This window comes from Emys orbicularis, chromosome 9, assembly GCF_028017835.1.
Source record: "Emys orbicularis isolate rEmyOrb1 chromosome 9, rEmyOrb1.hap1, whole genome shotgun sequence".
In the NCBI taxonomy this organism is placed as follows: Eukaryota; Metazoa; Chordata; order Testudines; family Emydidae; genus Emys; species Emys orbicularis.
In genome coordinates, this window is record NC_088691.1 from 73,601,986 (window position 1) to 73,746,164 (window position 144,179).

Genomic DNA, 144,179 nt, shown 5'->3' on the forward strand with positions numbered 1-144,179 from the left:
TATATACATAACTCTTTACACAACATCCATACATGTGTTTTGAATGATATTGATGACCACCAGTTTGATACAGGCTTTTGTCTGAGACATCACAGGTCCCCATTTGGTGAACGAAAATGTTCAGGATTCCTGTACCCTTATGCATCCCTGTATGCCCCGCTGCCAGTTGGCATCAGGAGGTCCATGCTCACATAACCCGCAAATCTTTTTCAGACTCACTGCTTCCCAGGATAAAGTCCCCCATCCTACATTCTTTGTTCCTAGATGTACGCATTTACATTTTTCTGTATTAAAACACGTATTGTTTGCTTGTACCCAGCTTACCATGTGATCCAGAAAAAATCCTCCAATTTTTGTGACATCTGCAAACTTATCAGTGATGATTTTACATTTTCTTCCAGGTCATTAATAAAAATGTTAAATCGTGTAGGGCCAAGACCCGCTTCAAGCAGGACACCATTAGAAACAGACCCTGTTCAAAGATGGCTCTCCATTTACAATTACAGTTTTTAATCCATTTAATGTGTGCCATATTAATTTTATATTCTAGTTTTTAATCAGTACCAAGTCAAACACCTCACCGAAGGCTAAGTATATTGCATCAACACTATTACCTTCATCAACAATATTACCGTAATCTCACAAAAATATCCAATTTATTTGAATCTATTTTCCATTAACCCATGTTGATTGGTATTAGTTACATTACCCTCCTTTAATTTTTTATTAATAGAGTCCTGTATCAGCCATTCCTTTATCTTGCCCACAATCAATGTCAGACTGACACACCTATAATTATCCGGGTCATCCTGTTTACCCTTTTTAAATATTGGCACAACATTAGCTTTCTTTCAGTCTTCTGGAACTTGGCCAGTGTTCCAAGACTTATTGACAATGAACATTAACGGTCCAGTGAGCTCCTCAGCCAGATCTTTTAAAATTTATGGATGTAAGTTATCCAGAACTGCTGATTTTAAAATGTCTAACATTAGTAGCTGCTGTTCATACAATTAGACTGTACCTTTCTCCCTGGAGTAGCAAAGCTCACAATTCCATTTTTTGTCCAAGAGAAGAAGGTCTACAAACACTTCATCCTTAAGGTCCATCCCTATGAGATAGCAAGTGCTTCCTTTGAGGGGCTGAGACAATGAGGTGAGAGCACGCAGCACCTCAGAGGAAGTGCTCAACATTTCATGGGATCAGACATTTGAGGATGAAATGTGTTTATATAAATGCTCAGATGAATAAAAATTGACTGCTTAGTACCTGATAGGACTGGTTTTCATATGCTTTTAATTTTTCATATGCTTTAAAAAGGCACATTTCTCTGTTTTAATAAGTTGTGCTAAAATATCAAATTAAAAATGTAATTAATCTAAATTCTAATCATGCATATGTAGTATGAATGTGAGTTTTCCACACTGTACTTTTCAATTCTTTTGGGACTATGGCAGGGACACACAGTCCAGAATGCAAAATGTCTAATTTGTATACAGAAATGTGCAAATATATACAGCATAAGGAAAAATGCAAATTAAAATATTTTTCCCTCCAGCTGTGTGCCACTAGTCTGCAACATGCATAAAAAATAAATTAACCTACAGTAATAGAAATGCAGTGATTCAGGTCATTTGTGGGACAGCACTGAAAACAGATGTCTAACCAAAACAAGGAAGTTTAGAAATATACGGAGCATACAATAAAATATTCTTCCTTCCCCATTTCATATTGCTAATACCAAGAAGTTTATGGTCATTCTACTAGTTTATTTATTCAGACTTAAAATATGCTAGTCAATCCTCAGTTAGCAGATGTGCAAAAATTAAAACAAATTATCACCCCTGGAACGAATTGCTGCCATCTGTGAAAAATATGATAAAGATCTAGCAGACATCCATTTCACTGAAACATATAGAAAGGGCATATACAAACTTAGTCACAAAAGTGTCACAGTCTTCTTCCAGCTACTTCAATATTTCTTCCATTACATATTCTCCTGTGACTCTGCTCAATCATTTGTTCCATTTGCAGTCACACAAGGTCAGATTGCTGCATATCAGCCTCAGAAGTGTTTGAAACAGCACTATGTTAAAGCACATTTGGGAACATTTAGTGTGCATCAGCAGGGTCTACCAGGACTAATTAATACACAACATATTAGTGTGCTTTAGAAGTCACACCGCTGTAGTGCACATTACCTCACTGCATAGACAAGCCCTTAGTCAAAGGACTTGACTATGCTTGGGATTAGCCCCAATTCACCCACTGGAGGCCAGCAACCAGTGTAATTGCACTAGTGTAAGCCTTAAGTGTAGACATATACTGGTTGATCTTACTCTGGTTTAAAGCAGGAAGAAGCTCAGCTGGTGCAAATTGAAGATTTTCTTGTCTACACTTAGAGTTTGCATTGGTGCAGGATATGCCAGTTACTGGATGACTTCTGAATCAGGGTTAATCCCAAGTATAAAGCAAGGCCGAAAATAACTTCATACTGGGGTCCACCTCTTGGTGCAGTGGCAAGAGAATGTGGTGGGGTTAAGCTGCACCACTTTGTTGATTGCTGAATTAGGCCTTGAGTTAATGAAGAACTATATACAGCAGCGATTCTCAAACTGTGGGTTGGGACCCCAAAATGGGTCGTGATCCCATTTTAATGGTGTTGCCAAGGGCTGGTATTAGCCTTGCTGGGGCCCAGGGACGAAGCCTGAGCCCCACTGCCCAGGACCAAAGAGCTTCAGCCCTGAGTGTGTGTGTTGGGGGGAGGGCTCAGGTTACAGGCCCCCCCCATCTAGGACTGAAGCTCTGGCTTTGGCCCTAGCCCCCCTGCCTTGGGTGGCAGGGCTCAGGCTTCGGTTCCCCCCTCTGGGGTTGTGTAGCAATTTTTGTTGTCAGAAGGGGGTCGTGGTGCAAAGAAGTTTGAGAACCCCTGGTTTACAGTAATTCACCTCAGATTCACTTCATATGCAATTGGCTGAATCATTACTCTGAGAGCTAATGTTCAGCCATTTTCTGCCTGTTTTATATTGTTTTCAATCTCATAAGAAATAACAGCAAAAATCCTAGAAAACTCCAGATCCTTGTTGTATCTCTGTCATAGTCCAGGGGGTTCTGTACAACTGTGTGCAAGAAATTGGAGCAATTTACTCCACAACCTGCCTCAAAAACTGAAGAAGTAGCTAAAACCTCCTACTCTGGTATAATACACAGAAGATCTACAGGATGTAGTGTTTGGAACTGGTGAAAAGCCTGAGGCTGTGTCTATGCTACAGAGCCTATGGCAGCATTACTCCTGGGGGAATTCTGCACCACTGCGCAAGTGCAGAATTAATATCCCTGCACATTTATTTCCCCCCCGTAGAATAACTGATTCTGATGGGAGGTGAAAGGAAGCTGCAATCACACCTTTTGCCCAGCAGGAGCTGATGTGGTGCCAGAAGAGAAGGTGGCTGGCTCATGGGCCGGAGCAGCCAGCCATGGCGAGGGAGGGGGCAGAGGCTGCCTTCCTCACAGCGCCCTATCTGCGCAGCCAGGTGAGGAGGCACGGGATATGGAGGACTGGACAGAGTGGGGCACACAAGACTGCTGGGGGTGGTCACACAGACTGGAGTTCAGAAGGGCAAATGAGGGGGGACAGACTGGAGTGGAGGCACAGAAGCTACTAGGGTGATAACATTGAGCCAGGGGCTGAATGGGAGTGGGGGTGCAGGGCCACATAGGGATGTGGGGAGTGGTGGTAGCTGAATGGGGGTGCAGGGACACATGGAGATGGGCAGCTATGCCTGGCTGAGTGCGGGTGCAGGGTCACATGGGACAGAGGGGAGTGGGAGACAAGGCCACATGGGAGGCAGGGCTACATGGGGACATGTGCAGATATGCTTGTCTGAATGGAGAGTGGGGATGCAAGGACACACAGAGACAGGGGCAGATGTGTCTGAATGGGAGAGGCAAGGGGTAAGTCAGGGTCTGCATGGGGGAGGCTCCCCAACTTCCTAACAATTCCCCCCCAAAAAAGTGTTACATACTTCCCACACCCAGCAACCCTCCAGGTTCACTCGCAGACTCCTTCCCAGCAGTTATTTTCCTCTCCCTCAGCTCCTCTGTTACCCCTGATACCCCCAAGCCTTTGCACCGCTGCTGAGAGATACGGGGAATACGTTTCTCTATTATAGCATAAATGAATTATTACTCAAAGTTCTGTATTAAAATGCCTAGTAAGGAATCTATTTGTTAAAAAAAAAATTCCTGAATCTTTTTTGTTTGTTACAGACATACTAACAGGTATTTTAAATAAAGTACCAAATAATTGAAACTGGCATGATTATATTGTGTTATTTTGACAAAATATGGAGAATTTTAAAATATTGTGTACAGAATTTTTTTGGTGCAGAATTCCCCCAGGAGTATCAGCATGGTTAAGCCAGCATATCCCCTAGAGTAGATGTAGCCTACACCAACAGAAGGAGTTTTTCTGCCAGTGTAGGAAAACCACCACTTCAAACAGCATTAATTATGCCAACAGAAGCACTCTTCTGTCAGCATAGATGCGTCTACAATGCAAGTTGGCATCGCTGGGGGTGTGGATTTTTCATATTCCTGACTGACATAGCTATGCTGGTATAAGTTCTAAGTGTAGACCAAGCCTCAGTGAGAAGTACAATGCCAGCAAAATAACTGACTTGGGGGGGAGGGGGAAATTAGCACTTGAGCAACAGTAACATACTATCAACAAATATTCCACAGCTCGTTACTTCATAACAAATTGCTAGTGGAGTCCAAGCATCTGCAATTAGATGTAATCCTTATCTCCAACAATGAGCTTGGAAGCGATCACTGCATACCTCTCTGGTATACTTAGCACTGTACCCCTTTGCAATCACACATGAAAGGTCAGATTGCTACAAATCATCCTCAAAACAGAATTGTTGGGTTTTAGCTTTCTACAAGAGGACTTCAAGTCAAGCCACTTGTGGTTTGCTAGACAGTTTTCCTCCAGATCCAATGGTATTCATATTACTGTGACTACTTCTTGCATATTTTTGGACATTTCCATGCCTTATTCTTCAAAAAAGGGACTATATGGCTCTAAGGAAACAGATATGAATAGCACATTTCTAAATATTCCTTTCCACCTTCTTGACGTGTATTTGTTCCATAACAGATCTGATGCAACTGAGACGTGTAGTGTCAACACACACAAACTACAATGTGTCTCTACTGCAAGGAACTGAAGCTAATATAAATGAGAAGTACTCCAAAGTTCCTTTTTCTCTGTCATCAGATTGTTTTCATTCTAACTACTGGGGTATCTTAATAAATTCTCAGTCTAGTATGGGCCCACCAGTGCTACAAAGTAAACCTACATAGAATCTGCATGTCATTGAGGTGACAGATTCAATTTATTCCCAGCTTGAAGAAGTTAATAAACAGGTTGCCAGTTTGCCAATGGCTGAAATATTATGGAAAATGTTCTGCAAGAAAAACATTTGTGTGGGATTACTGACGTTTTCTTGAAAGCCTGATGTTAAGGAGGAAGTCAGGTAAGCCAGTGTTATATATATGCCACATATGTAGAGAACATGAATTAATCATAAAAACTCTGCTTCATCATTTCTACATAGATTGAATGAACAAGTTTTTTCCTCTCCATAGCCCACTCCACTTCTGAAGACTGATTCAAAGAATCGGGGTGATCCCAGTCACTCAGCACCTTGCAGGGCTAAGTCCTAAGTGCTTTCAATTTCAGAGAAAACTCAAGTTGAGGGCACTCCACACCTTGCACGATCAGCTCCCAATTGCAGGTATTATTTATGTTTTCCTGGGGAGAGGTGGTAGTCATGCAATGGAGGGTGTTCTCCCTCTTGCACTGCTACCCATGATGTGGATAGCCTGTGCAAGGTGGCTTACAATTCAGCCCTAAATGAAGCAACATATGATTTAGCAGGGATAATTGAAACCTCCTAGTATAAAGCACCACTGCTGTAACTGTAAGTGTTCTGGGACAATGATAGTGTATTCCAAACCAACCTTCCCTGCAAAGGTAGATAAAACAGAAATAAGACCAATGAAGATTCAAACCCCAAAAATGTTATCACTTCTTATTAATGACAAGTAGAAAGTAAACAGAAATGCAAACTACTTTACTAGTTAGCTGGCAAAGCCTTCACTCTTGTCTAAAGGTGACTTCTGAAACTCCATTTTATCCCCTGTTTACCATTAAGACTCATTCTTCAAGGACAATTAGGTTACCTATCCTCTTGATTTAAGGCTGCCCAGAGACTGGGCAACTGCATGTTTACACCTGCCTATTGTGAATAAGTCTGAAACCTGGAAATGCTGTGGGAACCTACTTCCATGTCTCTAGAATCACATGGCACTTCCTATAACATTCTCATTCATATGAAAATAAATATTCTATTTTTCTTTTGAGAAAAAAACTACATTTAAATAATTATTTTTTCTTGGTTCTCCCTTGGGGCTTGTGTGGCCCAATGGAGAATATATTAGATGTCTAACAGCCAAAAATACCCTGCTTGGGTTAGTAAGGATCAGTCATTCAAATATTGTGGGTTAGAATCTCTCCAAAGTCAATTCTTCTGTTCACTGTATGGAACATAAGAACGGCCGTACCGGGTCAGACCAAAGGTCCATCTAGCCCAGTATCCTGTCTACCGACAGTGGCCAATGCCAGATGCCCCAGAGGGAGTGAACCTAACAGGCAATGATCAAGTGATCTCTCTCCTGCCATCCATCTGCATCCTCTGACAAACAGAGGCTAGGGACACCATTCCTTGCCCATCTTGGCTAATAGCCATTAATGGACTTAACCACCATGAATTTATCCAGTTCTCTTTTAAACGCTGTTATAGTCCTAGCCTTCATAACCTCCTCAGGTAAGGAGTTCCACAAGTTGACTGTGCGCTGCGTGAAGAAGAACTTCCTTTTATTTGTTTTAAACCTGCTGCCTATTAATTTCATTTGGTGACCCCTAGTTCTTGTATTATGGGAATAAGTAAATAACTTTTATCCACTTTCTCCACATCACTCATGATTTTATATACCTTTATCATATCCCCCCTTAGTCTCCTCTTTTCCAAGCTGAAGAGTCCTAGCTTCTTTAATCTCTCCTCATATGGGACCCGTTCCAAACCCCTAATCATTTTAGTTGCCCTTTTCTGAACCTTTTCTAGTGCCAGTATATCTTTTTTCAGATGAGACCACATCTGTACGCAGTATTCGAGATGTGGGCGTACCATTGATTTATATAAGGGCAATAATATAGTCTCAGTCTTATTCTCTATCCCCTTTTTAATGATTCCTAACATCCTGTTTGCTTTATTGACCGCCTCTGCACACTGCGTGGACATCTTCAGAGAACTATCCACGATGACTCCAAGATCTTTTTCATGACTCGTTGTAGCTAAATTAGCCCCCATCATATTGTATGTATAGTTGGGGTTATTTTTTCCAATGTGCATTACTTTACATTTATCCACATTAAATTTCATTTGCCATTTTGTTTCCCAATCACTTAGTTTTGTGAGATCTTTTTGAAGTTCTTCACAGTCTGCTTTGGTCTTAACTATCTTGAGCAGGCTTCATATATGGCTTTTTAAACGGGGGGGGGGGGGGGTCAACCATTTTACACTTGATTCTAACGGAGGAATTACTTGTGACTCCAAAGGTGGAAGGCAATTTGGGTGAACATGATCAAGAAATGACAGATTTCATGATTATAAGAAAAGGAAGAAGTGAGAGAAGCAAAAGGACAATGTACTTCAAAAAAGGACACTTCAACAAACTCAGAGAACTGGTAGGTAAGGTCCTCTGGGAAGAAAATCTCAGGGAAAAAGGAGTTCAGGAGAGGTGGCAGTTTCTCAGAGACAATATTAAAGGTAGAACAGCAAACTATCCATATGCAAAGGCAAAATAGGAAGAATAGTGAAAGGCCACTATGGCTTCATCAGGTGCGCTTTAATTACCTGAAAAATCAAAAAGGAATCCTACAAAAAGTAGAAACGGATGAGACAGAAAAATAGCACAAGCATGTAGGGACAAAATTAGAAAGGCCAAGGTACAAAATGAATTACATCTAGCAAGGGACATGATAGAACCTCTTCTTCTTGTCTCTTAATACTTAGGAGCAAAAGAAAGACAAAAGAAAGTGTAGGCCTACTACTTGGCAGGGAGGAGAGATAATGACAGATGACAACAAGAAGGTGTATGTGCTTCATGGTTATTTTGCATCAGTCTTCACTAAAAAGGTTAATGTTAACCAGATGCTTAACTTAGTTAATATTAACAACCAGGGGGAAGGAACACGTTAAAGAATATTTAGATAAGTTAAATGTAGTCGAGGTAGCACAGCCTGATGAAATTCATCCTAGGGTACTTAAGGAACTAACTGAAACAATCTTGGAACCATTAGCAATTATCTTTGAAAACTCATGGATGATGGGTCAGGTCCCAGGGGATTGCAGGAGGGCAAATATAAAGAGGGGAACAAAGAGGACCCAGAGAATTATAGATCAGTCAGTGTAACTTGGATACCTGGAAAAATATTGGAATCAGTTATTAAACAATCAATTAAGCACGTAGACCACAATAAATAGGGTAATAAAGATCAGCCAACATGGATTTGTCAAGAACAAATCATGCCAGACCAACTTATTTTCCTTCTTTGACTGAGATACTGGCTTAGTGGATAAGGAGGACAAGCAGTAGACATGATATATCTTGATTTTAGTAAGGCTTTTGACACTTCAACACAGTCCCGCATCATATTTTCTTAAGCAAACTAGAGAAATTTGGTCTAGATTAAACTACTATGAGGTGGTGCATGGCTGGCTGAAAACCATACTCAATGGTTCACTGTCAAACTGGGAAGACTTATCTAGTGAAATCCTGCAAGGGTCTGTCCTGGGTCCAGGATTATTCAATGTTTTCATTCATGACTTTGAGAATTGAGCAGACACCCTGTTTATAAAATTTATGGATGACACCAAGCATGAAGGAGTTGCAAGAACTTTGGAGGACAGGATTCAAAGTGACTTTGAGGAATTAGAAAATTGATCTGAAATCAACAAGATTAAATTCAATACAGACAAATGCAAAGTGCTATACTGAGAAAGGTAAAAAAATCAAACGCACAACTACAAAATGGGGAATAACTGCTTAGATGGTAGTACTACTGGAAAAGATCTAGGTGTTATAATGGATCACCAATTGAACAGGAGTCAACAATATGATGAGTTAAGAAAAGGGTTAATGTAATTTTGGGGTATATGCCCATGAGTTTTGTATCTAAGGCAAAGGTGGTACTCTCCTCAGCACTGGTGAGACCTCAGCTGGAGTACTGTGTCCAGTTCTGGGTGCCACGTTTTAGGAAAGAGTGGACAAATTGGAAAGAGTCCAGGGGAGAGCAACAAAAATGATAAAAGGGTTAGACAACGTGGTCAATGAGGAAATGTTTAAAAAGCTGGGCATATTTAGTCATCAGCAAAGAAGACTGAGCGGGGAACCTGATAACACTCTTTAAATATTTTAGGGGCTGTTACAAAGAGGACAGTGATCAATTGTTCTCCATGCCCACTGATGGTAGAACAAGAAAAAATGGGCGTAATCTGTTGCAAGGGAGATTTAGGTTAGCTATTAGGATTTTTTTTTAACTATAAGGATAGTTAAGTATTGAAATAGGCTTCTAATGGAGGTTGTCAAATTTCCCTGTTGTGGTACACATTCGCCATTAGAGTGCTCCCTTGCGTCAGGGTGTGATGTTGCATGAATCTCTCTCTCTACCACCTTCAGATCATCTGTTTCTGTGCACTATTCAGTCCTCTGACTGAGAAGCATTGAAGTCAAGCCACTTTCAAGGCAACAAAAACTCAAACTAGTAATCATAGTCTCTCAACATGGCCTCTTAAGCTATCTTCCAGCTTTACATTTCTATGATTCTATCACTGTTAATGTTCTCTTGGAAACGGAAACAAAATAAAACTCCCATCACCGGTTACAAGACACAGTTTTACAAAACACTGGTTACTTATTCTTACTACTTTGTAATCCTAATACCAATATCTTTTCTGTTCTGCCAAAATACAGTGTAGAAATGGTGCCTATGAAAGAAAGACCTGTTCTTACAGGTTGCTGAAGTTGTTTGATAGCAATTGGTGCCCTGAACTGCTGCCAAAAATAATAATGTAGGTCAGAAAAATGTTTTCAGACAGAGTTACAGAAAGTCTGAGATTTGGAGGAAGCAATTTTATATTTTCTTATAGGTGCTGCAAATTGCTATGTCCTATTGAGTCTACCATGTAAACCATTTTCAGCACCAGTCCAAGAAGAACTGATGTTCACAACTTTGGCTATGCAATGCAGCAATTTCTGAATTCAGATGGGGCTTTTGTTTTAAAAACATCTACCAGAAAGAACTAATTCCAACTCTTGTTCATTCATAACTGCCACAGAAACTGATAGAAACTTGCCCTGTCAAACATTCTACATCAGCGGTTCTCAAACTTCATTGCACCCCAACCCTCTTCTGACAAAAATTATTACATGACCCCAAGAGGGGGGACCTTAGCCTGAGCCTGCCTGAGCCCTGCCGCTCTGGGTGGAGGGGGCAAAGCCAAAGCCTGTGCCCCACTATCCTGGGTGGGGAAATCAAAGCTGAAGCCCAAGGGCTTCAGCCCCAGACGGGATGCCTGTAACCCTGCCAACCAAGGCTGAAGTCCTTAGGCTTCAGCCCTGGGTGGTGAGGCTTGAGCTTCAGCTTCAGCCCTCGCCGGTGGGGCTCAGGCTTCGGCTTCCGCCCCAGGCCCCAGCAAGTCTAACGCCAGCTCTGGTGACCCCATTAAAAAGGGTTTGTGACCCACTTTGGGGTCCCGACCCCCAGTTTGAGAACCGCTGTTCTACATTTAAAGAGTCCTGACAACTGTAATTTCCAACTGCCACTGAATTTTTTCAATATTCCATCCTTAAAGAGAGCTTTGCATCCAACTACTATCATGTCCAACTGCCATTGAGTCTTCTGAAACCTTCTGCTTACATCATCCCACCTCTTTTCCTAATGGCATATCATCCAATACAATTCTGCTTCATCTTTAGACCATAGTAGAGAAGAAAATAATATTACTTCACCTATAACCTGAGAGGGGAGGGATAGCTCAGTGGTTCCAGCATTGGATTACTAAACCCAGGGTTATGAGCTTAATCCCTGAGGGGACCACTTAGGGATCTGATGCAAAATCAGTACTTGGTCCTGCTAGTGAAGGCAGGGGGCTGGATTCAATAACCTTTCAGGGTCCCTTCCAGTTCTATGAGATAGGTACATCTCCATATATTTTTTTAAGCCTGGTTCACAGGTGGCAGTTTTTTCAGCTTTCCTGGCACAGACCCATGTCAGCTTTCTTCTGGCCTCACACTTGCAGCAAAAATGTCAGTGGTGAGATTATTATCCCATCATAGTTAGCTGAACTCTTGCATTTAGTTGTGGCATTCTGCAGCACCATCTAGGCTTCATAGTGTACAGCAATTAAACAACACAGCTGGCCTGATTCAGGTTATAAAACTGCTGTCTAGACATTTGGACACAGGCTGATTTGAGCTCTGGGACCCCATGAGAGGGGAGGGTCCCAGCACCTGGGCTCCAGCACAAGTCTGAATGTCTACATAGCAATTTTTAGCTCCACAGCCCAAGCCCAAGCCCCATGAGCCTAAGTCAGCTCACCCTGGCCAGCCACAAGTACACCTCTACCCTGATATAATGCTGTCCTCGGGAGCCAAAAAATCTTACCGTGTTATAGGTGAAACCGCGTTATATCAAACTTGCTTTGATCCGCCGGAGCACGCAGCCCCCCGAGCACTGCTTTGCCACGTTATATCCAAATTCATGTTATATTGGGTCACATTATATCGGGGTAGAGGTGTATTTTATTCCAGTGTAGATATAGCCATAGGCTGCTGCAACAGATAGTAAAAAAGAAGCACTGTCCTTCAAAAAGCAGCCAGGGAGCCCCAAGAAAGTCCTGACTAACGTCATGCAAAACATTGCCTTGAGCATTTGCAGGGGTTAATGCCAGATTTCTTGGGTATTTTTTTCCACTGTTAGATTGGTGATTAAATAAAACTACAAATTCTGTCTTTGCAAAGTGGTTGGCGCTCTATGGCTGAAGAAGCTCTTTGCACCTATTATTCTTTGTATTGCAGTAGTGCCCAGAGGCCCCATCCCCATTGTGCTTAGTTGGCACTGTACCCACATAGCCAGATGGTCCCTGCCCTGAAACGATTACAATCTAAATCTATGAGCAACAACTGCTGGGGGAGGGTGCGACAAGCCAAGGAAATAATGGGATTATTTTATCCAATTTGTTTACAAGGCGCCCATTCAACGTGCAACCTCGGGGCCAACTCAAGGCAAAACCCAGCCCAACCCACTACAGACTTTTATTTCGGAGTGAAAACCATAAACTTCCCCCACGGTTTCCACTAGAAGCCCCCCGTCCTGCCCACAGGCCTCCCACTCGCCTTCTCGGTACAAGCCCGTCCAGCGCCCACCCTCAGCCCCCAGCACTGCGCTCTAACCGGCCGGCTGGCGGCCCCGCTAGCCCGCGCGCGCTGGCTTTGGGCATGGATAGAAGCCCCGCCCAGCTCTCCTCAGGGCGGGGCTGTCACGGGCCGCGGGCGTCATTGCACGGGGAGGCCCAGCGTGGCGAAGAGACAGGAACTGCCCCACCCGGCTCGAACCTCGGCATCAAAAGGGCAGCGGCAGCAGCAGTGCTGAATCGCCCGCGCGACAGAAGGAAATGCGTATGCGTCTGCCGCTCTGCTGGCCAATGGGAGAAGCGGAGTGGGCGGGGCGGCGCGGCGAGGTGCCGCCTGCCGGGGCCTCTGCTCCCTGCCGCACAAGGGACAGGGCTATAGAGGGAAGGGGCAGCCGCCTCCTCTCCTCCTTGTTAGCGCGCAGCGCAGGTGGCGGCGGCGGCACTATGGCGGCCGAGGATGGTGACGGCGAAGGGGTCCGAGTGCTCCAGAACCTGCGGGGGAAGATCTGTGAGTGAGAGAGCGGGGAGGGGAGCGGGGCCTGGGGAGGGGCCGGCCCGGCACGGACACTACGGGGGCCTTTCTGCCCTGGGCTGCCGCACTGAGTCACCGCTGTTGCCCTGGACCTCTCTCCCTCGGTCCTCCCTGTGCGGGAGCTGTCCTTTCTTCCAGGTTTCCCTTCTGTCCGCGCCCTCTTCCTGCCTCTTGGGGCCGGCTCCTGCCCCGGCGTGTGGGGCGGCGGTGGCTGCGAAGGGGGAGAGGAGGCGACTCGGGGTGGGCGGCTTTTGCTCTGCTCCGGAGGGCAAGGGGTGTGAAGGCTACAGGCAACTGGTATCTTAATGGAGGCGCTAACGAGGTACGGTAGGGGATGGGCAGCTCTTTGGGTGTGGGCATGGGGTGGCACGGGTGTGTGTGGGAGGTGTGGAGGCCTCTCTGGGGTGGGCATGGGCACAGGCAGCTCTGTGGGGTTGGGGTGCTATGGGTGTGTGTGGGAGGTGTGGAGGCCTCTGGGGTGTGAAGGGTGGGCATGAGCATGGGCAGTTCTGTGGGGTTGGGGTGGTCTGGGTGTATGTGGGAGCTATGGGTTATGGGCTCTCGGGTTTGTGGGGGGCATGGGTAGGGGTGGCACTGGGGCATAGGTAGAGGACATAGGGTTGTGGTGGGGCAGGGTGGGCATACATGGGGGTTGTAGTGGGGTATGAGTGGAGGGCTTGGGAATATGGGGGTAGGGTTGGTATGGATGGGGGTGGTACTGGGGTTCACTCTGGGTATGGGTGGAGGGCTCTGGGTGTGTTGGAGGGTAGGGCAAGCATGAGTAGGAGATCAGCATTTCTGTCTGGAGGTGGTGGATTAAGTGTTCCGACGGGCTGCTGTCTGGATGCATCTCTGGCAAAGGAGTTACTGAGGCTGTGAGCTGGGTGGATATGTGTAGAGGAAGCTGGCAGTAGGAGAGAGTGAGTGAGTTATTGAGGTAAGGGCCTGTATGCAGTTGAGACAGAGGGACTTGGTGATGAGGAGCATGACTGACACATGCAGAGTCAATTGGCACTGTGGAAGTTGTTCTTGGGAGGAATGGATTTCTGTTTGAGGGCAGAGAATTAGTTATTGGGAGCAGAAATGACACATGCAGAGGAAATTGAGGGTGTAGTTGAGGGTGCTATTGAACAGTTGGAGTTGAGATGCTGCAATGAGTGCACGTTTCAGTGAAGCATTTTTTTTTATGCCAACAAACAAAAACTCAGCTCCACAAAACCCTAGGCATAAGAGTCTATTTGTCAAGCAAATCTTGCGAAATTATTGATGTAGCAGGAAGTTGGTACAAGGCTACTCTGGAAACAGTAACTTGTGTTAATGTCGGGTGGGAGGGGGGAGAGAGAGAGAAAAAGATAGTCAGATTTTTGTTGGTGGATGAGGAAGGGCTGTCATAGCTAAAACGGCGTGAATTCAGTAACCTGGAAAACCAAATGATGAATGTCCTAAGACGTGGGGGGAGGGTGAAGAGGGAGACAGATAATGTGTGATGCGACCGACAAGGACTTCAAAGCAGCTAAGAGAAGAAACAGGATGTGTGGTGGCTTCCTGAGGGGTTATCAAAATGCATTCATACAACTCAAATGTAACCCATTTATTTCCTTTCTCACGCATTTAATCAATCTTTTTCATACAGTAATTAATGAGAATGAAATGCAGTATAATTAAATTTGGCAATGGAGTAGAATTATGGATCTATTATAAATATGTTTGGATTTATCAGTGTTAACTCAAATGGTAAAATACAAACAACAAAAATTTAGAGAAGAATTCTACAATGTAACATCCAATTCTGCAAAATCATTTAATATTTTTTCCCCCAGGGAAAATGTTATACTGTATTAAAATTCACTTCGCTGTACAAAACGTATTTGTATTTACTTAAAAGATGCATGTAGAGGGCTAGAACTGTTATTACACAGAGGGTTCTTGATTTATTTTATCTGTTTAGGAGTTTTATATTCTCACAAGAAGTAATTCTTCTGCTCTACTCCGCGCTGATTAGGCCTCAACTGGAGTATTGGCGCCCAGAACTGGACACACCTTTCAGGAAAGATGTGGGCAAATCGGAGAGTCCAGAGAAGAGCAAAAAAAAAAATGATTAAAGGTCTAGAAAACATGACCTATGAGGGAAGATTGAGAAAATTGGGTTATGACTGAGAGGGGACATTACAGTTTTCAAGTACATAAAAGGTTGTTACAAGGAGGCGGGAGAAAAATTGTTCTTCTTAACCTCTGAGGATAGTACAAGAAGTAATGGGCTTAAATTGCAGCAAGGGAGGTTTAGGTTGGACATTAGGAAAAACTTCCTAACTGTCAGGATGGTTAAGCACTGGAATAAATTGCCTAGGGAGGTTGTGGAATCTCCATCACTGGTGGTTTTAAAAGCAGGTTAGACAAACACCTGTCAGGGATGGTTTAGATAATATTTAGTCCTGCCATGAGTGCAGGGAACTGGACTAGATGACCTCTCGAGGTCCCTTCCGGTCCTATGATTCTATGATATGAAATATGCATCTCCATGGTTTATAAGCACCATATGGGGTAGACCCTTCTCTTAGCTTTTGATTTCTGTATTTCATTCTGCAAATTAGTTGTAATACATAAACATAAATTGTGATATCTTGGCAGTTTAACTGATTTTTTTCAGTAAATATTTGAGAGATCATTTCCTATTAAATTTAAATTTTGAGTAAAGAGCATACTTTGAAAGAACCCAAGTGCATTCCCAAACTTGATATTAATGTCTGAATTTGACCTTTGTCAATGGAAGACCAGGTCATGAGGATAGGACAGTGTCCTGTGTGACTGGAGTGGGGGAGAAAAGGGAGGAGATAGTATTACTGAAAAGCTGTTGCCTAGTTTTGCATGCTCAAGAGGCAAAATCTTAAGGTTTGGTTAGGTTTTAGTATTTTTCTCTCGAGATTTCAGGTGTATGTAAATTGATTCAGAAGTAAGGTAAAAACAGCTTTTCTTGTGATACTTTGGTACCACCAGTCCTGGTAAGGATGCGAAATGGAAAAGCAGTTAAGCATTTAATTCTCTTGAGCCTCACAGGATCACGTTTGAGTCTTTGTGGGATGGAAAACAGAGTGTGGCTTTTATTTTATTGTAACCAATATATTTATTCCTGATGATTACCCCCCAGATTTTACTTGCAACTAATAACACCATAGTTAGAAGGGCTTTACGCCATGGAAGACTTGCGGCTATTTCTTCCTTAACACAATAAATCCAATTACCTCTGACATATATTTGATGATTAGAAAGTAATACGTGAAATTCCTTAAAATTGGTGTTGAAATGAGTTTGTTTCCTCTCAGACCATATGTTCTTAATTCACCCCACAGTGATGATGTAACTGAATTTAATGGCAGTCATTTACATGGCAAATAAACTCAGTATTATGACTTCTGCAGGATTCACACAATACAGGGAATACAGTTTGGGATTATGGGTCAACAGGTGTAGCCCTTTGCGAGAAGAGGTGTTGTTTGCAGGTGAACCTGATGGAAAGAGGTGCGGACATTGCAGCGTGGAAGGAGCATTGTAAGCTAGAAAGAGGTGAAGGCGGGATAACTGGGGTGAAGCTGGACTTTGCAACCAGGGAGAGGAAGAGTTGAGATGATAGTGTGTTGTTGGAAAAACTTCATATTGTGATGGTAACTTACATTTTTTTTCCCTAAGTGAGTACTGGATGTTTATTATATTATTACTCTTTTGTATACATTGTTGTTGTTCCTTCCACATTTCTGGGTTTTTCCTTTATAAAGTTTGAAATTTAAGGTTATTTATTGTGTTGGCTTGCGTCTGCCTCTCTTCACAGTTGGCATATCCTAGCTGAGGCCTGGGTCACTGCAGTTGGCACCATGAACAGGATAGGAAGAGTTCAAAGCAGGAGATAACCATCTTAGAACAACAGGAGTCACGGGAAAGGTCGACAGGAGGGCAGTTGATACCGGCACTCCTAACCATGCCACATTTCTTTGGAGCATCCTTGTTGCCTAGATTTTTCTAGAGAAGACTATTGGGTAATTTAAGGCTGCTTCAGCTGATGTTCAGATTGCATAAGCTGCCAGAAAGACAGAAAATAGAGATTCTGCTGGGGCAATTAGAGGATGTAGCTAAAAGGGAAGTGCGAACATGGCCGGAAAATGTAAAAGGGACTGTAGAACAGGTATTTGGAAGGCTAGGCTGTATGTTTGACATTCATACCTTGTCAGAACTGAAGCAGAGGTTGTTCTGCACAATCCAGAGTCCAGCAGAAAGTGTAAGCGAATACACGTTGGAATTACAAGATGCTTTGCAAGCAATAGAAAAGTTAGAACTACGTGAAGTCCAAGATACTGATTAAATGCTGAAGAGCAAATTTGTTGAGGGACTAATATAATGATACTTGATGGAGGGAACTATAACTAAGACAGAATCCAGAAATTTCTTTCTAGACTTTAAGGATGCTATAAAATTTATAGGATGTAGAGAACCCACACGGGACAGTTGAAGTGTGTCCACAGCATGGATACCAATGTGTCATTGCCTTGTGGCTTGGAGATGGTGGGTGCTGTGTGGTGCAGGCTAGCCAGAAATCAGAGGATGGTAATTCTGGAATGGAAGACACTTTTTCAGAGAGAATTTTTAAAAGGGATATAGAGGATTTGAAGAAAGCACTCCACTTAAGGAGAGAAATTCAGCATATGACACTGGATTTGAAATAGGAGTTCCTAGCACCTAGACAATACAGATGCAGGACATGGGGAGTCAAAATGGATATAGGACAACAGATAAGTTTGATCATGTTGGCAGTCCTATTTGCGGAAGATGCAGTGAGGTGAGACATATAGAAAGGACGGGCATGTCTCAAAATTCTAATGCCATCTCTTGAAACACAATGCCTCGGCAGGGGAGGGGTCAGATCTCAGGGAGACAGAGAATAGACCTGAATGACACACAGGGCAGGCTACTGCTATGGGGAGCTGTCTGACTGTGTTGGTTAAGAATAATGGGATAGAAATATGGGCCTTGCTGGATGCTGGGTCTCAAGTTACCACCTTACACAGCTAATGTTTTAAGAAACATTGGACTCTCAATTGGTTGAGTAGCAGGAACAGGGTGAAATTGGTAGCAGGAAATGGTTTGGCTATCGCACGTGTCAGCTATATAGAAGCTGAAATTCAAATTGGAACTAGTAAATATCAGATCAAGTTTTTGTGTGTGTGTGTTTTTTGTTTTTGTTTTTTGGTAGCAATGTCAACAGTGATTGTTTACTCGCAGTAATCGTTGATATGAATCGACTGCAACATTGTTACGAGGAGTGTTGCAAGTATTAAAGCAGTGGTCCTCAACCTTTTTGTGGCCAGTAGCACATTAATGTTTCCAGAAGAGTGTGGCAGGCGCCAACAATTTTTCAAGTCTTATTTGTATTTGTACATTAAATAATACGAAAAACATCATATTTAATATTGCATAATATATGAATCCAGAGAGAAGCCGCAAGGACAGAGAACACTGGCGCCCACAGCCCCGGAGTTCTCTGTCCCCGTCAGGCGCGGGGCCGCGGCTTCTCTCCCCTGCTGGGCACTAGGCAGGTGCACATAAATGCCCCGGCGGGCGCCATGGCACCCGCGGGCACCGTGTTGGAGACCACTGTATTAAAGGATCAGGGTTAGCAGCTTCCCTCATCAAAACAAAATCTTGAAGCATATTAGACCTATACCAAGTTATCAAAGTTTTGCCAGTCAGTATGGGGAAAGTGAGACTAGAATATCTGCATCCCATCAAGCAGCACCCAAATACAGAAACCATTCTAATTTGTAAAACAAAAGTTGGTCTACAAGGTCAGATTGTATTGCTTTACAGAAGCCTTGTTTGGGTAAAGGAGATGCCATGGTGGAAGTCTTTTCACAGTGAAAAAATAATCAGTACCTGTTAAGATTCTGAATTATGGAGTCAGACCTATGACACTATGCAGAAATCAGGTGGTTGGGCATCTGATGCACATAGATTAGGAAGACATCTTGGAGCAATTGGTTGAAATTGTTCCCTAGTTTGAGGATGTATCCCAGTGGTATGGTGTACTGTATCTGGGTGGCACACCAAAAATCCGGATGATGTTGTGAGAGCGCTTTTTCATGTTTCTTAATCAATTGTACTGATCTTTCTATCTGCTCTGCAGGTGCTGAAGCCATTCCCAAGTCTGTGTCCTTTGTCCAGGTGTACAGATGTATCCCACCATCCTGGATCTCTTGTCTGCAGGTGTCCTACCTCCCCAACCTGTTCCTTGGACCCCAAGATATCTTCCCAACCTTCGCCCATCAGATACCCAATGCTACCAATTCCAATAGACCTGGGGTGGGCAAACTATGGCCCGTGGGCCAGATCCAGCCCCTCAGGGCTTTGGATCTGGCCGCAGGATTGCCCACCGTGGCACTGCGGGCCCCGCGCCACTCTGACACCACTTCCTTGCGGCCCCCAGGCGAGGGGGGCAGAGGGCTCTGTGTGTTGCCCTTACCTCCAGGCACCGCCCCTCGCAGCTCCCATTGGCCGGGAATGGGGAACCGTGGCCAATGGGAGCTTCGGAAGAGGTACCTGGAGGCGCCGCAAGGGCAGTGCACGCGGAGTCCTCCGCCCCCACACCCCTAGGAACCATGGCGCTTCCTGGAGCGGTGCGGGGCCGGGGACAGGGCAGGCATGCAGGGAGCCTGCCCTGGCCCCAGTGCGCGCCACTGCTACCCTGGAGCCCGAACCCCTCCTGCACCCCGCCCCCCAACCCCCTGCCCTGAGCCCCCTGTTGCACCCCTCCTGGACCCCAACCCCTGAACTGAGCCCCCTCCGCAGTCCGCACCCCTCCTGCACCCCAACCCCCTTCCCTGAGCCCCCTCATACACCCTGCACCCCTCCTCTGCCCCAATCCCTTGCCCTGAGCCCCTTCCTGCACACCACACCCCCTCCCACACCCCACACTCCCTCCCTCACCCCAACCCCCTGCCCCAGCCCTGTATACAATTTCCCCATCCAGATGTGGCCTTCGGCCCAAAAAGTTTGCCCACCCCTGCAATAGACCATTAAGAGTTTCTTTTGGATTAGGATGAAGGAAGACATCATCTAGTGGTGTCAGAACTGTGAAACTTGCAACCTGAAAAATAAAGTTGGCAGTTTTGATGGAGCTTGCTTGCATCCTATTGATAGCAATGGTCTATTGGAATTGGTAGCATTAGATTATTTAAAATTGGATGGGATGGAGTTACGTATGTGCTTATCATGACTGAAATTTGTGGTGGAGGTACCTGTGAAGGATTTGTCTGCTCAGAGTATAGCCCAGGCCTTCTGAATCTATTTTGCAAGGCTTTATGGTACACAACAGAAATGTTGAGAGTCAGGGAGCTGGGTTTGAGTCCCAGTTGTTAAAGAACATTGTACACTTTATTAGAGAGGCAAGATGGGTGAGGTGATATCTTCTTTTGGGCCAACTTCTGTTGGTGAGAGAGGATGTGACTACACAGCAGCAAGACACCTGCGGCTGGCCTGCGTCAGCCAACTCCGCTTCATGGGGGTTGGATGCAGGGCTGTTTCGTTGCTGTGTAGACTTCTGGGCTCAGGCTGGAGCAGCAGCTGGCTCCCCCAGGCCTCCTCCCCCCTGGCAGGGGCTGGAGTAGCCCCCAGGCTTGCCCTGCAGCTGTGGTTCTGCCTCCCCTCCTCACCCCACCCACAACGCCTCCCCCCTAAGATTCAATTGGGTATTTATGGCATAAGTAATGGACCGTGATTTTGTTTCTTTCCCGTGACCTGTCAATGACTTTTACTAAAAATACCTGTGATTAAATTGTAGCCTTAGTAATAAGCTATAAATCCAGTGTCCCTGTTCAGTCCAGGGTTTTTGGTGTTTAGCAGGGTAATGAATTTAAGCTCTTGGGTTCAACTTTTGAAAGTGTTGTGCAGGGTTCCTTTGAGGATAACTGGTAGGTCAGATATAGAGTGATTGCTTTGTGAAAAGTGTTCACCCACAGGTGATAAGGTGTTTTTGTCTTTTATCATTTTCCTGCTTGAGCTTATATAAGAGTGTAGTGATTGTTTGGTTTCCGCCACATAATTATTTCTGGATTTAGTGCACTGGATGAGGTATACCACATGTTGTGATAGGCATATGTAGGTCTCATGGATTTTGAAAGATGTGGGTGGGGGGAGGGGTGTTGATCATTGTAGCAGTGGAAATATGTTTGCAGGTTTTATATTTGTTCAGGCAGGGTCTGGTGCCCCTTTGAGTTGGTGTGTCCTGGTCTGTGGGAAGCTTGCTTCTGATGATGAACTTGGAAAGGTTGGGTTCTTTTTTTTTTTTTTTTTTTAAGGCTGGAAGAGGGGCTTCAGGAATAGGTCCCCATCAAGTATGGGTTGTAGTTGTTTGATGCCCAGTATGGGTTCCAGTGTGAGGTGTAGGCGACATCTAGGGGTGTGTGTTCAGGGTTTTATTTCTGTATTGAAGCAAGTTCTTTTGGGGTATTTGCGTGGCCTGTTCTGTGACCTGATCTACTGTTGTAGTGGAGTGTCCTTGTTTGGTCAATGCAGTTTTAAGTGTGTTAAGGTGTATATCTTGGACTTTGTCCTGAGAGCATATTCTGTGGTATCTGAGGCCTTGTCTACACTGATACTTTACAGCACTGCAACTGTCTCACTCAGGGCTGTGAAAAAAACACCGTCCCTGAGTGCTGCAAGTCTCAGCACTGTAAAGTGGCTGTGTAGACAGTGCAGCAGCGCTGGGAGCTATTCCCCTCATGGGGATGAATTTTTTTTTTTTTTTTTTTTACTGTGCTGGGAGAGCTCTCCCAGCGCTGGTGCTGCGACTACACAGCTACGTTAAAGTGCTGCCGCGGCAGCACTTTAATTTTGCTGGTGAAGACATACCCTGAGTATCTGGCTGTAAATTGGGGTGGTTATTGGATCTGTAAAGGTAGGTGCAGTGAGCCATGAGTTTCTTGTATATGGTTGTCTGTGGGGTTCCATTGTTGAAGCTGATTTTGGTGTCCAGGAAGTTGATGCTAGGATGGGAGAATTCCAGAGAGAGTTTAATGGATGGGTGGTGCTTGTTGAAGTTGTGGTGGAAATCTATGATTGAGTTTAGGCAGTCTGTCCAGAGGAGTATTAAAATAACATCTATGTGTCTCAGGTATATAATTGGTTTTGTAACACATTTTGTCCAGAAATTCTTCAAGGTGGCCTATGAAGAGATTGGTGTATTGGGTAGCTGCCCTAGTTCCCATGGCTGTTCCCATGGTTTGGAAAAAGTATGTGTTTGTTGAATGTAAGATTGTTGTGGGTGAGGATGAAATGGATGAGTTTGGCAGTGTGTTTGGGGTGGATATCTGAGGGTTGTACAGTGTCTTGTAAATATCTGAGGCAGGAAGCTATGCCATCATTGTGAGGGATGTTGGTGTATAGGGAAGTAACATCCATGGTGGTGAGGACAGTGTTCTGAGGGAGGCTGTTAATATTGCAGAGTTGGTGGAGGAAGTCAGTTGTGTCCTAGAGGAAGCTGCCCCTTTGTGTGGTGAGTGGTTGGATACTTTATGGCAGTCATAAAATGAAAACCGCATATTCTGCAGACAAATGTGTGAAAAAATTAATCCGATTATAATTGGGGAACAGAGCATCTGACTGGTGAAGTTGACCATTAGGATGCTGACAGAGGGAATACAGTTTGGGCGCCCCGGGTCAGAAACTATCATTCACAGGTGGACCTGCTAGAAAGAAGTGCTGTCATTGCAGCGTCCAAGCAAAGGAGCATTGTAAGCTGGAGAGAGGTGAAGGTGGGACAGCTGGGGTGAAGCTGGATTTTGCAGCCCTGGAGAGGAGGAGTTGATTCTCTCTTGGGGTGTCAGTTTGTTGCTGAAAAACTTCTTTTATTGTGATGATTTACAGTTTGTTTTCCTAAGCGAGTATTATTACTACTATGCTGTTTATATTATTAAAGGGAGAGGGGGACCAGAAATTTAGCAGGAACAATAATATACATTTTAAGGTTATCTCTGTTGTCTTGGCTCATGTCTGCCTCCAGGAGCGCCGGCAGCTTTTCTGCCGTCCTAGGCGGCAGAAGGTCCCACCCCGAAATGCCACCCCCCACAGAGGCAGCGGAAAGTCCTGCCGCTGAAATACCACTGCAGTCGCCGCCCCCCAAATTGTAGTGCCCTAGGCAACTGCCTAGGTCGCCAAATGGGTTGTGCCAGCCCTGTCTGCCTCTCTTCACAGTAGCGATAGCCTGGCTGAGGCCTGGGTCACTGCATTACCTCAGACGAGACTACATTTCAGTAGTGGATGTAGTTTGTTCCTGTATGGCTAGTTCAGTGCTTTTGGATTCTTTGGAATGAAAGGTGTTATGTTTAAATATTAATTCATTTAAATCTCTAATTCAAGCTGCCGTGTTTAGAGGAAGCATTGAGCATTGCATGTATGAACGCTACCCACAATACTTTCTGCTGAGTGAAACTGATTGTAATTTTATAATTCTGGTCTGTCTTACTTATTAGTAGTCATTCCTTATCTTCCTCTGCTTGATCCATTGCAAATGCATGTCACTTGATAAAAGGATTCCATCATTCTGCTTGGCTAAGATGGCTCATTAGGTGCCGAGTACAGACTTGTTGGTTGTTTTGCTGCAATACCTACATTTAACAGGTTAAGGAACTAGTAGATGAAAGCATGTACTGTCTCATGGATGTTGCAGTTTGGCTATGTAATCCACCCTCTGTGTCCTGTGTTTTTGTTTTTGTTTTGTTTGAAAGCAGCCTCTGGGTATGTCTGCACTGCAATTAAACACCTGCAGCTGGCCCATGACTCCGGCTTGAGCGGTAGGACTGTAAAACTGTGGTGTAGATGTTCGTGACCTGCAGGTTTATGGCCCCCCCAGCCCAAGTCAGCTTACATGAGCTAGCTGCAGGTGTTTAATTGCAGTGTAGACATACCCTATGTGGCTGGTGAGGGTAGCTTGCTTTCTTGGTGTTTTCCGTGGTCAAAGCTTAGAGTCGTACTGGTAACAGTGCCACTGTATAGCAGTATGTATGGGAACTTCTTTTCACTTTTGCACATTCTGTGTGGCTTGGAATCAGATAACTCCAGTACTTATTGTACCTTCACACCACTGTGCCTGTGTACTATTGCACCAAACACCATAGCAGGAAACTCATTCACAAAGACGTTCACAAACCACAGTAATGTTAAATATGCTAACACTGTGCAAAGCAGTGCGTATTAGTGAACAGGAAATAATATAGAGAGCTAGTATTTTGGGGCTCTTGTTTCCATGTGCTATGTTGTAGGGAGCAATGTTGCTGTCAGATGGCAACTCTGTGCACAAACTGGAGGCACAGCCACTTGTTTGTTAACCCACATAGCTGTTGTTCTCCTCTTCTCTGACCAGCTGTCACATTTCAATTGCCACAGAACCTTTGGACTCTAACATTCCGCCTGATTCCTGTACGGCCCAGTGATGGCTGAACCTGGTCTTAACCATGATTGTAGCTGTTTCCATCGCTTCATGCTGACTCAGTAGACGTTGCAGGTTTCAGAGTAACACACAGAGAGAATCCCATAAGATTTGTGTTGGTGTGTGGGTGGCAAATGAAGGGTGTGTGATGTTGTGAGGGGCAGTGTGTGTTTGGGGTTATTTTGTGTGCTGGTTGTGGTGGTTTTGAAGAACTATGGCAGTTGGGCCATATAATCCACCATCTGTGGAGTCTCCCTCTGGCAACCAATGAAATTGTTGCATGTAAATTAGCTGGAGAGTAAGGGTGTTGATTGGTTGTGTTACTTCTATGGTCTAGGACTCTTGGCATGGCATAAATGCAGACCTTACTGTAGCTGTATACCTTGAGTGTAATCATAAAGTCAAAATGGCTGAAAAATTAATAATTGGATGGTATCAGACCATGAAACCTAGTGATGATTCAGCCTGGTGATAGTCTGAACCAAAAAAGCTCTCAACCTACAGCTTTGTAGCTGTTTCCATTGCTTCACACTGACTGCACATACAGTGGTGTTGTAGCTGTGTTGTTCTCAGGCTATTGGAGAGACAAGGTGGGCAAAGTTAAATATTTTACTGGAGCAACTTCAGAAGAAGAACTCTGTGTAAGCTCAAAAGTTTCTCTTACCAAAAGAAGTTGGTCCATAAAATATATTACCTCACCCATCTTGTTTCACTAACTGTACAGACATTTTAGACTTTAGAGTGACAGTGCAATAATCCTGGAAATTTATAGATAATGGGGTGCTAGTAACGACTGTTATTTCTGATACTTTGTCACAATGCTAATACTACTAACTCTTGCAACCTGACACTAGTATGGGGATTTTGAATTATATTTAAATGTAAAAATTGTTGCTTGATCAGTGTTCCAAGCTTTCCCTTAATTTTATTTAATCTGTTTTATATAAAAAGTACATTATGAAGTGGGACAGCTTTAGCTACTGTGTAGGAGCAAAACCTAATATTGCTTTTATCCAGAATGCAAGCCCATTATAGCATACATAATTAGTCTTGATTTTTTTTATATTCAGTATTTTCCCTGAACTGAAAACTTGAGTGGTTATCAGGGTGAATAAAAATTTTTTTTTTTATTTTTATATATATATATATATATATATATATATATATATATATTTTAAAAAAAAAAAATAGGAAAATGTTTATTTCAATCAAGTAATTTTTTTCTTTTTAAAAATAAACCAATTAAAGTTAGTCTGTCATAATTTCAAATGTATTTTAAGGTCTAAATGTACTAAATCTATTAAAATACTTTAAATTAAAAAAAATTCAATCTCTACATGTCTGCTTCTGAAGTTTTAAGGAAAACTAGCCACTCAATTGCTGCAAACAGCTGGAGCCAGAGTGTTAAAATGCTAAACGAGATTTTGGCAGCAGTAACCTCTGCAGGTGCAGAATTTTCTTCATTTCAGTTTGTTCAACTAGTTCATTCAAAGTTGAGAAACTTATTGGGAATTGAAAAAGTAGGAAAGCTTGTTTTCCTCTTCCAATCTATGAATAAAAATTAGGTGTTAGAGAATGAGATCTGCTAGTTCTAAAATGTTGAAGGACATGGTGACTAGAAATTATTAATTCAATTCACTAAACGGCAGAGAATATTTTGGTTTAATAAATTCGTTAGTTTATCAGGACATGTTTTATATTTAAAATTTTCTTATGTATCTAGCATATTTTCAGGTAATTTTATTTAATAATTTCAAAATGCTGGTTTTGTGCATTTTAATTGAAGTCCAGGTTCCATCCAAATGTAACTTGACACACCCCTTGAATAAAAAATAAAGATCCACTAGATAAATGTGATTCACCATTTTCCAGCATAATAAAAAAATGTAAAAAACCCCATAGGTATATTTAGTCTTAAATTTGTAATTATTTAAGTGTATGTATGTGTGGCAGGCTGCAAATCGACACATTTTAATGGTTTCCAACCAATAATAATTAATCTTTCTTTAAGAAAATAACTAAAAAGTACAAATCCAAAACAAGATTAAAATTGAGGATTTAAATCGAGGTTGCTACTTGCTGCTTTAAATTTCTATTAAAATTGGTGATTTAAATCACCTTAATTTAAATCAACCCACCTTGGTGGCAATGAAGCAAGTTTCAATTTCCTGAGAATTATAAAATTGCACCTTATTTTGAAAAGCAATGAAAGGCAGGTTTGGACACAATTTTATTTTGATATTCGTGTGAAATATATCACTAAAAACATTAATCTAAATTCACCAGAAAAGCAGTATGTTACACACATTATTTGTCCTCAATAGTTAATTTCAGGCACCAGACCAACCTGACTGATGAATTGATATTAGACAAATCAAAACAACCAAAATAAATAAAATGTTACTATACTATGCATTTTATTTTTCACTATTTGGATCATTGTAGTATTTTTCACAAATTTGAATGATAAATTTAGCATTTTGGATGTAAATTTGGATGTGACATTTTTACAATTACGGTACATTTCAGCATGGAAACACACTTCAGCTCAGCATATCCCAAACTTTTGAAAACTTTGCTTCAGAAAAACAATTGCATCCCCTCCCTGTGGAAACCTCATCAAATGGTCTTAAAGGCCTACTACCGATGTTATTTTGTACATCTCACGTCTTCTGATCCCCTCCATCCCCAAAAGCTAATTCTTTGATCCTTAAGAAATGCTGGTGTAGATCTTCATAATATACTTTCTCTCCTTACATATTTTGGGCAATAAAATAGGTAACCATGTAAACTTTTGAAGTACTATCACAGCCATCCTAAGTTGTATTCATTGAATGAATGAAGATCTCTGCATTGGTTGTACTTGCTTCACATTTTGAAGTTTGGGGTGTCTGTCTTATTTTTAGGGTGTCTTTTGCAAGTATAACAGCTAGAGATTCTTTAAAGGAAGCTGAGACTTTTTTGTTTGTTTTATTCTTTGAGTTTGGTGTCATTTTGTTACTCATGAGTGGAGTTGTGCAAGTCATCCCAATGAGTATAAAACCTGTGTACTACATTGTGTACCCAGATTAGAAATGTTAACTTAAAAAAAACAAAAAACACTCCCTACCGCCCCCCCCCCCCACTGTACCCTGCCCTATTGTAAAACCAGGCTGCTTTCATTACTATGAGTAGCTGTACGAAACTTGCAGAGAGATAAGAAAATCATACATCTTAAAAACCATTAAATTATTTAAAGTAGATTTTCCAACATACCTTGATTTTTATTCCTTCATGGGTATATACATATATGTACACACACCTCACAGGCATAGATAGACGTCACTGCCATAAATGGAGTGGTTGCACTAGCTATGTGATGAATCACATGTATCGTGCCTTTGTTTGCCCTGTGCTCATTTGTCTACCTCTGGCATAGCTACATCTAATGTTCTAAAACTATGCAATTTCAAAATGTCCATGTACTTTAAAAAAAGAAAAAAAACAGAAGTTAAAATAGTGCCAATAATACTATAATATAGATCTATAATTTTTTTAATAATATGTATATTAATTTTTCAATAACATGTGGCATATTGAGACTGGCTTTTATATAAAGCTTTTAGTGGTACTTAGGATGACCTGCATAACTTGCTCTAACTGGTCTACTCATGCATGTATGTTTATTGGAAACTACATAAAATTTATATCACGTCTCAATAAAGGCACTGTAGGGATTGATTACTAGTTTCAATTTCATAGGAGAATCTTTCTTTCCTTCAAACAGTTCTAAAAAGTTAGTTATGATGCTGTATATCAAGTGACATTCTGTCCCTAATGCTGCTTTCTAGGGCTTTCCACATCAGTTGACTGTAACCTTGTGTTCAGTATTACTTTTTGGGGTTTTGTTAAAACTTATAACTCCTTAACAATTCTCTTTATGGTGGTTTAGGTTAAGGGACATATCTGCGTATGTTGTGTTTGTTTATTTATTTATTTATTTATTTTAAATGTCATTGACATTCCTGGGGACAGCTACAGAACAAGTGCATTGCTGGGAAAGCACGTACCATCATTGCTGTATCTGAATCCTGACTTGGATAGATCACTTTGTGTTCCTAGTTAGTGATCACTGCAAGACAGCAAGTTGCAGTCTTTCAGGATGCAGACATTTTGTCAACTTGCAACTGGACTAAGACAAGCAATAACCCTTACAAAATCTTCCAACCCTCCCAGTATGGGTAGGCACTTTTACTTGCATGGACCTCACAGTAGTGACTGTATCTCAAGGATTTTTAAAATAGGTAGAAATTACTAGGGTTACCATACGTCCGGATTTTACTGGACATGTCCGGATTTTTGGGCCTCAAATCCCCGTCTGGGAGGAAATCCCAAAAAGCGGGACATGTCCGGGAAAATAGGGAGGCCGGCAGGGCAGGGCTGGGGGCCGGGGGTGCTCGGGCCGGGCAGGGGCCGGGGGTGCTCGGCCGGGGGCCGAGGCGAGCTGGGCGGGAGACGCCAGAGCCTCTTGGCCTGGGCCGGCCGGCTGCCGGAAGGAGCCACTCGGCTGGGGGGCCGGACTGGGCCGTGCCGCACCCCAGCCCCAGCTTACCTGCTGCCTCCCTGTTTCAGGCTTCCCGCGAACATTTGATTCACGGGGAGGGGGAGGAGCAGGGGGCGGAGCGTTCAGGGGAGGGGGCAGAGTTGGGGCGGGGACTTTGGGGAAGGGGCGGAGTTGGGGCGGGGCCAGGGCCCGTGGAGTGTCCTCCTTTTTTAAAATTAAAATATGGTAACCCTAGAAATTATAGACTTGAAGGAAGATAGATATTGTAGGGAAAATAATCTGATTAGTTTATAGGGTTTGGGGGCATGTGTGGGTTTGAAGAACTTTTGGGCGGGGGGAGGGACAACTATTGGGGAGTTGGGGGGTGAAAATGTCTCAGTTTCAGTGCCAAGAGGGAGACAAGACAACCAGCAACAAATTGACCAGGATGGAACCAAGCCAGTTAGCCGTAAGGAGAATTGACAGAAATCAAAGTCTTTTATGACCTTTCCACTTAACTGAAATCTTGAATGACCTTTTCCCCTGGCCAAATCCCAGAGCCTCTGCTGAGTTCTTCAACCTTTTGACCCCATTGACTAAAAATCCTGTCCTTGATTATCTTTCCAGGCTACTTGCTCTCTTGCTTATTTTTCTGTTGCCCTCTTTCAGAAGGCTATTGGGGGAAGAGAAAAAAACAATACTAGGAAAATAAACTATTGTTTCTTACTGAGAATACATTGATACTGTTAAGTAAAAATGGTTCATGGTTGCATACCAAATGGAGCTTCAGTGATTAAGATCTTCTATAATGAACCAACTTAAACCAGTGTATATTTTAAAAAACAAAAATGCTGTCAAAGTTTCAGCCAAATCGTATATTTGTCTTATGACTTGCAGCCAAATCATAACTAAGATGAGACTTCTCTAGGGAAAGTGCACATGTTGCAGGAAGTGGTGGTATTGAAGCAGTGTGTTAATGAATCAGTGTTATATTTTTTTCCTGAGTCAGTAGTGAACCATTTCTTTAGTATAGTGTGCTTTTCTGGTAGTTTCCTTCTTCTGGATAAAATACAGCACAGAAGTCCTGTCTACTTGTGATTAATTATCTTAACCAATTTTTGCAACAGTAGGGAATGGTTAATTGATTTCTTTATATATTCACCCCCAACTCCTCAGTAGTGTGTGTGTAATATATAATGCTATATTAATTTTTTTTTAACAAAACTGCTGTGTGCTGCTAAACAGTTGCCTTGTGCCATCCATAGGTAACTCCGTTATAGTAGTGGGTGAAGTAATTTGTGTGTGTGTGTATAAGATCTTGTGCTCATTTTGGATGAAAAGTGCTATAAATTTGTAAATGGCTGGATATTAATTGCATAAAAAATTACTTGTCTAATGGTGTGACAGGGTTTCTGGGGTGAAACCTGGACTGTGGGACCACATAGGCCTCTGTCCCACCAACCTGGGATATCCCCCTCTCTCTCTCTCTCTCTCTCTCTCTCTCTGATGCTGTGTCAGGCCTCAAACCTCTTGCAGGTACTGCACTTACACAGACATTCATAGGCAGGAACACACCCAACTGAGTTACTCTCAGCCATTCATGAACCAACAGAGAAGCTGCAGCCAATTCCCCCTAGCTCCCCAACTTTGCATCCCAGAACTATACTGTCTTGCACTGGTCAGAAGCCTGGCCAGTGCAAGTTCATTACCCAGTCTGTCCCTCCCTTGATGTGGAGAGGACACGCCATTCGCTCTTGTAAACTGAGCTGAGATTTTCCAAGCACTTCAACCAAAACACGCTGATTTAGGTTAAATATAAAACAGATTTATTAAGTGATTATAAGGAGCAGGCATAGAAATCAGAGTTGGTTATTTAAGAAACAAGAATAAATTCTCATCCTGACAGATAATACAAATAGGTCACAGATCCTCAATACACAGGCTGGGATTGCCTTCCAGCATGGGACCACCATTCTCCAGTTCAAAGTCTTTTTCCTCCAGATGTGTTTCCAGGTGTTGTGTTGTGGAGGGAGTGAGGTCCGGTGATGATGTCACTTCCCCTCTCTTTTATAGTTGCTTCCAGCTTACTGGAAAGACCTTTTTGCTGTGACATGGGGGCCAGTCAATTCCCCTTTGGTCAAGCAGTCTCCATTGTTTGTGTTCTCTCTGAGAAGTCTCCATTGTACACAGTTCCTGGGATAGTGGATTCTTTCCTTGATGCGTATTGATGAGCTGAGCCATTAACCACTGTCTGGCTACTCCATTGTTGTACCTGAAAGGCTGGTTGTGGGTGTTCCCAACCTCACAACATATTTCAGTAACACACACATAGCAAAACTTCATAACTTCACATACAATGATAGTACATACAATCCACCAGGATATTAATGTTCAACAGATCAAGACTTTAAAAAAAAAAAAAAAAAAAGACTTTGTACAAAATATAATTGACAGTGGTGAATATGGAGGTTCTAGGGTGCTGCTCTGGGGTAGAGTGTTACAAATGGTAAGTCTAAGATTTTAGTGGCTGGTAACCTTATTTTTTTTCTCTGTTTAAAATTACTTCATTGCTTATTAACAGGTGAAGCCAAAAATTTAGTGCCATACTCTGGACCCAACAAAATGAGAGACTGTTTCTGTACCATAAACTTGGACCAAGAAGAAGTTTTTCGTACACAGGTGGTTGAAAAGTCTTTAAGGTACATCTACATTTTTAGACTTAAGTTTCTGTGAAATAATTTCAGCGTTGTACGAGATGGATAGATTGTCTTGTGCGGGGTTTTTTTTTTTTTTTTTTTTAAACTATAGTTCTTATGTGCCCCTCTCTTCTCTACATAATACAAAATATTTGCCTAGCTCTGTTTTTCATTCTTCTTGTTTGCTGAGTAGTATCCCATCTACTGTGTGTGTGGTGTATTGTGTTTTTTAATGAGTTGAGGGCTGTGATCTGGACAAAACTGTCTGACTTGTAAAACTTGAGAGTAACTAAAATGAAAACAACTGGTTCAAAAGCACTACACATGTATTTAAAATAAAGAAATGCCTACTATATTCTAAAAATCCTTGCACAACCAACTTCTTTTGGTTAACTGAACATTCTTCTTCAGGATATTTTCAAGAGAAAGAGGGCCACACTTGTTCTTTGGTCTCTTCTTTTACTATTTCTGCCTTCTGTATTCATTATTCAGCCTTCAAAGTAGAATTCTAACAATAGTATCTGAATCCTGCAGAACCTGTTTCTAGAGTACAGGAGTTCAAATTTTCCCACTCAGTCTTCAGTTTTTTTGTGATATCTCCTGATTTGATATTGAGATCACTCTTGAAAATCTTGTTTCTTGGACGTGTAACTTATGCTAACATAGTATAGTTCTTTAGTGGCTAGACCAGCCACTTTTCCTGACAAAAGTTACATTGGCATAAAGCTGCTGTGGTTAGTATATCACTTGTGTGCATACGTACTTGGCTTCTTTCATCAGCACGCTGCATACTCACCAGTAGTTTGTTTTGATGCACAGTGTAGTGCACTATGAGTTGATATCCTAGTGTACAACTTGCCACCATGCAGCACCCTCTTTTGGCAATGCACGGTGGGGCAGAAACAAGTTGTGTAGAGGTGACTAGGACAATGGGGTAAAGTTCCCAACATGCAGCTTTCTCCACCCCATAATACCATCTCTATCCCATAATTTTCACGTGTATTTCGAAAATCCCACAAACCTGTGAAGGACTTGTCACCCTTTGCCATTTCTCACAGAAGCATGGAGATTGCACAGCTCTGCACTCTTGTCCTGAGTATTGCAAGCATAGGACACATGATCGGCTGGTATTTGGAGAGCTGCAAGAAGAGCCACGGGGAACATGACCATTTCCTGGAGGTCAGATTGCTGTGAGACAAAGCGAGGACCAATTCATGATTGTTGATGGCATTCATGGAGCACCTGTGAACAGTGGAGCACTGCTTCTGGGCCCGAGACACGAACACTGACTGGTGGGTTTGCATCGTAATGCAGGCTTGGGATGACAAGCAGTGTGCATGACTGCTGGGACTGACTGAACTGCAGTGGAGTCTCAAATAGGTCCTGGTTCATGGCATGGCTGGGTTTTCCTCTTCCCCCAGTCGCATGTCCCACTGCCTCTTCTTCTTTGCTGTTCACATCAGGGGCCTGTGACTTAGGCTTCTTGGAGGTACCCACAACCACATGCAGGCTTTCTGCCAATATGGCATGTAGTTCTTTGTAAAAATGGCAGATCTGCAGCTTGGCACTTGATCAACTGTTGGCTTTACTGGCCTTCTGGAATGCTGCCACAGTTCCTTTGCTTTCACATGGTGGTGCCATGATGATCCCTGTCATATCCCTTCTCCTTCATCTCTTGTGCAGTTTGCTCATAGATTTCTGCATTTCTGTGGATATCTGTTTGTTCTGTAGTTGTTGCATAGCCTCTTCAGACAGGCCCAGGAGATCCAATATCTCCTGTCTACCCCAACCTGCCCATCTGGAGTGTGTCAGCTGGGCAGTTGTGCACAACAATGGAGAATTGCTAGGTGTGCTTGCCAAGCTGGATAATCACAAAAAAGGCACTTCAAAAATTCGCAGAGCTTTAAAGGGGGGAGGCACCTTCTGGTCTCTGTGACCCCTGGCAGTCAAGGTCACAATTGTGACCAGAGCAGTCAGTGTGAGGCATTGTGGGAAAACTGCTGGAGGACTATTAGGCACGGTGTTACCTCTATCAACCCTACGTTTGCGCTTCATCGACCTCAATATATCGACCATGGCTCAACGCCACTCAGAGGTGGGGTTACTTTGTCAGCATAATGGAGAGCTTACATTGATGGGAGACGCATTTAAGTGTAGACACATGCACAACTAGGTCGACCTAAAGCAGCTTACGTTGACCTAATTTTATAGAGTAGACCAGGCCTAGGTAAAGTTCTCCTAGTTGCTATATATGCTGGAAATAAGCTTCTGAAATCTTGTCACCAATGTTGAAACATAGTGAATGTGCACATTTCTATTTGTTTATATATACACATATACAATAAAGGTTTATAGCCATTCTTTTTAAGTCCACTGGAACTGTAAGAGTTCAGCTCTATTGGCCATATCAAAACCTTTACAGATTCAGTGCACTTAAAAACAGAGCTTTTCCATGTGAACTTTTAGAAGAACATTTATATGGTGGTATCCGAATCTTGTAAGTATCTCTTTAGTAAAAAGAGGGTTCTCCTTTTTAACCTCTTAATATAACTACATTAATGAGACCATTAGTTCCATAGTACAGTTGTGATGGAGCACTCTACTCACTGCTGGATGACACCTCCTCCTGGTCATTCTGGGGATTAGTGTCGCAAGGTCAACTCCCCTTCCTGCTGTTGTACTCGGTCTCTCTGTCTGCAGCCCCTCTCTTGGTCCATGAGTTACTACTCTTCATGTTTCAGCCCTACAGCCAGGTCACTGTATGCATTTTCCCCTTCTGGGATACCAAAGTCTGTCTTCTCATCCCAGGCAGTCTTTTCCCTTCACTGCTTCAGAGTGCCACTTCCTCGGTAGCTGGCAGGGGAACCTGGCCCCGCTCTCTCTTCTGGCTGAGGGACCTTCTAATCAGCAGCCAACATTTGTTCCCTTCTAGACCTTACTGCCTTTCCCTGAGCCCTTTCCTTACCATCCGGCACCCTTCCCGTCTCTGGGTTTGCCAACCTTACTATTCCCTCCCAGGGAGCAACTGCAGGCTACTTGTCTTGGTAGCCCCAAACACTCCTCCCTTCTCCCAGGGAGTCACTGCAGCCCCTCTCTATCACTCAATGGCTTTATAGAAGCCCTGCCTGTTCCTACACAGGTGAGCTTCCTCTAATTAGGGATTTCCTCTCAGCCTTAATTTTCCCAGCTTGCAGCCCAATAGGTAAATTGGCCCATCTGAACACTCCATCACAACAATATCCATAAAATTCATTTAAGTAAGTGTGTGTGTGTGTATATGTGTGTGTGTGTGTGTGTGTGTATGTGTGTGTGTGTATATATATGTACACACATACACATACACACTTAAATTCATAATGGTACTGAAACCAAATGACTCTTAACTAGATTAATAGCAATTGGCACTTAAATCTTATTGATGTATAACATTGTAATATAATTTTCATTTAATTTTTTTCTTGAGGAAGAACTTAGGATCTTGGATACCCACTGAGTATTTCTCCAACACACAACTTGTATTCATAAAATGGAAAAACTTCACTAAAGAGTTAAGATGGTTACTGTTTCAGTGGAGTCTAACATTGGTTTTTGGTGTCTGTTTGTAGTCTGTACAAATCTATGAAATGCCATAAAACAAGCTATGTTCTAGCAGCAAATGAGCCAAAGTGGGATGTACATTGTTAGACTATGGGTGCATGGTGTGAAGCTTTAGGCAAAAAGTCTACACTCTTGAAGCTTGCCCCAATAATCTACTAATGCACACCCTATTGTGGCTTATTGCTATGCTAATTTAGAATACCAAATTAAATCAGAAAAAGGGAAACTTGCCATTCTGTGTTGTACTAGTATTTATTAATTGACCTAACTCTTCCCAATTCTCAGCATAGTTTGGGGCGGGCAAACTTTTTGGCCTGAGGGCCGCATCAGGTTTCAGAAATTGTATGGAGGGCCGGTTAGGGGAGGCTGTGCCTCCCCAACAGGCAGGCGTGGCCCAGACCCCACCCCCTATCCGCCCGCCCCCGCTTCTCGCCCCTGACGGGCCCCCTACCGGACCCCTGCCCCATCCACCCAGCTGCTCCCTGTCCCCTGACTGCCCCCGGACCCCTGCCCCTAACTGCCCCCTGCCGCCCCATCCAACCCTCTCCCTCCTTCCTGACTGCCCCCCTCCCGGGACCCCTGCCCCATCCAACCACCCCTTCTCCCTGACCGCCCCCGGAATCCCCACCCCTGACTGCCCCCAGCTGCCCCCTCCAACCCTCCCACTACTTCCTGTTCTCCACCCTCTGACCACCTGTCGAACTCCCCTGCCCTCTACCCAACCACCCTCCGCCGCTCCCTGCCCCCTTACCGTGCTGCCTGGAGCACCGGTAGCTGGCGGTGCCGCTGCACCATGACAGGCAGCCGTGCCGCCCGGCTGGAACCAGCCACACACCGTGCAGCACAGAGCACCGGGTCAGGCCAGGCTCTGCAGCTGCTCTGCCCCAGGAGCTCGCCACCCAGAGCATTACGCCAGTGGCACAGTGAGCTGAGGCTGTGGGGGAGGGGGAACAGCAGGGGAGGGGCCGGGGGCTAGCCTCCCGGGCCACGAGCTCAGGGGCCGGGGAGAACGGTCCTGCAGGCCGGATGTGGCCCGCAGCCTCTGGCATAGATGATAATAAATGGTGTATTAAAGTCATATTGTTAATTTTACAAACAGTACTTCAGTATATTTTACTGATTATTTTACAGATGATAATTAAACCTAAATGACAGTTTTCAAAGAAAATATATTAATTACATGATACTACTACTTTATTTGCTTGATACATCATTAAATATGTCTCACAGGCACTTGTCCAAATTGAGGTCCTACTGTAGTAGTAACAACTAATATAAATTTATGTTGTGGAAATGTCCTCTGGTTAAACATCTCTGGAAAGAAGTTGACACTAGAATTAAGGTGATTTTTGGAACCTTCAAAAATCAGTCAAGAACTACATATTAGGATATTTACCTGTGAATTTGGGCTTATCAGTACGTGGGGTTCGTGGTTTCTGAGAGTTGGAAAAGTAAATCGGTGCACAGAACAGAACAATGACATTCTGATCTAGCAGACAAAGAAAGGATCACGTTCTGCCACAGGGATCAGCTACACAAGTTTGAAGAAATCTGGGTTCCATTTTTTTAGAAATAAGTCTTTTAGGGTACAGGCTTTCTTTTCTGGAAAGATGTGAATAAATATGTTGAAAGAACCGAAATAATTCCTCTGAAATTTTAGTGCTTGACTTAATTTCTTTTAATCACTTAAATTTACAAATGGCTTTGTTTTAACACTTGAATCTTTGTCGTCATAGACCTGAACATCTGTCTCAGTAGTTTCTAGTGTAATATATCACTAGAATATTGTGGCCACAGAAACAAATGAGTAAACAAAACATAAAAACTCTGGAGCACCTCAAAGTTATTTGGTGAACTGGGACAGGGAACTGGGAAGGAGTGAGATTTCCCTTCATAACGCGAACATTTTGGAAAATGGGATTCTTGAACTCTGGGGAAGAGAAAAATCTCTCCTGCATGTAACTTATTTTTTTGTGCAACATAACTTTTAACCCAGATGTAAACTCGCTACATTTTAGCAACTGTCATCTTCTATAAATTCTACAACAAAATATGTTGCTATTTACAGTTTCTTTTCCCCCTCTTTCCCCCCCCCCCCCAGTCCTTTCTTTGGCGAAGAGTTTTACTTCGAGATTCCAAGAACATTCCAGTGTTTGTCCTTCTATATTTATGATAAGAGCGTTTTACAAAGAGACCTGCGTATAGGTAAGAACTAGTATATTCTGAAAATAACCTTTACTGTTGAAATTGTGTAAAAGATGTCTCTAGTATAAAGCAGGGGTGGGCAAACTACGGCCTGCAGGCCATTTTAATCTGGCCCTCGAGCGCCCAGTGGGGAGCGGGGTCTGGGGCTTGCCCCTCTCCAGTGGGGAAGCAGGGTCAGGGACTGCTCCATGTGGCTCCTGAAAGCAGCAGCATGGCCACCCTCTGGATCCTACATGTAGAGGCAGCCAGGGGGCTCCGCTCTACATGCTGCTCCCGCCCCAAGCACCGCCCCTGCAGCTCCTATTGGCCGGGAACCACAGCCAATGGGAGCTTCAGGGGCAGTGCCTGTGGACAGGGCAGCGTGTAGAGCTGCCTGGTCGTGCCTCTGCGTAGGAGCCAGAGAAGGGACATGCCAGTGCTTCTGGGAGCCGCTTGAGGTAAGTGCTGCCCTGAGCCTGCACTCCTGGAGCCTCCCCCCGTGCCCCAACCTCCTACCCCAGCCCTGATCCCCCTCCTGCCTTCCAAACCCCTCAGTCCCAGCCCGGAGCACCCTCCTGCACCCCAAACCACTCATAGAATCATAGAATTATGAAATATCAGGGTTGGAAGGGACCTCAGGAGGTCATCTAGTCCAACCCCCTGCTCAAAGCAGGACCAATCCTGGGAGGGAGGGGTAGCTCAGTGGTTTGAGCATTGGCCTGCTAAACCCAGGTGAGTTCAGTCCTTTTAAGGGGGGCCATTTAGGGATCTGGGGCAAAAAAAAATCTCATCCCTAGCCCCACCCCAGAGCCCACACCCCCAGCCAGAGCCTGTACCCCTTTCCGCACCCCAACCACTCGTTCCCAGCCCAGAGCGCCCTCCTACACCCCAAACTCCTCAGCCCCATCCCAGCCCTGATCCTCATCCTGCCCTCCGAACCTCTCGGTCCCAGCCCTGAGCCCCCTCCGACCCCCAGAACTCCTCATTTCTGCCCCCCCCCCGAGAGCCCACACCCCAACCCCAATTTTGTGAGCATTCATGGCCCGCCATACAATTTCTATTCCCAGATGTGGCCCTCGGGCCAAATAGTTTGCCCGCCCATGGTCTAAAGATGCAGTGTGGGGTTTTTGTTTTTGTTTTTTTGGGGGGTTGTACAGACAATTTTTATCTCCGCACACAGTTTAAAATAATTAAAATACAGTACTATTCTATATTGGGTACAGGAGTCTGCTTAATTTTGTCCTATTCTAACTTGGCCCTTTTGGAGGGTGATAGAACAACTTAATATAATTACTCACCATATTCAGTGCATTTCAGAAAAAATATGTAATTTGCCCTTTGGTTTCTACAACTCCATGCCAACAAAATATTTGGATCATTGTTTGTATTTGGAGATATGTAGTGGAAGTACTGACTTTTTTAATTTGCTGAAGACTTCCTAAGACATTTTAGTTTTGTCATGAAATGGCTAAAAGGTACATATGCTGCAAAATGTTTTACATGAGTAGGCTTACCTGATAAAATGAAAGGAAATGAACTGTTTTCACTGTATAATTGCCCTTTTGCCACTGCTTTTGTGAAGACTCTTTGGATAAATAGTTCTTTTAAAAACTCTAGTTAAGTGTTCAGTGGAAATAGTTACTTCACATTACTTGAACTGAGGAAGGAAATACTTTGTGCCAGATAATTTGGTATAATCGCTTTTCAAATAGCAATCCAGTGCAAAAGCGATCTACCTTTAATTTTCTATTTTTTAAACCTTCTTCAGCACCTTTATTGTTCTCTTAAACATTAATTTTGTTTAGCATTTAAAGGGACATATTAACTTGTTTTCAAGCAGAAGTTTAATTTTACCTAGTATTGTTACTTGTCACATCCAAGGTAATGAGTGCAATTAAAGAGATATTTCTTCCTCCAGTTTGTTTACTGTTTTTGTATAGTCCTTTTTCACTGTTTTCCCTACAAGGGTAATTTCCCTTATTTGTTTGGGTCTTTCGTACAGCATCAAAGGAGAGCAAAGAATTTTAAAAATTATAGTACATTTGCCACTTTTTGTGTCTTACAATGTTAACTTGAATTTTTTAAAGATTAGATTTTAAATTGAAGTCATCTCTTATTAAAAGCAATATCTAATGCTTCCATGGGAAAGTCAGTTTCTTACATTATCACACTCTTTTTTTTTTTTTTTTCTCTGTAGGAAAGGTAGCAATCAAAAAAGAGGACTTATGCAAATATACCAGCAAAGAGACATGGTTTTTGCTTCAGCCTGTTGATTCTAATTCAGAGGTCCAGGTAACTATTAATGTCAAAATTAAAGAAAAAATGTTACATACATGGTAAAAGTTCTAGTTGCAGTAAGATAAGTATTTTTAGGAATTACAGATTTGGGGAGCACCTGGGTGATTTCTGTAACTTTAAATACCTGACACTGGGTACATTCCAAAAATATTTTTTTGTGTTTAAGTGCCTGCTTCATTTCTAATAGTAATATCCATGCATTTCTAAAATGGATATGTTGTATTGTTTCTCATGACAGCTTTTCAAGAAGTAACGTGACTGAGAGAGCAATCTTGGTAGGAAAATTATAGTAAGAGTGTGTGTGTGTGTGTGTGTGTGTGTGTGTGTGTGTGCCAGAAAAAGATAGTGTATTTCTTTACATTACAAATATATATTGACTTAAAAACATTGTGCAAAAGGCATGTGCTTGCAGAGAGGAGGGGTGAAGAACTGGGAAATATACAAACTTGTTTTGTTTTTTCCATTTAAGTGTCTTGGTAGTATAGCACAGTGTTTGATATATGTAATTTGAAATGGTGTTTGAAGGACCTCCGGGTTGGAGTATTCTGGGGTGCCCTTCCTGTGGAGTGTTTTTTTTAAATACCTGACACTGGGTACATTCCAAAAATAATTTTTCTCTTCTTGAGCCTATGAGTTAAGTTCCGCTGGCAGCGTTGTCTTAGCAGCACCTAGAGATGAGTTGAATTCTACTGTAAGCAGGGAAATTGCATTAGTCCTCCTTTCAATTTGATGGAGAACATTCAACAGGAGGCTCTTGAGAACCTCCTTTAGAATGTTGCTGCTGTGGTTATTTTTATATATTAAAAAAAACTTAGTAAGATTTTCTCAAACTTACACAAGGACAGGACCCACAACCCTTCAGTTAATCTGGTCAGGAGGATTAAACTTTCTGTAAAAGGGGGATCTATGGGTGAGATTTTCAAATAAGGTAGGCATGTTAATACCCAGAATTATCCACTTGTGCATTGTAATTTTACACATGTAGAATTACATTACCTGGGCATGCAGGTAGGCACAGAGTTGTGTGCCCAAACTTGTTGGAAAAATCTGTCTTTGTTCAAAGAAACATCTGAATTAATATCGTATACTATTAGAACAAATCAAAACATTGCTTAATTTAGTGTTTCATTCTTCCCCCCAGTACCATGTGAGTGCTAATCAACCATACCCTTCTCCCAGAAAGCCATTCAGAATGTGGAAATGTCATTCCTTCTTTGGTTTAAGTGGGTATCGCACTTGATTCTTATTTGCAAAGAAATACGTGGAACAGTAGCTTGCTTTTAGCTGTATACTCTACATGTATTAAGCAAATATGAAGCTGTTCATAAACAACTTTAGTGTATAGTGTTCTAGATACAGAAAAATAGCAAACTTTGCTCTCTCAAATAACAATGCAGGAAATGTTCACTTCTTCCAAAAGCGGCTTGTAAATGCCGCTTTTTCTATACCATCCACTCTTCAGACTATGCACTTAGCCATCTGTTCTCTGCTGTTTTCCACCTGACTCCCATCCCTAATTCTGAGTGCAGCTGGATGACATGGCACTGAAGTAGCATATGTTCCTTTGGTGTATTCAGGATACACTTTTGCTCTTGGGCTTTTTTTTCTCTTCTACCTTTATTAATTTAGTGAAGCTGTGCTTACCATATGCCTGATGAATAACCTAAATTTCATACATAGGCAAAATGTTGGCCATCACTAATATAACATTAACACCTATTTAGGAAATGTCAGCAATAGAGATGCTAATTCTAATTAACTATAGAGATGTTCTGTGTTCTGGCATACAATTTGCAGATGCAGAAAAACTAGATGGAGCCATGAAGTACTTAAGCTTGTTAATAAGAAAAAAAATATCTTGATTTCTTTTGCACTATACTACCAGCAGTGCATTTTACCATTTCTGTGGGGAGTGCATTGTTTGCCACATGGTTTTTAGATAAGTGAAAATAACTATGCAAAACATCACAGTATTTCAGCAAATTTTGACAATTTCTAGAACAGCTCAAAAATATTGAATATAAACTAGAATTGGAAATATCACTGAATCCTGATAAATATTCAGTAGAAAGATAAATCAGAGAAGAGAACCACATGGTAATGCATAGCAAATATCTTTATGAAGTAAAAAGTTCTTAAATTTGCCCTCAGAGGGGTTAATAAGACTTCTCTAAGGCAAGAAGCTAGGTGATGCTGTTAAGATAGAGACGGTAGACCTATCTGCAAACCTGTGGTTCCAATAGCTCTATGCTATTTGGGCCACAGTGGCAATTTGGAGCACAGGAAGGTAAAAGCTCATAAAAATAAAGGCAATATCTATCTTGGGTTTTGAACTATTAACAAGGCTTTGGTTTTAGCCCACACATTAAAAGTTTGGTGGACAGTCCAAGTTAGTCTTGAAACACCTTTGCAAGTTTGCTTTAGTTACCATTTAAATTTTCTTCTAATTTTAGGGCTTGTCTACAGACAAAAGCTGTACTATACCAGTATAATTAAAACATTATAACCTTCTGTAATATGGATCCAGTTATTCTGATATAAAGGTGTTTTGTATACTGGTATAACTACACTGGTGGAAAAAGTACCCCTAACTGACAATTATTTACAGAGTTTCTGAACTGATATCAGGCCTCTGATTCCTTTTCAGTTAACGTTAAGAACATGACTGACTTAGAACTGGAAATTCTAAATTTCTTGTTAAAGTACATTTTCATAAGGGAAAATGTCATTTTTGATGAGCAATTAAAAAATATAAGCAGCATTTTTTCCAGTTTTTGGTCACTAACCTTTTCAGAATTTTTCCTTTTTTTTTTTTTTTTTTTTTTTTTTTTTTTTTTTTTTGCCACTGAATTTAATAGTGAATTGATGTTTGTTTTTTTTCTTCTTTCTACTTTAAAAAGTGAAAAAAACTTTTTAAAAAGGTGGAAACACTTTGAAATGTTACCGTGGAAAAAGGAAAAATGAAAGCAGAAGGGAATAAAAAGTGTGTTGGGGTGGGGGAACCCTGGATACACTGCTCATTTACTGCTGTCAGTGGCCAAAAAGAGAGGGGAAAAAAAAGGGGGGGGGAACCACACTAACCTGCATCTTCAAAAATTTGAAAAAAACCCCCAACAACTTGTTGCCCCATTGTGAGCACTGTGAAATGGAAACAATTTCAAAGTTTTAATTATTTTTCCTTTACTATCTCTATTTAACTAATTTGAATGGCTGTATTTTAGATGAAGTGGAGATGGCCCCTGCTACACAATTCATAGTCTCAACCGTCTTGCATGTACTGAGAGTCAAGTGTCAAAGACATTGGGAAGGGTCCAGATTTTTACCTTGTCAAAGTTCTGCAGATGGGAAGTAGTAGTATAAAAATTTTCTTAGGTTCTTCCCGTACCCTCACTCAGAAACAAATTTGCTAGAATGCAGCGCAACTGAAACATTGTGCTTCTGAGTGAAGTTCACTAGCCTTCACATACAGTGCTTAGATCTCTCCTGGAGAAAGGGAAGTTTGAACATATGCCCCAAGTCGGCTTGCAAGCCTGGCTTGGATGTACAGAAGAACCTCCGTTACGAACACCAGAGTTATGAAATGACCAATCTGCCACACACCTCGTTTAGAACCAGAAGTATGCAATCAGTCAGCAGCAGAGACAAAAAAAGCCAGTACAGTACTGTGTTTAAACCTAAACTACTAAAAATAAATAAATAAAGGGAAAGCAGCATTTTTCTTCTGCATAGTAAAGTTCCAAAGCTGTATTAGGTGAATGTTCAATTGTAAACTTTTGAAAAAAGTATAATGTTTTGTTCAGAGTTAAGAACATTTCAGAGTTATGAACAACCTCCATTCCTCAGGTATTTATAACTCTGAAAATCTACTGTATAGCACTACAGAAAAATGATTGGCTGCACATCTATTCTGAGGATCCTCTTTGTGGGAGCAAACCCATACCTCTAGCCTGCATACCCTGCTGCCAAGAAAAGATGACCTTGAACTCTTAAAATGATACTCATGTCTTCTAATAGTGTCAAGTAGTGGGAATCCCCAAGTTAACCAGATCCTGGTGGTTTGGGTTTGTGCGCTCACAAATATTTCCAGGTTGCAGTGGATGACATTCTGGCTACTGTGGAAGCAAAATGTAGGGGACAGTAAGGAAAAAGGTTAGAATTTGAGCTAGAGAAGACTGAAATGTGCCGAGAAGCTGGAATAAGCCAGTGGTGTGAATTTGCATTGGACTCTAATAGGATTCAAAAAGACCTAGATAAATTCATGAAGGATAGATCCATCAATGGTTATTAGCCAGGATGGGAAGGGATGGTGTCCTTAGCTTCTGTTTGCCAGAAGCTGGGAATGGGCTACAAGAGATGAATCACTTGATGGTTCTGTTCATTCCCTCTGAAGCACCTGTTGTTGGCCACTGTCAGAAGACAGGATACTGGGCTAGATGGACCTTTGATCTGACAGTGTGAACATTCTTATTTTCTTAAGTATAGTTGAAAATTTAGAGGGAAGCTGCCACTGTGAGATGGAATCTCCCCAACTTGATGGGGAGGTGTGTGTACAGTGACTCTGAAATAAACATAGGACTATTTTTAATACATGCCATAATGCCATAAGAATATTACATAACTTGTCTTGGAGCCCCAGAACACTTTCCAAGCATGTTGAAAGGTGTGTGTGTTTTACTTACTGCTTTTTTTGAGCTGATAAGTAGCGTTGTGTGTTTGAGGTTTTTGCTTTAACTCTATGGGGGTTCTCTAGTATTTTTGACAATGTTCAGATTATTTTATACTTGTGTGCTTAGTGTCTCCGATATGCATGTTATGTAAATTAACCTTCACATCCATAAAGACCTAACAGTTGAACTGTCATGAATATTTTTCCTTCAAAGAGTTTGAGGGGAGGGAGAGGACACAGGCTGTTAGCAAGATTACACATTAGAGGAGTTCTTTGATTATACATGTACATTCCACTTCAGTTATGTGTACTCCCAGTGCACCAGAGTTCAGTACTATGCTAAGTGAAAAATCTCCATCAGGGCAGTGCATGTGCCCTTCGCTGCCTTGTCCGAAGCCCCAGCTGTTGTTAGAGGTAGGAGCGTGTTGGCTTGCTTCAGCAAGCTTTCTCTCATTACATGGAACTTTATCCTATCTTTCTATAAATAGTTGGTACTTGTTAGTTTTTAGATTGACATAAATTATTTTATTGGAGTGTCTGTTCCCTTTTGTTACGGGTCGCTGACTCCTGGTACCAGATTATGCCTTGGTCTCCAAGATTTAAGCCTTTTGCCAGCTGCAAAATATCTGTGCTGTTGAGGGAATCTTGTCCCACTTCCTTAAAATTAAGACTACGTTAGGGACTGCTGCCAAACTTGCAGAAACTATAAGCACTGAAAGGCAGAGAAGCGAGGCTGCATCACATCCTGCCCTGTGTTCACCCTTCCTGCTTGGGAAATACATTGACTGCTTCAGCATCAGTGCGGAGTGCCCCTCCAGATATTGCCTTGGGACACTGGCACCAGTCCCCTTCCCTGATGTCAAAGAAGAAGCACAAGAGGTTGGATTTATCCAAGGAGCCGAGATTTAGGTCCACTAGACAATCTAGGTCCCTGGTGTCATCCAACAATAAGTGTTCAGAAGGGCCAGGGAAGGGGTCCTCTGGCATGAGATGATCCCTGCTACCAACCTCTTCATATCAGGGGTCCTTGGCTCCAGCTCCAGAACCGGGGCCATCTGGACTGACCCCCACCATGGTGCCAGCTACTTCTGTGCAACAAGATCAGCAATAAGAGTCTGTTGGTACTAACCATTTCAGAGGCGTGTGCAGCAACGTGAGACCTAATCTGCCTTTGATGTGGGAGTTCCCAGTGGTATAGGAGACAGCTCGCCTGGTACCAATGCATGCACAAACACCAGCTATGGGCTTACTTCAGTCTAGTGGCTTGGTACTGTAGGGTGATAAAGTATCAGACCATCTGGTGTTTTCTCTACTGTTGCAGTCTAGGGTAAACCTACCTTGATATCCCCTGATACAGCACCTCTCTGGACAGTGGACTCAGGCTCTTTCTCCGAGTCTGAGGTAGGCTCTTATGCCCCGCCCTCTTGAGAGAGGTGACAGCATTCCCCTTCTTCACTGAGACAGTTTCGTTACTGTTAGGGACTGCATGTCCGGAGACAACATGAAAGAGAATATCTCGGAGCACTCATGATTGGGGGGGGGGTTCTATGCCATACCCATGGCCCTATTGAAACCCATGGTGAATATCTCCTGTTTCCAGTTCCTCAACTTTTAGATCCCTACCAGATACCAGGAGGATGTCATTGGTACCAAACCTCAGTACGGAGCAAAATCCTCAAGGCCTTCAACCTTTGGAATTTCTACCCAGTACACTGCAGGAGGATCAGACTCAGCCTCTTTTACGTTCATCGTTGTCATCACCTGATGAGAGTGTAGCTCAGAGTTACCTCACTGGTCCAAGATGACTACAGGGCTTACCAAGACCTTTTAAAGAGAGTAGCTGCCTCTCTTGATATCCCTGTTGAGGTAGTCCAGGAGAGTTCACATAGTATCATGGACATGCTGGATTCCAAAGGCCCTTTTAGAATGGCTCTCTCAGTCAGGAGGCCATTCTGGAGCGTACAAGTTCCTTTAGCGACACCATCCTCTCTGCCTCTGACAGCCAAGAGAACCGAGAGAAGGTACCATGTCCTTTCAAGGCTATGAGCATTTTTTATTACCATCCGTTGCCAGGTTCCTTTGTTGTCTCTGCAGTAAATGAAGAAGGTGTGAATCAGGGACTGGCTTCTTCTACCCTGAAGGACAAAGATGCAAAGAGACTTGACCTTTTCAGTAGAAATATTTATTCAAAAGCAGGCCTACAGTGTTGTATCTCTAACAAGCAAGTCTTACTGGCCAGATATGACTTCTCCTTCTGGAACATGTAACGACGTTCTCAGACAAGTTGCCAGAGGATGTTGGGCAGGAATTTCAGACTGTCTTAGAAGAAGGCAAACTGGTGGCTAGAGCCTCTGCCAGCTGCCTTAGATGGGGCAGATTTGGCAGCCAGAGCTATGGCATCTGCAATAATTTATGTGCAGATGTTCCTGGCTTCCATTGTCAGGTCTACCACAGGAGGTCCAGCAGACAATTGAGGATCTCTCCTTTGAGTATCCTATGTTCTTCTGCCAAAAAACAGATGAGAAGCTCCACAGGATCAAAGATTCAAGGGCCACTTTGAAATAATTGGAAATATACATTTCTTCCTAAAAGGAAACAATTCCACCCTCAGTTTCTCCAGAGATATCCACTCTTCTGCCTAGGTAGCTTGACAATCCCAAAACAAGGGGAAGAAACCACAGGAGGAGACCTCCATATCCTCAGTTTTCTTCCACAGCAGATTCTTCGAGGCAATATGGAAATCCCAAGCAGTCTGACTGCCTTGTAAAGGACAGAACACCCCAGATCACATTGTTTCAGTTTCTCACTCCCTTCTTGTCTTCCAAAATGCTTGCAACCCTTCCCAGTTTGTCATCTACAAATTTTAAGCGTACTTTCCACTCCATTATATAACTCATTAGTGAACATATTGAATAGTACCAAACCCAGGACAGACCCGTGCATGACTCCAGTAGATAAGTCTTCCCAGTTTGATAGTGAACCATTGATAACGACTCTTTGAGTAAAGTTTTTTTTAACCAGCTTTGCACCCACTCTATAGTAATTTCACCTAGACCACATTTCCCTAGTTTGCTTATGAGCATGTTGTCTGGGACTGTATATTAGCCTTACAAAAATTGAGATATATCACCTCTACAATTTCCCCCCCTATTCACAAGCCAAGTAATTTTTCAAGAAAAGGAAATTAAGTTGATCTGGCATGATTTTGTTCTTGACAAGACATGAGAGGTAATTTGTTGCACTCTGCTCAGCACAGGAGAGCACTAAAAGTGATAAAAAGGCTTAGAAAACTTAACCTATAAAGAAAGGTTTAAAAACAAACAAACTGGGAATTTGTAGCCTTGAGAAAAGAAGACTGAAGGGGAACCTAATAAGTCTTCAAATATGTTAAGGGCTGTTATAAAGAGGACCGTGATCAATTGTTTTCCATGTCAACTGAAAGTACGACAAGAAGTAAACCTTCCTTCCTTCCTGTAGCAAGGAAGATTTAGGTTAGATATTGGGAAAAACTTTCTAACTGTAAATATTTACGCACTGGAATAGGTTACCAAGGAGACTTTGGAATCCCCATCCTTAGAGGTTTTTAACAAGAAGTTCTAGGTATACTTGGTTCTGGGGGCTGGAATAGATGACCTCTAATGGTCCCTTTCAGCCCTACATTTCTGTGATTCTATAAAATCTTGTTAGCTGCAGGTAGGTGTATGGATACAGCTAGTATGGTTCTGAATCGAAGTTTTCCACTAAGCCAGTTACGGTTTGCTTAACTAGCTTGTTCCGTAAGCCATTCACTATGGTTTTAAAACAAAAAACTTCACATAAGTTGTGTAGTCCCTTGTATCAGTAATCGGGATAATATATAATAAAAATGTTTGCAGATAGCTTTAACCTAACAATGTTACAGTAACGCTATTAATGATGGCTCTTAACTGGGCATTCAAGAGCTCTTTCTAAGATTACTGGCATTGTCTTTCATATCTCATTGTTTCACCCTGTAAATGTTTTTTATGACATAATTTCTGTGCTTACACAAGGCTCAACAAATATTTTCTTACTACATGCACTGAATGACAAATACATTAAGTTTACAAAATATTTGGCAGTGATCCCAAAATAGTTGCCATTGAAACTTCCTTATGAAAGAAACTTCTAAGTCTCCACCTCTCCTCTCCTTCTCCCATGTGTCCAATGATGTACACAGCAGAAAACAGCCTTTGCCCCAAAGGATTTAGAACATAGAAAAATGAAACATTTGACGTATACATGTTTTGATGTAAGTATGGAAAAGCTCAGCTAAGGGTTTTATCGTCATTATAGGGCAGCAACAGTAGCAGTGTTTTATAGGTCAAGTTGTAGCTTGTTTCAGTTAGTAAAAATCAATCTTGTATCTTCCCACCCACTCCTCAAATTCCTCAGAGCAGTCCGTTCTTTATGAATCTTTACTTGTGGTGTCTCACCATAGAATCTGTTAGCAAACTTTTAGGTAATCTAAACTTACACATATTTAATCACCATAAGTCTTTAGATAAACCTGTTAATGGACTATGTTAAAAGAACCAGTTATTGTCTCGTTAATAATTTCAACATAAAAATTTTGAGAACAGTTTATATTCTGCTTTGCCAAGCTTGAGCTCTTTTTTTTTTTTTTTTTATTGTTTTAAATAACTCGTGAGAAGTTTGTGTGCTTTCAAAAGTGGAGAGATCACTAGGCCTGTCAGCATTGTTTAGCTGCGCTGGTGCAAACCCTAGTGTATATGTGGTGTGCTGGTATAAACTGTGACTTGAACCAGTGCAGCGGACAGGTCTTCTCTGTACAAGAGTAAAAAGGAGAGCAGTTGTGCCTTACTCAAAAGTGTGAATTGGAGGAGAATTAACAGTTGGATAAGTGACTAGCATGTAGTGGGTAGCTGGTTCATTTTTATGTAAACTGGAGCATAATATAAAGGGAAGGGAATATAACTTGCACTGTGAATGTTGAAGATGGATGGTGCACAACTAGACCTGGAAAAGTCTAGGAGATGATGAACTTCCTCAATGTTTCAGAAGTATCAAATGTTTCAGAGCTTACAGTAGAATGGACTCATTGATGGGGAGCAGCTGGGTCTTCCTCTGGGTGGCAGGATAGTAACAACCACTCCCACCCCAAACTGGGAAACTGAACTGCTGAGAAAGTTCCCGTAAAAGACCCTGCCGGGGACAAGCTGGTTTGGGTGGGGTGTGTGGGAAAAGTAACAGGGAGCAGATGCTTGCTTCTCACCACTGGGAAAGAAAAGTGGTGCCCCCTCCTTTAAAGAGGGAAATGATGCTACCTTTCTCTGTAGTTGGAGAGGGAGGAGGAGTGATGTGATGTGCAGCTGATTTGACAATTCGTCAGATGCTCAATATGGTGTCACAAAATTTTAATAAAATATCATTTGCTGCCACTGTGTATCATGCTGACCAATATTGTCTCCATTTCCTCTCTGTGTGTGCATGTATTGCATCCACTTACCTGTTATAGGCAGAACTGGTAGTGATGGTTATAATTAAGGTTGCCCAACACTTTCGATTATAAGACTGTTTTCAGTTTCCTTTAGTTGTCAGGGTTGAAACTTTATAGGCTGAATTATTTTTTCAAAGTTTCGGCTAAAATGGTTCAGCTGTTTCCAATCATGAGATTGGAGGGAATTGCTTATTTTGTCCATGGTGGTTTTTGTTAAATGCTTGCAAGAGTTTCCTCAAAGCTCTAGCACCTCCATGCTTTGTATCAGGGATTTGAAATGGCAGGAGTGCAGCCTTAACAACAGGGAAGTGCCTTTTGCCACCCCTGTAAAAATCAGCCCTCATTTGGCCAAGTTTTGAGCCTCTTAAAATAACAGTTCACACTGCCAAGTAGAAACTTGTTAGAGCTAAATTCTTCAAAGATCTCTGGACATGCTCCTTCCCTGGGCTGCAAGGGGTAAAACAGGACTTCCCTTGCAATTGTTTTTTCTGAACTTAAAGCACAGACACTTTCCCCTCACTTCTGGCTCCCAGATAATGTGGAGGAGGAAGAAGCAGCCTGACACAGAGGCAGGGGGGGTCAGAAGCAGCACAAGGAGGACTGTGGAGTAAGGATTGGGAAGGAGTAGGCAGGAGCAGAGGAAGGGACAAAGGCAGAAAAGTTTATAACCACTAAAGAACATTCTCTTCAATAATTGGGAATTGAACCCAGATTTCTTGAGTCTCTGCTGCCAACAAATAGCTGTGAAACACACTGGCAAAGTGGCTTATCTACATTAGAGGATAACAGCCTCTTACAATTACCAATTACTCCACTAGTTCAAGTGGTAGAGGTCCTTGCTGTAGATCTGAAAGTTCTTATCCTTTCAATGACCCACATGAGTAGTCAGTATGATTCCACGTTATGGAATTTGTGTGTTCTAGTTTGCTTTCCTAGACAATGTAGTAAATTACATAAAAATACACTAAAGGAATGTTACCACAAAATTATGCACTCAGGATTAGAAAATGCCAAATTTAAGGTTGCCTGTGAAACATTTGATTTGGCCCCTTTATGTATAGTCACTGATACAGTCTAATTACAGAATCACATTATTTTTTCCACAGGACCTCTGCCTCATTCAGAGCCCATGATGGATGGATGGTTCTTACAGAATTGGTAGAAGTTCAGTGTTTATCCTGATGATTCATTATGTGGCTCCAGGCCTTATTTACTGCACACCATCCAAACAGTACTCTAAAGGCAGACTTACTAATTTCCTCATGAGTATTTCTGTGGTTCTGCCACTATAGAATCTGAGTGCTTCACAAACATTCATTAATTTTCACTCACACCCATGTGAGTTGGAGTATTATCCCCATTTTACAACTGGGGAGCTGAGGCACAGAGAGATTGAAGTCAAAAGTATACACTAATTTTTAGGGTGTCCAATTGGAGATGCCTAGGATCCAATTTTTTTTTAGAGTTCTTACTGTATAGCATTTTATACATCCAGAACACAACTCCTGTTGACTTCAGCGGTAGCTGTGAATGCTCACCACTTCTGCAAATCAGACTCGAGTCTAAAGTGGTTTACCCAGAAAATGAAGGACATGCAGTTAGTCATCACCTGTGAAAAACTTTTTTTTCACATGACTTGCCTAGCATCACAAAGGAATTTTGTAGTACAGGCAGGGACACAATCCAGCTCTCCAGGGCTAAACTCAACTACCTTAACCAGGAAACAATCCTTTCTCTTCTTGCAATTCCCTGCCTCATTCATTATACACCTTCCATCCCTATCTTACACAGGGTCTGTGTCCTTGTAACATCTCTTGAGAGGTCGGTGTGTTCTTGTACCATCCTCTCTAGTAAGGAAGGTGCTTACTTGGTTAGCTAGGGTGACCAGATGACCCAATTTTTATAGGGACAGTCCCGATATTTGAGGCTTTTTTTAATATGGGCTTCTATTACCCCCCACCCCCATCCCGATTTTTCACACTTGCTATCTGGTTACCCTATGGTTAGCTGCTACCTAAGTGTTACTATTCTGACAAGGCCTACTTTGGTTCACAGTGTTAGCTATCCCTAGGGATCCAGCAAGCCCTACAGAAGGCTTTTTCCATGACCTCCTCCCCCCCAAAAAGCACACAAACCCCCAAAACCAAACCAGGTAAAGGGTTGTGGGGTTTTTGGTTGTTTGGCTGATTTTTCCTTCTTCCTGGCTCTGCAGTAATATACATCCCAAAGTGCAGTGCCCTGTATGTTTTCTGCTGTGCTCCCCCCACCCGATGTGTATGACCTGTGGACACTCTGTCCCTTGCTGAGGCACCTTAGAATAGCAGCCCAGATTTTCCCAGGCCTTGTCTCGACAACAGTGAAAAGTCGATCTAAGCTATGCAATTTGCGTTACATGAATAGCGTAAGTCAAATGGATGTAGCTTAGATCTATTTCTCGCAGGGTCTACACTACACGATGTCAACAGGAGACACTCTCCCGTTGACTCCCCTTACTCTTTTCAATCCGGTGGAGTACAGGAGTTGACGGGAGAGTGATTTGCAGTCTATTTAGCAGGTCTTCACTAGACCCACTAAATCAACTGCTGAAGCATTGATCGCTGCGCATCAATTCCCCCAGTAAGTGTAGACAAGCCCCCAGAATCCACAGATAGACATGGCTACATAGAATAGCAGGTATGGCACAAACTCATTTTCCACTTGGTGTTGTGGCTTTTGTTTAAGCTGTTATGCTGACAAAACTGGATAGTCTTTGGCTATGTCATTGTGGATCCCACTCTAGGTGCACATGTGCCTCGTGCATGCAAGACTGGATTTTTTTTTTTTTAATAGCAGTGTCCATCAGGGCTGCACATTGCCCTTTGATTCCTCAGGATCCCATTTGAGGGAGTGAATGGTGGGCTGGCCATGATCATTCCTCAGTTTCCTTATTGCCTGTGGCAGCAAGACGGATCCTGGTGAGTGTTCAACCCTCTAGTTTTCAACTCGGATTGAACTTCAAAATGTTCTACAAATCTTCAGATCTCCTGTTTTGAATGCCATGAACTGATTATTAATGGTCTGGACTGTACTTTTTTGGTCAGGCCTCCTCTCCCCTCCTCCCCCCCCCCCCCCCCCCATACAGGGCTTCTCAAGTAGTGGCTTTGAAACCTGTGGGCTTCAAGCCCTGTCCATCCTGCCAGGGACTAATCCCTCCCTGAAGGACAGGCAATATAGGTGGCTCTTCTGCCTGGGGGAATTGCACATTACAAGTAGATAACCTAGGGTGACCAGATGTCCTGATTTTATAGGGACAGTCCTGATTTTTGGGCCTTTTTCTTATATAGGCTCCTATTACCCCCCACCCCTGTCCTGATTTTTTCACATTTGCTGTCTGGTCACCCTGATTCCCTGTATGCTTATCCCTCTGTGAGGATTCCCATATTGAGATGCAAAGCTGAAACTCCACCTTCTGGAGTAGTCCATGAAGGTCTCATCAGACCTGGAGGAAACAAGCACCAGAATCCTGTTAATGGACAAGCCACCATCTATTAAGCAGACTGGCAATTTCTAAGATTGCTGCAAAGAAGATAGAGCCAGTGGAAGACCCGGCACTGACAACAAAGTCCGCTTAACCCTAGTTTTGATGTTGATCTGTGCCTCTGGATTTGAAGTCAGGCAACGAAAGGGACCTCTATGAATGAGACAGGAATTCAAGAAGGAGCTCAGTGTCCTCCCATAGGTGCAAAGACAGCTTCTGGAGAACAGCCTTATGGACTGTTGGGTGGAGAGAAGAAGCACACTGTGAGGCAGCATACTTCACCAACACTGACTATCCTCATGGCATCGACCCTGGACTCCAGCAGACCAGGTCTGTTGTCTCTGTATTGGTGCATCTCTTGTTACTCCTAGAGTTCTATTCACCAATGCTGTGGTGTATGTTCTAACCATCATCTAGCAAAGAACGTCCATCTCCCTCCCCCCCCCCCCCCCCCAACCAAGGTCTGTGATCAGTATTACTGAGACAGCTGCAGGTTTCTCCTACAGGCCCTAGCAACCACTGTCCCACCAAGACTGGCACTGGTCCAGCCAACAGCCTTTGAGTTATCTGTACCCATACAATATGCCACCATGGCCCTCTTGAGAACACTGGGGCCCACCTTTTTACTGAGGAGCCAGTTTCCACCACAGAGGAAGAGCAAGAGATCTCTCTCCCAAGGGGCATTTCTGGCCAGACAACCAATGGGGGAATATCAAGAGGAGGCAGATCCAGGGGCTGAGCAACATTAGTATCCCTTGCCAACATCAAAGGATCTCTCCTCCTTGACACTGGATGAAGCAGTATCCTTGGCATCAGGTAACTTCACAGCTTTGCAGGAGTGCCTTGTACGGATTCCCTAGACTCTGCTGATGGAGATTTCAGAAGTCTCACAAGCTTGACACCTTGTCAGTTTATGGTCCAGCCAGGATCACCCTCCCCATTAATAGGGGAAAACTAGTCCCACCTGAAGCCCTGGGGCAGACACCAGCCATCAATGGCAAAACATGTAGAGGTGCTTGGTACCCCATTCAGGATTTGAGTACTTGTGCAGTCACATAAACCTAGACTTGTTAGTTGTGTGAAAAAGAAAAGTAGAGAGAACAAAAATATGCTGGAGATGAAGACCCCAAATGCCTCTTCCTGTTTGGGAGGAAGTTGTACTCTTTAGTGTCACTATATCGGTGTATGGCTGCTGCCAGGCCTTCCTGGCCAAGTATAACTTTCTAACGTGAGACAGGATGACAGCCTTCCTTGTAAAGTTCCCTTATGACCGTAGAAAAGAGCTTGACCACCAGCTGACCTTCCTTAATTATGCTGTTAAGATGGCTTTGTAAGCAGTGATGGATGCCTACGACGCCATGATCAGGTCTTTAGCTACCGTAGTAACCATGCACCGAGCATCATGGCTCTAAGCTCCATTGGACCATCCCTAAAGAGATACAGGTTATGACTGAGGACTTGCTTTTCTTTGGCAGTGCACACTGGTCCTTTGATACATCTGTGAATTTGACAAGATTGAGACCCATGTTGGACCCAGTCTAGAGAACACCACCTTCAAAAGCTGCTGTGCCCTATTCCACGAGGTCTGGTCTTCTGTGACATCTGGTATATCAAAAGGCCAGGCTATCTCATTGCAGAGCATTTTAAAGTGGATCACACAGTGAATTTCCATCTGCTGTCAAGTAGGCAAGCCTCTCCCTTCAAATGGCCAGGCACACTCTACCAGGATACAGGTGGCATTGTCTGCCTGCTTCCAAACACACAAATCTCCAAGATCTACCAGGCAACTATGGGAAGCAGCCCTCTAACTTTTTGTTAAAATATTTTATGCACTTGAATGGTAGCCAGGTTGGATGCCAAATTCAGAAGAGCAATATTTCAATCTGTTTAAATGACAGCTGAAACTCCTTGCTATCACTGTCCAGTGACGATACTGCTTGTCAGTTTCCTACCATGGGATCCACACTGACATGTACATGAAGGAGAGAAAATAGTTGCATACCCTACAAAAACTGTGGTTCGTGAAGCTGTTATAGTCCGTGTGAATTCCACAGTCTGTCCTCCATCACCATTATTTGGAGGCTTTAGCAACATGGGGTTTGACTTGCAAGGGAACTGATGGTAGGTCATGGCTGCCCTGCCTTTAAGATCTCATGTCAGAGCACAAAGAGGCATAGGGCATGTGTGCAGCCCTGATACACTGCTAGTGAAAAGGAAAAAAAATCCAAACTTATGTGTATGAGGTGTATACCCCCTACAGTAGAATCCACACTAACTACAACATTTAGAAGAACTACAGTTACTGTAGAATAAGTAACCATTCTGGTTTTGTATCCAGGTCAAATGTGTTCTCATTGAGATGTAGAGAGGAAGAGCCCAAAGATGTATGTATGTTAATTTTGCAGTGTTGTCCCAAAGTTGATTAGATACATAGCCATTTTTCCCCATACCCTCTGTAAATGATGAACTCTTTGTCCTCACAGAGCTGTAACTGAAACAATTGCTGTTTTTGTTTGTATGAATGAGATTCTACATTAAGTACACTTATTTGGGTGACTACTGCACAAAGTCTATTAACAAATAACAGAACTCCCATGCATCATTTTCAAAATCTGTTTGAAATCAAATGGTATCTCTCGTTGTATCAAACAGCATATAAATATTTTGAGTATTGTTTTATAAACCCTAGCTGTCACTGCAGAGAACTGTTACGCTAGACTGAATCATGAGACATGTATCATGGAAATAAGTAAAGTTCACTCTCGCTGCTCTTCACTACTTTCTGTCATTTAGATCAAACACTTAGATAATGAGAAGAGGTCACTTCCTCAGTCTGGAAAGCACTTAGCACATTGCTAGAGCTGTGCATGTATTAAACAGTAATAACTTGTTTCTCAGTTTTCACTCATAAATATTTCTAGCAGCCTCTCATCCTCCTAAGCCTAGTTAGAACAGGCAACAATGAAGGTTCTAGAGTCCCATATTGCTGGGTATAGTAGTGTTTGGTCATATATTGCATATCAAGACTTGCTTGTCTCATTTTTTGCTAGCTCAGGATGGGGCCCTAAATTACTAGTTGGCTCTAGCAAGATTGACAATAGGTTTCATTAAAGTCAGTGGGAGCAGGAGTGAGCTCTTTACCCAGAAATGTTCCCCTTAACATTAGTATGCCATTGATTTACCTCCATTTTCTGCTAGCATGTCTGATTTTTTTTTTTTTTTTAAATGAGTACGTTCTACATCTTATATAGAGGGATAAATTATATTTTAAAAGTATGTGCACGTTACTTTCCTATGTGCTGTTACTACTTTTGAAATAAAGGATTTCAAAAATATTTACATGTGATATTTTTATTTTTTGCAGGGAAAAGTTCACCTTGAATTAAAACTGAATGAACTGATAACAGATAATGGATCTGTGTGCCAGCAACTAGTAGTACAGTAAGAATATTTATGAATCATTAAAAGGAGCTTGATTTTACTGTTAAAAGAACCAGTAAGGTTGTGTTGTAATTTTCTACACAATGCTGCACCAAAACTTTTTTTAAATGCCTGTGTTGGAATTTGCCTAATTGTAGGGGCAATATGTACACTAGGGAGACTTCACAAAAGTTTTTCAGCATTGCAAACAGATTTTTTTTTTTTTTTAAAGCTGCATGAGTGCCATCCATGTCAGGAGCCCTAATGTAAACTGGGTGTTGGTGTCTAAGCACAATGTCTTCTAATCCTGCTCAAAGCAGGTCTGGTTGACAGGGCTGAAAGTTCCAGTGGCAGCCAGTAGCTAGGACTTCAAACATTGCAACCACTGGCAGAGCTGAACTGATGTTGGCATTGGTGGGAACTTCCCAAAATTTCCCTACTGTACATAACCCAATACTTGTGGTCTGTTTTGGGTACACAGCAACTACACAGCAAACAAACTAAAAAACAACAACAAAAACCCTTGCAAAGGCAAGTCTCCACCTGGGTCAATTGACTAGGGCTTGTGGGGCAAAGAATAGCAGTGTAGGTGTTCAGGCTTGGGGTGGAGCCTTGGCTCTGAAACCTGGCAAGGGAGGAGGGTCTCAGTGCCCAAACATCTAACCTGCTATTTTTAACCTCGCAGTTCAAGCCCTAGTCAGTTGCCTCAGGCACTTTTGAGACTGTGTGGACTTACTTTCAGTTATCTGGGAGGCTCAGCTTTGGTTTAATTTCAAAATGACTTTCTCCTGGCCCAGCATGTCCTTTAGCAGGAGACTACTTAGGTGGGAATAGCAATTTGATTTTCATAGTTTTCTGCTTAGCTGTAACTACTGTTACAGTTTACAGTAGTGCTTCTTCCTCTGTCTCTTGGCTCTCCCAACATAATGAAAAGTAAAACTTGGAATATTGAGTACACAATACGTATTTTAAAAGTTAAAATGAAAACTTTAATGGACAGTGCTGAAGTACATAGCCATGCCAGACGGATTGGGGCAGTAGATGAAAATGGGAGCAAGGTTGGCAGCAAATTTTAGACTTAAATAAGGGGTGTGTATGGTGGGGGAGTGTCTTACATTGTACATCTATTAGATACTTTTGGAATGGCTGTGACCTGACCATCAACTAGTTGGATAAGGGTACAGAGACTTCAGTTTAGCTTCAGGTTATGTCATAAAACAGAATACAGCTTGATAACTCTGGTATAAGTGCTTTTCACTTGTAGATCTCAGTGCTTTACCAAGGAGAGTGCAGGTAAGTATAATCTCCAGAAGGGGACACTGTCCTAAAACGGAAAAGTGAGTTGTCCAAGAACACGCAGCAACTCAGTGGTGAAGTTAAATAGAATCCAGGTCTCCTGACATGTGATCCAGTGCCCTAACTGCTAGATGTCTTTCAATATTGTATACAAAAGACTATAAATTAAAGAATGCTAATATTGCAGTGTCAAGTGCTCAAATTGGAAATGCCAGATTTAGGGTTGCCTTAATCTGGCTCCCTTCAGTGTGTATGCATTATGATGCACTTGTTCAGCATCCATAGTAGGTTTCTTTAAAGCCAAGGATAGAACTCAGCTATCTCAGGTCCCAGTCTAGTGCCTTAAACACAAGAGAACCTTCTTTTCCTACTTGCAACCCTCCACCTCATTCACTGAGCATGTTATGCAAAATCAGAAGTGTTATGTGATGATGTAACTAAAGAATGTGGTGCTTGGATAAAAATGATGGGGCTGGATTAAGGTTGCACATATAACCATAATACTGGATTTTCCTAGCTTTTGATTGCAAAGTCAAGCAACTTTACATAATATTTTTCTATGTCCCAAGAACACTAATCTCCTAGATTTTTAAAAGAGCAAACTGAAAAAACAAATTCCATCATGTGGAACCACATTAACCCTTGCATGTGTCACTAGCAAGTTTGGAACCCACCACCTTTAAATACACAGCACACACTTCTAAAGAGCTAATGGAGTAATTGGCAGCAGAGAACTATTAGTCTCTGTTAGAACCAGCCCCTAGTCCCAACAGGCATTACTTTTTGCAAGTAGCTTAAATAGCTAGTTGCTAAGTACCAAGAGAATGTTGAAAGTTGGGAGTGCCTGCTTTGTCTTGCTCTGCAGAGCAATGTGGTCTAGTGTTTAGTTAGGCAGCACAGCAAGGGCATAAATTTGGTACACACATTCTGAAAGGCAGTGTGGCTGGGCTGGGCTATGCTCAAGCTTTGTTAGAAGTAACTTTGTACAATGTCCATTAGCTATTCTTTATTCTACAAGTAAGGTATCTCCTAAGGGCTGGTCTACACTGGGAATTTACATCGGCATAGCTACATCTCTCAGGAGTGTGAAAAATCCAGTGTTTCAGTGTAGACATACCCTAACATAAGGGTTTAAGACCTTGCTTAATTGTAACAGCTGTGAAGTGCACAGAATTAACACTAGTTGGTATAAGAACTGACACTAGGATTTATGATGGTTTCCTGGCTCCCAACTCAATGCACCTTTGACTTAAAGGGAAGAATAACTGTGACTGATGTTGTTTCATCTCCCCACCTAAAGCTCTAACTCTCACTCTTGTAGTGGGACTGGAGCATGCTCAGCGGAATTGGCATGTTCTGAAATTTTAGCAATAGGTCTCTGACAAACAATGAGCATATGCAGATTGCCATTTCCAGAGACATAACTGCCAAATGTGGATGGATTATCATGACAGCAAAAGATACCTTTGTCACCAGGACTGTCTATATGCTAAACTTACATTTCTGCTCCAAAGCACAGAGGCACTGTGTTCTTCACCGAAATTGATGGAAATTTTAATATAGATAAAAATAGCTTTGCAAAACCGAATTCTTCAAAATAGCTGGATGGTTTTCACTGAAATTTTTAGAAAAGAAAGCTTTGCCTGGGGCAGAGAGCAAGCATGAAAAACTTCCACCAAACAGTTTAACAAAGTTATAAGCAATTGAAAAATGGCTTTATAAGGGGAAGTATTAAGCAGTCTTATCTTGAGCTGTCGCTATTAGCTCTGATTAGAATAATGCTAAGTAATTTAGAAAACGTATTTGCAAAGGAGAATACAAGTGCACAGTTTAAAGGTGTTTCTCTTACAAAGGATCAAAATTCAATATGCATCTGGTGGTTGTTTCCCAGTTCATTATTTCCTCCCCAGCACTACTTATTGCTTTTGAAGATACATTTAATATAGTCAGCTATAACTGAGCTTTCTGCAGGTAAAGCTGTGCAAAAAATCATATATTTTGGCTCTTATTAAAATCAAGATTGCATGGAATTGAGGGTTTACCTAAAAACCAAAAGATCCTAGTGAAATGTCTTCATGAAAATAGCAACTTTTTTGTCTTTCACCTTGTTTTCCTTTTGTCTTTTGGAGATATAAAAGGCTATAAATTCTTCTGTTTGCTTCTGGGAGCCAGTTTGACTTTTTTGGGAAGGATGGTGGAGGTACAGGATCAGTCACTTTTAAACACATTTTTGGGAAGTAGATTTGTGTCAAAGTACTCTTGTGACTCATCTCTTGTCCCTCTATCCTTAGTAGGTTTCAAGGGAACCGGAAGCCTACTTCTGCATTTCAATCCTTCAGAACTGCAGGAGGAGGAACAGAATGCTTTCTTTCTGTCCATTGCTAGATCTTTCCACTTAATCCTTTTTAGCGGCTGAGAGTTGGTGGTACTTTGGTTTTGGTATGAACGCTTTACTTGTCTCTGAATTCAGACATCCAGACTTATCAAGTGCTGAATATGTAGTATGTACATTTTTTAGCTCTGTGTGTCCAGATGTGGAACTTCTAAAGGATGGAATCTTAACATTTTGAAATCCCTGTTCTTTCAGATTTCAAATCTTAACATTTTTTTAGATTTCCACTTTATTTAACTATTGGATGTGGAAAGTGCAGGATGCTTTCTGGGATTTGAGGCTCTTTTGGATATTGTCACTTGACTCAATTCATGGTAGATGCTCTTGTTTTGTTTAATCTGCATAAAGGAGCTGTGATATCCTGTGAATGCACAAATAGTAAATTCGTAATGCTAACCAACTACATAAAATTGTGGAAGTAGGCTACTGTGTGTTTGCAGTGACTTTTTGTATATCTTGCTATCCTGTTACGCATACCATTTAGAAATAGGCACTGGGTTTGGGACATGTAAGTGGCCAGGGGTGTGCTCAGGAATTTTAATTTTGACCCCTTTTTTTGGGGGTGGGAGGGAGCACAGAAGCTCACTGCCTCCCCTGGTCCCAGGAGGAGCTCAATCTTCCCTCGCTCCACCCAGCCCCGGGCAGGAGCTTGATCTTCCCTGCCTCCATGGCCCCGGGGCTGGAGAAGTTCTGTGCCCCTGACCACTATTTGGGGGGGGGGGGAAGCTGCCCCTGCTTGCGCCTCCCCACCCCTCCGCGCACACCCCTGAGTAAGCCTTTTAAAACTGGGAGCTGTAGTTGTAAGTCACATTCTTGTTCCTACTTATATGTTCTCTCTGAAATTGCATATAAGGCTGCTTGCCTTTCGTGCAGGAGAGCGGGTCAAGAGACCGAGAATTGTGGAAGGACCTGGGAGGAGCAATCTCCGTTCAGATCAAGTGGAAGGCCTGAGATGGAGAAGTCTGTAGAGAGCAAGATTTGGATGGAGGAAAAGCCTCAGCAGGGAGGGCTGTAAGGACTGTGAAGCCCTGGAGACAAAGGCTAAGACAAAACACTGAGGGGCAATAAGACTAATTGAATTGCTTTTTTAAATTCTTAGTTTCTAATATAATAAAGAACAAAAGAAGTGGAACTATGCCATCTGAATTTGGCTGACCAGTTCAGTTGGTGCAGGAGCTAGAAAAGGAATTTAGCTGACTCTTCCATTGCACTGTTGATAGGAGCAAAATTAGTAACAACTTATTTTTGTCCCAAAAGTAATCGAGTCAGACTGGGAATACATCAATGGTTTCTTTTTAGGTTAAAAGAGTCTAGGTGTAGGGTACTGCAGCTTGCTTTAACTACACATACTCATAAGTTAAACACACTGGCTGACAGTCTGATCAGTGATGTCTTGCTGCCCCTTTTTCAGTGTCCCCTATTGGAATATGTACAAGTGCCATATGAGGGAGAACTAGAACAGCTTCCCTCACGTGGATTCAGCAAAAAAACAAAAGCTGAATGTTTGGAATTTCCTAACATTTTGTAGTTTCTCTCCAACCCTAACTTTGCACAGTCAGTTTTTGCACTTAGCATGCACAGATATACAAATTAACAGTACTTAACTATTTTAAGATGTTTTTACAGTTAAAATTTTGTTTTATTTTGACTTCATGATGGGGGGGGGGAAGTTGCTTTAGAAAGTTACTATTGCAGAGTGCAGTTGTCAATAGGAAGTGGGTTACTGCACTGTACCTTCTTTTCGGATGTCTTTGAGAGGGAAATGATCTAAAGGAAATTAGGGTTCTCTCGTGGTCGCTGTAGTCATCCAGTGACTGATGTGGTAGAAACGTGTGCGTTAATCAGTCCAGTGTTACGTCAGCATTTTTTTGTCTTCATCTGAGATTATGAAATGGGGGAGGGAGAAGTACCTTTAAAACTTGACACATTTGTTAATGCTCTGCAACCTGCTGGTAGTCTCAGAGTAACAAATGCATTTTTATGTTCTATGCATAATATATATTTTTATGTACTAAACATACACCTATATATCTACACATAAAACAATAATTGATTCTCTGAGATTGTAGAATTTATGGAAGAGCCTAGAAGATTACCTTTTTATTTATTTGTGTGGAGGCGCTTTAAGTTTCTTATTTTAAAGGGATACAATCAACTTGAAAATATCATGTAACAAAAGCAGAAAATTCACATGGACAACTATCTTCTCTTATTACTGTAACTGAAAAATTAAAGGGCGATGTTTGAAGTTTGTTTACTTTGTGCATTTTCACAGCATTCTGTATATAGTCAGTAGCACTATTTTTGTTCTTGGCTTATGTCCTTCAATGGGCCCTGTTCTGGCAAAACAACCCTTTACTTTTTAAAAGTTTGACAGTTTCCCTAACTTCCGGAACAGATGAAGTTTTGAGAGCATAGTAAGCAGCTTACAAAAAGACAGCAATGGGAAACACCACTCCTATCCATAGATCTAGTTCTAGCTAAAAATGTAATAGGAAACTTTGACCCTTAATTTTTTTTTTTTGAAGTAACTACAAACTTCTTATATGTGAAGAGGAGTAATGTGGTTTTCCCAGCTCTTCATGCCTGTGAATATGAACTATGTCAATTTATCATTAGATGCCAGTCAGTCCTTTTTTTTTTTTTTTTTTTTTAGGATGATGTATGTAATAACTTGGGGAAGGAGGAGGTAGCTTGGCCAATTGCTGATCAAGATGTAGTATGAAGATGCCCTGGCATAATTAGCAGAGGGCCAGGTAATTCCCCTCTAACCACTAGCTAGTTAGGGGTATCTTAAAATTAACAGGGAAGGGGCAGAATTTGGATCACGGGCTTACTGGCCTTGGTTGGATGCAGGGTTGATAGACGATTCCTAAAAATTACTTTCAGCATAAACCCTCTGACAAACTTTCAATTGTAGCTTTCATTTTTGTTTTGAATGAATGTTGCCTTCACAGTGAAATAGGCTCAAAATAGTCTCAAGTTAAAGGTGGCAAGTGTGTCCGACAGACATCCAAATATCTAATAGCATTCTTAAAGTATGCAGTGAGGGTAAACAGAGAGGAGGAGCCCTGTACAGAGGAGATATTCTAGACCTTCAATTACGAACAAACCATCCTTTTCAAAAGTTCCTCTTGTACAGATTTTGTGCACATGAATGCAATCCTTGTGCACATATGCATCTGAACAGATCGAATTCCTGAGGGGTAAGGCTCTACAAATTCTCAACCCAATGCTATGCCTCCTTTCCAGATCACTAGGTAGGGTTACAGAAGTAGTCAGAAAGGGCTGTACAGTGAAGTTCTGCAGCCACCCCGAGCCTCGGTAGCTGACTTAATCTCCTTTCCTGCATCCAGGACCTGGTAAACAATAGACTAGTTTCCATTTGTTGATTTATAATTATTGAATTAAGGCTATTGAGTGTAGTTCAGTGGATAAGGTATTGGACTGGGAGCAAAACGACCTGAGTTATTTGTTTTGTTCCATTTTTTTCCACTGCTTTGCTGTGTGATCTTGAGTGCGTGGTCTAACTAGATACAACTGAGGAAAAAGGGATACTCTTGAACAGAAACTGATTCCTTCCTAGATTGGGGCAGGAATCAACAAACTTGGAATAGGCTAAAATTTTTGGCTCAAGTTTTATTTATTGTGTGGACTGGGGGTGGGTGGTGGGGAATCCAAGCCAGGTCTCCAAAATTCTTTAAATTCTGGAATTTAGGAACAGGCTAGTCTGACCCCAGATCTGAAGGCATACAACTACAGAAAGCATTAATAAACTACCTCCCCCATAATAGGGGTGAACAAGCTGTGGTAGGTATCTTCTATATCTGATACCATGTAATTAATTCTCCAGAAATACACCAAATGACCCCTTGGAACTCAGGTGCATGTTGGACCACCTCCCTAAACACCATCAGTTTTGCTACACATCCTTCCTTAAAGCTGCATTCCTGATGGCAGCCTCTTTTTGTCAAACAAAATTTTAGATCAGACAGCACTTTCTGTATAGTCAGTATTGTATACTCCTCACTAATAAAGTGGGGTATTCCAACATTGGCTCTCATTCTGGAAGTTTTAATTGTCTTTCTTGCAACTCATTAAGTAGCCCTTCCCTCATTGTGCATTGACTCAAAATACTTGAAAAGAAAGACAGTAGACATGGTAGTCACAGAGTGACTAAAAACATAATAGTCTTATAGAGTGTCTGTAAAACAGCTCTGAGCACTAAAAGGTAACAAAGCATGAGTAGATGAGTGATTGGAAGTTTTATCAAAATATCCTACCAGTTGAAAGGTCTGAAACTTTCAGATAAAACTAAAGTTCACTGGACCAGAAAAGTAGCAGGTTCATGGCCTGATAGAAAATATTTATCATATGATGAAATCTACAAGGTGGAGACTAAACTGTTCATCTGTTAGTCAGACGCTACAAATCATATGGCTAGGCATCTCTGGATGCCTAGCAGGAGAAAACTTCACACTGATACCTGGGTGACCATAGCTGAATACTGCAGTCTGTAAATCCATTTGTTAAAGGTCAACATTTGGGATTTCACAGCTATAAAATTCCCACTATAAGGAATGACGAACCTGGATATGAAAGAGTAAAACTTTGATAGCCATTTCTATTTCCTGAGTATCTAGACTTGACATTCCAGCTATCCCTGTCATAAAGTTCAAAATGTCATTGAACCAGAATTACACGTGTTTGGTTTTTTTCATTTGTTTTGTTTTTATACACACTCCCTGTCAACTGGCAAATGCAGGGGAAATGTATTTGTTACCTTTAAGAATTTTGAAATAAAGGCTGAAGTATTTTCAGCTTTGGAAGCAGTCTTCCTGAGACGTTTTCCAGAACAAAGGAAATGGCACAGGCCACACTCTCCCCTCTAAGGGTAGCTGTGGCATGAGTTCAGCCAGCCTTGTTTCAAGCTTGGTCCTTTCAGAACACATTCTAGAGTTTGTTCCCCAAAAGGATCATGTGACTAAACTGAGAACAAGCCATGCTGGGAAGTGATGATGGTAGGGTGGGATTTGATTGTGTCAGATGAATCGTGACAGGAGTACAGTATATGAGGCAAACCTGCAAGCTCAATTAAGAACAGGCCTTTGTAGAGCTGGAAGTGCAGACATAAACCCATGCTCATTTTATTTCCCTAATTGAAGAAGGGATGTTTTTTTCTGGGTGCAGCAAGGAAATAGTGATTCCTGTGTTAGGCATTTCATTTTTTTTTTTTTTTTTTTTTTTTTGGTGGGGGGAATGGTGGGGGGTAATCCTCGGGTTAAGACCATACATTCACCTAATATTTTATATTATCATAGGCCTCCCACTTGCAGTGGAGGCATGGGACTGACACTTGAAAGGGGTGCACGGTGTGGGGGGCAGGGGGCTAGAAAAGGGTCTCAAATGGGGCAACCTACCTAAACACTCTGTTAGCTCAAGTGGCTGAGGTCTGTGCAATGGATCTAAAGGTTCCCAGAGTTTCTGGAGTAATGTTGAAGTCAGTGGAGCTGCATCTATCTTTGGCATTTGGTCTGTTGATTGTTTGATTGTTCTCTGTGTAAAGGGTGTGTGGCTGGGCTGTGAGCCCCTGGGTAGGCAGATGAGACATCTGTTTGTTCATGTCGTGGAAGGCCCATGTGGCTGTGGTCTGACGACCTTTGATTAGCCCCACTGTTTGAAGTCAGAGTGGTTAATTTCTCCCTGGTAGTGAGGGGGTAGAGCTGAGCAGGGAAGCTTAGAATAAAAGTCATTTGCTTGGTGAACCTGTGAGCAGCAAACAGGTGAATTTTGAAGGGGTTTGGAGAGGGACTAAAAGAGGTTTTCCTTCTTAGTACAGTTCTACATTCGGTATTGTGATAGCTAGTGATGGATCAGTGGTTGTGACCTGCAGTGGATGGGCCATGTTTTCTTTCCTGTCTGATGCCAGAAGGAACTCCCTGAGTATGAAGTGCAATTTGGTGGCTGTGCTGGAAGAAAAGATTCTTGGAATGGAAGGACAAGTATAGACCCTATGCGGCATCAGAGAGGGCTTCTTGGACAACCAGATTCAGGAAGCTTCATTACCCCAGATTCAAGAAAGAAAGGAAGTGGCCACCAAGGAATGGGAGGGGGGAGGAAAATCAGAGGCGTGGCAGCTTGTAACCACCAGAGGCAAGAGGACAAGCCGGTTTTCTATGCTACTGGAGGCAGACCAGGATGGGCAGGCTGTGAGCATCAGAGAGGAGAGAATCATGAGGAATTCCACACAGATAGAAGTTCCCGATTGATACAGGGTCCTTTAGCATGGAAACTGCAAAAGATCTCTCTGAAGATCCATCTGGTTGAATGGACTGGAGAGGTGTATGGGACACACCTGTGGATGGCTGCTCAGCCCAACCCATAAGAAAATCAAGCATACCCACAAAGAGGACTTAAACTATCCAAAGAAGATAAATGATCCTTTTCAGGGATTCTATGCTAAGAAGAAAGGAAAGAACGTTCTTCAAGGGACAAGCAGACAACAGGACAATGTGCTGTCATCCTGGAACCAAGGTGTGAGATGTCACTTTAAGATTGTATGGGCTTCTGAAGTTTATAGGCAAGGATCCACTGGTGATGGTACATACCTGCTCTAATGACATTGCATCGTGTGATGTCTCGCAAATTGGAGATGATTTCAGGAACTTGGTAGGGTGCTGAAGAACAGTGTCTGAGTGATCTCCTTGGAGATCCTTCCTATCCTGTGAAAGAATGAAGGCAGAAGATCTGGAAGTGAATCCCTGGCTTGATATCTGATGTAAAGTAGAGGGTTTTGGTGTGGAACATTGGTCCACCTGCTAGGAGAGTGGAGGGTGTACAGTTAGATGGCTGCCATTTCTGTAGAAAGGGAGCCAAACTTCCCAGAAACAGGCTGGCCAGAGAAGTGAGCAGTGCATTAAGCTAATAACAAAAGGGGAAGGTAAAAATGGGAACAAATGAGCACTCATTTAGCTGAAAATCATGATGTTGGGAACAAAGTTAATCAAGGAACCAAAGTGTGCAAGGAGAATTAATTCTTTAATTGTCTTTACACCAGTGCTAGGAGTCTGGGTAACAAACAGGGGGAATTGGAATTGCTCATTTATAATAATAAATTCAGTCTAGTTGGTATTACTGAAATCTGGTGGAATGAGTCACATGAGTGGGATGTTAAAGTCAATGGGTATATTCTACTTAGGAAAGATCGAGTGGTCAAAAGGGGAGGATGAATAGCACTGTCAAAAATATTACCTGTTTGAGTAACTGACAACTTGGAAGAAAATGGTCTTGCATGCTTATGGATCAGTGTTCTAACATAAGCACAAGATGAGGAACTAGTTAATGTCTGCTACAGATACCAAATCACACTAGGAAGCAGGATGGCAAATAACGGAATGGCTGATAGGGGACTCGATTAGTAAAGAATTAAAGGAGGGTAATTTGGTATCTTGTTTTGATGAGATTGCAAGTTTTGCTGATAAAGGTAATAGTGTTGATTTGATATACTTGGATATCTTGGTATTTTTTGTTTTGTTTTGTGTTTTTTTTTTTTTTTTTTTTTTTTTTTTTAAGAAAAACAAACCAAGACCTACAAATGATAAAAAATTAACATGGCACACATTAAATGGATCAAAAACTGGCAGTCAGATCTCAAAATGTAGCAGTAAAGGAGGTATTCTTGTCAAGCAGGTGTTTTTCTAGTGAGGTTCTACAGAGATGGATTCTTGGCCCAATGCTATGTAGCCTTCCCCACCCCCCAAATGATGTGGAAGAAAACACAAAATCGTCACTGAAGTTTTTGGATGACCCAAAGATAGGGGAAGTGGTAAATAATGAAGTGTACAGAGCGATCTGGATGAGTCGGTAAGCTGCGGGAAAGAAAACAATATACATTTTAATACAGCTGAATAAGAAGCTATATATCAAGGATCAAACTGAAGGCTGTACTTATAGGATGCAGTACTCTATCCTGGGAGCAAGTGACTCTGAAAAAGACTTGAGGATTGTGGTGGATAATTAGCTGAGCAGAAGCTCCTAGTGTGATTCTGTGATCAAAAGGTCTAATGCAGTCCTTAGGTATATAAAAGGGAATATTGATTAGGAATAGGGAGGTTATTTTACCTCTGTACTTGGCACTGGTGTGATCACTAATGGAATACTGTATTCAGTTTTGGTGTCCATGCTTCCAGAAGGATGTTGATAAATTGCAGAGGATTCAGAGAAGAGCCAGGAGAATAATTTAAAGGACTGAAAAGCATGCCTTATAGTGATAGACTTAAGGCGCTTAACCTATTTTTCTTAACAAAGAGAAGATTAAGGGGTGTGTTGATCATGCTCAGAGTACCTACATGGGGAACAAAATATTGATAATGGGATCTTCACTCTAGTAGACAAAAATATAACACGAGTCTGTGGCTGGAAGTTGAAGCTAGACAAATTCAGACTGGTATTTTAAGTGAGGATAATTTACCATTGGCTCAATTTACCAAGGTTTGTGGTGGATTCTCGATCACTGGGAATTTTTAAACCAAGATTATTTTTTTTCTAAAAGATATCCTCTAGTTCAAACATGAATTAAATCAGAAGGTCAAAATGATCACAGTGGTCCCTTTTGTGCTTATAATCTATGGATCATGACAAGTTGAGGATCTGGCCCAATGTCTTTGGGATCGCCTGCTGAAATATACCACCACATATTGCAGGTTTGTGCCTTTGAAGACTTAAGGGTAGATTGTGTTTTACTGTCCTAGAAATAGTTTGACTTCTTCGAGGTAAACAGATTTCTCTCATCTGGCCATTAGAGTAGATGCATATAAACCATGTTACAAATGTATTTAAAATGTTTGGACATGCACTTTAAAACATGAATCCAGCACAATTTGACCCTACTGGATTGATCAACCAACCCAAGTTAGTAACTAGCTTAGGTGGAACAAGGTTTAAACCCCATTCAGATGGCTTCTGAACACTGCTGCTGGCCCAGTGTAGATGAGGTCTACTGGCAAGTCTTCTTGTCCTTCTTAAGTCAAATTAACAAGTAAATCTAGTCTTCTCATTCACAGTAACTTTCTGTGTATCATTTCTAAGTTGTTGGGTTTTATTTACCCTAAACACATGACTGGTATTTGACTACTTCATGGTATCTAATCGCCCCCAAGGGTCCTTAAGACCCACTAACCTGCTTCAGACTAATTGTACACCTGACTGTCATCTAGCATTAAGTTATGCCTAGAAAACTGGATTGGATAGTCTGGTGGTGGAGTCCACTTGTTGTATGTGGTGTGGATATATAGTACAACCATGTGGAATCCAATATGCTTCAGATCTATTAATCGTTGCTGTGCTGAAACAATGTACTGGCTCACGATAACTCTTTATTGGTTTGATTTGAAGTGTCTTCTTTGCTTTAAAAGGACAGAATAATTTTTCAGCTGGTCAAATTGTTAATGATACATTGATTCACTAACTCTTTGTTTCTCTTTTCATTTTAGCATAAAGGAATGCCATGGGTTGCCTCTTGTAAATGGACAGAATTGTGACCCTTATGCAACGGTGTCTCTTATGGGTCCTTCTAGGTAACATTTGTTGAATTATATTGCAAATTCAGTATTTCTAAATGCTGTTCTAAATTAGGAAAGAGATAGCTATGTCCTCTGAACCAAAGAATTCAAATATATAGTTGTTAAATAATTAATTGGATGGATGGATTTTAGTGTTGAAGAGAATAATCTTTATTTTCCCCCAACAGTTTCTTACGATGTAGTGTACGTGTTCTACACAAACTTCTGTTAGTATAGAAACAGCACTGAACGATATATAGGTACATAGTCTCATGTAACAAAACTTTTTCTCTGTTAATTTTGCTTACACTGAAAATCTCTTTACAGGCTAAGGTTGTCCATGGTATAAGAACATATGCTATGTATGTTATAAGTCATGTACCTTTGTGTCTGTTAAGACCATATAAAACCTATTTAAAAGCAAAAAATAGTAGTTTTCATATTTGCTGTGTTTCTCACTGAGCACTGTGTTGAGCAGGAATTGCTAGATGGGATGAGAAATAAATAGAATGCTTATTTACATAAAGTATTTTTAGTGATTTATTTTTAGTGATTTTTTTCTATCAGTCTGCCTTAGTTTAGAATTAGCAAGGGCTTTTTATTTTTTATTTTTTTTAAGGTAATACTTAGTATCTGAGCAGTTCTTGAAAGTGACATGTTCTGTCTCTGGGAAGAAAGGAGGCAATATTATGTGGTTATAATAACCATGTACACCACCACTTAAAATAGAAAACAGGAGTGGAGCAAGAGGAGGGGATGGAGAAGGAACACTGAGCATTTCATTTGTGGAGGCAGATGCACAAATATGCTGTTTTCAGGAGTGAAAATTGTTCCAATCCATTCTATCCATTCCAAATTTTAATCCAGCGTGGATAAAAATCAGTTATTTAAAAAAATAAATAAATAAATCAGATTTTTTTTTTTAATTTAAATCTGATTTTTTTGATAATTTTTTTCCCTCAAAAAGCATTTTATCTAAAGATAGATACATTATAGCTCAAAGATATCTCATCATGGAATAGGAATTATTAATTCTATAGTATGAGACACTATATTCATGTAATGTTTTGTAAATGAGTTCCAATAGTTCATTAGGGACCCAATCTTATGGGGTTCCATAGGCTTCTGTATAGATTATTTAGGTTAATCTTTCTAGTTACCCAATGGGACTCAATGCTCAGTCTAGAGGATACAATCAGAGATGCTTAGTTTCGCAGTTCTCAAACTGCGGATTTGTGTCTCCAGAGGTAACATGCTTGTTAACAGCAAAAATGTTTTAAAATAAATAATACACAGAGGTGAGAAATAACAGACCTCAACTCTATGTGTACACAAATTTGCAGAGGGACAAGAGTCAATCCCTTACCTCTCTCTAAAAGTGCAAAGTTTCAAAAAGTTCAACAAATAGAAGATTGTTGGGGACGGAATAGATCTGGACAGGAGAAGAAGTCTGGAGATAAATGTGAGACTCGAGGGACATATGCTTGTTTTGTTAAAATATTATGTTTGCTGTTGAAGAAAAAAATCCAGAATACTTAACGTTGTTGTTTTAGTTAAATAAAACAATTTAAATGTCTGTCTGGTGATGTTCTCTTCCTAATACAACATGGCAAGAAAATCCTCCCAAATATTAATGATTAACCTGTTGAATTGGAGATAGTTCACCTCCCAATGACTTCATAAATATCTGCTTCAGTTACCTTTGATAAATGAAATAACCAAACAATCATTCATTTTCTGATGTAGCTGTAAAACTAATCTGAAAAGTTTTCAGAATAATTCACTGTTTAAAAAAGTATAGTGTGTACTTCTAAAAATGAAACCTACATCTACCTCTGAGTTGTGAAGAATATGTTTTAAGGTTATAAAAACCAACAAGAATGCACTTTTATGTAGAAAGCCATGATTAAATCGAGTCTTCCTAACTAGTGATTTAAATCAAATCCACCCTGTTTTAATCTGCATCAACCTCTATCCATTTCATGTTGCACTTGTTTGTGAACTAAAATATAAATGGTAAACTAAATATGACCACCTCCCAGGTGCACGTGTATATGTAAATAGGTACAGCTTTTGAAGATCACCATTTAGCTTTTCAAACCATGCTGTGAATGTGTATTAACTTTTTCTCTTCAATATTTTTCCATTATATCAAGTGACATCTTAAATGACCTCAATACTTACATAATCACCCAGTATATCTACAGATCTCAAAGGTATTTAGGGACCTATCTTCCATTGAAATTAATGGGAGTTAGGCACCTAAATATGTTTGAGGTTCTGGGCCTGAGAGTTAAATGGATGGCCCTTTCTTGACAATAGAATGTTTTAATAATTGTGTGTTTAAATTCTATATGGTAAAACTGTACCACATTGAAACAGGAATGACCAAAAGAAGACAAAAGTAAAGAAGAAAACGAGCAATCCACAGTTTAATGAAACATTTTATTTTGAGGTAACTAACTTCTCTTAATTTAAACTGTTGTTTGTTTGTTTGTTTGTTTGTTTGTTTGTTTGTTTGTTTGTTTGTTTGTTTGTTTGTTTGTTTGTTTGTTTGTTTGTTTGTTTGTTTGTTTGTTTGTTTGTTTGTTTGTTTGTTTGTTTGTTTGTTTGTTTGTTTGTTTGTTTGTTTGTTTGTTTGCCACAAGAGGGTCTCTTGAAGTAAATGCAAGTACCCATTCGGGTACTTCCACCTTTTCATGTTCTCTGTATGTATAAATATCTTCTGTCTGTGTGTTCCATTCTATGCATCTGATGAAGTGAGCTGTAGCCCACGAAAGCTTATGCTGAAACAAATTTGTTAGTCTCTATGGTGCCACAAGTACCCCTGTTCTTTATTTGTAACAGGCTGAAAGACCACAGCAATCCCATTCAACTACTACCTAGTGAGAGGTGTTAGTTTCATAGTCACAAATGTAAGGGCTATTTATTGCCCTTGATTGGCTGCCATCAGTTGCAGTTCTGATATGGACTGAAGTATGAATATATATGTGGCTCTTAATTTGAACATCTTTCAGAGCACTTAGTAAAAAATATCAGGTTTTGGCTGTGTATAGTCAGTACAGTAATTTAACAGGGCGATCAGTGATTTTTAAGTCATTCTCTAGGTAGAATAAGTGAATGCTTTAACTTTTTGCTGCTTAAGCCTTGGGATCAAATCCTGTCTCCAAAAACAAATGACGTTAAGTTTTGTACCTAGCCTCATCTCCTTTGTCTTCGTCAGAAGATCAATATACTTCTTGGCATTCTGTTAGAGAGTCCTGGGCTTGGAATATCCGTATTGAGGTGCATCACTGGTGGTGTGTGGGTTATTTTATGCAGTCCTTGGTGAAATAGACTGAAACTGCGTATTGCTTTAATGCATTGCAATGTGCAAAATAGAATTCTGGCTCTAGCGAGTCTTTAGGTAGAATGGTGCTTTTCTGTAAACAAAATGAGTTACTGTAGGACAAATCCTGACACTAGCTACGCACAAGTCTGGAAGCCCCTGAAGGCAACAGAGCTGGTAAATACCATGCTTGGGAGCAGGAATCTGTTATGACTTCCTCTGCGCTCTCACAGTTTTGGGGTGAGCTAAAGCATGGAAACTGGTGGATATTCCTCCTCTGACCACTGCAGAACTCTCATGCCAAGCTTGGCTTACTTTAGCTTTGGTGGAGGGGGCCAAAATTTGGCCCTTTAAGATGGTTCCACTACCTTTGTTTTCCATTTTGTGTTCTGCTTTTCATTTTATATTGTGAAAAATAAAATAGCCAGTAAAATATATATCCCTTATTTTCAAGTTATCAAGCTATATGAAAGTATTGAACTTTTTAAAATCAATACTGTGACAGTAATATGTAATTTAATGCTTTGCATATAGGTTCTGATCCTGTGAGAACTCTGCTTTTGAAACTCCCATTGATTTCAATAAGAAATGGATGATTGGAGTGCTTGCAGAATCAGGCCTATAGTTTTGTTTTGGCTCTCATGTTCTACCTTATGAAATCCCAGATTACATTTTTCTGTGAATTAAGATGTTGGAACAAAGTGGTTACAAAGCAATTACATAATTTTATGGCTTAGACTCATGTAATCTACACAGTATCCTATCTGGGAATGCAATAAATTGAGCACAAAATTAATCTGGAAGTGAAGAGATTCTAAAAGATGCAGTTACAATTGTGTGATGTGGGGGAGGGAACGGTGGGATTTTTGTGGTTGTCTCCTCAGTGTATATCAGTTTATGATGCATAATTAATATCTTAGAACTTTCAGAAATTTGTTTTCAGGACTAATATAATATTAAAGAAGCAAAGATTTTACAGTAGATATGGAAGATTTGTAATTTAAAAACCAGGTTGAAGGAGAAAAATCATTGAGGAATTTTACTTACAGGTAACCAGGTCCAGTAGTTATACCAAAAAGTCCCAGTTTCAGGTAGAAGAGGAGGACATAGAGAAGCTGGAAGTCAGGTATGTTCTTGATTATATATTTAATATCAATTTCTATAAAGTACATTAAAATCTTTATGCCATAACATTTCTTTATTTGGATATAATGTGACTGCAAAAAACTAGTGTTCAAGTTTACAAAGAAGATTCATCCAATTTCATAAATAAAATCCTCAGAGTAAACTTGTTTGATTCTAAAAGTGAAATTGTAAACTATTGTGAGTATCTGAGAAAATTATTAATGTAATTAAAATGTTTATTCAAATTTCAGATAGCTTAGCTTATGGAAAGTTGTATTTTCCTTACTATTTATTCCCTGGCAAGTGTACAATATTTGTTTGTCAATGAAAACAAAATCCTTTTTTTTCCGAACCTAGATTCTTTACTTAGTACAGCAGAACCTCCATTTTTAGGAATGCCAATCTTATGTACAACCAGTTACACAAACCATTTTTCATGATGGGGGTGAGGGAATTACATAACGAAAGTGATGTCAATGGAGAACAAGTGGATATCTTCTCACGTTCTGATGCCTTCAACGCATTGAAAATCGCAGGGGTTTTTTGAAGGACAAAAAGAAAGCAATGCGATGTGCCATACTGCAACTGGTACACTGTACATACTGTAATTTTGAGCTGTCCAATTTTATTAATTTTTTGATCTCTCCTCAGTCCCCGATTACTTCATAGAACAGTGGATTTTCTGTAGTGTATATACATTTGGAGCTAAACTCAGGATGCCCTGCACTGGGTTGTAAGCGGTACAAAGAGCCCCTCACTCTCAACATGCTTTTGCAGAAAGCAATCAGAATGCTGACCCTAGCACCAAGAATTCAAGAAAAGTGAGGCGTCTAGTCCACCCAGTGGCACTACAGGGCTCCAAGGGTATAGTAAGTTGTGTTGGGGGCCTGGACAGGAACTAGCCTCTCCTACGTGTCTGCTAGTATCTGGCAGCATGTTTGGTGGAACACATAATACCTTCCCCTAGCAGATATAAGAAGCACCTTACAGCGTATTTCCCCTTTCTACACCTGCATACTTTAAGATAGTTTGCCTGCCTTTGTACTGCACAAGCAGTGTTTGAGCACCTCACTTAGCCTTATAAGCTTTGCACATGCACACGTACATGCCCGACCTCAGAGAGGAATTGAGGGCACAACTTGAGAGTTAGTGATGATTTCATAGCTGGCACACAAAAAAAAGAATTTAGTGTGAATTTTAATTCTCATTAAAGCACTAACTTCTCACTCATTTCTAAGGCTACATCCTCACTACGGGGGGGGTCGATTTAAGATACGCAAATTCAGCTACGCAAATAGCGTAGCTGAATTTGACGTATCAGATCCGACTTACCCTGTTGTGAGGACGGCGGCAAAATCGACTGCCGCGGCTCCCAGTCGACGGCGCTTACTCCCACCTCCGCTGGTGGAGTAAGCGCGTCGATTCGGGGATCGATTGTCGCGTCCTGACGAGACGCAATAAGTCGATCCCCAAGAGATCGATTTCTACCCGCCGATTCAGGCGGGTAGTGTAGACCTAGCCTAAGTCTGTTCTTGCTTATGTGACCCATCAATTTGTACAGTGTGTAGGATTATAGATGAAAATGTATATAGAAAAGCAATTATGCCCCAACAACTCTAGTATTAATTTTTTTTTTTTTTTGTTCTTAACATATCTGCTGTCTAAAAGAAATGTCAGAGGTAAGAAGTAATAGAATCCAAGCCAGGTGCATGTCTTTGGAGTGATAGCTCTTTAGGTTTTGAACATTCAAGCCATTGTCTGAAAAAACAAGCGCATGTGTCAGTGTGGTATGGCAGTCTGTCCAAGTTTTACTTGCAGCAGTAAAATAGGGATATAAGTACACTGGTAAAAGTTCACTGCAAACACCTGAAAAGGAAATGCAGTAATTTCATTTTATATTTTTGTTCAAAATAGAAAACGCATCAACCAGTATCACTATGTTTTACTGATGTAAAGTCTGTGATTTCTAACTTTCACTGTCTAAATTTGTTTCCATGGCTGCCTTTTGTGGGTTTAATAAGCCATTCGAGTGCCTCTTGATTTTACTAGATTGGTATGACAATTCTAATATTTCCTGTCTGCATGCATGCTGAATTAGTGATGCAAGGTGGTTGTTGATGATCTGAAATTTGCTGGTGGTTTTTATCCTTATAATTTGCAAGAAGATTAAAAAGAAGGTTTTAACTTTCAGGATTGACCTATGGAACAATGGAAACCTGGTGCAAGATGTCTTCCTAGGAGAAATTAAGGTTCCAGTGAAAGTGTTAGGAAATGATTCCTTCCAAGCATGGTGAGAAATAAGGGACCAAAAGAAAACTTGATCCTACATCCGGGGTGGGCAAACATTTTGGCCCGAGGGCCACATCTGGGAATAGAAATTGTATGGCGGGCCATGAATGCTCACAAAATTGGGATTGGGGTGAGGGAGGGGGTGAGAGCTCTGGTTGGGGGTGCAGGCTCCAGGGTGGGGCCAGAAATGAGGAGTTCAGGGTGCGGGAGGGGGCTCTGGGCTGGGGCAGGGGAGTGAGGTGAGGTGGGGGGAATGAGGGCTCCAGCTGGGGGTGCGGGCTCTGGGGCGGGGCTGGGGATGAGAGGTTTGGGGTGCAGGAGGGTGCTCTGGGCTGGGATCGAGGGGTTTGGAGAATGGGAGGGGGATCAGGGCTGGGGCAGGGGGTTGGGGTGTGAGGAGAGGCTCAGGGGTGCAGGCTCTGGGCAGCGCTTACCTCAAGCAGCTCCCAGAAGCAGCAGCAGGTCCCTTCTCCGGCTCCTACGAGGAGGTGCGGCCAGGCAGCTCTGCATGCTGCACCGTTCTCAGGCACTGCCCCTGCAGCTCCCATTGGCTGCAGTTCCTGGCCAATGGGAGCTGCAGGGGTGGCGCTTGGGGCGGGGGCAGCGTGCAGAGCAGAGCACCCTGGTTTCCCCTACAGGAACCAGAAGGGGGCCATGCCGCTGCTTCTGGGATCCACGTGGTGTAGCTCCCGACCCTGCTCCCCGGTTGGAGCGCCAGAGCGGGGCAAGCCCCAGACTCCACTCCCCAGCGGGAGCTCAAGGGCCAGATTAAAACGGCTGGTTGGCCGGATTTGGCCTGCGGGCCATAGTTAGCCCACCCCGTCCTACATTGATTTCCTTAATGCAGAAAGTATGTTGTTCAAGTGCTTGCTCATGTCCATTCCAATGTAGGTGTGTGCACACCCCAAGCACAGTTGCCAGAATTTTTTCCCCTAGTGGTCTCCATCAGGTCGGCTCCAGTGCCCTCTGGTGCTGCATGCTCATACCACCAGTATAAAGGACCCTGCACCCCCTCAGTTCCTTCTTACCGCCCTTTACAACTTCTGGAACTACTCTCATTGCCTTGGGCTAACTTTCCAGGAGTTTTTCTGCTATTTTTCTTCTTTCCAGTGTGTATAGTTTGTTATAGTAGCAATAGGGTTTTTTTATTATTATTATTTTATTATTAAGTTGTTGGACTCCTTTGCGCTTAGTGAGATTCATCCACTCCCCAGTGCTGAGGCATGCCTCAGTCACCCAGCTTCAATCCCTATGGTTCCTGCGGCAAGTTGATGCCACTGAGCAACCTGTACTCAAGCTGTGTCAAGTTCTTGGGTATGTCTCATAGAAAGGACCACTGCCAGATCTGCAAGGACTTCAAACCTCACACCAAAAAGGACCGGGAGGTGAAATTGAAAGTCTTTCTCATGGAGGCAGTCTTGAAAGCCACTTCAGAACCACACTCAAACTCCACACCAAATACTTCAGTTTGCTGTGGAGCGCTCCTCCCACTGGTCATGAGTCCCCACCCCCGATGCCCAAGAAGAAACATAAGAAGCAGCCAGAGAAGTGTCAATCCCCAGTGCCAAAGTCAAGCAGGAATGGGGACTGGAATAGAGTGAGATCCACGTTGGGTCACTCTTCAACCCCGGCACCACAACAGCCAATACCAGCGGTTCCAATACCTACATAGGCTCTACTGACTCCTGCATAGGTAGCATTGCCCTCAGGCAGACAGCATGCCAATCAGTTCAGAGTATTGTCAACTCTGGAGGCATTTGTGGCAGCCAGGAATGTACTTTCATTGCTGGTTCCTGCATCCCCAGCCATACAGGACTCTGTACTACCAGTACCGTTGAGTGCCAGAGAACCAGCCACCATCTGGTACCAGGACTGCCCTCTAGCAGGAAACCCCCACACAGTAGCCTCATCACAGGCTTCACCATGGCACTGGCACCAAGGGGTTCACCCCACCCTGGTCGCCACGCCGGAACTCTTCGTCGGAGTCAAAAGTGGGATCCTACTGTGCCTGCCATTGCAGCTGCCCACATTACTCCCTGGGACATTCCTACTTCACCATGAGCCCCAAGCGCAGTGGTACCACCAAGCGCTTGGCCACTGGGTCCGTGGGGGCCAGCACTCTTGCAGTGGCCCTTTGGGAATCTTTGGGGGTTCCCCAAAGTTCAGGGTGCACTCTTGAGGTGCTCCTACTCAGTGGCCTCAGAGAGCAGAGCACCTGTGGTGCTTTGCCATGTGACGACACCCCTCCCCCCACCCCCACCCCGGATCCAGACTCTGGTACCAAGCCTCAAGAAGAAGCCCTGCAGGTCTTGGTCAATACGGAGGAAGAGGTGGAGGCCCCTCAGCTGTTCCTGTCGTCTTCTTCCCCAGATGAGGCGGGCGTGTCCACTCTGCAACATGATCACAAGGTCTACCAAGATTTATTAAAGCAAGTGTCCTCAAATCTAGGCATACAGACCGGGGTGATCAAGGAGGCAGCTCAGCCTATTGGACATTCTGTCGGCAGTGGGTCCTTTGATGGTGGCTCTACCACTTAACAAGGCTATCATGAACCCAGTTACGGTGGTGTGGCAGACCCCTGCTTCCCTCCCTCCCACGGCAAAGCATATGGAGCAGAAGTACTTCATACCAGCCAGAGGTTACAAGTTTCTGTACTTGCATCCTCTCCCAGGATCCTTGGTGGTAGCAGCTGCCAATGAGAGAGAGCAACAGGGACAATCGGGTACAAAGTCTAAGGCAGTGGTCCCCAACCTTTTTCATCTGGCGGGCGCCAGACGACAAGCCACCGTGGCCAGCAGACAAGCATCCGCCGAAATGCCACCGAGAAGCGGCAACGTCAGTAGGCGTCGGCAGCATTTTGGCGGATGCTTGTCCGCCAGCTAGTACACGGGCGCACATAGATGCCCCGGCGGGCGCCGCGTTGGGGACCACTGGTCTAAGGCAAAGGACCCAAAAAAGTTAGACCTGTTTGGCTGCAAGGACTAGAGCTTCACATAGCAAACCAGCAGGCTCTGCTGGGTCACTAGGACTTCAATATGTGTGAGGCTATGCAAAAATTTAAGGACTTGCTCCCTGAGGATACCAGACAGAAGTTCTCCTTGCTGATCGAGGAAGGGAAAACGATGGCAAAGGCCTTCTTACAAGCAGTCCTGGATCCGGCCAATTCTGCGGCCAGATCTATGGTCACAGCAGTGATCATGTGGCAGAAGCTCATGGTTGCCATCATCTGGCTTTCCCCAGGAGGTACAACAGACCCTTCAAGATCTCCCCTTGGAAGGGTCCTCCCTCTTTTTGGTGCAAACTGATGCTAGGCTCCATGGGCTTAAAGAATCTAAGGCGACCTTGAAATCCCTGAGGCTGTAAACTCAAGCGGCATCTAGGAAGCTTTATAGGCCCGAACAGACTGGCCACTACTTTGTCCAGCCTCCAGACAGGTCTTTTAATAAGACTGGGACTTTTCAGCTTGGAAAAGAGACTAAGTGGAGATGATAGAGGTCTATAATATCATGACTGGTGTGGAGAAAGTAAATAAGGAAGTGTTATTTACTCCTCACAACACAAGAACTAGGGGCCACCAAATGAAATTAATAGGCAGCTGTTTTAAAACAAAACAGTATTTTTTTCCCCACACAATGCAAAGTCAATCTGTGGAACTCCTTGCCAGAGGATGTTGTGAAGGCCAAGACTATAACAGTGTTCAAATAAGAACTAGATCATTCATGGAGGATAGATCCATCAATGGCTATTAGCCAGGATGGGCAGGGATTGTGTCCCTAGCTTCTGTTTGCCAGAAGCTGGGAATGGGCGACAAGATGGATCACTTGATGATTACCTGTTCTCATTCCCTCTGGAGCACCTGGCATTGGCCACTGTCAGAAAACCGGATACTGGGCTAGATGGACCTTTGGTCTGACCCAGTATGGCTCTTCTTATGTTCTCATGTTCTTATGACCAGCAGAGGATGAAGAACGGGGGTTCAGGCATAGAGCTCCTCCACTGGCTTCCACAGTAGGGCCAATGCGGGCTGTCCCCAGACACTCAGGGAGCTTGAAACACTCTTTTTGACAAGATGCTCAAGGTTGACATCTCAGTCCCCACAGTATAGGATCCAATTACCCCTCTGTTTTTGAACTGCCTGTCCCACTTCTTCATTGCTTGGAGACCCACATTACTTCAGACTGTTGTCCCCAGTTTGCCAAGCGTTCCTGCCCCACATTACGAACAAAGTCATTTTGGTTCTTATGGACAACACAGCTGCCATGTTTTACATCAACAGGCAGGGAGGCGCTTGCTCTTCCCCCCCCCCCATGTTCTCCCCCCCCGCCCCCATGCCAGAAAGCAATCCAGCTATGGGAGTTCTGCATAACACATTCCATCCATCTCGAGGCATCGTACCTACAGGGAGCATAGAACCAGCTGGTGGATCACCTCAGCAGATCTTTCTTCTCTCACCGTGAATGGTTCCTTTGGCTGTACGTGACCAGGGGCATTTTCCAACAGTGGGGGACTCCGTTATAGGCCTGTTTGCTACCCATGACAACAGGAAATGCCACCAGTTCTGTTCCCTGCAAGGCCACAGCCCAGGGTCTCTTATGGATGCCTTCCTGCTATCATGGATAGATCACTGGTATTATGCCTTTTCCCCTATCCCAATGATACACAAGATTCTGATGAAGATCAAGCGGGACTGGGCACAGGCCATTCTCATAGCCCTGGCATGGTCCAGACAGCATGGTTCATCACCCTGTTAGGCCTCTTGGTGGAGACCCCGCACCTGCTTCCGCTACACGCAGACCTGATCTCCTGAGACCATGGTTGGCTGCTCCACTCAAACCTCAGTTCTCTTCATGTGACCGCTTGGAAACTCCATGGCTGAATCCTGAGGAGTAAGCTTGCTCGGAGCAAGTCTGAGTTCTGTTAGGCAGTAGAAAACCCTGCAAAAAGGAAGTGATTCTCTATCTGATCCTCCCAATGCAGAGTTCCACCCACACAGCCCTCATTGCAACTCATATTGGAGTACCTTTTGCACCTGAAGCAACAAGCTCTGGTTATTTCTTCAGTCAACATCCTCCTAGCAGTGATGTTGGCCTTCCATCCCCGGTCGACAGCCAGTCTGTCTTTTCACACAAGGTGGATATCTGTTTTCTTAAAGGCCCGGAGAGGTTATACCCCCAGGTAAGAGAGCCTATTCCTCCCTGGAACCTAAACCTTGTCTTATCAAAGCTCTTACAGGCCCCCCCCCCCCCCCCCCCCCGTTTGAGCTGCTGACAATGTGCTTGTTGGTTCACCTCTCCTGTAATGTGGCCTTCTTAGTGTCCATCACCTTGGCCAGAAGGGTTTCGGAAATCCATGTCCTCACATCGGAGCCCCCTTATACAATTGTCTTTAAGAATAAGATGCAGCTGCATCCGCACCTGGCATTCCTCCTGAAAGTGGTTTTGCAATTCTACTGCAGTCAAACAAACTTCCTACCTGTGTTCCTCCCAAAGCTGCATGCGAGTAGGGAGGAGCAACGTCTAAACTCCTTGGATGTTAGACATGCCCTGGCATTCTATATACAAAGAACCAAGATGTTTTGCAGATCAACCCAGCTGTTCATAGCAATAGCAGAAAGGATGAAAGGCCTTCCCATCTCTGACCAGAGAATCTCGTCCTGGATTACATCATGCATTTGTGCATGTTAAGAACTGTCTGGCATTCCACTTCCAGATTGCCTGGCCACTCATTCCACAAGATCACAGGCCTCCTCGGCCACTTTCCTAGCATAAATCCCTATTCAGGGCAGCAACCTGATCTTTGGTGCACACGTTCTCAACGTATTATGCCATCACCTAGCAGACCGGAGATAATGCTAACTTGAACTGCATAGTCTTGCTTGTTCTTGAATTCCGAGCCCACCTCCTATGCTACTGCTTGAGTCTCCTACATTGTAATGGACTTGTACAAGCACTCGAAGAAGAAAAAAGCAGGTACTAACCTTTCTGTAACTGTTTTGTTCTTCAAGACGTGTTGCACACGTCCATTCCAAAACCCGCCCTCCTTCTCTTCTTATCACAGTCTCTCGGTAAGAAGAAACTGAGGAGGCGCAGGGTCCTCTATACCGGTGCTGCATGTGGCACCAGAGGGCACTGGAGCTGACCTGACAGATGCCACTGGGGGGGAAAATTCCGGCAACTGTGCTCGGGGCTCACAAACACCTATATTGGAATGGACACGTGCAACATCTCTAAGAAAACTTACAGAAAGGTTAGTATACGTTAGAATTCTTAGTCATGGTTCAAATAGCAAGAAAAACAATCTTACTGTAGTTCTTCTGAGATAAAGTAATATAGCATATATGCCAGGTGCTAAATTTAAAATATTTTCTTCCAGGTGCTCCACTGATTAATAGCTTACTAATGAGTGTGTATTTGTGTGTGTGTAAAACTTTATTTTTTCCTATAAAACTACACATCTGCAGGGGGAAATGAAGGATGGGAAATTTAAAAGCCATTGCTTTCTAATAATTGCAATTTATAATCTGACATTTCTCTGTGTGCGTGCATACATGCATGCGTGCGTGCATACATACATAATTTTAAATAAAATATGGATGCGGAGGGGAGAAAAGAATTGGGGGAAAAGCAATTAATAGCCATGAAATAGATAATTTGATAATACAGATTCTGTATTATACATTTTTATTTTGAAGATGATAGAATTCGGCTAAAGCAAATTAGAGTACCTTTCCATCTTGGGGGAATTTATAGTCATTACCCATCTATATAGTTAAATACTATACAGACCTGAGATTAGTGATTGTCTAGTCTCTCCAGTCTTAGCTACATGTTAACTAACAACCACTTTTCCTAGTGTAGACATACTCTTGCTTGGTAGCTCCCATGTCACACCATTAGTTCTGTTAACAGGGTAGATGAGTCTTGAATTTTAATGTTAAAGAGAAAAGGGGGGGGGGAAATCCCTCCCTTCTCCCCCTCTTCCCCCCCCCCCCCCCCCCGAAATATCTTTTAGGCCTCCTTTATGCATCAGAGAAACAAAAGCACAAATTCACTAATGTGGACATGAAAACAACGAAACACATACATTGTAGTATGGTTAAATGCAGATGTTTCAATATTATTGAAAACTATTACCCAATTGGGGGTAATACCTGACAGTGGTGTTCCATTGTGGAGCTCATCTGGCACCAATGGCCTAGGGGTCTAGAAACCTGAAGGAACCCTATACACCTTCAGGCCTGACAAGGGACCTTGAGTGGAAGTGGGAGTCCCAATTACTCCCCTCCTTCACATTGGAGGTAGGAGAGATAAGATAGCGGGAGCCACCAGCTGCATGAGACAGAGGGAAACCCCTCAACACATATGGCTGTGCCTGGGATCGATGCCCAGGCAGCCTGCTGAGTTACATCAGACAATTTACCCACCAACCACACTGGAACCTGCCAAAGTTGCAACATGTGTAATTTAAATCTCCAAAACTAGAAAGGTGCTGGATTAGGCCATTAGTAAAGATTTTTGACTAACAGAGTTTAAACCCCATAAGAATAGCTAACTGACCTTTATTAATTTATAGAAATGTTGCGTGTCCTTTTGGAGAACAGCAGAAAACTTTTTTGGGGGCTTTCCAGAAAGCTGCCAGCCTAGAGCAGACAGAACAGATAAGGGAGTGCCTCCAAAACTGAGTACTGGGGAAATGAGTAGTTTTCAGAATCCTGATTTGCAATGGAGGCTGAATCAATCACTCTATACATTGGCATGACACCTTCAAGTGTGGTGTATCTAACATTAAAATAACATTAACATTAAAATACAATTGTGTACTTGTACAAGATGTTTGAAAATCAGTATAATCTTGGTGTGTGGTGTTTGATATTAAAGGTGTACTATTTGACATGATAAAGAAATTACTTTATCAAAATGTCACTTGTACAACTGCACCACCTGTTGGCGTAGAATTAAATTACAGACAAAAGCCAAGAAAGAATCATATAATAATTATACAGTGATAATAGGGAAAAGCAACATTAGAATCATAATCAAAAACTAGGACCCTGGGATTTTGAGACTGGGAATAAAATCCTGTGTTTTCCAGATTTTCAAATTCTCCTTTTGTTTTTGCTTTTCCAGCTTGCAATATTTGAATTTATATACAATATAATTATAACATGATTTTTCCATAGCTGCTATTGTGCACTTTCAAAATAAAATTTATCCTAGTTTTTGCTTGGGTAATGTATTCTCTACTGAATATTTTTCTTCACAGCTTTCACTTTTTGCTCTATTTTTGTTTCGTTCTAGACCATCCGTAATTTCTGCAGATGAATGCTACTCATCTTGTAGCAGTATTAATGGGTAATTAGAATAAATGTAACCTAGATTTAAAATGAGAATTCAGTTTTTTAAAATGCTGAATAAACCAGTATCAGCATTTGTAACAATCCCTGTTCTCTCCACCTAGCCCCACAAATACTATTACTCCACACAACTCTCACCTGCAGAAAAGACCTGAGAAAATGTAAGCCTTGCATTATGTCCTGATGGGCTACTGAATGCTCGTACCTTCAGTTAAAGATTTTTTAAAAATTCCTTTAATCACCCATATCTAGTTCTGAAGTCTTTTTATCTTAACTTTGTTAAAACCATTGACAGCAGGGCCAGATTCAGACTGGTGAGTTAATATACACTGGAAAATTTCTTTGTCATTTTACGATACTGCGATATTAATCTAGTTCCTTAAACAGTAACTTTTAACATAGTATTTTACAATTGTCTTGTTGTTTTCAGGTACTTACTACAACCAAGAGAAAATGGAAACAAACCCTCTAAAACTGATGATCTGGGATCACTTAGACTAAATGTTTGTTATACTGAAGACTATGTACTTCCATCTGAGTACTATGCTTCTTTAAGAAATTTGCTGCTAAAATCACCAGATGTTCAGGTACTTCTTTTTGTTTTAGAAGAAACAGGCAACAGATCTAGGGCCAGGTTATAACCTTCTGCACATGCTGCTTTATGGGAGTAAGGAGACATGACTCTTCTCCTCCGTAGTCTACCTGTACCATGACTGTGTAAGCAGCCAGTGAAGCCACTGTTCCTGCTCCTCCTGGGTGGGCAGCACCTTGACTCCCAACCTGTCCCTACCCTTAGCCCTGGCCAGTACAATGAAGCTGGAAGAGGGCAAAGTAATCTGTAACAGCTACAAGGCTTTCAATAGTTACTTTCTCCCTGGAGCAAGGGGGGAAAACAGAGACCTGATTTGGACTCAGAGTACGCTAGGACAGATGGCCTAATTTATAAGGCACTGGATTGGAATTCGAGGACCTGGGTTCAATTTGTTGCTCAGCCACAGATTTCCTTTGTGATCCTGGGCAAATCACTTAATCTAACTTGTGCCTCAGTTCCCTATCTGTAAAATGGGAATAGCACTTCTCTGCCTTATAGAGGTGTTGTGAGGATAAAATCCATTAATGATGGTGAAATGCTCAGATGCTACTGTGATGAGGGCTAAAAAAAGAAAGTACCTGGATATGACCCTTGAGCAATGCAACCATATGCTGCCATTTATTCAGGGCTTGTAGCAAAGCCGCAATCTAACCCTTTAGAAATATTATTTATAATGAATAAATGTAGAATTTTTAATAGTTAGTGGGTGTCAATGTATTTGAAGGTACTTAAGCCACTCTGAGCAGATAGTATCTATTTTCAATAAGATTCTTTTGTAGACTTGTAATTGGCCTAGTGCTAAGTTTTCTTACAAAACTGGTGGTATCTGCAGTCTTGTTGAGATCTAATCTTTTCCAGGTTGTGTTCAGACTGTATAAGTAGTATGTTAAACTGTTTTCATCTTGGTTTTACCTTTATTTTTGTTACAGCCAGTCTCTGCTTCTGCTGCCTACATTCTGGGTGAAGTGTGTCGAGATAAATATGATGCTGTTTTGCCTCTTGTAAGACTATTGCTGCACCATCAAAAGATAGTACCATTTGTTACTGCAGTGGCCGAACTAGACTTGAAAGACACTCAGTATGTTTCATCTTTCCATAACTTCATGATAACATGGGGTGTTTTATTTTTAGAGTTTTAAATCATTTTATGACCAATTTTTGATAAATGGTCACTACTCATTTCTTCGTCAGTTTAAGTTAACTCTGACTACATGTAATCACTTGCCATTGAATATTTCATTGCAACATCACTTGATAATACTGCTCTAGCTGAGGATCAGAATTCCCATAGAGCCCTGTTTTAGATGGGCTGGTTTGGCTGTAGTTTTTTCTTTTAGCTGTTATATAACTAAACATGACACACTAGAACAGTGTCCAACAGCAAATGGGTTTTGTTTTGTTTTTTGTTTCTAAAAATCAGTTTGGCCATTTTCTGTAAATTTTATAGGTCATTAGTCTGCAATTTGGATTCTGTTTTCAAAGATTTATGCCCAAATCTTACTTCTGTATGAGCTGAAAAGCAACACGGGTACTGTTTTGTTGAATAAGTGTAGCGATCACGTGCATGTGGCGTTCACGCTCTTCTATGCATCTTGAAAACTGCACCATGGAAGTTTAAATCCCCCACTTTTGGTGGCATGGGGTCTGACACAGGGAGCACCAACAATAGGGCCTATTGGTATGCAGTTACATATATCCATTGGTCAATTCGCTGCACCCATATTTTAGGACAGGGGACATAAAGTAACAGACACTGCTATAGCCCCCCAGAGAATACAGGAGTGGCCACCAAGGTGCTGTTATGTGCTGTGGAGCTGGGAAAGGAAGAGAGTCCATTACCACAGAGGTCACCTCTGAAAAGTGTACTTATTCCAGTTTTGCGTAGGGTGAGAAAATCTGGCCTATATTTAGGCTTGACAGAATTCAAATTGTATTATTTTTTCTAATTTCAACGATTTGTAGTGGTTATCTTTTTAACTTCTTTTTATAGTTGCTGGAAATTAAGGGGGTTGGGGTTAGGGTTAGGGCAGCACTGATGGTAGGCCTGTAGGGGGTTCTCCACACTGACAGCAGGGCTACAAGGGGCTCCCTGCATGACCAAAGGACCCAAGACACTGAGGCGCAAGGTGCAGGGGAGGCTGCAGTCCTGGTCCTGCAGAGCAGAGATCTCTGGCCAGGATTATAAGGATGACAACGAGCCGCTGGCCGCGGGGTGTTGCTGAACAGTTCATGTTCAGGGACGACTCCCACATTCCTGCTGTGAGCGAAGGGCAGGATGAGCCTCCGGCTGCAGGGGAGGCCTCCCTGCTGCTGAATGGATCTTGCCCATCCTCCTTCTGGCCCTGGCTGGGATTCTCTACTCTGCCCTGCAGGACTGCAACCTTCCCCCGACCTTGTGCCTGCAGGGTTCAGGTGTTACCAGCCCTGTGGCTGTGCAGGGAGCCCTCTGCAGCTCAACTGTCGAAGACCCACTCCCATGACCGCAGGGCTGCAGAAGGTTTCTCTGACCAATTCCTATGGGCACAAGCTGTGGTGAGGGGCTGCAGGCCAACTGTTACCAATGATATTTTATTTTGTCAATTTGTGTGTCAGCTGAAATTGATGTTTACCAACAAATATCATTTGAAATCAAATCCTAATAAGCCCTATCTATATTTTAAGAATCTGGCTGTATTTTAAAACATTAACACTTTTAAAAGTGTAATTCTCATATAACTTGCGTAACATTTTTAGTGTGCACATATTTTTCTATCATAATTGATCATTGTAATTTAAAACGGATTAAGTTGGATTTATCAAACTAGAAACACCTCCTTTTACAACTCAATATATAGCTAGTTTGCATTTATATTCAACAGCTACATCCAAAGCACATCCCTAAGTGAAATATTTATTGGCTGAAGAGTACTAAATCTATATTTTAGTAGCATATTCTTTAGCTATGTGTTCATTGGTTTGGAATTTTCTCCGAATGCATTTTTCTCACAAGCTGCATAGAGTTCTTTCTTTATTTTAGAGTGTCCTAAATTGTACATTTTAAATTTTGTTATGTTGATAATTTGAATGAGTGCAGTAATGGGACTAGTTTTTATTGTGGAGGGGGGGCGGGGGGGTTATTGCTGCTTTTTCTGTCCCTCAATGTTCTCGGAAACCAGATGTTTAATCTCAGTGGGCAATTTCTGGTTTAAATATATTAAATGTTTTCTAACACCTGTCTAAACATGTATTTATGTAATAGAAGCATTAGAGATGACTGCTATTTAATGCTAATGTTCCTTAGATGTATTGCCTTTTTAGTTTTAAATCATTTAATCTCTTTTGTTACAGAGAAGTAAACACAATCTTCAGAGGAAACACCTTAGCTACTCGATGTCTAGATGAGATGATGAAAATAGTGGGAAAGCACTACTTAAAAGTTACTTTAAAGCCAGTCCTAGATGAGGTATGGGGTCTTATTGCAGATATTTGCAGTAGTATGATGAGACTCTTGTGGTACCATCTCCCATCAATATGTAGTTTCCTACAGCTCTTTTGTATAGAGAATATACTAAGTACTTGGATAGTATAGTAGCATGTGCGCCAGGTTATGGTTCTTTAGCATATTTTAATCTATATACCAAGTATTATGGGCTAAGTTGCTTGTCCAAGCCTATCGTTTCACACCCCACAGACGCTCCTGGAGACATTCTGCCAGGCAGTCAGAATTTCAGCAAGAACAGAATAAGAGCAATGGTTGTTGCACCACCCTCTAACCAGGTTCAGTAATTCTACTGGTGGGCACTGCGGGATAGGGAGGTCCATCATGGCAGAGTAGTCCTTTGCCCTAAAAGCACAGTGACTGGCCCTTGTATATATGCACGAGAATGGGGTAGGCTCTTGCATGCTGCCCCCTCCTTCTGGAACATGGAGACACTATTTACTATTTTGCCCTTCAAGTCTAGGACTTGGTTTTTAGCTGATTTATTTAATATCTGAATATGTTGGGAAAATTGGTATAGTAAACAGGTTAATCTTTGTGCTTTTTGTCACTTAAAAAAATTAACCAAAAGGCTTTAATTTGTATTGTTTCAGATATGCGAGTCCCCTAAACCCTGTGAAATTGATCCCATCAAATTAAAAGAAGGCGATAACGTAGAAGTTCACAAGGTAAGTGTCCTAATTTTTTTGTTTCCACCCTAATGAATTTCCTAATTCGTATCTAAGTTTGATACAGCTGTATAAAAGATGAGTTTCATTTTAGCTCTGTTTCTGGTATTGGTATTATTCCCTTGTGACCTTGTTTCTGCACTGTTACTAGTACTAAAGTGTATTGTCTTGTATTTTTTTGTTTGTGGCATCAGCAGAGGACCCCCTATTGGTTGCTCTTCATTTTCAAATTTCACATCTGAATTCTTTTTAGTACAGCAGGTGATATATTGACTGCTTCTGCTGTTCACTGAATGAAGCTTTAAGCAAAGTTAACGCTTCACTTGCCAGTGTTACGATTAAGCCACACCAGTTGGTGACATCCGCTAAAGGCAATTGCATCAGCAAAGAATTAAATAACTCTATGGTGAGGACTGTTGGGAAGTTATCCATCTTGGCACCAGGCCTCTGTATTGCTGAAAGACAGTTCAATGTGTTCTTGCATTATATATCCTTGTCCTGGATTGCAAGAAACCAGCAGTGCACTTTCCAGTGGCCTTATAATTCTGAAATTCAGTGAGGATTACCAAATTACCTCTTAACAGTAACAACTTGTTGTGTACTAGAATTACGTAGTTGAAGAGGTCACCTGTATTTATGAATGGGCAATGTGTCATATATACCATGCTGTTGTTTGTCTGTAGGAATAAAAAAGTGCTCTGTTGTATTTAACAGTAACATTAACATTCTGAAAGAATATACCTGTTTTTTATCCTTTTAGGAAAATCTACGTTACTATGTCGATAAAGTATTCAGTACAATTGTACAGTCAAGTATAAGTTGCCCTACCTTAATGTGTGATGTGTTTTATTCTTTGAGACACCTGGCTGCCAAAAGATTTCCAAGTAAGTGTGTTTAAAAAACCTCTTCATTAGAAATTGACAAACACTTTTTTCATTTAAGCATCTTTTGTGATCTCCACATGCTGTTTACCAAGAGTGAAATATTTTAAATTGACACTTATTCTCTCTAGTGGTTTTGTAAACGGCTCTTGCTTTTCCTAGACTGTGTAGTGTATTTTGTTAACTGGTTAACCAAACATTCTCTGCCTGGCATATTGTAATAAAACAATATTGGACAGCAGCAAGAGCTTTAACTGGGTAGGCAGCAGTACTGCTGAAAAGGATCTGGGGGTTATAGTGGATCAAACATTGAATACGAGTCAACAATGTGATGTAGTTGCGAAAAAGGCTAATGTCATTCTGGGGTATATTCACAGGAGTGCCATATGTAAGACATGGAAGTTAATTGTGCCACTGTGCATGGCATCGGTGACACCTGAGCTGGAGTATTGTGTCCAGGCTTTAGAAGGATGTGGACAAGTTGGAGAGGGCTCAAAGAAGAGCAGCAAAAATTATAAAAGGTTTAGGAAAAAACTGGGCATGTTAATTTTGGAAAAAAGAAAATTTAAGAGAGGGGGAGGGACCTGATAAGTCTTCAAATGTCTTAAGGGCTATTATAAAGGGATGGTGATCAATTGTTCTCCATGTCCACTGAAGGTGGGAGAAGCAGTAATGGGCTTAATCTGGTTAGATATTAGGAAAGCACTTTCTAACTATAAGGAAAGTTAAGCACTGGAATAGGTTACCAAGGGAGTTTGTGGAATATCACTCATTGGAGGTTTTAAAGAACAGGTTAGACAAACATCTGTCAGGGATGTTCTAGGTAAACTTGGTTCTGCCTCAGCATGGGGGGGATAGACTTGATGCCTGTTGGAGGTCCCTTCCAGCCCTACCTTTCTCTCTGATTCTCTGATTTCTTGATGCACCAAAGCAGCAGAGCTGACTGTTGCAAGACAGTAGTAACATGTGGATAAAAACTTCAAGGGACCTGCAGAAATGCAGAAGCAATACTGAAAGTATTTTAATAGTCAAATAACTGCCATAAAAAAGCACATCATGCTGTAAAGCTGAAGCTAAATTTACTTTTGCTTCTATGTAAAATACAGCTACTCCAACATATATTAGTGCCAGACGCAGTTCCATAGTTAAGGTAGTATTGAGTATTTTGCAGTTAATGTAGGGATTCAAATAGTTTGTTACATATAAAGAATTCAATATATCCTATCCAAAATTAAAGTACTTATTCTTTGAGTACAGAATGAATTTTCTGAGAATTTAAATAGGTTAATTGGTTGTGAATTAACTTTCCTTTTTTAAAAAAAATGGATCCGTTAAGAAATTTAACACCCTGTGTCAGATCACTTTCTGTCCAAATGACCTTAATACTGGAGTAAAACAGGCTATTGGAACTTAAATATCAGTGACATCTCATGCATTGCTACAGGTGAAGACCATTTATCCTAACAAAGAGGTTTGTGTCATTATTCATAACTGAAAGTTGTTTATTCAGCAGAGGCTGACAAATGTTCTACAGAGAATTCCATGAAGAACTGCTCTCTTTCAAAATGGCTGTTCTGTCCTGCTATTGTCAAAGACTCTGAGGACACAGATGCTCTCAGTTTAAGATAGTACCTCGATATAACACGACCCGATATAACATGAATTCGGATATAACGTGGTAAAGCAGTGCTCCGGGGGGGAGGGCTGTGCACTCCGGTGGATCAAAGCAAGTTAGATATAATGCGGTTTCACCTATAACACAGTAAGATTTTTTTTTGGCTCCCAAGGACAGCGTTATATCGAGGTAGAGGTGTACTTTCAAAATGGCCGCTGTCTCACATCATTCCCAGTGTCAGTGAAACCAAGCTGCCCTCAGTGAATACCATGCTCCCACTATACTGTTAGGCATAAAACAGTAAAAACGTCAGAGATTGTAAATATCCCCAAAACTTGTAAATGTAGCGTTAAGGTTAAATCTAAACATATTAAAGTATGGAAATAAATAGCTATGGCACCAAGCATCCTTGATACCACCCACTGGTGACGAGGAAAAAATGGTGCTTAGTGAGAAATGAGTTTCTCTCTTAATCAGTTTTATCTAATCTGAGACTAGAAAACTTTTATGTACTAATCATAATTATATGGCTTCATGGTTTATATGATGATATTACAGGGTGGGATTAAGGTTGTTTGGATGTCTTAACTACATTTGCATATCTTAAAAGAAATCCAAACATGGTAAATTTTAACCTTAACTCTGAATATACTAGTATACTATGCTAGCCCTAGTGTAGATGGGTCATCAGTTGCCACAAGCATTTTTAACTCTGCAAATTAGACATGCTCAGAGCAGGGTCTAATCAATATGGTATGTGACAGCATCTGTGGCAGCCGTGTTGCTAACCCGGGTGGAACTAAGCCGGTGTTGGCAATAATGGAATATTTTCTGCTCATCATTGCCACCTTTTCATTTCATGCGCCTCATTAGTTCTGTTCTATAGAAAAATAGTTCTCTTCCCTATTGATGCTGTCTCCCTACAGTTTTTATTTTGACTGTCTTCACTATTTCCTTGTTAAGCTTAGTTTGTTACATTTCATGGTTTTTCTCTGCAGATGACCCTCATGTACAGTATTCTGCAGTGAGCAGCTTTGTGTTTCTTCGTTTCTTTGCTGTCGCTGTAGTCTCACCTCATACTTTTCATTTACGACCTCATCATCCAGTAAGTTTTTTGTAAAGTTTTTTGTATCACTTTTACTCATAATCTGCAGATCTCTTTAGATAGAAAGATGTATAGAGATAAGCGTCTCTCACTGGCTGTACTCTGCAATTCAAAAAGAAAATCAGGATACTAATTTTCTGTAGGTTGGGTTTTTCCTTTCACACCTGGCTAAAGGAAACCATGGCTGTGTGGCTTTGTGGGAGGCATTGGCTAATAATTTATAGTGGGAGCTCTTAAATGGGATGGAGCTGCTTTTAATGGAGGATATGTTTCGGGGTCTATTAGAGGAAGGTGCTGCTCTTTGTGGAGATGAAATCTTAGGGGGACACTTTTTTTTCAAAGGCAGAAATGGCAGTTATGAACCTCCGTCACACACTCACACTCCCTCCCTCCCTCCCTCCCTGTATGGAGTTAGGCTTCTAAATGTCATTTGTGCCTTTGAAAATCTCCCTCCTCTCCCCAGTCTCTCAAATAGAAGTTGCAGGAAGAAATGCTTTCTGTGATGGTATTGGGTAGCTCTGATTTATGCACTCATGTGGACTTTACTTATTCTCCTGTATTGACAGATGTTCAACATAATAGCAAAAATTGTACATATTCCATCCATATAATCTGGTAACCATATTATAATTGTAATATGGAACATCCCCATCTGAATTTTTGTATGTAAATATTTAGTCTAAATTTTACATTGGAAAATGTCAAAGCATAGGAATAAGCTATTGAATTACTGCTTACATATAAAGGAGAACATAACTCTTTGAAATCTCCCCCTGAGACTAATTGATATTTAATAATTTCATACATATATTATCCATGCACTTGGTGTTTTCAAAAGAAAAATCTACTTAAATAAATTTAGCCATTAGTCCAAAGACATTATGCAGAGAGAGGCAAAGTGACAGTAAATGACTCCCGTATGGTATAAAGACCCATCAATAGAATTAATACTTGGAGTTGTAAAGGGGCAAAGAAAGTAGATTTCCCAAGGCCACAGTTGGACTCGTATGTTAAAATGTGCAAGCTAGAAATCAGTAAATAGTCAAATTGGTTAAATATTTATTTGGAAGACAGAATAATAGCAGTGTGCACGTGACAAGCCATTAAGAAAAATCACATGTAAATATTCAAGAGTGTGTGTGTGTTTTGTGACAACCTACCCAACTTCTTGTTGGCTACTGTGGCACGGTGCAGCATTGATGCCACCTCTGTTTCCCTCTTAGTCCCAGCGATAGGCCTGTGTGGGGAGGCTATGTAAAGTAGAATTCTCTAGTCCAAAGAAAACATGAAACAAAATGGCCTTTTGCCCCTCCTTGGCTACCTGTCTACCTGCTGCCTCGCAGAGTGTTGATCCTCTAGACTTTCTCCCTGGAGGCCCAGCTCCTACATGAGCTGCTGACCCCCAGGGCTTTCTCCATGAAGTCCTTTCCCCAGTCTGGTTCTTCCCTGGGTGGATCCTTGGTCATAGTCTGTCTCCACTCCATCTGCCTGGGGTTGGCCTTTTCCCAGGCCTACCACAATAGAGGTCTGCTCCGACCTAGCTGGACCCAAGCCTGAGAGGGTTGAGTAGTTTTCCAAACTGCCCCAACACCGAACCTGAGTCAGTACCACCACTACCCTCCTGCACCTGGGGTTGGCACGGCAGCAGCTGCATTCGCAGGCAATTGTGTGCCCTTGCCCTGCTCCTGCCATCTGCCACCCCTGGTACGCTGTGTGGAGTGAAGGGCTGTGACTCCTTGGCAGACTTGCTCTGCAGCACACTCAACACAGAGGTGGTGGTGGCTGGCCCGAGCAGGTCAGGCTGCTGCTGCACCAAGCACCTGGGCAGGAGGAGGAGAGCCAACCCAAGCACAAGAGGGTCTGGTTATTTTCCTACCTGACTTTTGTAATCAGATCCCATCTGGTTTGGGTCATGCTGCAGGACTCTTTCACACAGAAGCCTCCTCCCCTGCCACTCTCTCCCTTCAGTCATAGGGGATGTTGCTCATCAGTCACAGGTGAGGCTGAGTCTTGCTCCCCTTAAAGAGACAGCCAGCCGGTGACAGTATACGTGTATTTATATAATATAAATATGCCTCTAAGTTTAAAAAAGAATTGGGATTGAGCCATAAAACTCTCCATTTCTGACATTCATCAGCAACGATAAATTATGAATAGCGTCTCTTACAGATGGGTACAGTTGTAATTGACTGCGTTTTTCAGGTTTTCTCAGAAATACCAAACAGTGTTGTAAAGCTGTGTTCGCTTTTTACTAGAGCTGGTTGAAAACTTTCTATCTAAACCATTTTTCAACAGAAAATTGGGGTTTGAACTAAACTTTTTTTGGCTTTCTGTGGAAACTTCCATTTTTACCACAAACAAAGAAAAATTATTTAAAAAAAACCTGTATGTTTTGAATTTTTCAACAAAAAGTTGAAATTTTCTGGGGGAAATACCCATTTTCCCACCAGTATGTTGGGGGGAGAAAAGAAAAAAAAATCGCAAAAATCCTAAAAACCAACAAGCATTGAAACATACAGAAAAAAATCCTACCAAAACAAAATGTTACTTTGCGCACACAGTTCTCTTTGGGAGAGGATTAGAATGAAGGATAACACCTGGCAAGTTGTTAGTTTAATGCATTACTGGAAGGCACTCAGATACTACAGTGATGGGAGCAATACATGAACCTGTATATAAGATGTTTAAATTTTCTCACGAGAATTTACGTTACTTTCTAGCTGGAAATAGTGTGACAAATCAAGTAAGATGGCCGTCTTGCCAAATCCCTATTTTGAAATCCAGGTTTTGTAATTGAGTTGCCTAAAAATGTAAAGGGACTCTTCAATTTGTTTCCTAAAATTATTTATTTTAGGATGCACAAACTTCTAGAACGTTAACTCTTATATCAAAAACCATCCAAACTTTGGGGAGCTGGGGAAGTTTGTCCAAAAGCAAGCTTGTAAGTATATTAACATTCTTATGTTGATGTATTTGTTTCACGGATCTTCTTGTTAGACATCAATTTATACGCTTATCTTCTCTTTTAGTCAAGTTTCAAGGAGACATTTATGTGTGAGTTTTTCAAAATGTTTCAAGAAGAAAAGTTTACAGAAGCTGTTCAAAAGGTACCTACTATGTAAACAATATTTGGCTCTTTTTAATGCCTTTGAGAGCAGGCCAGACTTAATAAAATGCCTATGATTTAAGATGTTTCCTTGCAATTCTCTTTTTTTAGAAATCCAAATATTCTTATGTGCAATCTGTTTTTAATAAACCATAGATGTGAAAAAATTGCCGAAGCAAATTTTTGGAGCTATAATCCAGCTTGCCATCTTGGCTGGAAATGACTAAGCTGAGGCTTGAACAATATAAAATATGTTTAGATTTTAGATATCTAAAATTTAGATATTTAAAATAAGTAGATTATAGAATGTTTATATATGAAAATTGTATTGAATTTAAGCTTAAAGATCTTAGCTTCTTAAATATCTCTGGATGATCTCTGAATTGATATAGTCTAATAGGGTATATATCTTAAGCTATTATATTGATATTACTTCATCCAGAGGTTTGTTATGAATGGTCTTATTACTGAAAACACTACATATAAAAATACATCTCTACTCAATACATAGATTTTTGCCTCTTTGCTATAGTTAAATGGAGAGCAGCTCTGAACTTTCTGTATGGATGTTAGAGCACTTAGAACAGTCAAGCTTTCATCAGATTGGTTTGAAATTCGGTATGCCTCCATGTGGACACAGGGTATGGTTAGTGATCCAAATACGGGGCTGTTTGACCAAGGGGATACTGAGATACAAGCCGGGGGGAAGGAGGGAGGCAAACAACGCTTTTCCTGAAGCAATGATAATTTCTGGCAGTGGTGGTTTTTGCTCATGGACAGAGATGAAACTAAGGCTCAGATCATCACCTCAGATACTCTAGTGTACCCCGATCAAAGTGCCTGGCACCCAACAGTCCTTTGGGGGAAATCACATGAAAACATTATTTCAAAAAGGGGTTGCTTCTCCAGTTAGGCATGGTAAGGCACACTCACCTATTTGTGCACCTAATAGATTACACTGTGCATGTGCAGAGAGCCTATCTGGGAAACTATATCTTTACCACAGGTTCATGAGTGGCTCTAAGAATATGTTATGGTCATTAAGTCCAAGCACCACCCCAGGAACTGAGAGTTTGAATCCAATTTGGGGTAAAAATCTGAAGTTTAAAAAAAGCAGGCATATTGCTCCAATCTGCCTCTATCAAAGTGTTATTTTATGTTTATTTTGGAAAAATGTATTCCGAATACAGCGGAATAGTCAGAAGAGGCTTAAATTTTTTTGAAAGGAGAATAAACTACACAAGCAAATGCTTGCTGGGAGGGGAGGTGATAAGGCATGGAAGAGTAGGTAGGAATAAGGGGAGAGGCGGTTGAGGGAATCAGGTGATGGGAACTAAGGAGAGTGGAAGGAGAGGGATGAGACACTGGAAAGAGGACTAGGGAGAATAGGGGCCAGAGGCACCTGTCATCCCACATTCCCCTCCCAAGTATGTGTTTCCCCCAGCCCATCTAAAGGGGTGTAACCCTCCCTCTTCCCTGCCGTCTCTTCCCCGCCCCCCCATGTGAGTCACAGACGGGGGTGTCTGAGCCTCTCTCCCTCCCTGCTCCCAGTATGTGTGCCAAGATCTGAAAGCCCCTGCCCATCTATGGACATATGATCTCCCCAGCCTGTGGCCTCCCCCCTCATCTGACCCAGGTTTTGGGGGAGCTTGCTTTTTGGGGGTGTCTGAGCCCCTCTCCCCACCCCCATATGTGAAGCCCAGTCCTTCTAGGTGGGGAGCTTAGAACAGCCATGCTTAAAGCATGTGCCAGGAACACACTACTGACACTGGAGTGAGGAGCTGAGAGCAGGTGTGCTTGACATACATCAGAAACTCTCCAGCATGGGGGACAGGAAGTTCACACACCTCAGAGCTGTTGTTTCAGGCTGTACCTTATCTCCAGTAAGTATTCTCTCTCCAGAGAATCTCATTGAGATGAACTGGCTGTTTAATTGCTGAGCCTGCTATACTGTTGATGGATGTGTAGAACTCCTCCCTTCCATTCTCTCTGTAATGTCATGAAGTATTGTAATGGAGCGCCAGTTCTGGACTAGCAAAGGTTTGGAAGCCATTCCTGTTTAAACGACAGCTCTTCCAATTGCTCTAAAATCTGCCTGCTTAGACAGATTGTCTTGACATTTGCTATGCCTTGTGGGAGTTAGTGATCCAAATGTCGGGTCATTTGAGCAAGGGGTTGTCAAGATACAGCCGGCTGGGGAAAAAACAGCATTTCCTTAAATTCATAGATTCTAGCAACTTTGAAGTTTGAAACTCACGTGGGGTGGAAATCTGAGAATGAACTATAAAGATTTGGGAAAAATGTGGTTCTATCAAGGGTGTGTTTCTGTTTTTGTTTGTTTTTCAAAGCATGACCATTATCCCCATTTCACTATAGCAAAATATACAGAAGTGGGAGGAGAGGAGAATTTAGGAATCACATAGAACTGTGTGGCCTAGTGGAAAGACCATTGGATTGGGACTGTTCCCAGCTCTGCCACTGACCTGCTGAGTGACCTTGGGCAAGTCACTTCATCTCTCTCTGAGCCTTGGTTTCCCATCTGTAAAATGGAGATAATGACATGTAGGGCTTTGAGATCTACTGATAAAAAGCACTATATAACAGCTAGGTCTTCTGATTATTAAGTAGCCACAGTAGCATATCAATTACAAACCCAAATGAGAACTACAACTGTCTAAATGACCACTAACCTCTACCAATAAACATTTTTTCTGTTTAAAAAACTAGGAAATTAAAAGGCAAAAAACTTTAGAACAAAGTTAAGCTTGCTCCAGGGAGAGCTTGTGCCCCTCCAGAACATCGAGTTCAGCAAGACTCATACTCTGGAAAACCAGAAAGTACAAAGTTATGGTAAATGCCTACGCTGCCTTAACTCTGCCCTCTTTGAGCAACGCCCCAATACACCCATTGCACATGCGCGCGCGCTCTCTCTCTCTCTCTCTCTCTCTCTCTCCACTGCCTGTGCTTGCCCTATGATCAAACACTGAGCCTACTACCCTGATAGAATATTACATTTATAAAATTTAACCACTTTACATCCTTTTACAACCCCTTCATACTTCCACACAAGACAACACCTAAGCTATATTTTCCCATTACCTATCATTAAATCCACAGACTGCTGTCATATCCCTCCTCACCCATGGCAAGAAGACCCCAGTGTCCTCCTACTGACGCAACATGCACAATACTGTATTGAAATTATGTAGACTGCAACCTCAAGAAATTGTTTGAATTCTGGTCTCCATGTGTGTGTTCCACCACGGCTGAAACAGGAGAGTTCTAGCAAGTGGTGTCTGCTTGTCCACACCTATGTAGATGCTCTCCTCATGCTCCCTACTGAGGGTATAAGGGGCAGCGTGCACCAATGCCTCTTCAGTTCCTTCTTACTGCGTGGCCTGAGTCAGACTCTTCTAGTGTCTGGAACTGATCATCTTCTACGTTCTTGCCTGTGACATATTTAAAAGTTTTATCCTGTTAGTTTTTTCATAGTTAGATAAATAGTTAAAATTCCCCACCCCGGGGAATCCTCCAATACCTCAATGCAGGACTTAAATCATGTCCAGCCTTCTGGGTTGCATCCCCTGCCCCCACTCCTCTTCATTCAAGGATGATCAGCAGTGCTGCCTCTGCTGCCGTGGAGAAACTCATATCTCTGCTAAGTACAGTATCTGCCTCTCCTTGCTAGTTGAACGTGGCAGGCACGAGAACTCTTAACTTTGGAAACACCTAACAGAACGTGCCATGAGGCTTCAGTTGAATCCAGCCTGCGGTAACTCTCCTGTACGTGGACCTGAGACATCGAGGAGTGTGCCGTCTAGCTCAGTGCCTTACTCAGACATGGGAATGGCTTGAATAAAGGACACTATCACCTAGCCCTTCTCATGAGAGTAAGATGCACTATCATAAACATAAGAGCAGAGCCCCACCTAGACCTTAGAGAAGGGATCCCTCTCTACAGGTTGGGCAAATCTTCATGACCATGATCAAAAGGCTCATTGGAGCAATGCTCTTCAACATGGACCTCGATAGCAATCAAAACAAAACACTGAGTGTCAAAGGACCCTAAACCATCATTACCAATGATAACACAGTCGAAGGGGACATCGCCGGCAGTACCACCACAGCCCCAGAAGGAACCACCAACTACTAAGAGTTCCTTTACACGAACATCAGTGGTACAGGGCGATGAGACTCGGCCTCCAGAATCCTACACCACCCCAGAAAACATTGTCATCCTCCCATACCCACAATCTGCCTTCCCCTACCCCCCAGCCCCCCCGGTTATTCAGACCTACCCTCACCAGGGAGATCATCTCCCATTCCATCTTCTAGCCATGGCTTCCCAATACCTGTACCAGTGAGACCACTGATGGAACCGGACCCAGACTTCTCATCTTCCAGAGTCACACTTTCCAGTGGAACCATCTTCCCCTCCACAAAGGGAGTTCAGTCTGGACAGAGGTTCAGGAGTCCTCTGTTTTCAGCCTTGTTGATCTAATTGTGGACCTCATCCCTCAGGACCACCACACCCTTCTTTCAGTGGATCATTTTGGCCTTACTAGGGACCATGGGACCTGTACACATGGCACGCAGAGTCTGTGTATCCCATAGGGAATCCTAGTACCCCTCTCTGTCCAGGGACCAACTGGAGATTCCTGAACCTACAGTGGAGGAGGAAGACTAACCAGATCCATCAATACCACTGGACCCAAAGGTATTTCATCTTCCTTGCCTGATGTGACTTCTCTGGATAACCACATACCGTTCCAAGAACTACTGCTGAGAGTAGTAGAAGAGCCTCTTAGAGGAGATCCAGGGCTCATAACACAAGCTCTTGAACATTCTACAGCCTTTTTGGTCTAGCCAAATAGCACTCCCAGTCAACAAGGCCATATTAGAACCAGCAAGAACTGTATGATAAACACCAGCCACTTGTGCCCCTACCTCTAAGAGGGCAGAAAAGCAGTACTTTCTCCCAGGTAAGGGAGCAGAGTTCTTCTTCCACCCTGCCCCAAACTCCCTATTTGTCCAAGCAGCCACAGAAAGTTCGGACAGCAACACCCAAAGGCCACCCCTGCTGACAACATAAGAACAGCCATACTGGATTAGACCGATGGTCCATCTAGCCCAGTGTCCTGTCTTCCAACAGTGGCCAATGCCAGGTGCTTCAAAGGGAATGAACAGAACAGGTAATCATCAAGTGATCCATTCCCTGTCACCTGTTCCCAGCATCGGGCAAACAGGGGCTAGGGACACTTCAGAGCATCGTTTTGCATCCCTGCCCATCCTGGCTAATAGCCACTGATGGACCTATCCTCCGTGAGCTTATTGACTTTTTTTTTTTTTTTGGAACCCTGTTTAGTCTTGGCCTTCACAACATCCTCTGGCAAAGAGTTCCACAGGTTGACTGTGCATTGTGTGAAGAAATAGTTCCGTTTGTTTGTTTTAAACCTGCTGCCTATTAATTTCATTGGGTGACCCTTGGTTATTGTGTTATCTGAAGGAGTAGATAATACTTCCTTATTCACTTTCTCCATACCAGTCAAGATTTTATAGACGTCCATCATATTCCCCCTTTGTCATCTCTTTTCAAATCTGAAAAGTCCCAGTCTTTTTAATCTCTCCTCATATGGAAGCTGTTTCATACCCTTAATCATTTTAGTGGCCCTTCTCAGTACCTTTTCCAATTCTAATATCCTTTTTGAGATTGGCTGACCAGACCTGCATACAGTATTCAAGGCTATGACTTTTGCCAGGAAGCTCACTGAACTGCGTGCTCTAACATCTGAACCACCATATACAATCTTCTTTTTAGATAAGGTATACTTATGCCCTCAGCCAAGCTTTCTCTCTAAAATAGTATCACATTTTCACATCAGCCAATCAGTTTACTTACTTGTATTTTCCCAAAACTGCACGCAAATTGGGACAAGCAACTGCTAAACGTATTGGACATTAGACAAGCACTGGCATTTTACATAGCACCAAACAGTTTCAGTGACCCACTCTACTGTTCATGGCTATAGCGGACAGAATGAAAAGGTCTTCCGGTCTCGTCTCAAAGAATTTCATCTTTGATAACTTCCTGTATCGGTGTTTATGATCTGGCAGGCAATTATCCACCAGACAAGCTGACAGCTTGCTCCACAAGATCACAAGCAACCATAACAGTGTCCTTGCGCAGGTCCTATCCAGAACATTTGTAAAGCAGTTGTTCTAATTTATTCCTCCACCATTCAGTACAGCTGCACCTAAAGCAGTGAATGCCACTGGAGTGCATGCAGATAATTCCCAGAGGCTATTGCCAGCTCCAGGGTCCAAGTTAAGATTGCATAGGTGTTTACCTTACTCTGTTTCCTGCTTTTTAGAAATTTTGAGTTTTGCTGAGCTCGACATTCTGAAAGGCACAAGCTAGCACCTGTCAACTTTAACTTTGCGTTAACAAAGTTTTTTGCCATTTAACTTTTTTATATATTTGTATATTACATATAAGCATAGGCCAAGATGTTAAAAATGAGCCTAAAATTAAGGTCCTAACTTAATAAGTGTCCTAACTTTAAAAAGTACTGAGCAACTAGCAGCTCCTATGGGCTTTTGGAAATCTTGTGTGTAGTTGAGAAATTTCTAATGTACTCTTCATAAATTTGTTTTCATGTTACTGACCTTTTAAAACTGAATTCCATACAATTTACCCCTAATTACACTCTATTTACCGAAATATTTGTGTACTGCAAAAAATGGTGTTTTTATGAGAAACACTATGGATTTGGGCAACTTTTTTTTCTTTCCAAACATAACCTATTCTCCTTGTTCTCTTTAGTTTTTAGATGAAGTGTCATCTACTGAAAGTAAAGAGCCCAGTGGCATGAGTGAACCAGTACATCTAAAAGAAGGGTAATTGAAGTGTAAATACTGTCCGTTACACAAATGTTTAGTAAAGAAATGATCTCAAAGCAAGGACATTATGCACATCCATTTTGTATTATTTATACATGGAAAATCTGTATGAATTTTACCCCCATTTAATTACAGCAAATTACTTTATAAAATGAGCAATAATTAGAAAACATTTGTTGACATGTTGCATTGATTATATTATTTATGAAATTTGTGAAAATACTCCATTAGATATACATCAGTGATATGTAGTTTGTAGAATTAGTTAACAGCTCTTGTGGAATTTTTATAACTCACCTTATGTATTTTAGGAAGCTTATCTTATTTCTTAATGTTTTCAGTCTCTCTGTATTTCTGAAGGAATGTAATCCATGCCCTCTCAGTGGCAGATTTAATAAATGTTAAAATGTATTTCAGAATCCCATAACCTGCTATTAGAATGACTTCACATGCTCTGCCTCTTGAGCTCTGAGAGACCAAATGTACCAAAGCAGAAAAATCCTTCCCATAATTAGAGAGCATATGAAAGTTTCATTCTTAATGACTCATAGAATATTTGAAAAACGTGGGGCAGAGGTGGCTAATGGTAAAGTAAAAATAAGTTTTGTTTGCCCATAAACACCCTTGAGTTAATCTATTTACGAGCTGTTCCTGGGCTAAAAAAAAGATTCAGTTTATATCTGGGAAGCAGATTTTCAGCAATGGAATCATCCTCTACAGAACAATAACTTCTGGCACATGCTTCTTCCTCAGTCTGAGAGTTAAATTGCCGAACTTATTTAATGTGGCAAATTGTGTACCTTTTACCCTGCCAAAACATGGGGGAGAACAATGCTTGTTCCCAAAACATACTGAATAGAAATGAGGAAGAGGACCGCTACAACAGACAAGTCACTAAACATGCTGATTCACAAGCCTTTTCAATGCTAGGGAGTTTACCCATTGCTGAAAATAAGTGTCAGCAAAGGGTGCAGCTAAAGCAGTGTTGAATGCAATTTGTTCTGGTCTGCATTTGCCGTTGAACCGTGTTGAACATCAGTTCAGCTGCACCTGTTTCATAAGCTAGACAAAGCTATATTCTCTGAGAAAGATGGAAAGGAGAGAGAATCTTGTAATTGGATACACATCACCATTTTGGTAAAATGCAGGTCTCCAGAGGTAAGCAAGAGGCCCCTGTCCTGGGTTGGTGCTTCAAACAAGTGATGGGATTTCGATTGTCTAGCGCTCAAAGTTCTTATCTGCTAAAGAACCTCTTGACTGAGTCACTATAAGAAAGGAAGAAGTGAGGTTTTTTACCCATGAAAGCTTATGCCCAAATAAATCTGTTAGTCCTTAAGGTGCCACCGGACTCCTTGTTGTTTTTGTGGATACAGACTAACACAGCTACCTCATGATACTATAAGAGAGGGAGTCTCAAGTTCTATTTTGTGAACCAAAGTCATCTTTAAACCTAGATTTTTCGTGTTTTCATTGCATGACAAATAGCTCATTCTCTCCAGTTAGTTTTAAACTAAGTTTTTAAAGCAAAGCTGTTTAGTAGGTGAGGTTTGTGCATTTATAATGTGATTTCTCTGTACAGTGAAATGTATAAAAGAGCTCAGGGAAGAACTCGGATTGGAAAAAAGAATTTCAAGAAACGATGGTTCTGCCTAACAAGCAGAGAGCTCACTTATCACAAACAACGAGGTAAATCTTAATCTGTTTTTCGACAATTAGATTTTTATTGAACACTGCTTATGTAATTGTGCTAAGAAATGGTAAATGTGTGTCACAGCCATTAAGTGAATTTAAACATCATGATCATGTTCTTATTTATTGTAATAATAACAAAACACTAATAATTTTCAATCTTTGGCTATTTCCTTTTCTGAAGTGATTTCAGAAATGTGTCTCGGTTGCATCCAATTTTGAATCCTGTTTTTTTGTTTGTTTGTTATCCACAAATATGCTTGCTTTTTCCCCCCAGAGGTGCATGTTGCGTATAGGGTTGCTCTACTCTGCATTCCAAACATTTCCCATCTGAGCTGCAGTGATCTAGTTCCTAGCCATCCTGCAGAAGGGCTTCTACAGACCCTACTATAATTCCACCCTGTTGGGTTCCCCATAACCAGCAGAGCTATCAGGGAACATTGGGGTGTTTTTACAATTTTAAAAGCATTTCTAGCTAGAGTAAAATGTGTGCTTGTGACTAAAAGTTTCCTGGAAATTGTGACAGACCCAGACCAGTGGGGTACAGGAGTCTGGTAGAGGGCAAATATACTGGTCACTGGATGAGTAGTTTTCTGTTCCCTGAGTGACCAGAGCAGGGGCTGCACTAGAGTAATCAGGAACCTGCTAGAACCAGTTAAGGCAGGCAGGCTAATTAGGACACCTGGAGCCAATTAAGAAGAAGCTGCTAGAATCAATTAAGGCAGGCTAATCAGGGCACCTGGGTTTTAAAAAGGAGCTCACTTCAGTTTGTGGTGCGAGTGTGAGGAGCTGGGAGCAAGAGGCGCAAGGAGCTGAGAGTGAGAGGGTGTGCTGCTGGAGGACTGAGGAGCACAAGCATTATCAGACATCAGGAGGAAGGTCCTGTGGTGAGAATAAGGAAGGTGTTTGGAGGAGGCCATGGGGAAGTAGCCCAGGGAGTTGTAGCTGTCATGCAGCTGTTACAGGAGGCACTATAGACAGCTGCAGTTCACAGGGCCCTGGGCTGGAACCCAGAGTAGAGGGCGGGCCCGGGTTCCCCCCAAACCTCCCAATTGACCTGGATTGTGGGTTCTTCCAGAGGGGAAGGTCTCTGGGCTGTTCCCCAACCCACATGGTGAATCTCTGAGGCAAGAAAATCCGCCAATAAGCGCAGGACCCACCAAGATAGAGGAGGAACTTTGTCACAAAATGTACTGTATAATGTACAAATTAGTTTGACTACTTTATAGACTATTACTTGTTTATAGAATAACAAGTGGAAAAAGGTCTACAGATCAATCAATTTCTTCATCTCACAGAACTGTCCTTAAGGGTTTTCACCATTTAATCAAGAGTCTTTACAATTTAATCAAGGTATCTGTTCAGCAGAAATCCAGAATTCAGGAATCTTCAGTTCATGAGCTGCAGAGCCTAATTTTGATTCAGGAATCAAAACTGTCTGTTTTTGTTATCAACCATGAAACCTTGATTTCTGCCTTTACGCTATCTGCAGATCTATCAAAGAAGATACTGTTACCTGTGTGATACTGTGAAGGAAGTGGTCTACAGGTGACTGAACTGTGACCTATATACATTTTGGAGGAGCACTTAGAGACACATTGACAGACATGACTATAATTGTCAGTTATGAGTAACAAACAGGTTTCTCTTGATGCTAGCCAATGGCCCATGAATAGGCATTTATATGTTCTGAATAGTTGACTGTACTCATTACATCCTTAGTGTTGCCTGACGAAAGCTATATAAGCAACATGAATTAGGAGTTCATACATGATACCACAGCTAAGAGCTAGCTTTCATGTTTTTGTCTCTTCCTATGTTCTTTGCTACTCATTCACAATACACAAGGGTAAGGATCTCATCAGTATTTTCCTGATTATTGACACTTTGCCCATCAAGTGGAGGAACTGCTTTCCTAGTCTTGGAGTGTTTCTAGCTTGCTTATCCTGAATCTTCTTTCACTCGTTGTCTTCACACAGTATGTGTACGCGTGCTAATTTAACTAACACACATTTTGACCCATTAGAAGTGTTGGATTTCAAAAGGACGTGATACAGTAAAGTCTTGATTTCCTACACAGGAAGGCTTTCTCTCTGCCATTCGTCTGTTGCATAATGGCATCTGATGAGATTTGGTCTGTTAATCACAATTCAACTTCTCACTTCAATAAAAGAACAGTGAACATACATAAGAAGCAGGTTGAACAAGTATTGTTTAATTTATGCAACACTACAAACAAATGAATGAGAAACAAATGTCTTTCACCTGTCCATAATGTCTGTTTTTGTGCCTCATTTCTGAGCCCTTTATTCTCATATCACTAGTGTTAAACCTTTTGATTAGTTTGTCCTTTGTCAACAATGTGGATGCATATCTGTGAAATCTCAACTTCTAGTATCAATGCGCTGATCCCAGGAAATGATTTGTAGTCTGATTCATTCTTGTTATCCATTCACAAATTTATGCAGACAAAGAACCAATTTACAACATTCCAATCAAAAACATCCTCACTGTGGAGAAGCTTGAGGAGAGCGCCTTCAATAGGAAAAATGTGAGTCAGACGTAGCTTTTGAAATAATAGATTCATAATTCCTGAGGAGTTCTTGAGGAAATGACTACTGGTGATAACTTCATAAAATAATCCCTCATCACTTTAGAATTAAATTCTCAATTTTTTTTCTGCCCTGGGTCCCCAAACCAACATTTTTTGTCATTACTTCAATCCCACAATCCTCTGGGGTCATGAAACCATAGGTGCTCTTTGAGCAGGGGTGATGGAGAAGGGGGCTCTGGAGGGTTCTGATGCCTTTAATTTGTGGAGAAATTATGTTGCTGCGGTCTGTGAGGTGATGCTGAAGGAAATAGGGGGATTTACATCTTCCCCTTCCCTCCTCATCCACATGTTGCTCTGCTCCAAAGAAGTGCTGCTCAAAGATGGGGAGCAGCTGTCTGAGCACCAGGGGCCACTGGGTCAAGGCAGCTGGTTCTTTACCTTTTTTAGCAGTGCTTCCTGGTATCAGGAAGTGGTGTAGCCAGGGAGCAGAGATGATGAGTGAAAAGTAGTATCAATGTCCCAGGGTGCTTGGTCAGATTAGAAATGGGACAGCAGCAGCAGCAATAGAGAAAGGAGGAAGAAAGACCTCTCCTTCCCTCCACTTAATTCACTTCCTGTGGTTCCTTGTGGCTGTTGGGTTTTGGTGATTTTTACAGTGACCTCTGTTCAGTTACTCAGTATGTCACTGAATAGAATTTTTGCAGAAAAAAACACTTTCATCCACAGATGTTTCAAGTGATTTATGGAGAGAAGCCACTCTATATCCAGGCAAATAACTGTGTGGAAGCTAGTGAGTGGATAGAAGCTCTCTGCAGGGTAAGCAGGTGTAACCAGAAGAGACTGAGTGTTTATCATCCCTCCGCTTTTCTGAATGGGAACTGGCTTTGCTGCAAGGCCACCACTGAGAATACAAAGGGCTGCACTCCATGCACTGCGTAAGTTGCTTCTGAAGTAAAAAGCATTCTACGATAAAATGAGTCATTGATTCCTTTTGCAACTTGCAGATGGTTTAAGCATTAATTTCATATTTTCTTTCACAAGTTAGCTGGATGTGTCTCTCCTAGTTTAAAAAATAACTATGCTTTATCAATATAAAATATTTTATTTTGTTAGGCATGTTATTTCATCTAATACCATTTCAAAATACAAGAAAAGGGCAGTGTAGCATGTAAATTAGAAATGTTGTAAGTTATTGATATCCCTCTACAGAATATATATTGTAGCTCAAGATTCCTCTAGTCTGGACATTGATTGTTGGATTACCTCACCCACCAATATTACAGAAGCAGTCGTTTTTAGAGCCAAGTGGCTTCTTCACATATACTGTAAATATGGGAATGCATCGCAGTCCCTCTCCTGCTGCTGCTACAGAAATGGCTTCTCTCAGCAGCTGTGCCACAGACCCTTTGGATGTTTCATGGCTGCTGTCTCTTCCCTCCCCACCCTGCAGTAATTGACAACCATCAGCCAGATCCTGTCATCTGATGAATCTGCTTTGCACACCTCTAGCAGGATGAACCCTTGAAGCTGGCTTAACCAGCTACACAGAGATATCCCTGTTCACCCTCTGGGCTCTGGTGCACAGAATGAGTGGAAGGCATGTTGAGGAAGGGGTGTAACCAGTGTTGTTTATCTCTGGCTACCTCTGGATGGTGCAACTGCTCCTTTTGGCTTGTTAGCAGCTGTTGAAAATTAGAGCAAATTTGAGGCTTCTCTAGTTTGATCAGATTCAGGTTTCAAGTTAGGGTGCACAGATAGCAGAGAGCCACTATCACACCCTGCTAGCTAAGTTGAGCACTGTTTGCTGACTTGCAGCTGATGATTCAGCCCCAGGTCTGTCACTGTGCTGTTCAAGTTGTCCACTTTACCTTTTTACCTAGTATTCTACCAACCATTACTACAATAATTTTCTTTAAAACATACTGTACCTAAAGAAGAAAACATGCAATGCAATCTTACAATTTGTGTTTGTGACAAAAGTATTAGTTTGCTACTTAATTTTGTTAAGCTGCTGCTTTAAAAAAAAAAAAAAAAGCATACTTTTGCATTTCTAATACATTTATCTTTAATAACTTGATGGATTGTATGCTACCCTCAATGTTTAATTCAATCAACACTATTAAATCATCTAGTCCAGTCCCCCAGACCAAAGGAAGATGTTACTTTTTCAGTTAATATTATTATAGGGTATTATTATTTTAAAATATCTCAATTGATTAACACAGTAGGACTTCCGCCAATTCAAATGAACATTACTTTTTAAGAATGTTTTCATCTCTTTATTCCTAAAAATACTCCATTATACTTCTTTAAATAATGCCTCTCCCTCCTAGTGTCTTCACCTTTCAAATATAGTAGGGACTATTAAAACTGGTCATTTATTCCCAGTGGTAACTAAACTTATTGCAGCATTGGAATTATTTTCAAATATACAGCAAATTCTGCTGTAAAAGGCCATTTTTAGTAACACTATACTGTCTTCTACTTTAATTTGTGTAAACTCATGTTTTTGCATCCATATAAGATTTATTAACTTGTTAAATTTTGAACACTAGTTTGAACATGTGAAGTTCTATGAGTGACCGGCATTATAATTTATAAATGGCTAAATATATTGAAATTCATTCAGCTCTTTTTTGCGTTCAAGCTCTCTAGGAGAGCTTGCAATATTTACTATCTATATCGTCACCTAACTTTTTTATTTTGGTTGTAGAGGTGTTCCTGCTGATATTCAAATTGAGATTGATGGGGATAGAGAAACCGAAAGAATTTACTCACTTTTTGCTATCAACATGCCTAAACTACAAAAGATGGAAGGTATCTGAATACTAATTCAATGGAGTTACAGTAGCATAAAATAATTGTAATGGCATGGAGAATAAGACTGATAGTGTCCTGTTAATGTTTTGTATTTTCATTTTCATTTTATATAAAATTGTACGTACTTTCTACTAAATTTCTGATATTACTGTATGATCCAAATCATTCTCGTTCAGCAGTCTGAGGTACAGTCTCCCCTGAATGTGCACATGTAACTCCCATTAATGTGCTAATTGGATTGGTATGCAAATTAACGAGACTGCTCACTGCATGTAAATTGTTGTATAAAGGGAATGCCACTTGGTCTTGTACTACTGCTCTTTTATTAGTGCTACGAAAAAGAATCCTTGGTGGCATGACTAAGATTCAAGAAAGAGTCAGGTTTATGGCAGCATTACTAGTAGTCATCCTATTGTGGGGACCCCAATATGTAGAATTGTAAGTTCATCCTCAATGGGTCTAACATTAAAGCTAAACCAAGTTGCTCACCATATCCAATTAATACCATTTTTCCTCCTTTGCTTAGTCCATTTTATGTTTGTTAAAAGTAATTCCATATCTGAAAACTTTGAAATCCCTATCTGATAAATGAGATGAGTTAGCTCTGTTTACTCAAAGTAGAAAACTATAACCTTTTATTTGTGGTGATATTTGTAGAGGCTTGTGGAAGTATTGCAGTCTATCAAGGTCCACAGAAAGAACTAGACGACTATTCTAATTTCACAATTGAGGACTCTGTAGCAACTTTCCAAACTCTTCAACAAATAATAGCCATAGTAGAAAAGCTGAATGAGCCTCATGAAAAATATCGGAAGAAAAGATCATCAAGTGCTAAATACGGCAGTGAGTAAGTATCCTCTGTATTTCCGGCCGCCTTGTATGTACATATGGGGAAAAAAGGATGGGTGGTGGGGGCTTTGAAAGGGTAGGAGTGTCTGAACACCTTCTGATAGCTGTTGAGTTTAAACCTGTCAGGGCAGGGATTCTTTTCCTCAATGTTTGTACAGTGTGCAACACAATGGGGGCCCTAAACCCAACTGGACATTTGGGGACTATCTTAATGTAAAAGTTTATTACTACTACTGTTAATACATAAATCAGGTATTTAGACAAGCTGATTCACCACCAAATTATCATGGCACTTCATGGGGCATAATACTATTCCCCACAAGTACTGCTTCTGAAACAGGATTCCCAGGGAACCAAGTCAGCAAACACTAACACTACTAAAAGTACTGCAACGGTGACTGGTGTGAACACCTGTCAGTTTGACATCCCATTGGCCATGGTAAAAGGTGGGTTATATCAGCAGTCAGGCTAGTCTAGAACTTCAGACTATAGTGAATACTCATACTTTGTTGGTCATGGGGTTTTCTCTTCTTTGTGTAAGGAAGACCCAAATTGTAAGAGGAGGAGACCTCTTAACAGTTCCTATTTGCTCAGTGATTTGAACAGGTCTGTTTCGGGCCAATGTTGCTTTTGTGTGATAGCACATCAGGATTTGAACAAACAATGAGACTACCCAACATGCACTAAAAATTATGCGGAAAGTATAGCTTTGCATTTTAAAACAAACTGAAAGTTAAATTATATGATTATTAGAAACCAACTATTTTTCCATCAAAAATACTTATATGTGGTTTTATTTTCCAGAGAAAACCCAATTGTTGGAAAAGTTTCCTAACGAAAATAAACTGTGGCTTATGTGGATTCAGAAGAAACTGGAAGTGTGTGTTTTTTGGTGGTTTTTTTTATATATATATTTTTTTTTAATTCATGGTGTACACTTGTCCAAAGTATTTAAGAATGAACAGAAATGCTACCTGTGTTCACAATCTATTTAATATTTAATAGAGAAAAGTATCTGTTTGGGAAACTGATCATGAGGTTTATTCCTATTTTGATGAAGAACTTGAAGCTCCATGTTCTTGAAGTATCAGATGTGAGCAAATCTAAATATTTCTGCAATTGCTTTTTTTTTTTTTTTTTCTTGGAACTTCCTAAAGGAATAAGCTTTCTAAAGGAGGAAAATCAACACCAACTATTGACTGGATTACACCTCTCAATATACTGGACTCACATTTAATCCACCATCAGTGCCTGCTGTGCCGAAAGTCTTGCAGTGGAAATCCCAACATATGATGACTCAATAGGATCTGAACCTTCACATTCAGTGCACGACTTCTTTCTCTTCCTTTGTCAAACTATTAATTTTGTCAGGACTCCAAGGTAACTGCAACTGAAGTTTTATAAAATTATGCAGTGTGTTCTGTGTACTGCAGACACCAATGTTGGTTATATTTTTATTTTAAAAAAATTACTGAAGAAGGAGAAATCAGGGAATCTGTTAGATTGTACCTCTTGTTTACATTTGGGGTGAGCAGTGGATGGAGTGACATAAGACCACAGTCTGTTTTTCTTTTGTAAAAAATCAGGTACTAATTTTTCTTGGTTGCTTTTTTTTTTTTTTTTTTTTTTTTAAATGCAGATTAGCAACACTTTTTGGAAGCTGTCTTTCCTGCAAATGAGAAGAATGCAAATGTGACAATGCTGTGGTTGGATACTGTTCACTTTACATCTTCGCATCTAAGATTTTTTTGAAAATAAAAAATTGGCACATTTAGGTCCAGCTCACCTCTCATTACAGCTATATTAAATAATCTCTCTAGAATAATCACTCCAAGCACTTTAGATATCTGGACTGCTCCAGATTATATTTTTAGATACTTTGTAGTATCTAATCTTTATGATCAGTTGAATGATCAGTGCTGTTATGTGTTTTAAACAATGCTTTATGACCATTTTTAATTTCTAGTTATGTGGGTGGGGTTATTTGTCAGATCAAACAAATTTGAACTGGCATTCTTGACTTTAGAAAGTTTTGATTCCTGCTCTCTTCCTCTGAGAATTAAAGTTTTTTTTTTGTGCTGAAAACCATATCTGTACATAATCAGTAGAAGCAAGGTAACACTTTGGAGAAGAGAAGGCTAAACTTTCCTTCACCAGTATTAAATATTATGGTATACGTGGTAAAGTACCAGTAAAATAAAATACACTGTGTACAGGTAGTACTTAATTTTTGTAACACTTGCTGTTTTTTATAATCATGATTTGCCCCAGTCAGAGTTGAGAATGTAATTCATCAGTACAAATATAGATCCACAATGTTTACAAAACTATAAGCTGTTTAAAAATACTATTGTAGGATGCCTTCTTCTCCTAAAATTCAGACCAGTCAGTACCACAGGATTGAAATCACTGTTGAAATTAAGGTAACTTTTCTATTAGAACAATCACTTTTTAATATTAAAGCAACTGATTGAAATCACTTAGGATTTGATACCAATATCTTCAACATCACAATCATTTATTACTACTTGCCATTTTACCAACAAGTATAGTCCTGTTTTTGCATTCCTTTAAGAATATATCCAATAGTAAAGTAATTTTACTTGCCCTAAATTTCAGTTAGAAAAAATTAAATTTGTTGACACCCAGCAATGTATTCTGTCAATGTCAATTTGACCTAGTTTATTTGCCAAAGAAACAAGGTTTGCCAGATTTGGACAGCACTAATAAGTGTTAGAATTAAGTTTTGCTATTTATTGTGACCAGTCTTATTACAAAATGTGCTTGTGTGTCTGTTTCTTGAAACCTGTTTGTCACTTAACAGCAAAGTTAAATGTATAACAAGTTTAAATCTTGTATTATTGTAAGGGGGGGATTTTGAAAATGCACTTTTCATTTGCTTTGATGGTACTAGACTATATAGAAAAGGACAGCTAGGCCTCTAAGACCTGAGGCCTTTAAAATGTAATTTGTCATTTTATAGTATGTTTAAAAACACAGTAGGTACTCTAGAATTAAATTAGGTACAAATAAGATGATTAATATTAAAAGTTGCTTTCACTTTGATTAGCCTAGACATTAAAACATTGCTCAGTAATTAGTTTTATTTTGACTGTAAATTCTTTTTTAATGTAGTTTTAATTTGTGTAAGGATGATGTATTGTTGAAAATGTATTTTTATTTAAATTTATTTTCTTATAAAATATTAAAAACTTTTGTAACATTGCTTGAGAACAACTCACAAATAAATGATGACAAATTGATTTGGGCTATGTATTTTCTGTGAGGCCTGGTTTTCTTAAAAATTGTTGGTAGCTTAATTGCATAGTGAAGTAGAACCATTTGCTACAATCTGTCTTCCATCTTACAGAAACAGCATGAAGTGAAATTCAGTAATCCTGTATGGTTACCTCATACATTCAATTACTTTCTCATTTAGGACTGCTAGGTGGAGAGAAAAGCGCTATTAATAGAAGGTCCCTTAGCATAACAATTTGCACAGGAGGGTAGCAATGTGGTCAATCTTGAAAGGAGTACCCTATTAAATTGGTGAGTGGCCTGATGCATTTAAGGATATTTGGGTGTCTTTGTCATTGTATGACATGCTCATTGTGATTTAGCATTTCAATGTGTCTGTCACTTCCTGTCCTAAAGATGAGTGCTAAATAAGCACCAGCATCTTCTCTGTTGTAACTCAAATAGGTTAGATTGTAGATTGTGTACCCAATTCAAACTGCTGGTCCCATTTGTGCTTCAAAGGTGCAGTGGAACATGAATTCTTATTTTATCCAGCCCCTAAAGTAAATCCAAAACCATTGGAGCCATGTGAAAGGATAAATCACTATTTGAATGAAAACTATCAGTCCCCATTCAGCGTAAAATGAGTATTTCACTAGAGCCAGTGTTCTGCCTGTCTTCTGTGTTCATTAAGTTAACACGAGAGGAAAAGCTTGTAGGAGCTATTGGTCACTTGGAACTCTCTGTAAACTTCAAAAATGTTTTATCAGAAGGCTGACTTCTCTAGCAGAAAAGGCCTCATTAGTATTCGTGATAGCCTAGGACACAGGATGTGGGTTTCCATTCATGCAGTAACTCAGTGGTTCCCAAACTTTAACAACCTGTGAACCCCTTTCATTAAAATGTCAAGTCTCGCGAACCCCCTCCTAAAAATGAATATTTCCAGGGATTTTCTCCTTTACCTGAGTATAAATTTATAAAAGCCGTGATCTTGGAAATCTAAAATTTGTTTTTATGACATGCTTATTACATACTATTTATTAATACAGTATTTTTATTACATTATGAAAACAGCAACACTCTTCCAAGATCTCACTTTCGTAGCTTGTATCGCTTTGAATAAGTCTGTTATAAGACAAGGCTCCTATGTTTCATCAAGGAGTATCAGATGTGAAACAGCATGAAGGTATTTAAGCAGCCAACTCAGAGTTCCTCCTACACAAGCATTCAGGTCTTGAGCAGTCCAGGCAAGCAACGCACGTTACAACAAAGCTTAAACTTGTTCTTCATAATAATTTTTAAAACAATACTAGCTGCCTATTTAATTTTAAAAACAGCAAAAAATATCCACCTCCCTTTCCATTTCTTATAAGGAGTCTTGAAGTTTAAATCTCCTTAGTGTGATAGATATGCTTGCTTTGATCTGCTTAGCTCTTGGAAGTCCAGGGGCTCCAGGCTGCTGGCCCCGTGCTGCCTGGGGACCCTAGCAACAGCTGTCTGCCATTAGGGAATTTTTTTCCAAGAACCCCCTGTAACCCCTGGGGGTTCACGAACCCCAGTTTGGGAACCACTGCAGTAACTAAAGCCTAGTCCACATCCCCACACAATGCAATTCTGTAGATCACACTGCACTGTAAAACCAGCCAACATTTGGATTATGGAGCATTTCTCACTTCGTTCAGTTAGCAGCATTCATTGTCAGTTACAGAAATAATAGGCTCAACATAGGAAAAGTTTCTTATTACAGTACTCAAGAAAGATGTTTAAATTTGTTGTGGCAGTTGTATCTTTTCTTCAGACCAGAATCTCCCACAATTCTGATATCTGGAATATTCCCCCCTCCTGTCTGCAGTTCCTGGAGGAAGTTCAAAGCTGTAGCACTGCCCATGCTAGTCATGCTCCCTTCTCTGCCCTGCTTCTGTGGCAGCAGTCAAGTGGCAGTTCGCTTTGCTCTTGACTTTTCTTTGCCAGCTTATTCTTTTACCCATGTTTTTAGGCAGTAGCAAGCAGCTTTTCTTTCTTTTCCCTCTCCTGGATTGAGGTAATGAGCAGTGTGGTGGTCTCAGCCACTTGGAGCCATCATTGCAGCAGTTTCCCACCAGGCTCCTGTACCTCCCCCGGCCAGCATCGTAGAGTTGTCTTGCAAACACTCAGCTGAATCCAAGCAGTGTTGTATCTCTGAGGCAGCTTTCACGGGCAGGGGCAGCGAGTTGTATGGGCCCATGGTGCATGGGCTCCAGCAAATTCAGGGTCCGGGGCGGGCCCGCTCTACCAATATTCAGGGCTGGGTCTCTCCCCCGCCCCCACTTGCTGCCCCTACGCGCCTCCCCTAGCATCCCTGCCATGGGCTAGGGTGGCCAGGTGGCTACCCCTGCAGCTGCGCTCCCTCGCCGGCCACTGCCAGCTACAAGGGAGCGGTACTGGGGGCAGGTTGAGATGGCTGCTGCACCTGAGGAGGGGAGAAGGTGCATGGCAGCCCCCCCCCACCCAGCAGTCAACTCAAAGGGGGGCTTATCCTGGCTGGACCTCCTGAGCAACAGCCTGGGGGAGGGGGGGCTTGGGTGAGTGTCATGCTGGAAGGGCCCACCTGCTGCCCCCCTTCCCCCCTCCCCCCCCGGAACTTGCTGCCGGTGGCGAGAGGGTGGGGGAGTCCTCTCTGGCCCCTCCATCCAAGCCCTGGGGCAGTCTGCTTGCTGCATCCCAAGCCCCCTCCTAGAGCCCACACCCAAACTCCCAGAGTCTGCACCCCAAACCCCATCTTGCACCCAAACTCCCTCCCAGAGCCTTAGGCAGGTTGGGGGTGGGGGGGACTTGGGCCCGTTCTGGGCACCACCAAAAATTATACAAACCTGCTGCCCCTGTTCCTGGGCTCTTTGGAAATGTGAATTGTGCCCTGCCTGTTCTCAGCCAGCTGATCCTTTCACTGCTAGGACATGGGGCTCTGAGTCAGGCAGGCATATTTTGTTCCACCCCAAGAAGCCGTGACTCGAACACGGAAAAGGCCGTGGAGATGCAAACTGTAATGGGAAGAGGAGGACTTTCAGCTAGCCAGCCCAGGGGTAAGTCCTCAAGGCAGAACAGGATGAGAAAGGAAAAACCCTTTAGGGGCTCCAGGACCCCTAAGTTCCCTAGGAAGAAATCATGGCTTATACTCAGCTCCTCTTCCTCACAGCTTGCATCAGGGAACTCCAGCAATGAAATCCCATTTCCCAGCCAGGTGGGAGTGTCTCTCCAAGGGGTAGGAGACCTATCCAGAGGGTTTAAGGCACTGCATAAATCATGCTGCACAAGACCATGACCCAACCACAGCTGAGCTGCAATGCATCCCAACAGAGCAAAAAGGAAAGGAAAAACTAAATCTGTTTCTCGACATTTTTGACACCAGATAGATTTTGCTGTCTTCCTAAACTGCCAGGGAGATCTCAGGCTGGTGCTGCTCGACAGACCAGTTATTGAGAAACTCTGCTATAAATAATCTAAAAGATGTGTGTCCTCTGACTCGGACATCTCCTCTACTGAGGAAGGAGAGCTTCTCAGAGCCTGAATTTGAGAGGACATGGAAAAAATGCAAAAACAGTTTTCCCCCTGCCGTGAAATCTTTGAAATCCATGTGCTAAAAGGTTGCATCTACAATTCATATCCAGCCTGAGCAGTCACTAGAAGACAAGCCTTAAGATAAATTCCTGCCTTCTAAATCCTCACTATTACCTGACTTCTAAATTTGTCCCTGAGATAGCAATCCTGTGAGAATGTGATCAGAGAGGAATGGGAAGCCCAGTAAAGGTGAATACCTGAGCAGGCATGCACTTGCAACTTGCAAGAGCCAAAAACATTCCATTATAGATCTACAAGCCACAATGGCATCTCTAGCACAATATACGGTATTCCCACCTGAAGGGTATTTCCTTACCAAAGATCCAACTGGTAGAAAGCTGGAAACCACCCCTCAGAAGGAGCTTTGAGGCTTTGTTGGTCACCATTAGAGCATCTCTGATGGCTACATGCTTTGCAAGAGCCATAGCATCCTGGCTGTATGACCTTAAGGCCATGAAGGACAGTGCCCATCCTGACTTCAGGTATACAGAAAATTTCCCTAGCAACAGCCTCTGTGGAAGATGCCTCTGGATGCAGTGAGATTTTCAGCCAGGCCATGGCATCCAGCTCAGCAGCCACACATCACATCTGGCTTTGCCCCTGGAAGGTTGACATGCCCTCCCTACACAATACTCTGAGTGACTATAAACCTGGCAACAGACAAAAACACTCCTTTTATTCATTCTCCTCACAAAAGTACCAGAGGAAAGAGGACTATCACGAAAACCCTGGAACCAGGAATCCACCACCTTTGAGCCCACTATGACAACAAACTAATGTGCTTCTGCCCACACCTGAATCTAGAAGGTAGACTCTCCCATTTCTCAAAAGAATGGTCTTGATTGACCACAAAGCTGTAGCACAGCATATGCCCCTTCTGCCTGCCTGCTGCCAGATGATTCATTCCAAAACTGTGTAAGAAGTTGTAGACTAGGATTAGTAACAGTAACTTTAATGCCAACCAATAAACTATGTACTGTAGGCTACAGCTGGCATGCATAACTATCAAAATTAAATACTGCCTGGGAGATAGGAAGGCATCCAGGGAGGGTAGAAAAGTTGGAGACTGCTAGCAGAAAGGAAATGTTCAGGTAAGAAATTCACCATTCTGCAGCCAATATCTCCCACAACTCTGATATGTATGGGAGGTAACATGAAGTGAACAGAACTCAGAAAAACAGAATGAGATAGGGAAACCCTGCTGAGTTAGTTGCCCAAAACAGCAATGCTTTTACAGGACCACTACCTGCACCATCTTCCTGCCAAAGAAGGCCTCTGCAGAAGACAGGGTGTCCATTTTATAGTATATAAGAAAGGTATTGACCAATGACCACGTAGCTGCATTGCAGATCTCTGCAGTCGAAGCACAAGCTTTTTCTGCTGGCAAAGTCACCATAAAGCTTGTGGAGTGTGCCTTTGTTCTGGCTGGAACAGGAACACCTGATGCCTTGTATGCCTCTGTGATACATAGCTTGATCCATGTAACTAGTAATAGCTTGGATACCCTGAGCCCTCGGTGCTTCAGATGAAAGGAGATAAGGAATCTGATCATCTTGTCAATTTGGTGCACTTGATATAGATCTTTCAGTATGTCTACACTGCAGTTAAACACCCGCAGCTGGCTTGTGCCAGCTGACATAGGCTAAGGGGCTCGGGGTTAAGGGACTGCAGCCCATCAGGATAATCCGCTGGCGGGCCACAAGACAGTGTTTACATTGACCGTCTGCAGGCACAGCCACCTGCAGCTCCGAGTGGCCGTGGTTCACCGTTACTGGCCAATGGGAGCTGTGGGCAGCTGTCTCGCAGCCCGCCAGCGCATTACCCTGACAGGCCGCATGTTGCCCGCCACTGGTTTAATTGCAGTGTAGACGTTTTGGGCTTGGGCTGCAGACCGAGCTCTGAGACCCTCCCACCTTGCAGGGTCCCAGAGCCCAGGTTGCAGCCTGAGCCCAAACGTCTCCACGGCAATTAAACAGCCCCTTAGCCCAGGCCAGCTGCAGGTGTGTAATTGCCACATAAACATACCCTTAGTGCTATCTCAATGTCTAAGTGTACCACAGTGTTTCTGGGGGTGCTGTGCCTTTGGACAGAATAAAGGGAGAATGATCTCCTTTGAGGCAGGGAAAGATGAATTTATCTCACACAAGAACAATTCCAGGATTCTTAGCACCACCTTGTCTTCATGGAACACGTACTGAGGTTCCTCCATGGTCCTAAATAATTCTCATTTCAACTTTTAATTTTGAATTGACATTTTCTAAACAAAATGTCATTTTGAATCAAACAAAAAAAATTATTTTTCATTTTGGAGAGGAAACCAAAAAAAATTAAGTTTTGGTTTGAAACAAGCCAATATTTTTAAAAAATTTCAAGTTAGTTACCAAACCAAAAAAATCAATTGTTTGCTTAGCTCTAGTACTGAGGTAAAGATAGCACTGTCCACCAGCCAGTTTAACGGAGAAATGCATATTATTCACCTAAGATGTTCCAATATGTATTTATTTTTACTATGAAAGGTTTTATATTTACTAGTAATATAATTTAGTATGTTTATTCTGTGATTATATATATTGTTTTATCATGGCTTTAGTCTATTGAGGAAATATATAATTTAATAAACATACTTTTTTTAAAAAAAGTAATGATTGCACCAAATTGTGTTAACTGCTTCCCAAGTGTAATTTTATAAAATCAGATATTTTGAGCTGATTGCAAAAGTGTTTTAAATCAACATATTTCCTTAATGAATAAAATTCACCCGTATTTCAAAATTACCATTTTGAAATCTTTTTCTAAATTTGATCCTGCAGAAAATTTTAACAGTAGAACATGCTAACTCAAGGGTGGGCCAACTTTTTGGCCTGAAGGCCACATCTGGGTATGGAAATTGTATGGCAGGCCATGAATGCTCACAAAATTGAGGGTTGGGGTGTGGGAGGGCTCCGGCTAGGGGTGCTGGCTCTGGGGTGGGGTTGGGGGTGCAGGAGGGTGCTCCGGGCTGGGACTGAGGGGTTCGGAGGGCAAGAGGGGGATCAGGGCTGGGGCAGGCTCCGGGCAGTGCTTACCTCAAACAGCTCCCAGAAACAGCGACATGTTCCCCCTCCGGCTCCTACGTGGAGGCGCAGCCAGACAGATCTGCCCACTTCCCTGTCTGCAGACAACACCCCTGCAGCTCTCATTGGCTGTGGTTCCCGACCAATGGGAGCTGCGGGGGCAGCTTGGGGTGGGGGCAGCATGCGGAGCCCCCTAGATGCCCCTATGCGTAGGAGCCAGAGGGGGGACATGCCGCTGCTTCCAGGAGCTGTGCAGAGTGGGGCAAGACCCTGACCCCACTCCCTAGCTGGAGTGCCAGAGCAGGGCAAGCCTCAGACCCCACTTCCCTGCAGGAGCTCGAGGGCTGGATTAAAACATCTGGAGGGCCACATGTGGCCTCCAAGCCATAGTTTGCCCACCTCTGTGCTAACTGCTTTAAAATATTTGCATAATTTTAGCATGATCAAATAATGATTTCAAATACTATGGGTTTTTTAATGCAAGTCTTGTTCAGTGTTTTCACGATAAAGAGGACAGAACATTATTTGATAAAATAATTATTTGCAGTTCCCTTTTACATACCTTTATTTTGGATTTTTTTCCAAAAGTCATCAAGTTTCCAAAGGAAGTAATTGTTTTGAATTTCAGAAATTGTTCATCTAAAATTATGCAAATATTTTAAAGCAGTTAGCACAGAGATGTACATAATTTTCCTATAAATTTGTAATTTGTTCACTCTGGTAAAATATTTGATTAATACTGTATCTCCAAGTGCAACCCTGAAACATGTAAAAGGGAGAAGAACTGACGTTAACTGAAATGCAGTTGTTCGTTTATGTTGTCTTATCAAGGGCTACTCTGGCGGTGCACAGTCAGCAGAGGTTGATTTTAACCGTTTTTGCAATCTGATAGCAGAAAAGCTTTTTACCTAAAGCCAACTTAGTGTTTAAAGCTTCTGCTTTTCTGTCTCTAATGGAGCCCCTAGTTGTGGTCACTTGTCCTGCACAGAGGTGAGAAGGCAACGGTGAGTAAACACCTCCAGCAACTCTACGGAGACTTAAAATCAAGATTTGTAACAATAAAATGTCTTACCTGAGACACTTGAAAACCACAAGACTGATGATTTTGGTTTCCTGTCCATGGCTGCAGGTTCCTCAGAAACTTCAAAATCTCCCCATTTCACTCCCAGGTGGAATTTCAAGAACAAGTTCAGCAGTGGAGAGGAGCCGACACACATCAAGAGATGTTTGGGTGGGGAGGGGTGTGATGCTGTATGATTGAATATGACCATTTATATTATTGATATTACCACTGTTATACAATTGCAGCAAATCTTGTATAAAGTATGTCGTGTAAGGTGTCAATGAAAAAGTTATGATTTTCTCTAAGTATGATTATCCTGTTTATATGCATGTATCATCTTTGTATCTAAAGTTATGAATATTGGCCATGGACTTATCTTACACATGTGTTTGTGTTCATGGGTAACACCCACCAGATAGGATTTTCATGGAGGCCAGACAGCTATGTGTTGATGGCCCATTAAGGACACTTCACTCGAAAAATGGGTCATAGAAGAAACTCATCCTACCCAGTAAGCCTTCCAGGGACGCCTCAGAAAGAATATGGGCAATGGCAGCCCCTGTGAGTCATCAAAGCATGTAGGGACATGTGATATGCTCATGTGACCTTGGACTCCATCTTGGGCCAGTAACTTTCCACAAACAGAGGCTGTGAGCTTAGTTTGGGACAGTAAAATTCTATCTATTGCACATGGCAGAGGATATAAAAGGATCCCTGAGATATTTCCATTTTGTCTTCATTTCCTGTTTCATTTCTCTGGACTGGATTTCTAACAAGGAAGCTTTGAAAAAGGACTGATGACCCCCAATATGCCTGGGTAAATTCCACAGAGACTTTTGCAAGCCAGCAGTTTAGTCCATCATTACTATGATCCTGATCTATGAACACTGAAAAATCGCTTGTATGTATATGATCTATTAACCATTAATAACACTCTTCTTTTTTTTTTAATTAAACTTTTATTTTTTAGTTACTAAAGGACTGGCATCAGCATGATTATTGAGTAAACTGAATTATATATTGACCTAAGTGGCTGATCTCTTGGGATTAGAAGGACCCTATAATTGATTACATTGGTTTTCAGTAACCACTTATCATATAGTCCATTGTCTGGGGATAAAACCAAGGCTGGAATGCCTAAGGAGACTGCATTTTTGATTGCTTGTTAACTAGTGTGGTGATACAGAAGTTTACTTTGTTACTGGCTTGGTATAACCTAATGATAGAATAACCACCAGTTTGGGGTGAATCTGCCCTATTTCTCAACAATGTGTCCTGAATTTGGCATTGAGGTGACAAGGGGTCAGTGAGGGGCTCAAAATCAAGACAGATTTTTCTCTGAATCAGTATTTCCCCCCTAGACATTGTAATCCCGATACAGAGCTACAGCACTCTCTGAGGGAGTTACCATTTGAATTGCAGGATAGTAGGTTAAGGGGTGGGAGCTCTGGCTCTTTAAACACCACTGCTCAGTGTTCCCATTCTGAATCCTGTGACTTGGTTGCTTAGTGACAGAGGAACACTCAGTCTGTCTGAAGCTGACAAGGAGCCTAGAGAGAAACTCAGCAAGGTGGAGTCTGTCTGCACTTGTGAAAATCAGCCATCACCTCCAGCAATACTCAGACCTGGCATTTATAAGGCAGTTTTCATCTATAGATCTCAACACAGTTTACAAAGGACGGTAAGTATTAGAATAAATCAGCTCCTTCCTTCTGCAGTTCTAGACAGCCGAAGTTACTATCAGCACCATTACTGCTATGCAACATACTGGAGGGCAGGTGAAAAAGACCAGGAAAAAAATCTATGCTCTACCAGTTTTAGAGGGGGGAAACAGTGAAATAGCCCTGTGAGCTATTTGTTCCCTGCCTCAAAATGTTCAATAGCTTCCCATCCCAAGGCAATGTAATTTTTGATCCTCTCCTTTATCTAGTTTCTATAACTTTATGAAATATTTTATTTATATTTAATACACTGATTTTTGTATAGTGCTATAGATGTGCATGACACTTTTAAAGACAAAATGACAAAGTAACTGACAGCTTAAAAAATTTGATATAACCACATGGGCCAACAAAAAGATGTGTGGAGTGTATATTGCATATGGGATGAAGATGTGATAAACTGTGAAACCATGTGACAAGTTGTCATGTACCTTTTCCTGCCTCATCTGCCCTACTAATTCATCTTTCCAGAGACATACTAATTTACACTGGTGTGAATGTGAGCACAGTCAAATCTTTGATGTTTGCATGTATTATTCTGACTGGTTGTTAGAGGTGTTTTAAAATAGAGGGAAATTATAACACAAGGCCTCTACAGATGAGCTCTTAATTAAAGTAAATACAAGAAATTGTTTCAATAGCATTTTACAAACTCTAACACACTTGTAACATATTTTTTCTGAAAAATACACAGCATATACAGAATACATGTTGGTCTCTGATATGGCCTGCATAACTCAATTGTGCCTTGGCCATTTATGAATAACAGGACATCCCAAACTTATGTAAACAAAACTACACAACCCCATGATGTATTTTGTGATGTGACTGAACTTGTTGTGTGTATGTATCCAGCACCATACCTCATTTGCGACTTGAATGCAGCAGCTGTACTAGATAAGTGTCACTGTGCACAACATGCATGAGGCATCAAGGAGAAAATAATTTTGTCCCCAATAACCCCTTCCTGTGTTTCAAATCATGTGTGCAAAGGGAAGAGTCTGGGAGAGGAAATTCTCCCATCATGAAGATCCTCCCACCAAAGGGCAGGATTTGCTTCCCAGTAGAATAGGCTGCAGAGTCTACCCTGAAACCAGGCAGATCCCAAAGGCCTGTGTGAGGCCAAAGATACCAGGATGGAAACCCCCATGCCGCTGCACTGGCTCTGTGGCCCTCTGAAGTTCCACCTTCCACAGCTTCCTGACAGCTGCATAGGATCTTGAAGAGTAAGACAATCCAAGCACCAAACCTCCATGACATTGAGAAAGCATTAACTGAGGACCTCCGAACTATAGAACAGTACTTCCGGAAATGGAGGCTCAAACCAAACCCTGGAAAAACAATAGTAAGCACATTTCATCTTGATAATTGGAGTGACAAAAACACACAAAGTAGCTTTCTGTGGTAAAAATGTGCAACATGATTATACTCCAATATATTGCAGAGTGAAACTGGACTACACCCTCACCTTCCATGATCACCTTGAAAAGGTAGCTGCAAAGATTAAAAACAAGAGACAACATAATCCAGAAACTAGCAGGTACAACATGGAGTGCATCGGCATCAGTCTTGCGAACATCTGCAATAGCACTTGTATATTCGGTAGCTGAATATTGTGCACCGGTATAGAGCAGGTGCAGCTGCACGCGATTTGTGGACACCCAGCTAAATACAGTAATGTAGTGCATCATGGGAATCCTTAAGTTGACTCCAACACCAAAGCTACCTGTTCTAACATTGCTCCCCCGCCAATACACCAAACTGCTGCAACATTCCACGAAGCTCAGCAAATCCAGGAAAACAGACGTCTTCCTATCCACCAAGACCTTGACAATGTCCCAACCCCCCTGCCCTCCCATGTCTTAAGTCTTGCTGGGAACATTTGTTTAGCCTCATGCAATCAGGCTACGATCAGAAGGAGGCTTGGAAAGCAGATTGGACTAAACAAGACAAAAAATAAGCATTTTGTGCTGGATCCCACACATAAGGTTCCTGGGTTTGACCTTCCACGGTCATCTTGGTCAACTCTGAACCGAATTCAAACCAACCATGGTAGATGCAGATATCTAATGCACAAATGGAAAATCAAGGACTCCCTGGTGTGCAAGTGTGGTTCCCCACGATAGACCATCGAACGTATCACTACCTACTGCCCAATTTATAAATATGAAGAAGGCATTACTGCAATAAATTCTGCTACTCCTGATGTAGCCATTTGGCTTGATCAACTTCAGGTGAAATTGTAATTTCACCTGAAGTTCACCAGCCATTTAAAAGAAGAAGGAGGAAGTTGTACACGCTAGTACAGGAAACAATTATAAACAAAGTACTTTTGGCAATTGCATCAGGTAGCTTTAGCACTGTCCAGACAGCTGCTAGCGTTAGAGTTGACGCAGGTGAGCTAATTCAGGCCCTATTTCCCTGCTTGTCCTCCAGTGTGGGTGTCCCCCCACAATAGATGTCCCCACTATAACCACAACTGTGCTATTAATTGTCCATTAACAGCACTGTCAAGCCTACTCCTACTGCTAAAACATCACAGATGATCTAGAACTTTAGGAGTGGTACTGGCACAGAGCTGTGCTGATAAACATTGCCTGGATTTTTATATAGTGTTGGTTTTTGATGGGTTTTTTTAAACTATTTTCTTTGGCAGATTGATTAATATTATTACACTATGCTTAAATGTTCCAATATTGTTTGCTCTGTTAATACACCAGTGTATAAATACTACAACACTCCGCAGGATGTGCATCAGTTGGCCAAGATACGCACCCTTCCTCACACCCTTCCATAATTGTTCTTTGATTATCATAAAGCTAACATTTCAATAACAGCTTTGTTACTAATACAAATAAGCTTGAATTTTGTGTTTCAGGGTAAGCAAGCTAAGGACAAGACAACAAAAATTTCCACACAAAAAAATCATGCAAGGAAAGAAGAAAGAGAAAATTAAAACAAAAGACAGTTCACTTTCTGACATTTCCATTCTTGAAAAGTTTATGAAAACCTATGAAAGGCATTGTGCCTTTTCCCAAAGCTCTGTCAGTGGCATGATCAAACGGAGCTTAAGAAAATGCATAGAAAATGAAACTATTCTTACAAAGGTAAATATGTTCTACATAATAATTTAAGGTGAGATTAAAGAGGTGGAAAATAACTGCTTTGATTCTGTAACTTTTCTCTATTATGCCTTTAAAGTTTTATGTCGAGCACTCGGAGCTCTGGTAGGTGTTCTCTGGAATGGAGTTTTAAGACTGAAATAAATAACAAATATCCATTGAATTATGCAGTGACCCAGCAAGGCTGGGCTATGCTACCTGTGAGGAGAGGCAGAGGCAAACCAAGACAAAAGGGATAATTTTACATTTTTAGAACTTTAGAAGGGAAAACCTCAAACTTGTACCAGGATCACAAATAATATAGACCATTACCAAAGACAAATTACTTATCAAAATAAACTATAGGTTACCAACTCATTAACTTTTGTGAGCTTGTACACATTGTGCAGTTAGTAGCAAATCCATTGTTATTAATAAGAGCAAACGATATAGCGTGTCACTTCAGAGAAAAATCAACTTTTCCTCTCCTTGGCTGTAAGTCCAATTCCACTCTTGCGGTCCTGTTTTTTGCTTCTCTTTGGCTTGAAGTGCTCCTGTAGCTGTACCTTTTTTCACTTAGTTTATCCACAAGTTTCTTCCCCTACTGGGCCCTCACTTGTCTATTAGAGACTTTGAACTGTATTCCTTCAATAGATGTTCAAACAGTCATTCTCTTTGTTCATACACTTTAGGTCCTTTGCAGGTGGGCTTCTCATTTACTGATGCCAGGATCTGTTTTCATCTAACACAGCTTTATGATCAATTTCCTTTTCCACCAACTATATATCCTTTCAGGGGGGGTTTTCTGGATACGCTCTCTCTCTCTCTCTCTCTCTTTCTCTCTCTGTGTAAGTCTGTAGATTTTATTTCTCACTACTTCTCTAATAGTACCTGCTCACATACCTAGGTCTACTTTTTCTGCTTCTCCTGATGTGAAACCTTTCCTATTTTCCTTGTCTCCTCCCTCTCACTTGCCAGTCCCCTACTTTTATTTTCCTGGTCTTCTTTCATTTTATCACGTCACCTCCTACCGAGGCTCCAGGTCATCTGTTAGCTCAGCATTTCGATTCTTCTTCTTCTCTAACAGCTTTTATTCCAACTGTCCCTTTGGGTGCATTCCAAGCCCCCTCCCCAGCTCGAGCTGCCCTCTTGCTGTCTGTCTCTGCCTGAGACAGCATTCTGTGCTGTTGCATCACAGCTACAGCAGGTACTAGTCCCAGGGTGAGGGTGACTACAATTACACTATATTCTTACTGTGAATGTGTTCTAGACATTTACATGGGTTTCCTCTCCAATGAATGTAGATCATATTCCTAAACCAGGTACCTAAATGTAGCCACTCCTATAAAACTGGCTGAGCATCTGTAGCTTCCAATGAAACCTAACTTTAGGTGACTAAACATGGATTTAGGTATAATGTCTGTCTAACTGTAGGCACTCAATTTGAAAATTTTGATTATAATCCTGAAAAGAAACCTGCAAATGCATCCCCTGCCTTCCAAATGTGCCATAATTAGCTATTATACACTTGCATTGTCCAGATAACCAGGTTAAGAGGAGCATAGAGCACATTAACTTAGAATGTTCTTGTGCTCTTATCTCTAGAAATGCCTGATTTCTTTTTTATAGTTCCATAAGATATAAATCTAGAACATAAAATAATTCTTTCCAGGCTGATCTACAGGGTCAGATGACACAATGGTAAAAATGCCTACACCTTGTTTATTCTATTCATTATGGGTACAAAGACTGGAGCTGCACCAATATAGAAAATAATGTGCTGAATGTCCCTTTTGCCCTGATTATTTAAGGAATTCTGCACAATTTTTTATCTATTGATATGCAGAGGATCTTTGACTTTTGTTAACATTTATAGATCACCATAAATATATAGTACATTTAGATAACAGTATATTTTATGCTTGGGTTCCTAAAATATAATGTACATTTGTTTCTGTTTTGATTACACCAAATTGTAATTAAGTTTTGTTTTTTAGTTTGTGCTCACAAACTCTCAGAATTCCCAGCCAGTCTTCCTCACACCTCTATTAAGGACAATTAGAGATGAACGGTATATGTTAGGAAAGGAACTATGTATCTGGGGAATTCAGCTAAACAATCAAGACATTGCAAACCTTGTAAGTAAAATAAAATACATAATATCATATAAAAAGTAGACATTTAAAGAGAAGCTGACTGAAAGTGAAAGGATTTTGGTTTTTCTTCTTTTATTTTTGCAGTAATGTAGGCAGTGATGGGTAAATTAGAAATACCAGTACCTAGCTAGAATGATTGTATATGTAAATGAAAAAGTGTAGGAGGACAATGGATAATGGTGTAGCGAAATGGCCAATGCAAATTACACCAGATATACAAACACAAGTTTTTTAAAAAACTATCCTGGATTTTACACAGTTCCACAAATGTAGACCAGAAGGCCTATTGAGACAATGAACAAACACATTCTGAGACACAAAGATTTCGATTGTGGGGGTAATATGATTTCATGCCCAAAGAGTTTAATTCTTTCATATGTGCCCAAATCCAGTCAGATATCTTTTCTAATGTCGGGTCTTGATAACACCTATCAGGTGTTTCTAGCACACACAAACTTGGTGAGACGTATGTATCAGCTCTGACAAAAACTGAAGCAATTTTGAAAATCTAACTTACTTCTTCCCATTTATACTGTAGTTTATTTACAGCCAGGTCCGGTGGAAGGATGTTTCGCGCCCTAGGCGAAACTTCCACCTTGCGCCCGTCCCCGAGCCTCCCTCGCGGCAGCTCCCCCGCTCTGCCCTGAGGCGCGCCCCCCCCCCCCCCGGCGGCAGCTCCCCACCCCCCGCCCTGAGGCACCCCCCCGGCAGCTCCCCACCCTGAGGCACCCCCCCCCGCCCCAGCTCACCCCTGCCCCGCCTCCTCCCCGAGCATGCCATCGCTGCTTCACTTCTCCCGCCTCCCAGGCTTGCGGCGCCTAAGCTGATTGGCGCCACAAACCTGGGAGGCGGGAGAAGTGAAGCAGCTCACCCCTGCTCCGCCTCCTCCCCGAACACGCCGTCACTGCTTCACTTCTCCCGCCTCCCAGGCTTGTGGCGCCAATCAGCTTAGGCGCCAGGAGGTGGGAGAAATGAAGCAGCCACAGCGTGCTCGGGGAGGAGGCGGGGCAGGGGTGAGCTGGGGCGGAGAGTTCCCCTGTGTGCCGCCCCCCCCCCCTTGCTGCAGGCGGCCCTCCCCGCGCTCCACTGCCCCAGCTCCCTCCGTCTAAATGCTGGCGGTGACCGGGGCGGCCGAAGATCCGGCCGCCGCGGTCGCTGCTGAAGAAAATGGCGCCCCCCAAATCCTAGCGCCCTAGGTGACCGCCTAGGTCGCCTAAATGGTTGCACCAGCCCTGTTTACAGCGTATCTCTCAGAGTGTGCAATGAAACAAACTAGCCGGTTTCACTTTGGTTTATAATCAATTTCTAGTCTGTTTCACTTTCAGATTCTCATGCATAGGGCCCTACCAAATTCATGGCCATGAAAAACTTGTCACGGACTGTGAAATCTGGTCTTTTGTGTGCTTTTACCCTATACAAATTTCACAGGGGAGACCAGCGTTTCACAAATTGGGGGTCCTGATTCAAAAGGGAGTTGCAGGGGGGTCACAAGGTTATTTTACGGGGGTCTCAGTATTGCCACCCTTACTTCTGCGCTGCCTTCAGAGCTGGGCGGCCAGACAGCAGCAGCTGCTGGCCAGGTGCCCAGCTCTGAAGGCAGCACCCCACCAGTAGCAGCGCAGAAGTAAGGGTGGCAAAACCTTACTATGCCACTCTTACTTCTGCGCTGCTGTCTTTCAGAACTGGGCGGCCAGAGAGTGGCGGCTGCTGACTAAGGGCCCAACTCTGCAGGCAGCAGCGCAGAAGTAAGGGTTGCAATACCATACCATACCATCCTTACTTCTGAGCTGCTGCTGGCAGCAGTTCTGCCTTCAGAGCTGGGCTCCCAGCCAGCAGCCAGCACTCTCCAGCTACCCAGCTCTGAAGGCAGCACTGCCAGCAGCCGCGCAGAGTAAGGGTAGCAGTACCGCAACCCCCCCTACAATAACCTTGCGACCCCCCCCCCCCCACACACAACTCCTTTTTGGGTCAGGACCCCTACAATTACAACACTGTGAAATTTCAGATTTAAATAGCTGAAATCATGAAATTTACTATTATTAAAATCCTATGGCCGTGAAATTGAGCAAAATGGACCATGAATTTGGTAGGGTCCTGCTCATGCACTAATACAATAGTGTAAAGTTTTGGTTGAAAATGTTTGGGAGTTTCATGCCCCACAGATCTGTGCATGGAGAATCCTCTCTATATGGATCTCTGACTTCCTGTATAGTAGAGGGGCTCAGCTGCCCTCAAAGTACTGTAGCATCCATCCTTCCCTTGGGTCCTAGGGAGGCCTTCGCTGCTCCAGGTATCTTGATGCAGGAAGGGAGTGGGAGACTGGTGGGCCAAGAGAGGAGCTGGCAGGTCAGGGTCAGGAACACACTTGATTCCCACCCCCCAGGCCTAGGGGAGTGGGCAAGGCAATAAAAATGCTTTCTAGAGTTGATGTTTGAAGAACAGAAGACACTTAGGATGAATCTGCTTGAAGTGATTACATTACTGCTTATTTTGTGATCTAAGTCCAGTTCCCAGTGGATAAGTGTCCATAACACACAAACCATCACCACAATTAACTCTAACTGTTCACTAGGTTAGCAATCTCAGCAGAGAGGCCAACAGATGAATGTGCATGGAGAATTAACTATCCGCTCCCCCCAAGAGTTGGTCTCTGTAGATTAAAGTTGTGGCATATTGTAGGAGAAGCTTGCACTGCCACTGCCTATAATGTCTGTGTATGGAGGATAAACAGAGAACGTCTGTCTCCAGGATTGTCAATCTGACACCTTCCACAAGTACTAAAAGTACACAGGAAAATTTAGATTTAAAAAATATAAAAACCAAACCAAAAACTTGCCTTTGTTATCAGAAGTGTGCGGTTCTGTTTCATAACAGCAGATGTTTATTCATATTTTGCATTTCTAGGCAATGCTTTTAGAGCGGAATGGACGTACCAACTATCCCTTTTGTACTCTAGAAATAACTCATGCTCAGATAGATGCATGGTCCATGGAGCGACTTGGAGCAGCTTTCCCTTTCAGCAACTTGAACTCCATTGTTCTAGATTATACCAAGTAAGAGAGAGGAGTGAGTGTGAGTTTGAACAGTGCTTGTTATGTTCAGTGTACCCTCAAAGTCAGAACAGTTCTGATATGAAGTTTCTCCGCTGAAACAATGGTTCCCAAGTTCCTCATCCCCATAGTAATGAAAATCTATTACTGGTTGTGGATAAATCCCCAGGCTGAATTTCAGTTACCCAAAATGTCTTTTTTTCCCCACCTGAATCCATAATTCAGATAAATGTAGTTCCCCTGTACTAATTCATTATAATTTCCATCTAAGAACTCGATTTTACAAAGAATGAGCTATAGTTATCTATCTATAGAAAACTTGCACCTGCAATGGTCTTCCTTTCCAGCTACGCATTTCTTAATGTGCCCATCATCTGAGTACTGAGGTGCCATAAACAAAAGCACACTCTTGTCCCAGACCTTTGTTTACACCACTGTTAAATGGGATTATACTTGTTGCCTATGTCTCCAGAAGCAACACTGCTGGGTCAGTCTGCAGTCACTGCTGCTGAAGGAAGGCTTGCACAAAGACAAAGAGAGTTATTTTGAGCCTTCAGTGTGTCAAAATTGAGGCTCAGCCTGATCTCTGGAAGTAGGAAATCCTACAGTTGAGTCTTTACACTAAGTGTGCCCTGTTTCCAGCCTCCAAGAGTTACCCTGGGGTTGTCTGCTGCAGCATCTCTGTTGAATGCAGCTGTCGTGGTGAGTAGTGAAGACAGAGGCAGTCTCTGACATAGGTAGGCCCTAACCCACTTTGGATTTTAAAGATTAGAACCATGATCTGAAGAAGATACAGAATTGGATAAGACCTAGTGCAGCGCCTAGAGCACAAGTTTAAGGTATATTTGTTGGTCTGCTTGTGCCCTAATAGTTGGGCTAGTGTATATTGAAATGAAGCTTCCATGACACCTTCACAGTCAGTCACAGGTACAGTGCACTGCAGTAACCTAGCCTCAAGGTGATGAAAGCATGGGCCTCTGTGGCTATGTCTACATTTGAAAGTAAAAAGCAGTCCAGGTGAGGATGGAAAAAGGCATTTATTGGCAGAGGTCAGGAACAGCTGGAGTCAGCGCAATAAAAACTCTTATCCTTCCAACAAGAGGGAGGTTTATGACAAGGTGGTAGTTGCTGCAGTCTTTTGTTCTAAGTGACGCTTTGTTGAACACAGGCTGGACTATTGCATGTTTCAGGATGCAAAAAGGTATTCTCTTTGAAGGTGACATTTATAGTCTTGGTCAGCAGATAGACATAACTAATCTATTCTCTTTTACAGGTTTGGAGATAAAGGAATCAACGGACTTGTTTCTGGGTTAGAGGGAAACAGAAAACTTCTAACCCTCAGCTTATGCTACTGCAGTTTGGAACCTGAAAGTGGGTCCAAGTTAGGCCCCATTGTAGCCCAAACTGCCATTTGGTAAGATTAAAACTCTTTCTGGAATTGTTTAACTTTGCTTGATGATTACATTACTCTTCCTTTCTAAAAACATTAGAGAGTTGCCCGTTCTCTTTCAAATTAAATCTATATTTTCACCAGGAGAGATTTTATTGCTAGCTCACATTTTATTGTTTTGTGCTTCAGGTTTAATTAATTTGAGCTGGCTTATACTTTATACAAGTATACATTTCATTAAAAAGTCCAGCTTCAACAGCAGCCAGTTAATAGGCCAAAATTAGTCCAATTCAACCAAAAGTTCTTAGAACTCCACTATCAGATAGCTTTCAGTTCTCAGCTGCTTAAGGCCGTCGAAACTTTAGACTGAAGTCTTGCTTTCTCTTTCATCTGATGACGAATGGTGTTGTTTCAAATAATCAGGGCTGACTGCTGCTGGGGCTTCAGCCCTTCAAATGTCACCCATGGAACAGAGATGCTTACTGAGTTGGAGCTAAGAAAAAAGCCAGGATACAATTTGAGTCTTCAAATATACATTTGTTGAGAGCAAAAGCAAAGGCCAAGTGGATTCAACTTCGGAACATAATGTCATTGTATAAGATGGATAAGGAACCCTGGTGGTCACCTCAGGCAGCTAGTTTAGAAGCTGCCCCCAGGCATGATCTTCACAGCCTCTAATCAACTTTGCAGTGTTTGCAGGAAAAGGTGGCACCTCTTGTCCAGTAAAGAATCGTTGGTAGCATCAGCTGAAGTCGGAAAGATCAACTGCATCAATGGTAAGATCGTTTCAAGATGTTTCTCAATTTTCCACTGCCTGCAGTCCCTCTTCAATTTGAAGTGGGACAAGAAGTTCAGGCAGACTCACCTTCCGTCAGCCTAGAAGAAATTCAGATCGCAATGCATAAATTGAAGTCTGGGAAGGCACCTGGGAGTTGTAACTTCACCCCTGAATTGCTGAAGACAAGCAAGAGTATTGTACCATGGCTGCACAGGCTCTTCCAGATCATCTAGCACATTAATATCATTCCTGATGACTGAAATAAAGGTGTTATTCTGCCCCTGTTAAAAGGGGTGATAAGGCTGAATGTAGCAACTATAGAGGTATTATGCTGTTGTCAGTCCTAGGAAAAGTCTTCACTTCTGTCTTAATCTCTCAAATCAATGATGCACTTCATAGCAAAGGCGGGAATTCTCAGTGCGCTGTCAGATTTGGTCATTCCACTGTCAACTAGATCTTTACCTTGACACAACTTCTGGAGAAGCTGGATGGATTTAATATGCTATTTTAAGTACTTTTTAGAGACTTCTGTCAGGCCTTTGATTCAGTGCATCAAACAAGTTTGTAGGATGATAAGGAAACTTGCCATCTCTGGGAAGATAGTGTTGATAGAAGATTGATAGAAAAGCTCTATAATGGGACAGAAAGCTGTGTTCGAGTCAATGGCAGATATATGGCATGGTTTCTTAGTTCCACCGGACTTCAGCGAAGCTGCATTCTGTCACCATCAATGTTCAATATTCACATTGATTGGTTGATGGACTTGAGGAGGCAGCTGTCGGTGGTGTCGAGCTGAATGTCATTCTGCTTCGAGATTTTGAATACCCTGATGACATTGTCTTGTTGGCTCAGTTCAATGAAACACTACAAGCTGATGGCCAAGCTGGTTAGGCCTGAAGCAATGCACTTTGGTCCAGTTATTAATCTGGATACAACTAAGTCCCTGACTATTACCATCAAGCAGCCTCCATCTCCAGATTACAATCCCAATATTAACTTGTCCAATCAAGACATCAAGTAAGTGGCAACTGTCAAATACTTGTAAAGCATCATAGATAGTGCTGGAGGGTGCGCCAAAGATGTGGACACTCGTATAGCAGCAGCTGCTGCCATACTTTGGGACCTTGAACAGCCTCGGTGGGAGCACTGTGACATCACGCTTGCTACAAAGCTGTGGATCTATAGAACCATGAATATACCAACTCTGTGGTATGGCAGTGAAACATGGGCACAGAAAAGCTGAAGAGTGGCAGATGGATGACATTGATTCTTGTCGTCTTTGTCAGCTTCTTCACATTAAGTGGCAGGACAAGATCAGAAATGAAGACATTCATAGCAGATCCTACCAACTGCTTGCATGAGTACTGGTTCAATTTTGGTGGCTTTTTTAGTAGACGTGTTATTAGGATGGAAGACCAGCGAATTATAAATTGTGTTTACCAAGAAATGGTCACCAAAAGCTTTGGTGGTGCGATAAGATTGCCAATGGCGGACATAAACTGAACATCCAGTCATACCACCTTAAAAACCTAGCTAGAGATCAATCTGGGTGGTGCTCAGTTGCCCTGCAAGGAGGGTACATTCCTTTGGGATCTGCCATGATAATGATATATGTCTATAAATTTTCACTACTGTTCTTTTATATTTAATCTGTACTATATGCTATGAGAATGTTTTAGTGTGTGCTTTTGTGGCAATGTTTTTAATGGACTCTGACATACACAAGACAGAAGATGTGACATGTATCTAAGGCGCTAGAGAAAACTACATGCTGATATAATGAATATGAGAAACAGAATGTGATCCTAAAAAGCATTTACAATGCATGTGCACAAGGGAGAGTGTTAAAATGATCAGAGATGATTTTCCCTTTGGAAGTCTACTTGCAGATATTATAAGAAAAAAAAACTTTCTGGACTATTCAAGGGGAATATGTGTACTATCCATTGACCAAAGACGACATTTCACTTTCAGGGACTTCAGGAATCCTGAAGTGTCTTTTTCCTAGCCTCATACATTTTATTGATAAGTCTTTTCTTAGCCTTGATAAGCCCTCTGAAATGTTTGTATGACCCAAAGCTGTTGACTACAGTTACTCTGGTCAGCTCTTTCTAATTTCCCTGCATATCTTCCTAAAGCTGATTTAATTGACTCCTTAAAGCCTTATAATCCAGCAAAGAAAGTGAATGTTTATAGTCCAACCAGCCATACTTCATGCAAGTGACATTCATGTCACTTTCAAGGGGAAAGGAGTCCCATCTTTACTCTCTCTTGGACTTTGCTGGAGAAAGTATTCCTTTAATGGTAATGGTGTGTTCCTAGGCATGATGCAGGATTCTGGACATTCCTACCCCAATTCAAATGAAGGAGGCAGCAAATATTAATCAATTTAGAAAAACAGCCCAATCCAACAAAGTATTTATGCACCTTCTTAACTTTGGGCACATCATTAATCACACTGATGTTGATGGAACTACTGACATATCTAATGTAATGGCACTGCTTACATGCCTAAAAGTTAAGCACGTACTTTGGGAGACTTAAACAGTTATTCTTGTGAGATTGAATTAGTCATCAAAGCCATATTTTATCTTCGACATTATCCTTACTTGATTTTATTATATCAGCAATTAGAACTTCTGAAATCAGCATTCAGAGTTTTAAGTCCAATTCAAGTTTAATTAAGCCTCCTTGGTATTAAAAAGAGACTATTTACTCCAATTTTTTTCTGTTACAATTACTATAATTTTAGTTTCAACAACATTGTTATAAAACCCAAATATAGAAAAGAAAGATGAAATGCAAGTTTAAATGTGATGGAACATCAATCAAATATTTAAAATTATATTTTTGTCACAGCAATCTTTATCTAAATGGTAACAACTTGCAATGTTTGGGTGCCCTTGAGCTTATCACACCAATAGCTATGTATGCAGACAATCTTGGAAGAGATAAGGAAACAAATGCCTTACTATTCAACAATTATTCTGATCATCAAATACCAGAAGGTGAGACTATCTGGGGACGGTGCTTGGATTAGAGAAAATTATCATTTTTCAATTTTTTGTTTAAAATTATACTTACACATACTAGTAATAGCCTATGCAAGCATTTACTGTACTTCCATTACATTCATGTAAAAGTGTTCTCTTCTTGGCACCTGGGACAGACAGACAAAGCATGCTGTACAGTCATTTCATGTTGTCTCTACAGTGCACTTTGTAATGTCTTGTTTCAGAGAATTTTGGTGTTTGGTGTTTAAAAGGATATGTTTAAAAAGATATCATAAAAATGTGTTTAATCTGAAGGATTAAATATGCAAGTGCTAATAATAAAATGTGTCTAGAATCCAAATTTAAACATGAAAAAATAAATAAGTTCCATTTGAGCTAAAGACCAATTTTGTTTTGTAAATACCCTTTACTGTTTAATTTGCTCCCATTGTTTAACGTTTACATATTTATCCCCTTGACTGAGAAAGGATCCTCGAGATTTGGCCAGAAACATTTAAGCAGCTATGTATTTATACCTGAAAAGCAAAACCACTATGAATAAAAGTAGTGAAAGTTGCATTTGGGAAGCACATAAATTAATAACTTACAAAACATCCATTAACATCAATTTGTTTCAGAGGGAGGCTATTTAAGTTTGGAAAGTAATTCAAACTACTGTCCTTGGTCAATTCGCTCCTTGAGCTTCAAGTCCCTGATAATGATTAGTGTACCTGTAGCTGCATAAACTTTCCACACCATTCTCTCTGCCAGGGATCCCTGCTCTGTCTGGGGATGGCCAAATGCAGTCCCCAAAACAAGCATGGCAGCCTGAAGGTGGTGGGGAAGTAGAGTGGTCAAGACATTTTCTATATTGCAATGAACATTTTCTGGAAATATATTTTTTTTAATTTTCATTTAAAAAGTCACGTTTATATTAATGAAAGTGTTTTTGCATTTTTCAATTAACTATAGCAGGGGAAGCCTGCATGTGAGCTGTCCAAATTCAGCATCTCTCTCAGGCAGCTTCCACCAAAATGGCTCAGATGGCTTGAATTTAAGATGCCCCCTCCCTGCAGAACTACTGGTGTGGCTGTCCCAGCAGACACAGGGGGATGCAAGCTGCATTCCAAGGGTGAATCTGGCTATATGCTCTAGAGAGGAAGATAAATGGAGCATCTATATAATGGTGAATGTACTGCAGTGTAAAAGATGCTCAAACTTTCCCAAACGATAATACTAGCTAAACTATATCAAGGGATATAAGAAATCAGAAATAAGCAAAAATAGCATAGAAACTTTGTGCTGAAATATGCCAACTTTTTTCTGCCCACAAAATTGTTATCTCTGATGGAAAAAATTAAATAGCTATGTAGATCCTTCTATGGTAAATGTCCCTCAGCATCCAGGACAATGTAAACTTGGGAGAGTGTATATCAAATAATTAATACTGCACGTTCCAAAAAATTGTGTATAACTCCATGAATTGGCAACTGTTTGAATGGCTGTTCTTATTTACAAACAGCAGACAAAGGTTTGGGTATCCATTCAACAGCTTCTGACTTGAACGTTGCTTCCAAAACAGGAAACTCTAACACTGTGGAAAGTAGTACGAGGAAGGAAAAGAAAAGAAAAGGTACAGTTCAGTTTTGTGTGGTTTTATTCTATTACACATAAGTCCTCATCATTGTAGTATCTGAGAATCTTCCAATAGCACCTTAAGCAATGTGATTACCATCTGTCATGCGTGGTTCGGTTCTCCTGCTTCCCCCTCCCCATCATTAGATTTTAAGGCTGGGAGGGGAAGGGGGGGAGAGTCTCACCTCCCTCCTGCATGACAGAGGCCATAGAATTTCACCCAGTGCTTTTTACATCTAGCACAACAAGGTGTGGTGTCTTTTAGAAAGACAACCAATCTTGATTTAAAGCCCCCATCATCCTCCCTCTCTCACTACTACTCTTGTCTCCAGTGTTTTTGTCACCACAACAAGCTAGTAATGGAAAATCTTGAAAAAGGCCTTCTTGACTGTCATATAGGCTAGATCATCCACTGAGGCCCACCCCTGGGTAAACAGTGGGGTAGAGTTGCACTAGGCCAGAAATAGCACTAGAAATAGCAAACTGCCTCCCAGAGCTCCCTGGTGCACCATGGGAGTGTGCTTGCTACTACACTACTGGGGTATAGCTAACTACCTCTGTGCACCAGTTCTATGCAGGCTGGTGTGGAGAGCAGCAAGGTTGTTGCCCCACTTCATCCTCAACTGCTATAGAGCACTGTGTGCCTCAGGGGAGTAGGGAGGGGAGTAGTCCCTATGCTGCCCTGAGCTCCAGGACAGCAATCCAGACTGGTCCTTGTGAAGGCAACAAAAGGAGTGGGAAAGGGTCCTAACAGCCCTCTGCCCTTGACCAGGCTGTGCACTTGCATAAAAGGTGGGCAAGATCTGACCCATAGTGTGGCACTGTGATTATTAAAACCACAATTGAACAGCACACAAGTGGGCTGGGGTGGTCTAGTGCTTCCAGGCAGAGATGTGCTGACAAAGGAGAACTCTATTTCTCATTATTCCTCTTTTGTACAGATCATTTCAAAATTAGGTTTTCAGTCTTGAATGGTTAACCTTAGATATTGTAGAAGAACCATTAATGTGCACTTTTACTCTGTAAAGTAACTGTAAAAATGACATTGTGGAATTCCATTTTGATTGTCTCTCTCTGACTCCAGATCTCTCATGTTCAGTTTACAAGTAAAAAGATTTTTTTTCTCTCAGTGCTGTAAAAGCACCTTGGGATTTGAAAGTCAAGCTGAGTTTTTTCATTCCTGTACATCACCAACAGGAATCCAGATCCAGCTGATTGTATAAGTGTATACTGTCAACAATCCAGGGTGTGTTTGTGGGGCTGGTTGTTGGAAAACCACATTTTTACACAGAAACTGAACAAATTTAATATGGAGTCATTGAGAAATAATAGAAATGGAATCTATTTATGCCATTTGTATAGTATTTTTTCAAAGAACTTCACTTTAAGCTATGCAGGCTAATGATTGATCCAGTATTTTTAATAGTTATGTACTATTGACCAAAACTAAAAATCATTCATTTTTATTTTTATTAATTCATTTATACAATTCCTATTTCCTATATATCACATTCTGGTGCAATGAATGTGAACTAGCAAGACAAGCATGCTAACAAAAAATCACATACTTTTTGCCCTTATGTTAAGCATCACCATTCAATTTCATGAAAACTTTACAGAAGTAAAATACCAAAGCTCCAGACATTTGATATCTTAAACCAAGGAAAAATGGCCATAACAATATATTCTCAAGTGGTTCAACCTGCAAAATGTTTCCTGTATAGAAAATGAGGACCTGGATGAAGCTTAGAAATTAAGAATTTGCTTTGTATGAAAATGGCTTCCTGCTACTCAAGAATGTTCTTGGCTTGAGCAGGAACAATCAAACATTATCAAGTTTGATAATTTGGAAGCATACTTTTTTCTTTAACCCTACAGAAAACCTGATAATTTAAATATGAAATATGAGCTATTGAATCTTCGATGCTTGTATACAAATGCCAGGAGTATGGGAAACAAGCAGGATGAACTGGAACTCATGTTGTATGAAGAAAATTATGACTTAATTGGCATCACAGAGACTTGGTGGGACAACTCCCATGATTGGAGTACCAGCATTGAGGGATATAGCTTGTTCCAAAAGGATAGGAATGGAGAAAAAGGAGGAGGTGTTGCACGATATGTCAAGAATGTATACAGTTGCTCAGAGGTCCAAGGGGAAGTGAGCAACAGATCTACTGAGAGTCTCTGGATGAGGATAACAAGGGGAAAGAACAGTACAGTAACTCCTCACTTAACGTTGTAGTTATGTTCCTGAAAAATGCAACTTTAAGTGAAATGATGTTAAGCAAATCCAATTTCCTGATAAGAATTAATGTAAATGGGGGGGTTAGGTTCCAGGGAATTTTTTTTTTGCCAGACAAAAGGCATTATATACATTTTAAACAATTTTAAACAAGCAATTTAATACAGATATAAGTTTTAAACAATTTTAAAGAAACAATTTAATACTACAATCATCATTGCTGAGTATGAAGCTTGGTTGAGGTGGTGGAGTCAGAGAGTGGAAGAGGGTGGATTGTCCGGCTGCTCCTCTTGCTGAACTTTCTGAACTCGAAAAAATACATCTAGAGATTGTTGTTTTGCTTTCCTTTTTTTTTCTTGGTAAATTTCTTTATAGCAAGTCATTAGATGACCAACTCACCTAATCACTTTGGAGCTGCGTTCCCTGTCAGGTTCGTCATCACTCAGGATTTGCAAGCCAGCTCTAATCATTTGGAAAGCTTCAGAAAGACGTTTGGCAGTCAAATTTTGATGGGTTGGTGGTTCTTCTACTTCTTGGACCTCTTCTTCCATTTCTCTCGTCACCTCTAGTTGCATCAGATCTTCATTGGTTAGCTCTTCTCCATGTGACTGCAGAACTTGTGTAACGTCGGCTTCTTCCACCTCATCAAAACCTGCTTTCTTGGCCAAGCCGAGGATATCTTTCTTCATAGCGGGGACAACATCTTTAAATCCTTTTAAGTCATTGACACATTCAGGCCACAGCTTCCCCCACACACCAGTCATGTATGCGTGAGTAACTTCAGCCCAGGACTCACCAATGTTATTGATACACTTCAGAATGTTGTAGTCAGGCCAAAATTGCTGAATCGTAGGTTTGCCTTCCCCATCGGTGCCTCTGATGAGCTGGTCGAAAGTACGGCATAACTAATATACCTTAAATGCAGCGATGGCTCCTTGGTCCATGGGTTGGATGAGTGATGTGATGTTAGGCGGCAGAAAGATAACTTTGACGTTTTCGCACAGGTCGTCCAGGTTGATTGGATGAGCCAGTGCATTATCAATAAGCAATAAAAACTTGAAATCAAGATTTTCTTTGGCACAGTATTCCTTCCATGCAGGGAGAGCATAGAGAGTCAGCCATTTTGAAAAAATAGCTCCAGTTATCCATGCCTTCTTATTGGATTGCCAAAAGACTGGAAGGTGTTCCTTTGAAAATCCCTTGAGAGCACGTGGTGGTTCAGATTGGTACACTGTCAGTGGTTTCATCTTCATGTCTCCGGCAGCATTATCACCTAGAAGCAAGGTTAGATGGTCTTTAGCTGCTTTAAATCCGGGCAGTGTCTTCTCCTCTTGGGAAATGTAAGTCTCCTCAGGCATCCTCTTCCAGTACAGGCCCGTTTCATCAACATTGAAGACTTGTTTAAGGGAATAGCCACCTTCCTCAATTATTTTCTTGAGATAGTCGGGGAATTTTTTAGTTTCTGCAGTATCAGCACTAGCCACCTCTCCGGACATCTTGATGTTATGCAGGTGGAAGCGCCTCTTGAACCGATCAAACCATCCACGACTTGCTGTGAAAGTCTCTGTCTGTGATCCTTCACCTTGGTCCCTCTTCAAATTGTCATACAAACTTTTTGCCTTAGCTTGTATCACTAGCAAACTTAGAGGTATGTTCTGCTAGTTTTGGTCCTCTATCCACAGTGAGAAAAGACTCTCCATGTTTTCCAGCAAACTACTTCTTGATCGACTTATTGTAGTAGCACTAAGCGGTGTTACACACTGAGCACTAGCCCTGATCTTGTCGGCATTATTCCGAATTGTTCTCACAGTGGTCGGAGTAAGACCTAGAGCGATGTCAATGTCTACTGCACGCTCGCCTGCATTAAAATGCTTTAAAATGTCTAATTTAGTACCCAAACTAATGGTTTTCCTGGTTTTCTTGCTGCTAGTGGTACTGCTACTGCTAGGCACTCCACTATCACTTGCTGGACGCTTTTGACTCATGATGCTGGGTGATGCTCCTCCGGACGCGCATGCCTGTGCTACTCTTCACTCCCTTCAGCCTGGAGTGGCCGGGGTCATGCAGCATCAATCAACTATTGCAAGGGAAAGAATTTGGAAAACCCATGTCATTCTCCATGGTAATCTGCTCCCCTATGGAAGCCCTGTGGGTTTAGGCAAGGACTAGTTATGAAGGTTCTTACTTTCTTGCAGGTTCTTACTTTCACAGGAGCCCTGCTGGAGGACCAAAGGCCTCTCCTCCAGGGTGCCCTGGAAAAATGGCCCTGCTGTATCTCCCCAGTAACCATGCACTCAGCACCCGGGCAGCATTGAAGCCAATGTAGTAAGAGGAGGAAAATAGCGTTTGCTGCAGGGCTGTGCCCCCTCTCTGCTGTGTGCATGCAGGGGCAGAGAGATGCACCTGGCATTAAAGTGAATGGCAAAGCTCCTGTGCATTTCACAGACTTTCATGGGAGCAGGGCCAGGTTCTGTGCATCTTTACGCCGCTTCTCCCCCTTACTATAGCGAAGCAGGCGCTGGAACGCTATTCCTGTAACTTGCTTTGGACGGGCTGCCGCCCCCTGTGTTCTTACCTCCCTCCAGCGAAGGGTGGGGAGCAGATAAAACATTTATTCTGTAGCAAGACAGCAAGGCAGGGCCTCTG

General features: G+C 41.8%; 1 protein-coding gene across 2 annotated transcripts; it reads left to right on the plus strand.

Annotated features, from left to right (window-relative positions):
- The first annotated feature begins 12,886 nt into the window (after window positions 1-12,886).
- Window positions 12,887-112,810, plus strand: RASA2 (RAS p21 protein activator 2). Of its 2 annotated transcripts, none has more exons than XM_065410634.1 (24): window positions 12,887-13,047; window positions 31,642-31,759; window positions 37,455-37,558; window positions 39,735-39,829; window positions 56,862-56,938; window positions 70,097-70,180; window positions 72,548-72,620; window positions 74,543-74,619; window positions 76,810-76,908; window positions 85,691-85,847; window positions 86,782-86,930; window positions 89,180-89,294; window positions 89,924-89,998; window positions 90,759-90,882; window positions 93,493-93,599; window positions 96,454-96,540; window positions 96,629-96,706; window positions 103,529-103,602; window positions 105,185-105,291; window positions 107,763-107,845; window positions 108,575-108,783; window positions 110,562-110,665; window positions 111,326-111,515; window positions 112,675-112,810. In XM_065410634.1, exons 1-24 carry the CDS (start codon window positions 12,984-12,986, stop codon window positions 112,808-112,810), a joined length of 2,586 nt encoding a protein of 861 aa, XP_065266706.1. In that variant the 5' UTR covers window positions 12,887-12,983. The 2 variants fall into 2 exon arrangements, with proteins under 2 accessions (XP_065266706.1, XP_065266707.1); XM_065410635.1 differs by lacking the exon at window positions 112,675-112,810 and adding an exon at window positions 112,322-112,352.
- Window positions 112,811-144,179: the final 31,369 nt, after the last annotated feature.

Bases quoted from the DNA above. Each gene is read 5' to 3' on its own strand.
- RASA2 (XM_065410634.1), top strand. From the start codon at position 12,984: ATGGCGGCCGAGGATGGTGACGGCGAAGGGGTCCGAGTGCTCCAGAAC. The intron at 85,848-86,781 runs GTACTTCTTTTT...TTTTTGTTACAG, and splicing joins TAAAATCACCAGATGTTCAG to CCAGTCTCTGCTTCTGCTGC. The intron at 86,931-89,179 runs GTATGTTTCATC...CTTTTGTTACAG, and splicing joins CTAGACTTGAAAGACACTCA to AGAAGTAAACACAATCTTCA.